The 107,009-nt window shown below is 44.4% G+C and overlaps 2 protein-coding genes across 2 annotated transcripts; both read left to right on the top strand.

The window, feature by feature from the left end:
* Positions 1-37,478: 37,478 nt before the first annotated feature.
* Positions 37,479-63,170, top strand: emilin1a (elastin microfibril interfacer 1a; the record flags this gene model as incomplete). Its single annotated transcript, XM_079215146.1, has 12 exons — positions 37,479-37,576; positions 52,030-52,146; positions 54,205-54,410; positions 54,709-54,808; positions 55,806-55,914; positions 55,999-56,235; positions 56,949-58,226; positions 59,633-60,047; positions 60,386-60,511; positions 60,620-60,637; positions 60,729-60,863; positions 62,758-63,170. 12 exons carry the CDS (start codon positions 37,479-37,481, stop codon positions 63,075-63,077), a joined length of 3,159 nt encoding a protein of 1,052 aa, XP_079071272.1. The 3' UTR covers positions 63,078-63,170.
* Positions 63,171-67,764: 4,594 nt separating this feature from the next.
* On the top strand, positions 67,765-77,356 carry ankef1a (ankyrin repeat and EF-hand domain containing 1a; the record flags this gene model as incomplete). Its single annotated transcript, XM_079215145.1, has 10 exons — positions 67,765-67,954; positions 68,038-68,199; positions 70,080-70,279; positions 70,418-70,567; positions 70,659-70,782; positions 71,008-71,848; positions 72,634-72,860; positions 73,030-73,184; positions 75,776-75,925; positions 77,216-77,356. The coding sequence occupies 10 exons, from the start codon at positions 67,765-67,767 to the stop codon at positions 77,354-77,356; spliced, it is 2,340 nt and encodes a 779-aa protein (XP_079071271.1).
* Between the last annotated feature and the right edge of the window lie 29,653 nt (positions 77,357-107,009).

The following is a 107,009-nucleotide window of genomic DNA, read 5'->3' as shown; positions in this document are numbered from 1 at the left end:
GTTAGAGAATGTTCACATATTGAGCTATGATTTGGGTTAGAGAATGTTCACATATTGTGTTATGATTTGGGTTAGAGAATGTTCACATATTGAGCTATGATTTGGGTTAGAGAATGTTCACATATTGAGCTATGATTTGGGTTAGAGAATGTTCACATATTGAGCTATGATCAGGGAGAGCTTTAGACCTTAGTGAAGCATCATTTCAAAGAGATAATCTTGCTGAAAGTGCTTTTTTTCATAGACGGACCTGAAACTTCTATTTTTGCTGTGTTTCAATCTTTACTTACTCTTAACCAGTAACATATATACTAATATTTACACATCTGAACAAAAGCTCATATGGGTAGCCTTTATTATAACACCAACATTCGTCAAATAGCCCTAGTGGTTGCAGAGATAAACCCTTTTAAGTTTGGGTATGACATTTCGAGCAGGATCCTAAAAAATACTTTGTTTTTTAAAAGGTTAAACCTCTTTAAACCTGGGGTGCAAAGGTCAGGTGTTCCAGGTATTTCTTCTTGCTATTCCCTTTATGCAGTGCACATGCTAGAGACAGGGCCAATGTGTGTGTGTGTGTGTGTGTGTGTGTGTGTGTGTGTGTGTGCAGCAGGGTCAGAGGTGTAAAGCGGCCGCTCTGCAGTGACAGTTATGAGTCTCCCGTGTGACGGACAGTCGAGGCCTCAAAGCGGCGTGAAGAAACTTCTCTGTGAACAACCGTCACTGATGAAGCTGCTGTCAGCAGCGTCTGTTAATGATGACGTACAGACCGCCAGGGAGGCATTGATCGCTGAGCATTGATCGCTAAACCTGCAGCCTCACTGGACCTGACTTATGTGTGGTAAGGAATGATCCATTAGTATTGTGTGTAACATCAAGCTGCTTCTAAAGACAGTCATAGAATAAACTTGTATACTGTCTTTCACTATCACATCGCAGTAACTGGACTGCACTGGTAGAACGCCTTTCTGGACTCTCGACCACTCAGAGCGCTTTAACACTACATGTCATCATTGACTCATGGACTAGAGGAGCCGGGGATCGAACCGCCGATTAGGGGACGATCTTCTGAGCCAGAAAAACAACAACAACATACATTTATATTTATTTATTCTGAGAAAGAGAGAACGAGTTTGTTCTCACCGCCGCCACAAGCTGAGCTGCAGTGAACATCGATGCTGCAGCGCTCCGGCGCCCTCTGCTGCCGGGAAGGGACGGCTCCATCTTCCTGCAGCCAGCTGCCTTCAGTCCATGCAGATGTGAAGTCAGCTGCCTTCAGTCCATGCAGATGTGAAGTCAGCTGCATGGACTGAAGCTGACCCATGATCATGTTTTACCTGGAGGGGAACGGGAACGATGGAGACGTCTGGTTCTCCAGAACCACTCAGAAGGTCTTTTGTTCCATCAGCAGTTAGATGTTTTAATGAACACCTTTATTGTGGTTTTTAGATTCAGCATTATGTGTTTCATGGCATCTTCTGGTGTTTGTTCTTTGTAATGTGTTTCTTGTCTGCTGTGCACTGTGAACCTTGTCTGTTGTTGTCTGTTTGACTTTGGTGACACATGAGTTTCCCCACTGGGGATTAATAATAGTTTTCTAATCTAATTCTGAGTCCAGTCCTTGGACTCCTTCTTCCAGCGTCCTTGACCCCGTCCGCTGTGCACTGGTTCCCAGAGCAACCAGTAGGACACAAGGACTCGACCCCTCACTGGTGGAGCATCTAACCGAGTTATAAGCATCACAGCATAGACGTCTGCTGCTCTGGGAAGGTGGTGTGCAACGGCTGTACCAGCACTTTTAAACTGGAACAATGCTGACCCAAAACGGTGAAGTCATGGCGGTAAAATGAAAACAAGGAGCTGAAAGACACTAAAACTGTGGAGGAAGCACAGCCAGCCGATCCTTCTGTGGGCTTTATATCATATGAGGGAGTAAACATCGTGACCAGCAGATCTTTATTCCCTTCACCACCTGTCTGACTGAGCCTCACGAGATGTTTTTAAACGGTAAATCCATCTGAGTTCTGCCTTGAGCCCACGCAGCGGTGAGGTTGTGTGGGCTCCCGTGTCCATCACTGCTCTTATCAATGGAGTCTGGAGGCATTAAAGAGAGCAATGTGACGGGGCAGTTCCTCGTCTAAAAGGGTTTTCTGATGGAAATAAAAAGATGGAGAGACAGCTTACGCTGATTAAAGGATGTTCATGTGGAGCAGCTTCATTATGTCTTCAACCAAAATGTGAATGTTGGGATTTGAACACATACGCAACACCCCTGGAAAGCTCCCGCCCAATAATAACGGGCCCTTTGAAACACTTCACTGCTGTCCGGCTCTGTGTTGGGTTTAGGATAACGACTGTGAGTCAATGAGTGAAGGAGAGAACAACTCTCGTCTCTCAGCGCCTGTGAGGAGGAACGCTGTTCAGAAAGGCTGACGGAGAGACAGCAACCACTATCTCTGTTCTCTCCACCAAGAAACAACCAGGACGAGTGACCTCCACCCAGCGGGGAGGAGGACAGAGACCAGAGGGAGGAGGGAGGAGGGAGGAGGGAGGAGGACAGAGACCAGAGGGAGGAGGGAGGAGGACAGAGACCAGAGGGAGGAGGGAGGAGGACAGAGACCAGAGGACAGAGGGAGGAGGCAGGAGGACAGAGACCAGAGGACAGAGACCAGAGGGAGGAGGACAGAGGGAGGAGGAAGGAGGCAGGAGGACAGAGACCAGAGGACAGAGGGAGGAGGACAGAGGGAGGAGGACAGAGACCAGAGGGAGGAGGGAGGAGGACAGAGGGAGGAGGACAGAGACCAGAGGGAGGAGGGAGGAGGGAGGAGGACAGAGACCAGAGGACAGAGGGAGGAGGGAGGAGGACAGAGGGAGGAGGAAGGAGGACAGAGGGAGGAGGAAGGAGGAAAGAGGGAGGAGGAAAGAGGGAGGAGGACAGAGGGAGGAGGAAAGAGTACAGAGGACAGAGGACAGAGGACAGAGGGAGGAGGGAGGAGGACAGAGGGAGGAGGACAGAGGGAGGAGGACAGAGGGAGGAGGAAAGAGGGAGGAGGGAGGAGGACAGAGGGAGGAGGAAAGAGTACAGAGGGAGGAGGAAAGAGTACAGAGGACAGAGGAAAGAGGGAGGAGGACAGAGGGAGGAGGACAGAGGGAGGAGGACAGAGGGAGGAGGAAAGAGGGAGGAGGGAGGAGGACAGAGGGAGGAGGAAAGAGTACAGAGGGAGGAGGAAAGAGTACAGAGGACAGAGGAAAGAGGGAGGAGGACAGAGGGAGGAGGACAGAGGGAGGAGGACAGAGGGAGGAGGAAAGAGGGAGGAGGGAGGAGGACAGAGGGAGGAGGAAAGAGTACAGAGGGAGGAGGAAAGAGTACAGAGGACAGAGGAAAGAGGGAGGAGGACAGAGGGAGGAGGACAGAGGGAGGAGGAAAGAGGGAGGAGGGAGGAGGACAGAGGGAGGAGGAAAGAGTACAGAGGGAGGAGGAAAGAGTACAGAGGACAGAGGAAAGAGGGAGGAGGACAGAGGAAAGAGGGAGGAGGACAGAGGAAAGAGGGAAGAGGGAGGAGGACAGAGGGAGGAGGAAAGAGGACAGAGGAAAGAGGGAGGAGGAAAGAGGAAAGAGGAAAGAGGGAGGAGGACAAACTGGTTAAAAGAAGAGCGACAGATAAAGAAAACAACGGGGAAGACTACACTTGCTGTTTACACACACACACACAACCCCCCCCCCCCCCACACACACACACACACACCTGTCAACCTGTTTAATAAACGACTTCCCCCCTACTGTAACGAAGGCATATTCTTGGCCGGCGTCCACGATTAGAAGCAGATCCAGGTGGCGACCCGCTGAACAAACAAGGAGGAAGGGTCACTCTGGGCCGACCTTTGACCCCTCTGGCAAATAGCTAGAACATTTTCTCCGGGGGATACACCCGGCCTCCTCTTCTGGAGACGGAGCATGTGTTTCTGGGCGCTGCTGTCGAGGCTCATTTAACAAGACGGCTACCGTTGACCTCTTGATCGTGCTGCGGTGGAATGGTGGTGTTGAGCCTCAGCTGTGAACTGAGACATGAGCAGGGAACTGAGGGCTGCAGGGTGACGTGTTTGTGTGGGCCCACCTGGATGTTAGCATCTCACTGGGTGCCCCGACAAGAAGCCAATGGGCTTTTTACTTTTTACACGCTTTGCTCAGCAGGAAGTAGAAACGTATCAGCTGTCAGCAGACTACCTCGGTCACAAAGAGGGCGAGATGCGTGATGACATATTCGTTATATCGTAGAACGAAAAACGTAAAAATCCAAGCTTGTGTTAACCACAGTTCTTATTTCAGGCCTCTACCCAAAAACACATTAAAAAAATTAAAAAAACATTGATTTTGAGACGAGGGAACAGGTTTAAGGACTCTTTTGGGGGATTTAGGACAAACTAACAAAGTCAGTAAGGACTCACTGCTTTATTACTGAATATATATAATCACTACTGATGAATATGTTGACATTAGCAATGGTTGAAACGACTACGTTACGTCAAAGGTCAGCCCATGAAGACTTATCACCTGAATCTGCAGTCACCCTCAACTCTAAAGAGCTTTTAAACAACCTTCATGCACATTTTTGCTTTTGTTTTACTGAGCACAACTTACCGTAAAAGCTGGGTTACAAGCCGCTACTACCTTCGGTGGTTGTCCCTGCTGTAGCAAGTTAGCGCTGCTGCTAGCTCACCGCTGCTGCTGCTACTGCCCGCGTCCCCTCTGTCCGAGTCGGGCGTCGAGCCGGGGCTGGTCCCACTACCTTGAGTGGCTGTCGGGGAGCTAGTGCGAGCTAGCGTAAGTTAGCGGAGAACTAGCGCGAGCTAGCGTAAGATAGCGGATAACTAGCGATAGCTAGCGGAAGTTAGCGGAGAACTAGCGGAGAGCTAGCGGAAGTTAGCGGAGAACTAGCGCGAGCTAGCATAAGTTAGCGGATAACTAGCGATAGCTAGCGGAAGTTAGCGGAGAACTAGCGGAGAGCTAGCGGAAGTTAGCGGAGAACTAGCGATAGCTAGCAGAAGTTAGCGGAGAACTAGTGATAGCTAGCAGAAGTTAGTGGAGAACTAGTGATAGCTAGCGGAAGTTAGCAGATAACTAGTGGAGAGCTAGCAGAGAGCTAGCGGAAGTTAGCGGGTAACTAGCAGCAGCGCTAGCTGGCTACAGCGGGGAACTAGCGGGGACACCCACCGAACGGAGTAGCGGCTTGTAACCAGACTTTTACGGTAACTGTTTTGAATCACTCTCACGGCTCTAATCAGCATGGTTTCCAGCTACAGCGGAAACAAAGCTGTAAAAGATCACTGTGTACAGCAACCACAGCAGACAACGATAGCAGCTAGCTAGTGAGCATTTAGCAGCTAGAGACTGAACACCCCTCCGATATCAGAGAACTACGGTGGCCTTCAGGTGATTTATAAACATTGCGGACTCTGTGAAGAAACAAAGGACTCATTCTACGCTAATGAAATCATGACAAATCATATAGTTTCAGGGAAAACATAGTTTTGAATATCATACTTCATTTCTTCCAATACATCCTAAATACTAAAAACTTTATAAATATAGACACTGTTCCTTTAAGCAGCACTTGGTCAGTACATCAGACACCTCTAGCATGCAGCACTAAACCAGATTTATTGCGTGAGCTGTTGTTTGTGGTGCATGGAAACGGACAGAGATGAAGACATTTTAAAAGCTCGGATGATTTAGGGTTAAGTTCAAAATATTGCAGAGAAATAGGAGCAGAGTGTACCAAGACATGAAAAGAAGAAAACAAACAAAACAATTCCCCTCTGTGTCTGTTTTTAGCCTCTCCTTATTCTTCAGTCTGTGCTAAAAATGTTGTGTTCTCCAGCAGGGAATGCTGGGAATTTGGATCTACAATTCAGCAAAAGCAGTTCCAGTGTCTGGGCTCCTTTTGACGTTGCACTTCAACCTCTGAAATTCCTCCGCTGAGTCAGTCCGGGGTCTGTCTTCTATTTTTAGATGTAGTCATATTTCCATCAATAACCAAATCTGTCTAAATCTATACCGCGTTCTGTCTGCCAGAATCCACAACACTGCTCGTCACGCATGGACTGAACTTCATTTCATTCCAGGTCGGCCATGTGCTTTGAGTCCATCACGCTTCTTTAGCTGCTGGCTAAACAGTCCGTGTCAACCTTTAACGGCAGGGAACAAAAACGTATTAAAGATATTGTTTCACGATGTTGAAGTTTGTCCGAGCCTCACCTGACTTTTTAAATGGGATAAATCTGTCTCTATGAGAAAACACACATGCGGTACAGATGCTTCCTAGCATCAAAGAAGACTGTGCTAATGCTTTATGAATTAAAATATGGATTCCTTTAGCCGAGACTGACCTTGCATGAGTACAACATTGTTTTCTGTCCCAGACACAAAGCAAAACACGTGGAAACATTTAGCCGTTAGCCGTCTATTGAAAAGACGCGTCCTTTGGGACGGTAACGGTGTCCTATGAAGACAGGAGGAAAACAATTAACCGTGCCACCGATAACAGAACGCCTTTTGAGGATCAAGTCTCCCTAATTCACAGGAATTCGGTGAAGTGGTCCGAGGAGACCATCCTGCATTAGTTCAGCCGTTATGGGGGCCGAGCACATGTCTGCTGGTGGAAAAGTGAATTCCCCTCCCTGTGATCCGGGGGCCCGTCACCTGACCAGCGCTCTCGTAAAGCGGGGCCAGACCTCTGCCACGCCTTTGATCACCTTGCACCTTGAAGAACGGCTTCATATATATCACCGCCTTAGAGGGGCGCTCAGAGATCCGATGATCTGACGCATTCCTCCCGGGTTCCATCAGTGTTTTCTTAGACGGAGATTTACTGGTGCTCCGTCAACGCAGAAGCACGGCATTACAAAACAAGCATCGGCTTTGGAAAAGAACTCTCAGTGAAGAAGAACCAGAAACAGGACAAGTGGAAAACACACAAAAAGATCACTATTTAAAGCCACACGAATCAATATTTCTATATTAACATGTGCGTGTGAAACGGGTCACTTGTAGTGACAATCCTGAGAGAACTATCCCCCATTTTGTATTGTTTTGCTTGTGGTTTGGTGTGTTTTATCCTTCCAGCACCGGACAAAAACAAAGTTTTTAGCGGTTAGCAGCTATATCCAGTGAACATAGTGGAGTATGGCTGCTAGAGAGCCGGGTGTTTCCTTCGGCAGTCGGTGAACCAAAACAGAGCTAAAAGAGAGTGAATGTGGAATTTCTATAGAGCCAGGTAGAGATTCACATGGCTCCAAATTAATGCTTATTCTATATCTGTTTGCTAACATGTCAGCTACATACATCAACGTAATACAGTCATGTTTGTTTCAATCCACCTGTTTTTACGTGCATTTTTCATTGGCACACAAACAAATAATAAAACAAGTATCTTGTTTTCATGCCTGAAATAATTTAACAATCTTGCGACACTATGTATTTATTTGAAGGTTTACTAACAGCCATAAAGACATGGCTGTATTCAACCTGAATAGTAAGTATACCTATAAAACCTACGACCCCCACGTTGGCCTTTCCAGTACAGCCCCCGCAGGGTGTCACATCTTAGATTTTACCTCCACAGCTCCCTGCTGGTGTTTCCCCCAGCGGTGCTGTTAAAAAGCAGGAAGCATTCCTCCATCCAGGGCCTCCTAAATCACAGCAGCAGGGCCTGCAGGGGGAAGAGGGGAACATGAATGACTGCAGCTCCGACACGCATGAAACACTGCAGCTCCGACACGCATGAAACACTGCAGCTCTGACACGCATGAAACACTGCAGCTCTGACACGCATGAAACACTGCAGCTCTGACACGCATGAAACACTGCAGCTCTGACACGCATGAAACACTGCAGCTCTGACACGCATGAAACACTGCAGCTCCGACACGCATGAAACATTGCAGCTCCGACACGCATGAAACACTGCAGCTCTGACACGCATGAAACATTGCAGCTCTGACACGCATGAAACACTGCAGCTCTGACACGCATGAAACACTGCAGCTCCGACACGCATGAAACATTGCAGCTCTGACACGCATGAAACACTGCAGCTCTGACACGCATGAAACACTGCAGCTCCGACACGCATGAAACATTGCAGCTCTGACACGCATGTAAGACTGCAGCTGGATGATGGATGATGGATGGATGATGGATGGATGATGGATGATGGATGGATGGATGATGGATGGATGATTGATGGATGGGTGTATGATGGATGGATGGATGATGATGTATGATGGATGATGGATGGATGGAAGATGCATGATGGATGATGGATGGATGGATGTATGGATGGATGATGGATGATGGATGGATGGATGGATGATGGATGGATGGATGATGGATGGATGATGGATGGATGATGGATGTATGGATGGATGATGGATGATGGATGGATGATGGATGGATGGATGATGGATGTATGGATGGATGATGGATGATGGATGGATGATGGATGGATGGATGATGATGGATGATGGATATATGGATGGATGATGGATGATGGATGGATGGAAGATGGATGATGGATGGATGATGGATGTATGGATGGATGATGGATGATGGATGTTGATGGATGGATGATGATGGATGATGGATGGATGGATGATGGATGTATGGATGGGTGATGGATGATGGATGGATGGATCATGGATGGATGGATGATGGATGGATGATGGATGATGGATGGATGATGGATGGATGATGGATGGATGATGGATGGATGATGGATGGATACCCTGAACTAATGCACGGTTAGTTCAAGGTTCCTTCACGTGTTCATCGGGGAGATGACTCGAACACGTGAAGAAACCTTTTTACTGAACCCCTCAAACACTCTTCTTCAGCTTCAGTAAAACTACACTCAGAACAATGAAGGTGCCATCTGGAACCGAAAATGGTTCTTCAGAGTGATTCCATAGAAGAACCATTTATGGTTCCACAAAGAACCTTTCAAACCAGTGTTCTTTAAATAACCATTTCCTTAAATAGTTCTTCAAAGAACCTATAAAAGTGCCTCAAAGAACCTTCAACAAATGGTTCTTTAAGGCACCATTTCTGGTTCTTTAAAGAGCCTAAAGAAAAAAGGTTCAATAAAGAAACAGTAGGAAAAATGAATTGTTAACTATTCATTTATTAATTTAAACTATTAATTGTTAATTAAATATTAATTAAACTTTTAAAAGACATTAATATTGTTTTTAATTTGTGGAGCGACATCTTTAGCTTAATTAGCAGCCAGATAAGAGCATTTCAAAATAAAGGCGATAAGTCACTTGACATATCGGAATGCGTGTGATAAGCTTCCCCATCTGGTTTCAGTGGAGCGCTAGAAGAAGAAAAGAAAAGCTTATTGGAAAGTTTCTGTCCGGCCCGGGCCTGGTTTCAATCACCTTCCAAAACAAAGCGCTCCTTCTTCCCCGGGACTTCACAGAGGCTCATCGTATCGGCTTTTGTTTTGAAAGGCTGATCATTTTCCATCCCCGCCTCCATTCAATGTGTCAGGACTGATAGGGAAATCAATTAGGAGAGGAGCAGCACTTTAGACAGGACAGTGTGTGTGTGTGTGTGTGTGTGTGTGTGTGTGTGTGTGTGTTTACAGTGTGAGTGTGTGAGTGCTAAGAATAGGGCTGTACAGTAAAGCTCAGACACCTGGTATGAGGTGAGAGAGAAGCGAGCAGACACGAGACAACGTTGACAGTTTTATATGAATTTTTGTCCAATTTAGCTCAACCACAGCAAAGGTGGTGTGAAGACCGATTGTAAAAGTAAGTAATCCGAACCAGCAGTAGAGATGATAACATGCAAGATTAAGATGCGATGTAGCTGTAATCTGGAATATCTATCACGCCTTGAGAATGGATTCGTTGCTTTTGATGGCGGCTGGTCCGGTCTGAATGGATGGATGGCCCACACCGTCCCCAGGGAAACAATCTACGTCTCTCATCGCCATTTGGGGTTTTGTGTGTAATATCTCAGCAACCGTTTGACGGATTGCCATGAAACTTGGCGCAGGTATAAAATGTCTCCTGGTGATGTAATGTACTGACGTTGGTAATCTCCCGACTTGTCATCGAGCGCCGCAAGCGGGTCACAAGTTTTCAATTATCCTCAAAAATACGACGTCTAGCAGCTACTTGATGCATTGGCGAAACATTGGGTAGAGATATCCGTAGTTTCCAGACAATGTAGCCGGCGCTGGAGGTCCTATTGAAATCTCTCTAGTGCACCAAAAGGTCTTGATACCTGCAAACCCAATGACATTCCCATTGGCTAACACACTAATCTAGCTGGATGTATATCCTAGGGGTTAACAGGAAGTACGCCGTAGAAACCTGTGTTGTATGTTTGGAATTATATGGACCAAGCACGTTTTACTTATATCCCCTGTGTGTCTACAGTGTTCTGTCACTTTGTAATATACAGTTACTGTGGGCGGCGGCATCTTCATCATCAACCATCTCCATCTCCATTGGGCACCTGGAGGAGAAAGCACACGCAGTATTAAATAAGTCCAGCTCAGATGTGAACGTGGTAAATGTCGCGTGGAAACGTCGACTCGTTTGCGCCTGCTAGCATTTAGTTCAAAGCATGTAGGATTACACAGAGCCGCTCCAGCGTGCCCGTGGACCATCAGGCCTGTTGTGCATTCAGTCGCATTGGAGTTACAGTTTTACGGTCAATCTGTGATCTCACCATGAGCAATGTTCTCTAAAGATTATCTCCATCCAAACCGCTTTTGAAGCCGGACGTCAACCGAGCCTCCCGTGCACTTTCAGAAAAGCATGACTTGTCAATCCACCTTGACCATTAGGCCCTTTTGATGATTCATGTAGTGGTTGGTTGTTGATGAAAAACATACAAACTCAATGTTTTACTGCCGTTATGATTTCTGCCTCTGAAAAGTGTGGTCTGGATTCTATTTCACTACTTACTAAACTGCGTGTCCATCGTCGGATTTATTAGTTTTCATCATTAATGATTGCTCATAGAAAACAAAGGAATATTCCCAAACACGAAATTCACCTCTACAAAGGTACACACCTCAGTTTTCTTATGGTACTCTGAAATATAAAAACATATGGCAATACAAGAGGTGAATGAAGGGAACTTTCATCTGTTTTTATTGTTCATGTAGATCTTTCAGATTAATGTGAGGAGTGCCTATGGTTTGCATGTTCCACATTTTATTGTCAGCGTGTCATGCAGTGTGGGACTCGGACTAGTCTGGACTAGTCTGGACTGGTCTGGTCTGGACTGGAGTGGTCTGGTCTGGAGTGGTCCGGACTGGAGTGGTCTGGTCTGGAGTGGTCTGGTCTGGTCTGGACTGGACTGGTCTTGGCCATGACTCTGCCTCGGTTTAGGTGGTCTTCACTATGGGTAGCGATACGTGGGCTTTGGGTATCGGCCGATACCGAGTTCTGAACCAGCAACATCGTGCCTCACTTAAACATTGCTACATTGCTACAACATTTGCAAACTTTGTCAAAGTAAATGCAACAAATAAATGCATGGATATAAATGTAATGATTGTTCTCATTAGAATAACAGTATCAGATAACTGATCCACCAGTATTGGATGTCCGGTATCAGCATCAGCAGCTCTGGTCTTGACTAGGACATCTTGATTGGCAAAAACAGAAACAACCTGATGTTGTTCTTCCAGTTAGGAAGACGTGTGAGAAAGTGACTTATTGGACATTCAAGGTTTTCACCTGACAGCAACCATAACTATCACATGACCGTTGACCGCTGGCTGTTTCTCAAACTGTCACCGTGGCGGCGCAGAGGAAGCGTGGAAGAATTAAACTGTCCGACAGGGAGTGTGCTCCAAGCTGTGGGGGTTTTATTGGGTAGAGGCCTGGGAGGAGGGCTGGGTGTTAAACAAGTCAGTGTGTGTGTGTGTGTGTGGTACATTAACTTCTGTCTCCTTCCATTTAGTCTCGGGGCTAAGCGTACATGACAGCCCCTCACTGTTGCAGCTGATGTCCAACAGCCTCTGATCCCAGACCAGCTCCTCGTCTCCTGTGATCTCATACTTTAATGTCCAGACTGAAGCGCTTCTGTTCTGGTTATCACTCCAAGTTTTAAGATCTCAGATGATTTTCAACATGGAAAATAATAAAATAATAAAAATGTCCTTGCCTTTCCTCCCAGATCAGAATTAGTGGAAGGAAGTAAAACTTCTGCATTCATGTCTTTTAATCCTGGAGTTACAGTCAGTTTGGAAATCATAAAGCCCGACTCTGACGACACGGTGTTGCATAAAATAGCGACCCGCGAAGACAGAAACAGCATGAGGCACACACACTGACCTCTGACCTCTGTTGCCACGCTGCAGGTATGTGGACATTCAGGAGCCGCCTGCTGCTCCTGAATGTTTAGGATGCTAAATGTCAAACTTCATAGATGTACCTGTTCATATACGACACTTTAAAAAGAGCTTCCCTCTGTGAAACGGAATATGTGAGCGGTTTCAGTCACAAGAGGGATCTTAAACAAATCCTAAGCATTTGATTGGACCGCTAAAACGTGGGCGGGCCTTTAGGGTGAGGCTCCACACACACCTGCCCTGTGGCTAGAAGTTACAGGTTGATTGATGCATGATGTCATGATATTATTGGTTGAAACAAAATCATCTTTTAATTTTTATTTGATTTGCTTATATTGTTAAATATTGGCAAAAAATGACAGAGGATGTGATATTAGAAAAATATTGCATTTTCTTCATTTCATCCGACTTTAAGGCGATACTTGATGTTTAACGTTGTGGGTACAGTGTGCTGCCATGCCCCAAAGTTGCTAAGCTCTCCAACTTATTTCAGTATTTAATACACATAAATTAAAAAAAAGCCAGAATGGGAGTGATACACCACTGACTGCGTTACTTCTTGTGATCCAGAATGAGTCTGAGACACAGTGCTTTGTGTGAGAAGTTAATAATGCTCTGGAGCCGCTTAGATTCCTCTGTAAACAGCCTCTGTGGGCCGTGAGCACCTGGTGGCCAAGGTCAAGTAAACAAGTTGGCTGGATTCCTTCGGCTCCCCAAACAGCCAGTCGTGGGCCACCTGCTGCTAATCTGCACGGCTACCGGGCCTCTGAACCACAACACCTTCTGTCACCGATACTCCGCCTGCAGATCCAATACTCAGATACCTGGCCTGCTTACACGAATGTGCGTTGTGCTTCACGCACACGGATGATTTGTTCATGCATCTGTTGACCGATTCATCTTTGGTGAGTCTCACAAACGATAATTCCCCAAATGTTTGGAAGCTAATGCATACGCCTTAAAGTAGCACTACCGTCTCTGCCACACTGTTACAAACCCATGTACATGCACACACACACACACACACACACACTGGACCCGGCGCTGCGGCCCGTGAAAAGGGAGATCCCTAAGAGACAGTGTGGAATTAGAAAGAAGAAATAAGGTAATGTCAAAGGAATGTTACAGCATAACATTGGGCCCATGGAGGAGGTGCTGACTCAGTGTGTGTATTGCCCACAATCCAGTGAAGCATGAAGATAATGGCGTGGCTTGACAACGTTGGACAAATTAAGGCATAGCAGTGAAAAGGGAAACATAATCACAGATCACAACGTCTTGAACCACTGAACCGTCTCTATTGCAGACGCATGCATTTGAAATCCATCCAGTGTTTGTTTCAGAGTGGGTGGTGTCATGCTTTGGCCCCCGATAAGCCTGAAGGGCTCCGCCTGCCAGTTCTCAGAGATAAAAGGAAATCTTGTTCACAGATCAGTGATCCCTGCCTATCTCTGGTTTGATGCGGAGGTCAAGGTGCTGGCCTTCCCACACAGCTGGCACGTACTGGACAAAGTTCCTGGCAACAGTCATTAAAGGAACATTGTCTTATTCCTCGGGCCTGGTCCCTCCAGCATGTTCAACACAGCACAAGTTCGTGGCAGGGTCATTTCCTCACTGGGTCGAGCGTGCACCTTTGAGGGTACGACATTACCGCATCAATGCCGGAACCCACCGGCCATCGCTCTGTCGGCCATAAGCTCCTAGCTTTTTTAAGTCTAGGGAATACATTTCAGGGGTTCCGGTCTAGCAAGCGGATATCTGGGCTACCACTTCCTTTTCCATGCGCTGCCCGTTGTTTACAGTCCGGTGAGCAACTTCAGATACGAGAATGGAGTTTGAGGTGAGAGACGACATGTTCAACTGGACTGTTTTAACAAAAAGTCTGTTTACAAGCTCCATCTAAACCAGAGGTGGGCAAACTACGGCATTTTAATCCGGCCCGCCGAGTATTATAATTATTATAACATAAAAAAAATAAATAAAAAAAAGTTATAGTAAAGACCGCTGTAGCGCTTCTCCGTTCCCAAGTTCAGTTTCCCGAAGCACGATGACCACAACAGACCAGCGTTGATGTTTCTTCATGATTATTTATTGCACAGCCTCTTTTAGGCTTCTGGTGTGTTCTGCTGCAGCAGAAAGACCGCTGTAAGGCCTTCTGCTGCGCACACGGCTCTGCTGCAGACACACAACACTTGCTGTGCTGCTGGTCCATTCCACCCCTCCCCCACTGATCCCACAGACAAGGGCGACACTTTTTTATTTTTTTATTACCGTAATATACCGCAAACCACTGAAAAGCTCCACTTCTTAGCAGTCAGAATCCTTTTTAATTATGTTGTAAAGCGTTAAGTTTAGAAGAATTACGGTAATATGAATCACTTTCTGTCGCCGGAGACAGGGTTTGTACTCCAACAGTTTTAGAGTTGTAAAATGAACTGACAGCTGCATGCAGAGTATTTTTCCTCAGTAAAACTAACATAACTAACCACACTCCACCCTGTGCGCTCATGTCATGTGACATATAGGGTTCTGTCTGCCATCCTCCTGCAGTGATGCCTTCTGTCACAATGAGTGGACCCAAGAAGAGACAAGTCCACAGTGAGGGCAGAGTCTTTAATGAGTGGACTGCTAAGTATTTTTTCACCGAAGTGCGATCAGAGGCAGTATGTCTTATTTGCCAAGAAACCATTGCAGTATTCAAAGAATACAATATTAGCCGCCACTTTTCCACCAAGCATGCTAACTATGCTAGCCAACAGTCAACAACAGAACGGGCGGCTACTGCTAAGAGGTTGGCAGCCAATTTAAAGAGTCAGCAAAATATTTTTCTCTGCCAAACTACAATACAAGAATCAAGCACCAAGGCACGTTTTTTTGCTAGCATTCAAATTAGCAAAAGTCAGCAAGCCTTTCTCTGAAGGAGAGTTTTTGAAAGAATGTATGGTAGAAACAGCAGGTCTCTTATGTCCAGAGAGCAAAAACAAATTTGAAAAATTGAGTTTATCACGCAGAACAGTGACTCGGCGTGTAGAACAAATGGATGAAGATTTAACCAGCGAGTTGAACAAAAAAGCTGAGTCATTTACGTTATATTCTCACACCGCCCCCTGCCGGCCTCGCCGTCGTCCAGTGTAGAGCCACGGGTCTCCCACCGCCCAGCACCCCCTGTGGTGAACCACAGGCTCCCCACCTTCCCTTTGGCTCCAGTAATCTGTTTTACCAGATACTCTCATGTGGTCTGCATTTGGGTCCTAAACATTGTCCTCCTGTGACAGGTTCACACAAACACTCTCCATCCATCTGATACTGGCCCGGCCCGTCTGTCAATTTGTTTTATTCAATGTGGCCCCTGAGCCAAAAAGTTTGCCCACCCCTGATCTAAACCAATGAAAAGCCAAATCACCGTCAGACGGTAGCCGGTGTGTTACCAGACTCCGCTTCAGCCAATGTGCTCCTCCTCTTTTTTGCTCTACACACAGACTGTTCACCTGCATTCAACCAAGGCCTGCTCCAACGTGATTGGTCGATACTACTCAGACTACAAACAGAAACTATTGGTCGCTATTGATACCAAAATGGTATTCCGTTACATACGGTTTTGATCATTTTTCCGGCAAAGCAGAAACACCCATGAAAGTTCATTGCAATGGAATTACCACGATTCATTGCAAGACACAAGTTCAAGTGACACATGCACATTTTCCCCACATAGAGTACGACTTTGGTTGAGGGACCAGAGAGCTGGAGAGTCCAAAATGGTGGAAGCTAGCATCGTCTGTAAGAACAAGCTTCGCTAACTGACTGTCAACATGGCCCACAATGTGAGAATAAGACTCCAGTTTAGAGAAGTCCCTCTAAAGCCGCTGTAAGCCGCTGGACCTGAGAACCAAAGCACTCAATTCAGAAGCTGAAGAGGTCATTGTTTGAAAGTGGGCATAGGAGACATTTGATGTATGTGAGCGTACAAGTGGCTCCCTACTCAATCCAAAGTCTTTTCACACCATTCTCTACAGTATATACACTGTTTCCCTCAATCTGATCTCCAGTACTGTAGTAGCAGTTACACCTTTGCTTTCCTTGATGATTAAAAGTGGTTGAGCCCGAAACACTGGCGTGTTGTCCTCACACACTACCCCTTCAGAACCCAGTGCTGCAGGACTGTCTAGGTGTGTTGAGGGGACTATTCATTCAGCGCTATTCATGTTTTTCCTTTCCATGAAATACCAGCTGTGCGTTTCCCTCCATCCTGTTGGCCGCTGCTCCCTGTATGCTGTCAGAGCGGTGGGCGTCGAGGACGGCGGACCAAGCCCAGCATGAAAGCCGGGCTTTGTGCGCTGGCATGTGTGGGCTGCGATCGCCTCTAGTCTTACCGTTTAGGTGAAGGCGTGAGAGGGGAAAAACACAGGGGTTCGCCTTACCGCCGCTGTGTGAGAACCTTACTTTTTATATGGGAATTCCTAACATTTACAGACTGGCGCTTATGATTTTTCAAAAACAAAAAAGGGGTTTTGTTGAGCTCATTCACAGCTAAACGCAAGGGGGAGCTGGGAGAAGTGCTGGCTTGAATTAGAACATACGTTATTGTAATTGGAGGTACAAGCAGGGGCAGCGATTGACGATTCACTGGTCAATGCCTCGGGCCTCTTGCTTCAGGGGAAATTCCCGGGAAAGAAGGTAGAGGAGGAGATGTGGGGAGCAGCGAAAGGCCTGCGAGGAGCCGGCAATCAACTGTGCAACCAATGGTCAGCGTGCATATTCAGGTGGCAGTATCTGTTTCTCTAAACGGCCCTCCTGGGCTAGTTTTAAGTGAGGGCGGACTCCCACGTGCCTTCGCCAGATCAATACACGTCAGCGGGGACAAAGGGCGCCTTTTACAAAACAAAACATTCCAAGAAGTGGGAATCCGAAGTGAAACAGAAGCACTGCGGTGTTTGCTTTGGATGGAGTTTCTCCGTTCACACTGCCGCCGCCTCTGCAGCTGAACCTGCTGCTGAGGGCGACGGCTGCATTGGTGGTGGTTTATAAGATGGTGTACTCCTGCAAACACAAACATGCACTCACTGAAAGGGCCAACACATTGAAAAGTGATTTCTCCCTCTTTTTTCTCTCTGTCTTTCTCTCACAAACATGCACACACACTACACACACAATGGAAGGCTTTCTTCACTTTTGCTCCTTTTTTTTTAACTCTTCCTCTCATTAAAGCCTGTGCTGGCTTGCTGGTACATGAGGGAGTCAGATGAGGGGTCAGGTTGAGCCATAAATGCACTCAAGCATGAGTTTGGCCCCAGAAGACCCTAAATTCTCAAGACTGGACATGACCTTCTAGGGAGTTGGGAAGCAAGGCTCGGGGTTAGGGATCTCTTTAGTATCACATTGTGATGTTTTAAAATGGGATTATGCAGATTTACTTCACTTTGGTGACATTTTTGTGAGATGATCATTGACACAGGGAATATTGCACATTGTATGCCATTGTCTTAAATAATGTCCTCCTTTCTTATTCTATTTTTTTATTCATCAATACTTTGCCAGATTCTCCTTAGTCCCCGGCCACTGTTGTTGCTGCTGGAAACATAAAACATAAGACTTCCTGTGGGGATTTATTTCCTGAGAAAGACCTACCTGACACTAGCTTTTGGAATAACAGTGAACATGTTTTCATGAACTGGACATCACAGCTGTGTTACATCAGTTAGCTATAGAGAGCAAGATTCAGGATTCTATGACATTGTCAAAGGTTATTGCTTATAATGATTATAACGACATAAGTGTTATTTTAACAGCGAACAGACCTGATCTCCTCAGACCTCCTCAGACCTCGGCAGCCCAGGGTCATGCAGGGGTCACTGTCATCATCGGGTTGAGGGCAAATAATACCATGTGATAGGGTACCGTACTGTGTGGTACCAATGATACGACACAAACGATGCAATATGCAATACCATAGCATTCCATATAAAATGATGTGATATGAACGGTAAGATAAGTATGAACTATTTGAAATAATGTGATGCAGTATGAACTATACGAAGCATATGACTCGATAATGAAGGATAAGAAACGATGTACTACAAACAATGCAGTACAATACGAACAATAAACTGTGATATAATATGAATGATTCGATACGATGTGATACAATACGATGTGATACGATGTGATACAATACGATGTGATACAATACGATGTGATACAATACGATGTGATACAATACGATGTGATACAATGTGATACAAAACAATGTGATACAATACGATGTGATACGATGTGATACAATACGATGTGATACAATGTGATACAAAACAATGTGATACAATACGATGTGATACGATGTGATACAATACGATGTGATACAATACGATGTGATACAATGTGATACAATACGATGGATACGATGTGATACAATACGATGGATACGATGTGATACAATACGATGTGATACAATGTGATACAATACGATGTGATACAATGTGATACAATACGATGTGATACAATACGATGTGATACAATACGATGTGATACGATACGATGTGATACAATACGATGTGATACAATACGATGTGATACAATACGATGTGATACAATACGATGTGATACGATGTGATACAATACGATGTGATACAATGTGATACAATACGATGTGATACAATACGATGTGATACAATGTGATACGATGTGATACAATACGATGTGATACAATGTGATACAATACGATGTGATACAATACGATGTGATACAATACGATGTGATACGATGTGATACAATACGATGTGATACAATGTGATACAATGTGATGTGATACAATGTGATGCAATGTGATACGATGTGATACAATGTGATACAATACGATGTGATACAATGTGATACAATACGATGTGATACAATGTGATACGATGTGATACAATGTGATACGATGTTATACAATGTGATGCAATACGATGTGATACAATGTGATACAATACGATGTCATACAATGTGATACGATGTGATACAATGTGATGTGATACAATGTGATGTGATACAATATGATTTGATACAATACAATGTGATACAATGTGATGTCATACAATACGATGTGATACGATGTGTTACAATACGATGTGATACAATACGATGTGATACGATGTGATACGATACGATGTGATACAATGTGATACAATACGATGTGATGCAATACGATGTGATACGATGTGATACGATGTGATACAATACGATGTGATACAATACGATGTGATACGATGTGATACAATACGATGTGATACAATACGATGTGATACAATACGATGTGATACGATGTGATACGATGTGATGCGATGTGATACAATACGATGTGATACAATGTGATACAATACGATGTGATACGATGTGATACAATACGATGTGATACAATACGATGTGATACAATGTGATACAATACGATGTGATACAATGTGATACAATACGATGTGATACAATGTGATACAATACGATGTGATACAATGTGATACAATGTGATACAATGTGATACAATGTGATACAATACAATGTGATACAATACGATGTGATGCAATACGATGTGATACAATGCGATGGATACGATGTGATGCAATACGATGTGATACAATACGATGTGATACAATGTGATACGATGTGATACAATGTGATACAATGTGATACGATGTGATACAATGTGATGTGATACAATACGATGTGATACAATACGATGTGATACAATGTGATGTCATACAATACGATGTGATACGATGTCATACAATACGATGTGATACGATGTGATACAATACGATGTGATACAATACGATGTGATACAATACGATGTGATACAATACGATGTGATACAATGTGATACAGTGTGATACAATACAATGTGATACAATACGATGTGATACAATACGATGTGATACGATGTGATACAAAACGATGTGATACAATGTGATGCAATACGATGTGATACAATGTGATACAATACGATGTGATACAATGTGATACAATGTGATACGATGTGATACAATGTGATACCATACAATGTGATACAATGTGATACGATGTGATACAATGTGATACCATACAATGTGATACAATACAATGTGATACAATACAATGTGATACAATACAATGTGATACAATACGATGTGGTACGATGTGAGGCTAGATATCGCATTAAGCCTTTTTATTTTGCCAAAATCAAAAGACAATGTGGCTTAGGACATTTTACAAGCTTTTCAAGATGGCATTTTGAAGCTAGCATTTAACTAGCAATTTAGTTAGCATTTTTGCGAGTATTTTTGTCAATGAAAATCTCACTCGAACATAATATTAGTAATCACAACATAATTTGACCGTTATAACAGTATGGCTGTTGTGCCGTGTCTAGAGGCAGCTTGTGCACTTTGTGAGGCAGCTTTGTGTTTTCTAAAATACCTGAAAAAAATGCCATTATTTTAGGAGGGTGACGATATGACATTTCTGTTGATGTACAAAACACATTTACAAGCACTTGGCTTTGTCTCTGCCTTTCTTATCCTGGGTTGGTAGTGCTTATTAAAGAGTAAATGCAAAACTGGTAAACAAGGAAAAACTCTCTTTTTTTCTCCACTCAAACATTTGACCTTCCATCTCATTTATCAGCACAACACATAAATAAACACATAAAGCACAAAGTGCACTCACTGTTTGGTAAGTAGAGCACAGTGCAGATGTCAGAGCAGTGACTGAGCCAAAAGCTTGCTGTTATTTTGAGTTCAGACCAATTGTTTTCCCAGGAGTACCAGCCTCAAAACGAAAGTTCAAACGAAGGGCCGTTGCACTGAAAATGCACCTAAATTACCAAACTAAGCTGAGCACAAATAATGACGGCTACTTAGTTTCAAATAAGGACAAGGCTTATGTTTAGTTCCCATGGGAGAGCAACACAACCACGGAGCTTTCATTCACTGCAAGATGCGTGCAATCGCTGCCAACACATGGTCCACATTATTCAGCAAGTGGAATGCTCATAAATGGAGAAATTGTGCAAATGTGTTGTTTTTATTCATGTATTTTCCCCATGTGTGTCACGTGTTGGACTTCTGGTTTGGGTTCAGGGTTAAAACTTTGCAGATGGGTACTGGACCGGTGGACTCCTCTTCCTCCTCTTCCTCCTCTTTACCTTCGCTCTCTGTCTGTCTGGTTCTCTCGTGCGAAACCTCTCCGTCTGGCCTCCGCCGTCTGATAGTGTGAGAAAAGGACTTTTATAGCTCAGTAACAGCGCACCAAAATTAAACAAATCTTGTTAAGGTCATTTTACTGAATATAAAAGCGGTGTTGCTGAAGTTAAGCAGCGGTTTCTACTTTTACTGGACTGTCTCTGCAGGATTTACACAACTCCAGATTGTCTAGTGGCGCATTGTGTGTACATCTCTCTCTCTCTCTCTCTCTAATATATATATATATATATATGTGTGTGAATGAGCGTTCATATACATACGCGTGTGTGTGTGTGTGTGTGTGTGGCAAAGGCCCCGGTGCTTAAACCCCTGCGGTTCCTAATTCATTCTACCTCACATCCCCATAAACATCCTGCTGCAACTCCCTGGTGGTTTGTTTATGAGCTCAGCCTCTTCAAACAAAGCCCGCACAGGAGGTCGCTTTTCATCTCGTGGGGAAACGGCATCATATCGCTCACGCCGCGCGCCATCGCTGGCAGCAATTAAGTAGCTCGCAAAGTGCCGTAAAATCAAGCGGATAAAAACACATCAGCAATTACCTAAAGTAAGAAATAAAAAATGAACCCGGAGTGTTTTCTTTGTTGGATTTGACAGAGTATTGCTCTGACAGAGGCATGTGGCACTCTGAGTAAATTGGTGGCTGAAACCCTGCATCTATTTTCCATTTGCCCAGCATGATTTCTCTAATAATCTTAATAGCCTTCTCTTATGACAATATGAGACGATGATGTGATTTGTGGAGCAGCGTGCTGCACGATGAAGAGCCAGCTCAAGACATCTTCCTCCTCACAGGATAGCATCGTCCTCATCCTCACCAGCACTGTGCTAATCCAGGGGCTCTTAGACAAACATCCGTGAGGATAAGGGCCGGGGGGGTAATGACTGCACTGATGGAGCAACGGTTTCCCTGGCGCCGCACCCGCCATCACCAGGACACCAGAGTCCCAGTATTTATTTCTACATGTGATAGTGACGAGACATTATCTCCAGAAAATAAACGCAAGCGTGCCTGTGTTAGTGTTGGAGGATCAGATTTTATAATATACAATAGTGAATGCTCTCTTGAATTAGGGGTTTGTAGGTTTACAAGAAATAACATTTAAAATGTTTAAGCTGCTCTGAACAAAAGGTTTATAACAGCATTCAGTCAGAGGACTATGTGACGTATAGCAAACCCGTAGAGCCGCCGCTGGACTTTCAGTGGCTTTCAGCTCTATGGAGGTGATGCAACAAACAGATGCTAAGCTAAGCTTCTTAAAGGGCCAGTGTGTAGGTGCATCTAGCAATGAGGTTGCACATTGCAACCAACTGAACTGCAACTTCCTGACCTGTGTAGGACAACTTCAGTGTGCAACTGAGAACACAGATGCTGTATAGAGCCAGTATTTGGTTTGTCCGCCCTGGGCTCCTGTAGAAACATGGCAGTGCAAGATGGAGGACTTCCTGAAGAGATATACATGAATCATTCTAAAGAAAACCATTGTTTGTATCAGTTGATTATACACTATAAAACACACTATAGTCACTTGTTAATATAATATTCAACTTATATATCCCTCAAAACACGACACAGGTGACTTGTGCGAGTGTCTAAAGATCCTTTTTGGTATTCATATTCTTGTACAAATATTTGTTGGTCCAGACCTGTCATATGAATCAAGAACAAGAAAAAAACACTCATTGGACTTAAGAATCCTAAGACTTTTTAACTGCAATGATTGTACCTGTGTCCTTGTATTGTATTGTATATGATATATTGTTGTTGTATTTATGTTTGTTGTTCTATGGACCCATGAATCTGAAATAAAAGGAATATATATATATATATATATATATATATATATATATATATATATATATATATATATATATATATATATATATATAAGGCTTTATATAGGCCTTATATATAAGGCTTTATCTGAATGAATTTGGAGTAAAAACAACTGAAAAGAAATATAATTAAATACATAAAAGTTTAAATAAACAATGCAAAAATAATACTCTGTTCTTCGTATGACCATCAGTATCTTGGCTCGCCGATCTTCGGAGAGCTTTTTTACATTCTGTTGAACCCTGCACGGCGTCTATAGTCATGAAACATGTAGAGTTCAGGAAGAAGACGCTGTCTGTCTCGCAGCTCTCAGCAGCTTCACTGTCTGCTGCAGCAGACGGTGCAACAACAACTCCTGAAGGCTTCATATTCTCTCATGCAACGTCTCTGTGACGTCTGGTATCAACTGTCTGCTGCATGTAGATGTGTGTGAGGGTCCAGCTGTTCCCCTGTGTGTCACCGCTCTGATGACACGCTGCTATCAGCTCTTCTGTTAAAGCTGTTTGGGTCCTCGAACACGATGGACACTGATAGAGTTTATTGTTTCCTGATTTATGACGGCAGGACTTGAAGCCCCGCCGTGTGAAATTCTTTTCTTTATAGTTTGGTCACATTTTTGTGAATAAAATATATGAGGCAGAACAGGCAGCAGCGTCACATGACACGTTTATGGGCATTGATTATGCTGATGATGCAATCTAAAAAAAAGGAGTGATTTGTTTTTGGTGAATATGAACTGAAAGACTTGAACTAAAAAGTCTAAGAGGATTTTAGGATAAGATTTTTTTATTTTTACGAGGCTTATTGTTGTGGTTTTACGGCTTGTCACTTTACTGTTTTTGTTCACGCTCATAACTCTTATTGCCGATGTTTCCAGCCACAGCAGCCAGCTGTTTTCGGTCAAAAAATATACAAAAAGCTGAGAATAAGCCACTGCAGTGACACCTGCTCAGCACCAAACAGCACAGCAGGTTAGTGGCTCGTGGGCGAACATGGTGGAACATGCATTCTGTGTTCATGTCGCTCAAACCGCAGCCGGGCGGGAAACACTGATGATGCCGGCCTCCGAGTTGTAGATCTGAGTCAGAGATATTGGGGACGGCTGACTCCCTTTTGGTGGAAAGAAGTCAGGAGGTGTCAACAAACCCGTAGCATGAATGTCTGCAAAGCCACACTCACTGGTAATCAGCTGCAACTCAACAAAATGAGAACCAAACACTGGCTATAGAACCAAACACTGGCTCTGGAACCAAACACTGGCTCTAGAACCAAACACTGGCTATAGAACCAAACACTGGCTCTATAATCAAACACTGGCTATAGAACCAAACACTGGCTATATAACCAAACACTGGCTATAGAATCAAACACTGGCTATAGAATCAAACACTGGCTATATAATCAAACACTGGCTCTAGAACCAAACACTGGCTATATAACCAAACACTGGCTATAGAATCAAACACTGGCTATAGAACCAAACACTGGCTATAGAACCAAACACTGGCTCTATAATCAAACACTGACTATAGAACCAAACACTGGCTCTATAATCAAACACTGGCTATAGAACCAAACACTGGCTATATAACCAAACACTGGCTATAGAATCAAACACTGGCTATAGAATCAAACACTGGCTATATAATCAAACACTGGCTCTAGAACCAAACACTGGCTATAGAACCAAACACTGGCTCTAGAATCAAACACTGGCTCTAGAACCAAACACTGGCTATAGAACCAAACACTGGCTATATAACCAAACACTGGCTATAGAATCAAACACTGGCTATAGAATCAAACACTGGCTATAGAACCAAACACTGGCTATAGAACCAAACACTGGCTATATAATCAAACACTGGCTATAGAACCAAACACTGGCTATAGAACCAAACACTGGCTCTAGAACCAAACACTGGCTATAGAACCAAACACTGGCTCTAGAACCAAACACTGGCTATAGAACCAAACACTGGCTATAGAACCAAACACTGGCTCTGGAACCAAACACTGGCTCTAGAACCAAACACTGGCTATAGAACCAAACACTGGCTATATAACCAAACACTGGCTATAGAATCAAACACTGGCTATAGAATCAAACACTGGCTATAGAACCAAACACTGGCTATAGAACCAAACACTGGCTCTGGAACCAAACACTGGCTATAGAACCAAACACTGGCTATAGAACCAAACACTGGCTCTGGAACCAAACACTGGCTCTAGAACCAAACACTGGCTCTGGAACCAAACACTGGCTATAGAACCAAACACTGGCTCTGGAACCAAACACTGGCTCTAGAATCAAACACTGGCTCTAGAACCAAACACTGGCTCTGGAACCAAACACTGGCTCTAGAACCAAACACTGGCTATAGAACCAAACACTGGCTCTAGAACCAAACACTGGCTATAGAACCAAACACTGGCTCTAGAACCAAACACTGGCTATAGAACCAAACACTGGCTCTGGAACCAAACACTGGCTCTAGAATCAAACACTGGCTCTAGAACCAAACACTGGCTCTGGAACCAAACACTGGCTCTAGAACCAAACACTGGCTATATAACCAAACACTGGCTATAGAACCAAACACTGGCTCTAGAACCAAACACTGGCTCTAGAATCAAACACTGGCTCTAGAACCAAACACTGGCTATAGAACCAAACACTGGCTATAGAACCAAACACTGGCTCTAGAACCAAACACTGGCTATAGAATCAAACACTGGCTATAGAACCAAACACTGGCTCTGGAACCAAACACTGGCTCTAGAATCAAACACTGGCTCTAGAACCAAACACTGGCTATAGAACCAAACACTGGCTCTAGAACCAAACACTGGCTATAGAACCAAACACTGGCTCTGGAACCAAACACTGGCTCTAGAAATATCACGTTTTTACATTTCTGCGTCGGCTCTATGGTTCCCCTCCACACGTAACATAACATCCTGTTAACACTGGATCTTTACCACAATGCTCCAAATACACCACACAGCAAAAGTAGATATCTCAGGTTATTTGAATGGTCTCACTACAAAGCCAGCAGAGTGGTTGGGAATAACGCAGCGTGGACATTCCTACTCCTCTCCCTCTGCCCACCCTGAGGGGATCAGCAGTTCCAGAGCCAAACGATTCCCTCGGAAGTGGAAACCAAAACAGAGCAACACTAACTTTCATAAAGTCACCTGGAAAACAATTCACAACGAATGCTAATGTCGCTAATGTCTGTTTGCTAATAGGTTCATCATGTCAACTTTATGAGGCGATAATCGGCCCCAAAGTGGGAAAACATCTTGTGTGGAGGCCTTTGAAAAGTCTGCCAGCCGAAGACGACACGCTGTAAGAACAGTTGTTGTTTTAGCAAATGGTGCTAATCGGATTTAGAAGGAAAGTCATCTGTTTCATTGTTACAAGAAAAGTGTTTAAGTGTTACCAGAACATGTCTGACTTCATCCAGGATTAAAGTAATGACACATTCATGGTCCTCATAGTGACACCTCCATCAGGGTCCAGGAACACAGAGCAGAGGAGGTTAAGTTAATAACGCCGGTTAATGAACGCGTGTCCCTGAGGAGGGTCACTGAGAGAGCCAGTGTTTTCAGGAGGGAACGCCAACGTGCCATTCCTAATTATTTCCTGTCAAACTGCAGCTTTTGATTAGTCAAAACACCACCGTATACTTTTACTCTCCGTTTGTTTCTGTCTGACGAGAAGCTTTAAAGTGAAGTCACTTTAGCTGCAGGAATATTAAAGAGTCCAGAAAGGATTCCGCAACAGAAGCTGCTGCTGTGGAACGTTACTGTGGAAAGTTAGTGTGAAACGTTAGGGAACGACTTGAAGGAGCCTTTGCTTAGGAGTACTTGCATGTGTGTGTGTGTGTGCAGTGAGCACACACACACGCAAGTACTCCTAAGCACACGCATGCACACACATGCATGCACACACACACACATGCACACACGCATGCACACACGCACACACACACACACATGCGCATGCACACACGCACACACACACACACACACATGCACGCACACAAATGCACACACACATGCACGCACACACACACACACACATGCACACGCGCATGCACACGCATGCACGCACACACATGCACACACACATGCACACGCACACACGCACGCACACATACACTAAAGTCTAAAGACTAAAGTCAACAGACTACAGACTACAGACTAAAGTCTACAGACTACAGACTACAGACTAAAGTCTACAGTCTACAGACTAAAGACTAGAGTCTGCAGACTCCTCCCCCAGGCTCCAGTCTTCTCCGTGCAGTGCAACGTACGCTCCAGCGGAGACATTTTAAAGGTTCCTTCAAAGTGCGAAATAACAACTGGGGGTCTCCCATAATAGTCAAAGCAAACAAAACACGCTGACCCGCGCAAATGTGAAATGCAGGCCAAGCCTGGAAGAATGTCAACACGGCAGCCGCAGAGCATCAGAACCACCAGACAGCACACACACACACACACACACACACACACACACACACACACGCACACACACACACACACACACACACACACACACACACACACACACACACGCACGCACACACACACACACACACACACACACACACACACACACACACACACACACACACACACACACAGGCAGAGGAAGCGGTGGGAGTACATAAGAAAGGATTGGGGCACAATGGGAACAATGGAAAAGGCACATAACTCAAGTTGTTCACACATTTCAGACGGACACACTAACTGTTTAGAGGAGTGGTGATGCGAACATGTTACCGCAACAGAAAGCCTGTTTGTTTCACAGGGTATGGTCTAATCCGGCCTATTTATAAAAACAGGGAATCAGTGCCCCGCCAGGAATGTTAATCTTCCCAAGGGCTTTGGTCAAGAGTCCAGCGGCCAACGAACGCCACACAGCCGACAGGGCCGACCCGAGTGCATCCCCATCCAAACCGGCTCCTTGAGGAGGATCCGATCCGTTCGAAGGAAAGAATAGCAGTCCGGTTGCATTTTTTAGAGGCAGCCTCATGGTGCAACCACAGGAACGGACAAAAAGCCAGAGATTCCAGTAATGAAGCGAACTGGGAGGAAGAAAAGCAGAAGAGACTCATCAGCGAGTTTCAGCCTGAACATCAGAGTTAACGACACATAAACTGTCAGGTGGTATGGAGCTCCCATTGGACTCCTTTAAATGGTATCCTGGCTTGAGACAGGGAGGGAAAGAGGATGAGGATTATTATAATGTTTCTTTAAGAGATTCTTTGTATTGGCTCTAGCAAAACAATATTCCTAAACCAATTGGATGGTCAAGAAATGTGGCACAAATATCCACGGTGCCCAGAGGATGAATCCTTATTGCATTGGTATGGTTTTCCTTAAGTGCCACCATGAGCTGGACTTGGTAAAAAAAAGTTTATACAGCTGTTATTCAATGTGACTCACACATTCGTGTTCACTTCAGGATGAATTATAAACACTAAGTGCTCTGAAGATGACGACGGACAGAAACCAAGTGATCGACGGACAAAATGCTGAGTCCACAAACCGTCCACTTCGTATGTTTATAGGTAATCCGTGATTAATAGCATGTTATCCAATCCGTTCTCATTCCCAGGAAGTCAAATACCAACACTGTGTCACACCACTCAGCGCACAAGGCACCCCTTAGGTTCTGGATGGGAAGCCCCGCGCTTTCAAGGTCGATGGGTCAAACAAACACAGGACTTTCAACCATAAAGACCGGTGTCCGTGTCCCAAAGTGTGGTTGGGCTACGTCTTACGTATTTATGGTATGTTGTTTACCTTTGACTTAGTTCTAATACCCATTTAAGCCCAACCATGAGGTTTTCCCAAGAAAAACAAACAAACATTGACGTTGATTGATTTTATGACTCATTCATGCACTCTAGTGCAGCCTAGCGGAGAAGCTAGCATAGCGGAGATGCTAGCCTAGCGGAGCGACACATGGAACGATGCCATTTAAATAATTCAGAAAGGTTTTTTCAACTTTTTCCCACCTCTATGACGGGTGAGCATGCAGACGGTCTTATTATGAGAGCTTTTACTTCTTTCATGGTAAAGGGAACTGAGATTCAGTCACTAAAACACAGAAATACGTTGCACAGCACACAGACGTTGAAGGAACTTCAGTGTGTCTGCAATGCACTGCAGATGAGCTGTCTCTATCTTGTACTAATTCCCTTATCTGAAGCTGGAAACGTTACAAATCTTTGGCTGCATGGGAAGGAAGTAGTTTAGGGAAGGAATTTGGCTGAGATGTACCAGGGTGTGACTGTGTCTGCGCTTATCTGTCCAAATTAATTGCCGTTTTAGGATTTATAGTAAACAAAGGGGAGTCATAATTTGTGAGTTGGTACAAGATGAACGCCACACTTCTTCTTCCCTTCTGACATTCAGCCTCCCTGTTACAGCTCCTCTCATATCTGGTTAGTGTCCCGCATCACGTGGTTCGCGAGGCCTCTTATTTATTCTCGGCCTTATCACTTCTACCGCTGCCTGGCCGGCGTCTCACAGCAGCCGCAGTTCATGTGATAAAGGTACAGTAGGCCAACACGCCGCTCCGGTTAATGAGCCTTTAGCCTTCTAAGAACACAAACAGAGGCCGCCGCCTCCCCATCTGCCTGATACGCTCCAGCTTTTTATATGGCGAGTGTTTTAATGCACTGTTTTGCAGGGACCCCCAAAATAAAGGTTAGAGGTCAGTGTGCTTGGAATCCACTTTACAGAACTTTATGTGTCCGCCAGATACTTTGACTCTTTTAACTGTCGACTAGATTTATAACGGTGCAGCTAAAGTGCATTAAAACCAGAGGCAGGCGCAGCAGCCGTGGACGAGACGCGTCAGAGTGTGAGCGGCAAACACCGACGCCGTGTCTTCATTCTACATGCACTTCATGCCATTAACGTCCCAGAGTAGTGCTGGGTTAGATACATCATGCGTGGACGGGGAGTGGCTGTATGTCTTCTGTCATCCTCCCATCCTCGGGACGCTCTGATGGGCTGTCGAAGAGGCTGCTGATCAGCTGGGAGAGCTGCTCTCATTAGCGGGCCGACGGGAGGACTGCTGAGCCGGGCGTTCCTCATGGCGGCAGCGGAGGAGACGCACCGCTTTCATTGAGTCAAACTAAAGGCAGGAATGAGAGGAAGCTCTCGGGAAACAAGAACATAAGCAGCAGCGTTCACGGCTCCTAGAACATGAATTACCAAATAGAAAACAAAGAGTAAGCCAACGCTATATCTGGATGCAGGTAACGACAGGAAAAGAGGTGGAAGTTGGGGAAAAGAAACGCAGTGCGAATCTCTCTGTCGGCCGCGGGGAAAAACAACATCAATCACACCTCAAGAATACAGCGTCCTTATCCAGAGGATTGCTACTACGTTGTGTGTGTGTGTGTGTGTGTGTGTGTATGTGTGTGTGTGTGTTCAGATTGACAGCTCTAGTGAAGGAGGACCCGTTAGCGTCACTGAGCTGCTGCTCACATTCACTGAAAGGGATTTCACTGGTGCTGAATTATTAATTATTAACCAAACGCCAAACCAACGGCAATGTAAAAGAATACAGAGATTCTACAACATTATCCCACAACCACTTTGCCGCGATTCTGGAGCTTTCCACTCATCACATGATCTTCGTCCGCAGCTGGAGTTGATTCGACTGTGGTGAAGTTAGTTTCCATTAGATCGAGTTGAGATTGACGGTGCAGTTCTTGATCATTATTCTTTTTACTTTTTCTTTCAATATTTTTTTTGTATAATCCAAAATTTGACTCAGAGGGCTTTACATTCTGTACACCAGTGGCGGGCCGTGTGTTTTCGAGCTCGGCCTTCAGTGCCGTATCGACACACCATCCACACATCAACACAACGCCACTGGAGAGGAAAAAACACAAAAAGCAGGAAACCTACCAGATGCTGTTCATTAAAGACAAAGTCCATCCGCTCTCCTTAAATAAAAGTTCAGCGACGCTGTTGTACAGTTTATCAGTGCGCTTCAGTTCCAGAGTGTGTACTGACACACTGACCAATCACAGCGCACGTTAATGGTCACGCGGCCCTGTGGCAAAACACATGCTAGCAGGCCTTCTCATATAGTTTAATAAGAGTCTCGAGTCCATAGAAAAACAGAAGTGAAATGTGATTGGATGAGTGCTGTTAACCAGCGGCCTCACAGCGCCATGCAGGAGGCTGAAGGCAACAGTGAACAGAGGAGCTGTGACATGAGACAATCAGCTAATAGGGAAAAAAATATTATAATACATGTAGTGCATGTATGAAAAACAATTAAACTATAAAATAGCTATAACTTTTAATTATACATTTAAACTTTGGGATTCTGTTTATGCCAGCCTGGCGGCCACCACTGATATGTATATTTATGTGTATATATATGTATATATATGTAAATATATATACATATATATACATATATATATATATATATATATATATATATATATATATATATATATATATATATATACATATATATATATGATAACTAAAGTAGCTCATGATGACTGAAGTAACTCATGATAACTAAAGTAACTCATGATGACAAAAGTAACTCATGATGACTAAAGTAACTCATGATGACTAAAGTAACTCATGATAATTATAGTAACTTATGATAACTAAAGTAAACTCATGATAACTAAAGTAACTCATGATGACTAAAGTAACTCATGATAATTAAAGTAACTCATGATAACTAAAGTAACTCATGATGACTAAATTAACTCATGATAACTAAAGTAACTCATGATGACTAAAGTAACTCATGATAATTAAAGTAACTCATGATAACTATAGTAACTCATGATGACTAAAGTAACTCATGATGACTAAAGTAACTCATGATAACTAAAGTAACTCATGATCATTAAAGTAACTCATGATAACTAAAGTAACTCATGATGACTAAAGTAACTCATGATGACTAAAGTAACTCATGATAATTAAAGTAACTCATGATAATTAAAGTAACTCATGATAACTAAAGTAACTCATGATGACTAAAGTAACTCATGATGACTAAAGTAACTCATGATGACTAAAGTAACTCATGATAATTATAGTAACTCATGATAATTATAGTAACTCATGATAACTAAAGTAACTCATGATGACTAAAGTAACTCATGATGACTAAAGTAACTCATGATAATTATAGTAACTCATGATAACTAAAGTAACTCATGATGACTAAAGTAACTCATGATAACTAAAGTAACTCATGATGACTAAAGTAACTCATGATGACTAAAGTAACTCATGATAATTATAGTAACTCATGATAACTAAAGTAACTCATGATGACTAAAGTAACTCATGATAATTAAAGTAACTCATGATAATTAAAGTAACTCATGATGACTAAAGTAACTCATGATAATTATAGAAACTCATGATAATTAAAGTAACTCATGATGACTAAAGTAACTCATGATAATTATAGAAACTCATGATAATTAAAGTAACTCATGATGACTAAAGTAACTCATGATGACTAAGGTAACTCATGATGACTAAAGTAACTCATGATAATTAAAGTAACTCATGATGACTAAGGTAACTCATGATGACTAAAGTAACTCATGATAATTAAAGTAACTCATGATGACTAAAGTAACTCATGATAATTATAGTAACTCATGATGACTAAAGTAACTCATGATAATTAAAGTAACTCATGCTGACTAAAGTAACTCATGATAATTATAGTAACTCATGATGACTAAAGAAACTCATGATAATTATAGTAACTCATGATAATTAAAGTAACTCATGATGACTAAAGTAACTCATGATGACTAAAGTAACTCATGATAATTAAAGTAACTCATGATGACTAAAGTAACTCATGATAATTATAGTAACTCATGATGACTAAAGAAACTCATGATAATTAAAGTAACTCATGCTGACTAAAGTAACTCATGATAATTAAAGTAACTCATGATGACTAAAGTAACTCATGATAATTATAGTAACTCATGATGACTAAAGTAACTCATGATGACTAAAGTAACTCATGATAACTAAAGTAACTCATGATGACTAAAGAAACTCATGATAATTATAGTAACTCATGATAATTAAAGTAACTCATGATGACTAAAGTAACTCATGATGACTAAAGTAACTCATGATAATTAAAGTAACTCATGATGACTAAAGTAACTCATGATAATTAAAGTAACTCATGCTGACTAAAGTAACTCATGATAATTAAAGTAACTCATGATAATTAAAGTAACTCATGATAATTATAGTAACTCATGATGACTAAAGTAACTCATGATGACTAAAGTAACTCATGATAATTAAAGTAACTCATGATGACTAAAGTAACTCATGATAATTATAGTAACTCATGATGACTAAAGTAACTCATGATAATTAAAGTAACTCATGATGACTAAAGAAACTCATGATAATTATAGTAACTCATGATGACTAAAGTAACTCATGATAATTATAGTAACTCATGATGACTAAAGTAACTCATGATAATTATAGTAACTCATGATGACTAAAGTAACTCATGATAATTATAGTAACTCATGATAATTAAAGTAACTCATGATAATTAAAGTAACTCATGATAATTAAAGTAACTCATGATTACTAAAGTAACTCATGATGACTAAAGTAACTCATGATAACTAAAGTAACTCATGATGACTAAAGTAACTCATGATAATTATAGAAACTCATGATGACTAAAGTAACTCATGATGACTAAAGTAACTCATGATGACTAAAGTAACTCATGATAATTATAGAAACTCATGATAACTAAAGTAACTCATGATGACTAAAGTAACTCATGATGACTAAAGTAACTCATGATAATTAAAGTAACTCATGATGACTAAAGTAACTCATGATAATTAAAGTAACTCATGATAATTAAAGTAACTCATGATGACTAAAGTAACTCATGATAATTATAGAAACTCATGATAATTAAAGTAACTCATGATGACTAAAGTAACTCATGATGACTAAAGTAACTCATGATAACTAAAGTAACTCATGATGACTAAAGAAACTCATGATAATTATAGTAACTCATGATAATTAAAGTAACTCATGATGACTAAAGTAACTCATGATGACTAAAGTAACTCATGATAATTAAAGTAACTCATGATGACTAAAGTAACTCATGATAATTATAGTAACTCATGATGACTAAAGTAACTCATGATAATTAAAGTAACTCATGATGACTAAAGAAACTCATGATAATTATAGTAACTCATGATGACTAAAGTAACTCATGATAATTATAGTAACTCATGATGACTAAAGTAACTCATGATAATTATAGTAACTCATGATGACTAAAGTAACTCATGATAATTATAGTAACTCATGATAATTAAAGTAACTCATGATGACTAAAGTAACTCTTGATAATTAAAGTAACTCATGATAATTAAAGTAACTCATGACAACTATAGTAACTCATGATAACTAAAGTAACTCATGATGACTAAAGTAACTCATGATGACTAAAGTAACTCATGATAACTAAAGTAACTCATGATAATTAAAGTAACTCATGATGACTAAAGTAACTCATGATAATTAAAGTAACTCATGATGACTAAAGTAACTCATGATGACTAAAGTAACTCATGATGACTAAAGTAACTCATGATGACTAAAGAAACTCATGATAATTATAGTAACTCATGATAATTAAAGTAACTCATGATGACTAAAGTAACTCATGATGACTAAAGTAACTCATGATAATTAAAGTAACTCATGATGACTAAAGTAACTCATGATAATTATAGTAACTCATGATGACTAAAGTAACTCATGATAATTATAGTAACTCATGATGACTAAAGTAACTCATGATAATTAAAGTAACTCATGATGACTAAAGAAACTCATGATAATTATAGTAACTCATGATGACTAAAGTAACTCATGATAATTATAGTAACTCATGATGACTAAAGTAACTCATGATAATTATAGTAACTCATGATGACTAAAGTAACTCATGATAATTATAGTAACTCATGATAATTAAAGTAACTCATGATGACTAAAGTAACTCTTGATAATTAAAGTAACTCATGATAATTAAAGTAACTCATGATGACTAAAGTAACTCATGATGACTAAAGTAGCTCATGATAACTAAAGTAACTCATGATAATTAAAGTAACTCATGATGACTAAAGTAACTCATGATGACTAAAGTAACTCATGATAATTAAAGTAACTCATGATAATTAAAGTAACTCATGATGACTAAAGTAACTCATGATAATTAAAGTAACTCATGATGACTAAAGTAACTCATGATGACTAAAGTAACTCATGATAACTAAAGTAACTCATGATGACTAAAGTAACTCATGATAACTAAAGTAACTCATGATGACTAAAGTAACTCATGATAACTAAAGTAACTCATGATAATTAAAGTAACTCATGATAACTAAAGTAACTCATGATGACTAAAGTAACTCATGATGACTAAAGTAACTAATGATGACTAAAGTAACTCATGATGACTAAAGTAACTCATGATGACTAAAGTAACTCATGATAATTAAAGTAACTCATGATAACTAAAGTAACTCATGATGACTAAAGTAAGTCATGATGACTAAAGTAACTCATGATGACTAAAGTAACTCATGATGACTAAAGTAACTCATGATAATTAAAGTAACTCATGATAACTAAAGTAACTCATGATGACTAAAGTAACTCATGATGACTAAAGTAACTCATGATAATTATAGTAACTCATGATGACTAAAGTAACTCATGATAACTAAAGTAACTCATGATGACTAAAGTAACTCATGATAACTAAAGTAACTCATGATGACTAAAGTAACTCATGATGACTAAAGTAACTCATGATAACTAAAGTAACTCATGATGACTAAAGTAACTCATGATAATTATAGTAACTCATGATGACTAAAGTAACTCATGATGACTAAAGTAACTCATGATAACTAAAGTAACTCATGATAACTAAAGTAACTCATGATGACTAAAGTAACTCATGATGACTAAAGTAACTCATGATAACTAAAGTAACTCATGATAACTAAAGTAACTCATGATGACTAAAGTAACTCATGATGACTAAAGTAACTCATGATCATAACTAAAGTAACTCATGATAACTAAATAAATAGCTCAGAGGCTTCATGGTCTCTTCTACCTGCTTGAGCTGCAACTTTAGAGGTTTTAAGTTTTGTTAAACTTTCTTCTTCTTGTTTTGTGGAAAAGTGCGCTGGCTTCTCCTCACAATGAAAGCAGCAGTAAAAGTAGAAGAAATGAAAAGAAAAGGGGGAAAAGAGAGAGAAGGTAGACTGTGGGGGAGGGAGGGAGGGAAGGGGGGGAGAGAGAGAGAGAGAGAGAGAGAGAGAGAGAGAAAGAGAGAGAGAGAGAGAGAGAGAGTTGCGTCAAGAAACACAACTGTTTCCTTGTCTTTTAACACATTTACTGTAATCTTGTTGTAATGCTTTGGCAATATTGTCGTTTTTTACATTCATGCCAATAAAGCTTTTTGAATTGAATTGAATTGAGAGGGAGAGAGATGAAAAAAGAGAGAGAGAATGAGAGAGAGGAAGAGAGAGGAAGAAAGAGAGAGAGAGGGGGAATGAGAGGGAGAGAGAGTGGAGAGAGAGAGGGGGGAGAGAGGGGGTGAGGGAAGGAGAGAGAGAGAGAGACTCTGAGCGGGCATGCTGGCTGTTGGAGCTCTGACAGGAAACTTTCTGCTCGTGGCCTCTCTCTCTCTCTCTCTCTCTCTCTCTCTCCCCCCTCCCCTCATCTCCCCCAGCAGCAGTCAGACTCCAGCTCCTCCTCTGAGACGCACTTGACTGGCCGCGTCATCCCGTGACGTCACGGCTCTGCTGAAGACCTCAGTCACCGCCAGACTCTTCCAGGACCAAGTGGAGCTAAACGACGTTCTTCTTCTTTTTCTTCTTTTTCTTCTTTTCTTCTTCTGCTGCTGCTGCGTGACGCGGGATGAACGCGCTGCTCCTGCTCGCCTGCTGCTGCTGGGCCCGGGTCAGCTGGGCTCTGTCCGGGGTCCAGCCGGGGCCCAGGGCGGCCAGCAGACACAGGTAGGACGCGCGTGCGTGTGTGGGTGCGTGTGTGTGTGCGCGCGTGTGTGTGTGTGTTTCATGTCACTCACTCCATGTGTGATGCTGGAAGTGCATGTGTTTGTGTGTTTGTGTGTTTGTGTGTTTGTGCCCAATGTTGCGGTGCAGTTGTGCAATGGAATTAAGTTCGTGTTGCGCGCGCGCGCGTGTGTGTGTGTGTGTGTGTGTGTGTGTGTGTGTGTGTGTGTGTGTGTGTGTGTGTGTGTGTGTGTGTGTCAGAGGAGAGCTGCAGCTTCATTGTGTCCTTTCACATTGAAGCTCCTGTGATCACAGTGAGCTTCACATATTTTTAAATAGTTAAATGAGATGAGTGTGTGTGTGTGTGTGTGTGTGTGTGTGTGTGTGTGTGTGTGTGTGTGTGTGTGTGTGTGTGTGTGTGTGTTTCTGCTGGTAGACTTGGTGGTTCTTGGTTCTGGTCGAAACAATTCAATGACTAGTCAAAACAAATACATGATTAAATGATTGATTATGAACATAATCCTACATTACAATACATCTCTAATATTCTCCTTCAAATAATAGATAATACGTCTATTAAATACATTAAAATAAGACTTTTTACAGATAATTCATGAATTGAAGAAACGTTTCCCTCATGAAAGTAATGAGAACACATCTCCTGCAGAACTTCACCAGATCTTATCTTCTTATTGGGGATCAGGTCTCTCACACTAGGGGCCTCATGGGGTGCAGGGGCCCGAGCTGCTTTACAGGGACTATACTGGTGCAGGGGCCCGAGCTGCTTTACAGGGACTATACTGGTGCAGGGGCCCGAGCTGCTTTACAGGGACTATACTGGTGCAGGGGCCCGAGCTGCTTTACAGGGACTATACTGGTGCAGTGAAGAGCGGTTCAGGGGCCCGGGGTCCTCGTTTGGAGGAGAAGTCACCATGTTGGTAAACAGCATGTTCCAGTCAGGTAACGGTGAATGGGCTCTACGGGGATCCTGGTCTGGACACCTCGGTTTCTACTGGTTTCTACAGGTTCCTACTGGTTCCTACTGGTTCCTACTGGCTTCTACTGGTTCCTACTGGCTTCTACTGGTTTCTACAGGTTCCTACTGGTTCCTACTGGTTCCTACTGGCTTCTACTGGTTCCTACTGGTTTCTACTGGTTTCTACAGGTTCCTACTGGTTCCTACTGGTTCCTACTGGCTTCTACTGGTTCCTACTGGTTCCTACTGGCTTCTACTGGTTTCTACTGGTTCCTACTGGTTCCTACTGGTTCCTACTGGCTTCTACTGGTTCCTACTGGTTCCTACTGGCTTCTACTGGTTTCTACTGGTTCCTACTGGTTCCTACTGGCTTCTACTGGTTTCTACTGGTTTCTACTGGTTCCTACTGGTTCCTACTGGCTTCTACTGGTTTCTACTGGTTCCTACTGGTTTCTACTGGTTCCTACTGGTTTCTACTGGTTTCTACTGGTTCCTACTGGTTTCTACTGGTTTCTACTGGTTCCTACTGGCTTCTACTGGTTCCTTCTGGTTTCTACTGGTTCCTACTGGTTCATACTGGTTTCTACTGGTTCCTACTGGTTCCTACTGGTTTCTACTGGTTCCTACTGGTTTCTACTGGTTTCTACTGGTTCCTACTGGCTTCTACTGGTTTCTACTGGTTTCTACTGCAAACCAAGTCTACCTACTGGTACAAATAAAGTAACCAAACCAGAGTGATCGGGGAACAAGTCTCTTGTGGATCAGTGATCCTTGTGAGGCCGTTATTCCGTCAGCGGGCCGACACATGTATGTTTTTATTGTGCTGCTGCTGCACACATAGTGCATTATTAGCATGTCGTGCTTGAGGGCCCCGTGTTATTAGCATGTCATGCTTGAGGGCCCCGTGTTATTAGCATGTCATGCCTGAGGGCCCCGTGTTATTAGCATGTCATGCTGTGTTTGGACGACCCTGCGGACAGATGTGTGACTTGTTTGTGTGTTTGTAAATGAATGATCGAACGGGGTTCACTGATCCTCTGAGAGCGGAGGTGTGTGTGTGTGTGTGTGTGTGTCTGTAAAAAGGCGAGGGAGTGAATGAAGGCCATCCCTCACATGTGGTGTGCGTCTGCCGGCATGTGTTTGCGTTTAACGCGTGTGCGTGTGCGTCGGGCTTCTGGGAGCTGAGCTGCTGCGATGGCGTCCATCAGGTTTCCCTCCACATCAGAGTGAGCTGCTGGGCGGCAAAGGCCAGGAGGATAGGTGGTTCTGAGGGTGGGAGGGATGAAGCATCGGAGGGTTGAGGCTGAGATGAGTGAGAAGCAAACAAGAGGAGGAGAAGAAAAGAAAAGAGAGGCGAGCAGGCGTGACGAGAGAGGACGAGAGAGCGAGAAGAGGAGGGGCGGAGCAACAGGAGAAAAGACAGACTGACAGCAGAAGAAGAGGAGACCGGGTCCTCAAAGGCCTGCTCTCCTTTCTGTGACACACACACACACACACACACACACACACACACACACACACACACACACACACACACACACACACACAGTGACATGTCGGGGGGAGTGCGGTTTTCCCCTCTGACACTGTTTGAACTCCATTGATCTGTTTTGACAGATGTGTGAAGGTCTCCGTATGGAGGCAGTGGATGACTGAAGGCACGAGGGTCTCAGGACGACCCGGGACGGTCCCACACATCTCATCCCGCCTGAGGAGGTGGACCGCGGATCTGTTTAGGCTCATACAGTCTGGAGGACATCGCCACTGATGCATGAATCATGCTTATACTCCACTTATTCCCATCCGCTAGCGAAACAGGACCATGAAGATAGACACATGCACACTTCAATAGGCGGTTCTTATGGCCTTAGGCTTGGTGGACTGGCAGGAAAGTCCGTAATGCCAAAGAGACAAGCACTTGGTTGTGAGACCATCAGCTCAGTGGTTCTCAAACTTTTTCTGTCACGCCCCACTTTGGAGGAAGAAAAATGTTCAAAATTCAGACCATTTTAACCATTTTGTTAAAATTCGAACAAAATGGTCAATGCTGAATTTAGATTGAAATAGCTTTTTGTGACTCCTCCATCTGTGCTTTTTCAACATTGTTTGTTAGAACAATGCAAATAAAGTTCTATCAGTGCGGAACTTTACTAATATTTGGCAAACAAATTGGCTGCAAATCACCTTAACCTGCATATGTGTGTGAGGATGGGTCAAATGCAGAGAATAATGTCCCACTCTGGGATTAATAAAGGATTCTAAAGAAATCGCGCCCCACCTGCAATTCCCCACAGTGTGAGAGCCGCTGCATTAGCCTGAGGATAACCAATAATGTCGTACGTGGACAAGCCAAGTCCAGGGCTTCAGTCCATGAAGGAAGCCTTTATGCTGCAGCATCATCTTACATACGAGCGTCCTTCCAAGTTTGCGGTGGCAGTTTGGGGAAAGCCTTGGGCTGCTTCTGGGTGACAACGTCCCCGAGCACGAAGGAGGCCCGACACATGGGTTCACCCATTTATGGAACAATCTGAGTCCTCTGCTCCGCCTCCTCCCACACCCCTGTGGTGGGTATCAGCCAGGCAGCGCCACAAGGAGCCGGCTGCTAGGTATAAACCAAGGCTTTAAGGTGGGGCTACCTGATGATTGACAGGTCGATACCTCGGCCGGTCTTATTTTGTCCTACAACGTTAACCCTGTCACAGTCTGTTTGCACTTCAGGAAAGTTCATTTGGTCACCAACACACGGTTCATACACATTCTGACCAAGGCTTCCATGACTCTTCCAGGTTTTCCATGACCGTATGAATCCTGATCAAAGTGTTTCATTCATACTTAGCTCTGCCTCTCCTGTCATTTCTGGTTGCAAATCAACAAGATGGCGGCGGCCAAAATGCCAAACTCAAGGCTTCAAACCAATAGGTGACTGCGTTCACTACGGTATTGACTCTAATCACAGACACATTACAGTACATATAATGATGTATTTTATTACAATGAGCAGAGCAAACATCCTGTCACTCGTCCATCAGGACATTCATGCCTCTTACTGCTCCAGATCAATGCCACTGCACGCAAGGAGAGATCAACAACAGATGATTGATTTTAAACATCAACTTTCAGAGTAAAAATAGCAATGGCTCCTTTTTAACGCCGCCTTTTGCCACCAATATTTGAGAATCACAACCAGTAATCAATCATAAAAATGCCACTGTAGCACTTTCTCCTCCGACAGCACACCGGGCTGCAATGAAGCCGAACTCATGGTCATGATATTTCTCTCTCTGCCTCCATACCTACGCATTATGCTAATGGCGTTTTCATTCATCAGCGTTAGTTCAGACCTCTTCTGAGAGCGTCGTATATCGTGGCCCCTGTGACTCAGCGGTCACAGGGTCGATCCCCGGCTCCGCTCGTCCGTGTGGATGCGTCCTTGGGAAAGACACCGGACCCCAGAGCGCTCCTGGAGCTGAGCCTGCTGTGAGTGAATGGTGGTCCTGATGGCAGGGGGCACCCTGCATGCTGGCCCCTGTGTGTGAATGGGTGAATGATGACGTGTCGTGTTAGAGTGAGTGGTTGGAAGACTAGAAAAGCGCAGATCAAGTACAGTCCGTATATTTCCCAGAATGCACTGTACATGGTGAAGAGGCCCCGCTCTAGTTGTGGTAGAATGGACTGCAGTGAGTCTCCTCGTCCTGACAGAAGAACGTCCAAACTCACTTCATCTGTGAGGATTTTCTGCTGATTAGTGCAGCGAACAAATCTCATTAAATATGGTAATGCAACGTGGGAAATGGGATGCTCTCCAGTCACAGCCGTTAGCATAGTTCCCAGCATGCTTTTCGTTTCAGAAAGCCCTGCTTAAGAAACGTACAGAATGCTACGGAGGTTTGGATCCATTCCCAACCTCTCGACCTGTAAGTACATGGAGGCAGACATCTAAATGCTGAGCTCTCTGTTTCGTCCCCAGAGCAGGCAAACTGAAGTTCTACCTGCATACATAGTCCGTGCTGTTTTTGGCGAGTGCAGCATTACGGCCTGCGAGGAGACTTATGCCTCAAAGTGCACACGCCTTCATGAATGGTGAAAATTCAAGCGAGCCACGAACCCTCTGAAGGGACAGACGACCTGAGCAGCGACGCTGAAGCCAACGCCACCGCGGACATTCTGTGTGTCTGTGTGACCGCCAGGCCAAACACTCAGAGACGTGAGCAAGTGTGTGTTTGTGTGTGTGTGTTTGATGGCGCAGCGAGGCTGGAGGAATGTGTGTGTGTGCCTTTGTGTTTGTCCACCGGCGTGCGATCGCTCAACCACGAAAGAGTCAGGGTTCATACACATTCTGACCAATGGATTCATGACTTCTACATGACTTTAAACCAAATGTCCATCACAAGCATTTAGTGAAATCTGGGTGTAAACAGTAAAAAGTGAGTAAATGTAGTATTTAAACTAACAATGAGAACACAAAGCATACAGTAAACCTTGAATGACACAAATGAATGAGACAATAGTTTGATTAAAAGAATAAACATTTATATAGATGCCTGTATGTATGCCTGCTTATATTCTTTTAAAAGCATATTCATGATTTCAAACTCAGCGTAAATGAAGTCATGAACACATGAATATAACACATTTACATGACTTTTACTAAACCTTTTTCCAGGCCTGGAAATAACCATGTTAAACTCCATGACTCCTCCAGGCTGTGTGCTCGTGGTCGTCTGCCGGCGGTAAAGGGGTGTACCTTTACAAGGACGTTGGAGGGTGAGGGCGGTGCTTGACCTTGCTTGACCTTTGGGGTCGCAGTTCAAACAGCGAGACCCGCCCCCACCTTTTCCATCCACTCATTCGGGCCTTCCCCTTGAAGCTAAATGAAAGATCCCTCAACAATAGGCGCCGCCAAGTGCTTTCTTTGTTTGCGTAGTAAAACCTCCGCTCCTCCCCCTCCCCCTTTTCTCTCTTTCATTCCTTCTTCCTCCCACCTACTCCCCGTGTCACTTTTGTCAATGATTGTTCCAGATTTTACCCACAGTGCTCCTCCGGAGAGCAGCGCCCCGCTGTGGGTAGAGCCGTCAGCTGTGAGGCGTCTGCTGCTGTATGAGGATGGAGAAGGAAGCGCTGCTCAGTCAGGTGCAGGAGTCCGGCTCAATGAACACAAACAAGACGTGTGCTATGGACGCCTCGCTGCCGTGATCAGAGTGTGTGTGTGTGTGTGTGTGTCTCGGGGGACAATGTGTGTTTTGTGGTAATTACCGGATGCAACTACCATGCATGTGAGTGTGTTGTTAGTTTGTGTAGCCGGCTGGGTGTTAAAGTGTGACGTTGAACAGCCTTTTGTCCTGATGGGACGGTTTGAGCTCACGCTCTTCAGTCTGTTTCCTGGAGTGTGTGTTTCATCATGTGTTCAGAATGCTGATTACACCCGTCGCTAGGAACGCGTGTACAAATATTATAATACACTCTCAGCTGTTCAGCACCAGTCGTCCGGCTCCTCTATGTCACAATTGACAGAGGCAGCCAATCAAATCAGGCAAATGTACCCCTGACTTCCTGTTTGTATGCCAGTAGCTGGGGTTGGAACCTCCTCATTCAACATCAGAGCTCAATGTCAGCATTAACAACACCTTCCCCCGTTACTTACATTTGACGCCTGGTTGCCCGACTCGCTTTGCCAGGAGGCGTTCTGAAGCTCGATGGGACCTGCACACTGTTTGGGTTTTACCACCCGCGTCTGTTTGGTTGACTCTCACCGCTCTCATTGTGTTGTTTCCAGACGCAGCGTCAGAAGAGCTGCTCTGTTCGCTGCCTGCAGCACCGAATATGAGACGGATCAAAGTTCACACAGTGGAGCTTTTAGCAGCTAACGAAGGTTGGATATTGGACAGGCTTCAGCCAGGCGGACACAAACATAACTGCAAAGCCCTGATAAGGGTTGCCAAGACAATTTGTGAGGTAGTAATATGTTTGTGTTGTTCACAGCTAGTTTCTCTTGCCTCTATGTGGCCCAAAAGGTTTAAAGCTCAAGTGGACAAGGTCACTGTGACATCACCGCTGGTTTGTGGGCTGATGCTTTGAAGTCTAGAGTTTGTCGTTTGGTCTTCGCTATCTTGACCTTTTGCAAACAGTGAATGGAAGCGACCACATATGGAGGAGGAGGAGTGGCATAGAGACCCTGTATACGGCTCTGTTAGCGACCTGTCAATCACAAAGTAGTCCCGCCCCTAAAGCGTCCCCTGCTTTATGGTCTGTTTGACTCTAAATGACCATAATGTACTAAATGAACATCATGCTGTATTGAAGAAGACTTGAAACTAGAGATTGAGACATAAACTCATGTTTACAATGTTTACTGAGGGAATAAATCAAGAGAAGTAGAGTCATTTATATATACTTCTATACAACCAGAGGAGTCACCCCCTGGTGGTCAGGAGAGAATGCAACTTTAACACATGAAGCATAGACTTCTATACAACCAGATGAGTCACCCCCTGGTGGTCAGGAGAGAGAATGCAGCTTTAACACATGAAGCATAGACTTCTATACAACCAGATGAGTCGCCCCTTGGTGGTCAGGAGAGAATGCAGCTTTAACACATGAAGCATAGACTTCTATACAACCAGATGAGTCGCCCCCTTGTCGCCACATGACAGACAGACAGAGAGACAGACACAGACAGTCCTTGCCTGATAGTTAGATAACTCTAAATAGGAATGTTTTCACGGTTTCATTAGCATGGAATATGCACACGTATGTGACAACGGCATACAGACTGCTGATGGCTTCACTGTACTTGAGTTCACCAGATGTGGAGTTGCTGAACCATCCGGTTCAATCTCAACTTTGAAGTATTCCCACATGTGAAAGTGGAACATGGTGTTGGACAACACACACGATAAAACAACGTTTGTTGTGTTTTTACGAGACAGAAGCTTCGTTATGAGGAGCGACGGGTTCACCGGGAGCAGCTCACAGTCTAACCTCCCGGGTTCTACATGAAGTGCTGAGGCTTCAGCAGTACGAGCCGTAGCGGTTCCTCCAGCGTTTAAAGGAACGCATTGTTCTCCGGTTTGACATCTCCGTCTTTATGATCTGGCCTCATGAACATTCAAATACATATTGCGGTTGTAAACATTTACTGATAACGTAAGCTTTTTCGTAATCGCGTCTGTGCATTGACTTTGCATGTAGTCAAATTCACAACGCGTTTGGTGTGAACGCAGCATCAGTGTCTGTGTGTGTGTGTGTGTGTGAGTGAGTGTGTGTGTGTGTGTGTGTGTGTGTGTGTGTGTGTGAGTGTGAGTGTGTGTGTGTGTGTGTGTGTGTGTGTGTGTGTGAGTGTGTGTGTGCGCTTCTAATTGCTTTTTACGCTCATGGAAAAGATGCCAAGTGGACTTTCATCTGAGCCATCTGGAATAATGGGACCTCATAGGATTACTGTTTGGAATGCCTGACTCTACGCTGGCTCTAGAGAGAAGAGAGGGAGGAAGAGAGGAGGAGAGAAGGAGAGAAGGAGAGGAGGAGAGGAAGAGAGAAGGAGAGCCAGCGGTTTGGAGCTGAAATGTTGTTTTCAAGGTGTCCATTGAAAATACCCCGTACTTATGTTAATAAAGACATAAAGTTTTAATGTGAAGGGCATACGCCTAGAAGCACACTCTCACACTTTAGTCATCCTCCCACACATATAAAGGCTCCTCTCATGTATCGGCGGGAGAAGCTGGATGATGGAGAGATGGAAAGAGAACCGTCATAGAGGGGGAGGTGTGTGTGTGTGTACAGTAAGTGTGAGTGTTTTTGGACGCTAACGGGGGGGTTCTTACACATCTGTGTCTGCTCAGTGGAGAAAAGAAAGAGAAAAAAGAGAAGGAGATGACTCGGTTTATTTACGTAGAACGCGGCGCCTGTTCTCCGTCAGCGAGGAATCGCAGCCATCTCTGTGCTTTCTCCGTGACCCCGGGATCCCCCGTCAGGGGGGGGGGTGCGATCGTGACCCCGGGAGCCCCCGTTGGGGGGACCGATTGTGACCCCGGGAGCCCCCGTTGGGGGGACCGATTGTGACCCCGGGAGCCCCCGTCGGGGTCACCTATCAGCAGGACGGGCCTCGCTGAACCGGATCCATCGCCGCCGCCTTCTTTCTGGGTTCTTTGCATGTCGTGCATCCTGACGGAGACGTCAGACTCCCGTTTCTCTGAGACTTCCCAGTCCAACAGACACACTGCAGTGTAACAAACCACAGATATGGCGGCAAACCCCAATGAGTCACCGGCGCTCCGAGCTCTGATAGAAGTATTAAATGTAACGTAAAGAAACCACAGAAATGGAGCTACACAAGCAAAGCGCGGCTCAACGCGTGGCGAGAGGAGGCCATGTGGAGCGCTGTGAGGAACCTCTCACGGGACACGCGTCGATTCCAGTAGAAGGACATGCCAGATTTCACTTTGAATCCACCCATGGCACCAGCGGCATCCTGTGAATATGCAGAATCAGCAAAAACGTACTGGGAGAGGTTTCTGCAGCGGCGGTCTGGCCTTCGCTCTTCATGAAGCGGGACCTGGAAGCCTGCGAGGCTCGACAGCTCCAGTGTGACCGCCATCAGCACGGAAACATGCAACGGGACAAAGATGTTATTTATGAGGAGGAATGGACTCTGAATCTGTTATTTTAATGTTAAAGGGTCCGTTGACCCAACGGCAGAAATCCCTGAGACGTAAGCAAATACTGTAAAAGAGGAATATGGGAACATGTGTTTTTTTTAAACAAAAACAACACCTCTAACAATGAGTGAGTTAATGAGTGCTTTGCCGCGTACGGCAGCAGGACCAGCAGGCCGAGAGGTGCAGGGAGGACACAGCGTGATGCACTCCGGCTGTCAGTCCACGGCTCTGGGATTCCTCGTCTCAGAGAAACAGAGGAGCGCTGTCACACAGAGAGGAAGAAGAACAACTAGTTGAAAAGGGGTGAGGAAGGAAATAGGAAACAGGAAGGAGACTGCAAGAGTGAGAAAAAGAGTGAGATGGGGAGAGAGAGGTGCATAGGACAAGAAATACAAATAAAAAGAGACATAGAGACCGGAGCCATGGAGACATGGAGCCATGGAGACATGGAGACTGGAGACATGGAGACTGGAGACATGGAGACATGGAGACATGAAGACTGGAGACATGGAGACTGGAGACATGTAGACTGGAGACATGGAGACATGGAGACTGGAGACATGGAGACATGGAGACATGAAGACTGGAGACATGGAGACTGGAGACATGTAGACTGGAGACATGGAGACATGGAGACATGAAGACTGGAGACATGGAGACATGGAGACATGAAAACCTGGAGGACTGGAGACTGGAGACATGAAGACTGGAGACATGGAGACTGGAGACATGAAGACTGGAGACTGGAGACTGGAGACATGGAGACATGGAGACATGAAGACTGGAGACATGGAGACTGGAGACATGAAGACTGGAGACATGGAGACATGGAGACATGGAGACCTGGAGACATGGAGACCTGGAGACATGGAGACATGGAGACTGGAGACATGAAGACTGGAGACATGAAGACTGGAGACATGGAGACATGGAGACTGGAGACATGGAGACATGGAGACCTGGAGACCTGGAGACATGGAGACATGGAGACTGGAGACATGAAGACTGGAGACATGAAGACTGGAGACATGGAGACATGGAGACATGTAGACTGGAGACATGGAGACATGGAGACATGAAGACTGGAGACATGGAGACATGGAGACATGAAAACCTGGAGGACTGGAGACTGGAGACATGAAGACTGGAGACATGGAGACTGGAGACATGAAGACTGGAGACTGGAGACATGGAGACATGGAGACTGGAGACATGGAGACCTGGAGACTGGAGACAGGAGACATGGAGACCTGGAGGACTGGAGACTGGAGACATGGAGACCTGGAGACTGGAGACAGGAGACATGAAGACTGGAGACATGGAGACTGGAGACATGGAGACATGAAGACTGGAGACATGGAGACATGGAGACATGGAGACTGGAGACATGGAGACTGGAGACATGGAGACTGGAGACATGGAGACTGGAGACATGGAGACATGGAGACTGGAGACATGGAGACATGGAGACTGGAGACATGAAGACTGGAGACATGGAGACTGGAGACATGGAGACATGGAGACCTGGAGACCTGGAGACATGGAGACATGGAGACTGGAGACATGAAGACTGGAGACATGAAGACTGGAGACATGGAGACATGGAGACATGTAGACTGGAGACATGGAGACATGGAGACATGAAGACTGGAGACATGGAGACATGGAGACATGAAAACCTGGAGGACTGGAGACTGGAGACATGAAGACTGGAGACATGGAGACTGGAGACATGAAGACTGGAGACTGGAGACATGGAGACATGGAGACTGGAGACATGGAGACCTGGAGACTGGAGACAGGAGACATGGAGACCTGGAGGACTGGAGACTGGAGACATGGAGACCTGGAGACTGGAGACAGGAGACATGAAGACTGGAGACATGGAGACTGGAGACATGGAGACATGAAGACTGGAGACATGGAGACATGGAGACATGGAGACTGGAGACATGGAGACATGAAGACTGGAGACATGGAGACTGGAGACTGGAGACATGGAGACTGGAGACATGGAGACATGAAGACTGGAGACATGAAGACTGGAGACATGGAGACTGGAGACATGAAGACTGGAGACATGGAGACTGGAGACATGGAGACATGGAGACATGAAGACTGGAGACATGGAGACTGGAGACATGAAGACTGGAGACATGGAGACCTGGAGGACTGGAGACAGGAGACATGAAGACTGGAGACATGGAGACTGGAGACATGGAGACATGAAGACTGGAGACATGGAGACATGGAGACATGGAGACTGGAGACATGGAGACATGAAGACTGGAGACATGGAGACTGGAGACTGGAGACATGGAGACTGGAGACATGGAGACATGAAGACTGGAGACATGGAGACTGGAGACATGGAGACATGGAGACATGAAGACTGGAGACATGGAGACTGGAGACATGAAGACTGGAGACATGGAGACCTGGAGGACTGGAGACATGGAGACCTGGAGACATGGAGACATGGAGACATGGAGACATGGAGACATGAAGACTGGAGACATGGAGACATGGAGACATGAAGACTGGAGACATGGAGACATGGAGACAGACGAAGTGAGGAAAGCTCTCCAGCATGAAGGAACTCCTTGTGCTCCCTCTTCTGTCCCTACAGCCTTCACAGCTCCGCTCCGATGGATCTGAAGGACACTAATTGGCCATAATAACCATCGGGATGGGGGATTCTGGGTAATATGAAAACGATGATGGAAGCAGCTGAAGGACGTCTGCGTCTTCAACCTATCCACGGCTGTTATCAAGAGAGACATCTGAGGGTCAAGAGAGAAGGACCCCATGAGTCACATGTAGACTCTTCTATCTGCCCTTTGGGCTGGAGGACATTAGGCGGAGCAGTCAGCTGCACTAGATATTTCCCTCAAGAGTTGGTGAAGAGGGGAAAGTACTTAACTGGGAGTGAATATTCCCCTAACAGTCGCCAAGTGGTCGGAAACACGACTCCAACTAAACGCTCACGTTGCTCCGTGTTTCTGTGAGTTCACTTTATCCACCCATGTGGACACAATGTGTGAATCCAGGCTTAATCTGAATCAGATTAAAGCCCTTTGCACATTGGACCATAAAATATATCAGAATATTGTTTTTCTTAAACTAGCAGTTTTCCTAAAAAGCGGCATAATTTTTTCAGGTTACGTGGTACACATGCAAGATATACACGATAGTGTTCAACAACACGGAGGCTCTGAAGCCATAGTCTGTATATCAGGAGTGGACGTAGTCATGGTGACGTCACCCATTGGCTTGTGAGCTGATGTTATTGAGTTCGGCCATCTTGGATTACAGCCTTGTTGTTGTTTTTTGCCACCAATAAACGTAAGTTGCCATATTTGGAATGTGGAGTGACATAGAGACGACATATACGGCTCTATAATATAGCGACCTGTCAATCAACTTGTAGCCCTGCCCTAAAGCGTCCCCTGCTTTATGGTCTGTTTGACTCTAAATGAGCATCATGTACTAAATGAACATCATGCTGTATTGAAGAAGACTTGAAACTAGAGATTGAGACATAAACTCATGTTTACAATGTTTACTGAGGGAATAAATGAAGAGAGAAGTAGAGTCATTTATATAGACTTCTATACAACCAGAGGAGTCACCCCCTGGTGGTCAGGAGAGAGAATGCAGCTTTAACACATGAAGCATAGACTTCTATACAACCAGAGGAGTCGCCCCCTGATGGTCAGGAGAGAGAATGCAGCTTTAACACGTGAAGCATAGACTTCTAAACAACCAGAGGAGTCGCCCCCTGGTGGTCAGGAGAGAGAATGCAGCTTTAACACATGAAGCATCGACTTCTATACAACCAGAGGAGTCACCCTCTGGTGGTCAGGAGAGAGAATGCAGCTTTAACACATGAAGCATATACTTCTATACAACCAGAGGAGTCACCCCTGGTAGTCAGGAGAGAGAATACAGGTTTAAGACATGAAGCATATACTTCTATACAACCAGATGAGTCACCCCTGGTGGTCAGGAGAGAGAATACAGGTTTAAGACATGAAGCATCGGCTTCACTCTTCAAAACCGGAGGTCTGTAGTCCGAACCATGACCTCAAACTTCATTGCTCCTTTCAACCTTGACAAAGGCAAAGCAGACCACACCACACCTTCTGTTCTTACCTTTTCACAATAAAAGCCCTGGACATATACATCAGACGTTGCTCTGGGTCAACAGGATCCAGGTGGTCGGCCCTCTGCCTGCATAAATCTATTCAAACTCTGTGCTGCAACTCTCTAAAGCTCTCATAAATATAGTTTTAATGCAAAAAATTGGCATGAGAGTATATTCCGCATTTTCATGTCGTATATACGTTACATTTATTACAAATGATTCATCGTAATGATCTACGCAGACACTTTTTCAGCTCCATGTCTTGATTTTCCAACGAGGAATATAACCAATGGTAGTTTTTTCTCGTGCATATGCTGTGTGTGTGTGTGTGTGTGTGTGTGTGTGTGTGTGTGTGTGTGTGTGTGTGTGTGTGTGTGTGTGTGTGTGTGTGTTTGTGGAGGCATACAATGGCAGCCATTGTTGAAATCGTGCACTTATCCTGAACCGATCTGACAATTTCTCTTGAATGTTGCACAGAAAATAATAATCAGTTCCCGGGGTTTGAGATATTGATCTAGAAACTCAAACAAGTGTCCAGATTTGTGTTTATCATATCTATGTATTTTGTGCCAATCTTTTATCCGTTCCAGCCTGGAAAACAAAGAGCGTATACACAGAGTGTGAGAGCGCCGCTAAGTTTGGGTCTACGCCTGACTCATTTCCTTGTGCTTGTGCTCCTCAGGAACTGGTGCGCCTACGTGGTGACGCGCACTGTGAGCTGCGTGATGGAGGACGGGGTGGAGACCTACATCAAGCCGGACTATCAGCGCTGCACCTGGGGCCAATGTCCCCGAGTCGCGTGAGTATCCCCCTCTCCTTTGAATCCTCCTCTCGGAGGATCTAATCTGTATTCTGTCGTCCCGACTTCCTGTCCTCCATCCAAACCCGTCTTCTCCCCCTGTTTCCTGTCTGTGGATACTGAATCCGCTGAGCTCTTTTCCAGACCGTCGGGGACATCCAAGACTACAAATATCGGCGCACATTCACTCTGGATGTGATGGATGGGAAGGATTTTCTTCTCCGAATGTTGGATGCTGGCAGGACAACATGAATCAAGCGCTCCCGATGTTTCCCCTCTTTTGAAGTCCTCACCCTGCCGTCTGACCCTCGGCCCGGCTACCTGATCCCCCGTGCCTCGGCCCTAAATCTAGGCTATGCTAAGAATGAAGCCGTCAGGGGTTCCAGGCACCGCAGTCTGGTCTCCCACCCTGTAAAAACAACCTCTTCTCCTCCGTCTTTCTCTTTACGACTCTCCTCCTTTCTTTCCCCGTCTCCAACTCCTCCTCCTGCTCCTGTTTTTCTTTTCTTTTTCCCCTCTGTCGGTATCCCTTTTTCTCACGCTCCCAGAGCGGCGAGCTGGAAGACGAAGTCTTTTCTGTGGCGCAGAAGAAAAAGGCCCCCGCGATTACCTCGAGTGATGTTTGTGGGTTGGCGTGAAGGAGAGCGAGTCGGAGCTTGTTAATGGGAGACGCTGCTGTAAATCTTTAGTGAGACTTCCGGCCAATTCAGCTCTATTCATTGCATTGTTACTGTAACACTGCAGAGCTGAAGGACACATTAAGGATGAAGCTATCCAAATAAAACATCACATTTTTAAGATCTCTCTGGGCGGCAGATTAAGATTTAGTACGGGCTAAATGCAGTTTTGGAGAATAGGAAGGAATAACATTCTGTAGTTTACAAAGAGCTCTTAATCCCATCGTCACTCATCAGCAGGCGATTTGGAGCTTTTCCCAGACTGCCGGAGGCTCAGTGCACGTTAACTGCAGCAGTGTACAGCGGTGGTATTCAATGCAGGGTTCAGGGACCGTTACGGGTCCCTGACTGGGTCGTCGGGATCATGCTACAAACTTTAGGTCTCAATGTCACGATCGCTCACAGCTCAAGTAGCCTGGACACAAGTCACCAGTCACATAATGCTAGCGGCTCTGTGAGGCTGCACATGGTGCGTTGAGCTAAATGCTAACCACTGATGACGCAAACCACTGATGACGCTAGCCACTAATGACGCTAACATGATGACGGTGCATGAGGTCTACCATGCTCACCGTCGTAGTTCAACAGCAAGAACAGGAGGGAATGTTCAGGTGTGTTTAGCAGGAATTGGGCTACAAAGGTATAAAAGATTTTTAACAATTCTTAGTCGGCTAACACTCGCACGACTCGCTGACTGATCGATTTGTTGATTTAATGGACAGATCTGTACAAATGAGTTCCTCCACAAAGAATCACACAAAAGCATCACTTTAAATATTATTGTGATGGCAGGGGTGTGGCTATGTTCAGCTGCAGCTGCCGCAGGTGCCTCATCACGGCACCTGTTCCCTGAGCCGCTCCTCCCCACCCCCTCTGCAGCTGAGCATAACCACACCCCTGCCACCACAATTATATTTACCAGAGATGTGCTCATAACGTTTAGTCGACTAGGACCAGAACAACCGACTAATGGACCCCTACATTCCCCCTGAATGTCAATCTGTTTAACTCTTTGAAAATGGGGACCCTTTTATATCAGGTCACAAGGTACAAATCAAGAAAAAAACATGGTATAAATCCTCAAAAAATAAAAAAATACATGTTAGGTATCAAATTAAACATAAAAATCAGGGCTACAATAATATATAATCCCCATGTACAACCTCTAAACACAACTCAAACAATAACTAGGATTGGGGTTAGGGTGAGTCTTCAAGAGCTACTCATGTGTGTATGAAGTTTCAGGGCGATCCATCCAATAGTTGAAGAGATATTTCCATCTGGACTAAACCCGTGGACCGTCCCACCAGCATTTCCAAACCAGAGCGGATGAAACGTCCCGACGACCTTTCCTCTCTGACATTTCCGTTTCCGTCCTCAGCTACCGGACTTACAGGAGGCCGAGGTACAAGGTGGCTTACAAGATGGTGACGGAAATGGAGTGGAAGTGTTGCCACGGTTACTCCGGGGAGGACTGCCACGACGGGCCCAAGGTCATCGGCGACGCCCAGACCAGCGCAGGGCGACCCCGTGTCACGCAGACGGGCCTCAACACAGGCGGCGGGCAGGCGGGGCGGGGCCGAGACGGTGAGGAAGTCACTTTGGGGAAAACAGGAACATGCTCAAGATGTTTTCTCACATGCATAGTGTCAGTCTGAAGCGTGAATGCATGTGTCTTACGTTTCAAGTCCATATGCAGAGCAGAATGACCACTTTAAGCAGATCTATACGAAACATACCATGTAACACGCTGACTTCCCTTAAAGCCCCTGAGAACGTGGGTTCAATCTTTACAATAAAAATACAACATTCAATATTCACGACTAAATAAGCGACGCCACATCTCCTCCATTTCATATTGGTATTGGTCCTTCTTGGTCTCCAGGCGACGGGGAGAAGATCCGGCAGCTGGAGGAAACCGTCCGCGGTCTGAGCAAAGACCTGCACAGCATGCAGGCCACCGTCCACGGCATGAGCCAGCGGCTGTACGTGAGCGCCGCTTCAGCTCCTTTCATTCATGAGGGTTTCACCTGCTGCATTAGAATGATGATTTTTAAATGTATTTTTATACATTTTAGCAGTTCAGTGAGGTTGCTCTTGTTTATTAACATACATGTAGAGATGAGAGTTTTCAAGTTTTAGAAATATTGAGATTGTGGATATTCAGAAGTATTGTGACAATTACTCTCACATCGTCCTTTATGATGTCATATTTAGTTTTATGACCAAAACCTGAATCTCAACTCAATTCTTCTTCTTCTTCTTCTCCTCCTCCTCCTTCTTCTTCTTCTCCTCCTCCTTCTTCTCCTTCTTCTTCTCCTCCTCCTTCTTCTTCTTCTCCTCCTCCTCCTTCTTCTTATCCTCCTTCTCTTCCTTCTCCTCCTCCTTCTTCTCCTCCTTCTTCTTCTCCTCCTTCTTCTTCTTCTTCTTCTTCTTCTTTTTCTTCTCCTCCTCCTCCTTCTTCTTATCCTCCTTCTCTTCCTTCTCCTCCTCCTTCTTCTCCTCCTTCTTCTTCTCCTCCTTCTTCTTCTTCTTCTTCTTCTTCTTCTTCTTTTTCTTCTCCTCCTCCTCCTTCTTCTTCTTTCCTCCTTGTCCTTCTTCTTCTTCTCCTCCTCCTTCTTCTTCTTCTCCTCCTTCTCCTCCGTCTCCTCCTTCTCCTTCTTCTTCTTCTTCTCCTCCTCCTTCTCCTCCTCCTTCTTCTCCTCCTTCTTCTTCTCCTCCTTCTTCTTCTCCTCCTTCTCCTCCTCCTCCTCCTTCTTCTCCTCCTCCTCCTTCTCCTCCTCCTCCTTCTTCTTCTTCTCCTCCTCGTTCTCCTCCTCCTTCTTCTCCTCCTTCTTCTTCTTCTCCTCCTTCTTCTTCTTCTTCTCCTCCTTCTCCTCCTCCTCCTCCTCCTCCTTCTTCTTCTTCTTCTTCTTCTTCTTCTTCTTCTTCTTCTTCTTCTTCTTCTTCTCCTCCTCCTCCTCCTCCTCTTCCTCTTCGTAGGCCTGGTCTGAATGGAGGTATTGTCCCTGCTGACTCAGCTCAGCCCCACATGAAGGAAACCATCAACAGCATCCAGACCAAGCTGGACCATCTCTACAACCGGACTCAGGTAAAAACACCACCTGTACGCTTACAATTCAAAAGCTAAGGGTCGACTTTGTATTAACTTCATGTGCACATTTGTCCTGCTCAGGTCCATGACCAGACTCTGCTCAACATCAACAACCACCTGGTGAACGGAGTGGGCAACGAGCTGGACGGAGAGGCCGGAGGAGGAGGAGGGGGAGGAAGAGGAGGAGAAGAAGGAGGAGGAGGAGGAGGAGGAGGAGGAAAAGAAGGAGGAGGAGAAGGAAACCAGCTCAGCACCCTGAAGGAGGAGATCCTGACGGAGCTGGAGAGAAGGGTGTCTCTGTCCTGCTCTTCATGCCAGGTGACTCTCACCATGTAATAATGAATCACCTCCACACTGTGTGACCTCTGGTCTGCGTGGCGGTGAAGTGTTTCTGCTTCCCTCCCTTGTGGGTCTCTGCTGCCTGGAGCAGGAAAGCAATGAGGATCTGCTTAGATCATGCATGTTCATAGTTGTGATCAAAATATGGTATAAAAGTAATTCTTTGGAAAATATACATTTTTTTTCACAAAAGTAATAGAACTCAATGGGGTTCATACGACTACTTGATCACGGGGAACAAAAGTACAGAAATAAAAACGACCCATATGGGGGCCAGTTGGAGTTAAAAAGGTTAAACCCAGATTGAAACATTTCAGGACTTTAAGCGAAAGACAGCAGGAAGATAAAAATAATAGAAACACTGTGCTAAAACTTATGAAAGGCTTTTTTGAAAAGATAAGTTTTGAGAAGAGATTTTAAAGATGTCTCTGATTTTTCAAGCCTCATAAGTAGATTGCTTTCTTGTTCACTGAAATTGAAGAAGCCAAATAAACTCACAGTTTAGTGTATCTGATTCCGATCTGCCAGTTGCTGGTTAAACTGTAGCCCTTTTACTCCACTTGATGCTCAGCATTCAAAGCTTTTTGCTTTCTAATCAGACAATTTGGGACGCAGACACCTCAAAACATCATCGATACAAACAATACATCCAGCAAATTAATTCCAGTCCTCGTAATCCCTGTTCCCACCAGGCCGGCGTGGAGGACCTGAGGCGCCAGCAGCAAGAGGACCGGGAGCGCATCCAGGGCCTGGAGAAGCTGATCAGCTCCATGGACAAGCACCTGAGGCAGAGCCTGGACGTCTCCCGCAGCGAGACGCAGCGCTCCCAGGCCTGCTGCAGCACCGTCAGCGAGCTGGAGAAGAAGCTGTCCGCTCTGGAGGTCCGAGTCGCCTCCACGGCCAACAAGTGCGACGTCGTGAAAGGCCGGCTGGACAAGGAGCTGGCCGGGACGGGCGGCGGGAAGGGCCGAGTGACGGAGGACAGGTTGACCGGCAGGCTGAGAGAACTGGAGAAGAAGCTGAACAGCACGGTGAGGAAGACGGAGCAGAGGTGCACCAACACGGGGAACAACGTGAAGGACGCCGTCCAGAGGGACGTCACACAGCTGCGCAACCTGGTCCTCGGCCGCCTCGACGACCACGGCTTCAAGATCGGCAAGCTGGAGCTGGACGTGTCCGTCCTCGGAGACACAGTCACCGACCACAGCCGGCGTTTGGGTCGGCTGGAGAACGTCACGGCCTTCCTGGACAGAAGGCTGGCGTCCACCGCGAACATGTGCAACGAGACCTGCGGGCCCAACGGGAAAGCGAGCAAGACCGACGACACGGTGAAGACCCTGGAGTGGAGAGTCGTGGCCAACCACGAGGACATCCAGAAGTTTAACACCAAGCTGAACGACCTGTCCGTGTCAGGGGACTCGCTGGTCGACAGAGTCATCGACCTGGAGGACGACCTCAAAAAGATAACCGCCGTGACGGGGGAGAGCGGCGAACATTTCAACCGGATCCTCACGGAGGTCGAAACGTTGGGCCGCGATCTGGAGGACTGTTCCATTTGCGGCAGCGTGGAGGCTGACCTGCGCTCGCTCGCCAACTCCACCGGGAGCGGCCTCGGCAAGTGCCAGGCAGAGCTGACGGATCTGCGGAGGAAGGTCGACTCGGGAGAGTCGGCCTGCTCTCAGGTGTGCTCCAACCTGCAGGAGGAGGTCGGGCGGCTCAGAGAGGATGTGGAGGAGTGCACGGGTCAGTGTAAGGTGGACGTGAACGATCTGAAGGAACGCCTGGACGGTCACGGCGTCCACAGCGGCAGATTAGGGGGGGATCTGAAGTCCATCCAAGGACAGCTGGCCGGGGTCATGGTCACATTCAGCTCCATCAATGACACCCTGAAGGGCCTGGGCAGGACTGTGCAGACACACGGGAACACGCTGACCGATCTGAGCAACACCAAGGACAACATCATCTCTGAGGTAAGATGGTGTGTCCATGATGGGGATGATGTGGCGGCCACTAAAAGGTCTGTACACACGCCAAAATACTCGCCTGCAACTTTTACATTTCGAGGCATTTTATTGTGAAAGGTAAGAAGGAGTGGATCTGGTCTGAACGGAGGAATACAGTTTTCCGTCTTCAGTGTTATTGTTTCATGATTAAAGGTATAGGTATGGTTACTGAACCTTTTCCGTTCTGCCAAGAAAAAAACATAATAAAATACAAATATTGAATAGAATCAGCCTTTTGACTGTAGAATATAAACTCTTCTCAAGTGCCTAAAACCCCCAAATCTTCCAGAAAGAATACTGAAGACGTGACATCAGTACGGTCAATGGTAGCGACTGCCCATCTGAAGAGGTCAAGGTGTTTGGTATTTTACAATAACCAGACGAAGGGACTACAGCCATGCTAGCAGCCACTCCTTCTCTGGCTCATTCATATGAATGGAGGAAGGTAAATAACTCTGGATTTGGCCATTAGTGCATTTTTACAACGTAAGGACCTAATGATTTAAATGAGGGCGATGCATGTGTTTGTACTGGGAAGCCAATTTACCTCAAAAATATATATTCGCTGAGCTACGGAAGTCTTGTTTCTCATGTAAGCTTATAGGGGAAACAAGTATTTGTGGGTCGAATGGCATCACGTGACTTATCCGGAAATTGAAATTCCAACGTTTGGCCACACTGTCAGATTTGCGTTCATGGGGACCTGGCAGAGCGGTGCTTTGAGCTAACATCAGCACCAGCGTGCTAACATGATCAATGCTAACATGCTCACAATGACAATGCTAACGTACGGATGCTAAGCGGGTGTAGAGGGCTGCAGGGATGACGCATTTCTGAAGGCCAACCCAGGAAGTTCCTGTATCGACTCTTTCCCTCAACTAAAAGCCGCTATGCCTTCAGCCTCGCTGCTAATGTGGCTAAAGTCAAAATAATTGGAATCTGTGGAACACAATATGATTTCCCACCTCATGACCCCTCAGAGTTGTCTTGCGACCCCCAGGTTGGGAAGCACTTACTGCATACCTAGAGTAGAACCAGCCCCTCAGAATGAAACAAGATCATACTACTACGATCATAATGAAGGTAATTGCGCTGATTTGTTTTATTGAAACATAACTTTTCTTCCTGGACTTTGAAAACAACTCAATGTCAATCATACCGGCCTCGTGGTTATCTTGGCAACAGTGTTTTCACATAATATTGTTATAGTGGGGAAACACTCTGGACGGACACGCTCGGATAACACACTTACATATTTGTGTGTGTGTGAGATACCGTAGGAAAATAAATGGAAGCAAAGACTGAGAGAAGTATATTTTTAGTAGAACTTTGTCAAAAGAAACTCATGCGGCGCTTCCCCCACTCTCTACCAGGTGGACGTCCTGCAGAAGGACCTGACCGATCACGTCGATGACTCCAAGATTCAGTTCGACAACGTGGGCAAAGAGATCCAAATACTGAGGAGCAACTACGTGACGGAGGTCGGGGAGTGCCGGCGGTCCGCCGACGGCCTGGAGAGAAGACTCTCCAAGCTGGAGGGAGTGTGCGGGCGCCTGGACTCCTTTTCCGACGGCCTGGAGAGGATCAGGAAGGGCCTAGAGCAACACGTGTCCGGGCTCTGGAGCTGCGTCAATGGACTCAATGTCACGGTGACGTCTCACGGAGAGCTCATCCACGACATCCAGAGCGTTCAGCTGGTGAACGTCCACTCCGACGTGCACAGACTGAACTCGTCTGTGGTGGACCTGGTGAAGGAGTTCCACAGTTTCATCGAGCAGGACTTCAAGGGTGAGATTTGACTTTTGGACAAGAGATAGCAGTCAGTCGAAAGGGAGGCAGGAGGCGAGGTCAGGGTGAGGGACAACTGGACCAGAGACAGAATCCAGACGTTCATTCTGAGAAGCGTTCACTTAAAGAGCCTTCAAAGTCTACAATCTGTCTGAAAGAGGAGTTTTAGTAAACACAAGGGTGAAAGGAACGCCGGGTTAAATGTCTTAGCCTTCTTGGCCTACTGTGCATGCTTTTAAAATCCTCCTCAGACAGAGTGTGTTTTTGTTGGAGAGCCTTTTCTTTCGAGACGTTGTTTTCCCAGCTGTGACGTTTCATCAGATATGCTTCTCCCCCAGGTCCACCTGGTCTGACGGGCCCCCGCGGAGAGAGAGGCGAGCGTGGAACCCAGGGTTCTCTCGGACCCCAAGGGAGGGTGGGACCCCAGGGCAGGGAGGGCAAGCAGGGACTAGCTGGACCTCCAGGTAAAGACAACAAGCTTTGTCTCCAAGTCAACATCTACTGGTTCACAAGCTGTCAAGCTGCACTGTTGATACATTTTGATCACAGTTTTCTTTCATCTTCCTCCTCAGGTCTCAGAGGCGAACAGGGTATGAGTTGTTCTTACTAAGCAGCAGATGAAAGCACTCGTTACTGTTACATCTCTCCTTTCGTACTCACTGCCCTCCGTCTCCCCTCCAGGTCCTGCAGGGTCGGATGCCCACGTGCCACGCCTTTCTTTCTCCGCCGCGCTGACCCGCCCGATGAGAAGCGCCGGGACCATAGTGTTCAACGAGATGTTCGTCAACGAGAATAAGGTCTACAATCCCAAAACAGGTGAGTGTCAGGTCTGGAATTTGAACAGCCGGATCAGATAACCCAAATTACTAAACATCATGGCCATTTAGAAGTTTATTTTCAACATCCCTCGCCGAAATCTACTGCCAGCACTTACATTCAGTGGTGAGGTGCATGGATGACGTACTTTTGTTGGCTAACCGCTAAGTTTAGCGTCACACTGGTTCTCTCAACAAAAAGCCAATAGGACTTTCGCATTAGATGTTGGGTTCTTGCAGAAAATAATCTCTGTGGCAAACAAACCTTTATGATGGTTTAAATTAACTCCACTTTTAGGATTTTTGGCAGAAGTAATAACGTTGGGCGACAAAGGAACACCCCGGTCACATGAACACATCGAGGCCGTGAAGGGCGTAGAACAAAACGTTAAAACCTCTGAGCCACAGACTTTATTTCAGGCATCTGACCAAAAAGCCATTGACTTTGAAACAAGGGAACACCGGAAATGCGAAAATGTTGACTCATTTCCTGGTTTTCGGACTCATTTCTGCCCCGCCAGGCTTCGTCAATGATGTCAGCGCCTCAAACACAATTCCCCTCCCCTCAATTGTATTGTAATGGTGGCAGAAATATGGCGATATCTCAAGGGCAAATCAAACCAAAACTATCTAAGTATAAAGCATAAATTGTGGTTATTTTCATGATGATGGCGGAAATGCCACAGAGATAAGCCCCGCCCCCTCTCCGGCACATCCAGCTTGAATGATGAGACTATGTAGACTGTAATGATGAAGTGACTATGTAGACTGTAATGATGAAGTGACTATGTAGACTGTAATAATGAAGTGACTATGTAGACTGTAATAATGAAGTGACTATGTAGACTGTAATGATGAAGTGACTATGTAGACTGTAATGATGAAGTGACTATGTAGACTGTAATAATGAAGTGACTATGTAGACTGTAATAATGAAGTGACTATGTAGACTGTAATGATGAAGTGACTATGTAGACTGTAGTAATGAAGTGACTATGTAGACTGTAATAATGAAGTGACTATGTAGACTGTAATGATGAAGTGACTATGTAGACTGTAATGATGAAGTGACTATGTAGACTGTAGTAATGAAGTGACTATGTAGACTGTAATGATGAAGTGACTATGTAGACCGTAATAATGAAGTGACTATGTAGACCGTAATAATGAAGTGACTATGTAGACTGTAGTAATGAAGTGACTATGCAGACTGTAATAATGAAGTGACTATGTAGACTGTAGTAATGAAGTGACTATGTAGACTGTAGTAATGAAGTGACTATGTAGACTGTAGTAATGAAGTGACTATGTAGACTGTAGTAATGAAGTGACTATGTAGACTGTAATACAGTTCAGTTTCTCAGGTGCAACATTTTGCTGCAATAAAAAAAGTGTTCCTTTGGGGACAATTTGCGATTGAAAAAAAGGTAATAGATCGCAATATATCGCAATACTCAATATATCGCAATATCGTATCGAGACTTAAGCATCGTGATAATATCGTATAGAGACTTAAGTATCGTGATAATATCGTATCGGGACTTAAGTATCGTGATAATATCGTATAGAGACTTAAGCATCGTAATAATATCGTATAGAGACTTACGCATCGTGATAATATCGTATCGGGACTTAAGCACCGTGATAATATCGTATCGGGACTTAAGTATCGTGATAATATCGTATCGGGACTTAAGCACCGTGATAATATCGTATCGTGGGACCTCTGGTGATTCCCACCCCTAATTTGTTGTCCTTCTAACAACAAATTCTAATTTGTTGTCCTTCGACCCGCCATGTTCCTTAGCTAACAGGAATGCAAGAGTGACCTGTGATGAAATGAGGGAGTCTGAGCTCTTACACAACATTAAGTCCACCATGCTTCCGTCCCTCAGGGTATTTCACAGCTCCAGTGAGTGGGAAGTACTTCTTCAGCGCCATCTTGACGGGCCATAAGAACATGAAGATCGAGGCGGTGTTGTCCAAGTCCAACAGGGGCGTGGCCCGGGTGGACTCGGCCGGCTACCAGCCAGAGGGCCTGGAGAAGCCCATGGCGGAGGCCAAGCACATCCCCGGAGCCGTGGCCGTCTTCAACGTCATCCTGCCCATGGAGGCCGGGGACACGGTCTGCATCGACCTCGTCACCGGCAAACTGGCGTTCTCCTCGGAGCCGCTGACCATCTTCAGCGGGACGCTGCTGTACGAGAGCGTCTGATCGGAGTGACCGGTTACAGTGACCGGTCTCAACCTGTAGAGAGACAGAGCCGCTGGCTGGGACAGTCACGGGGACTGAAGACTGGATTCATTCAGCGAGGAGAAGAATACTTCACATTTGACTTCATGTGCTTAAAAAGGAAGGACAACGACATCAACAAAGTCCTTTTCAAACACAGCTGTTTCACAGCTTTAAGGAAAAGAATTTGCGCAAATGTTTTTTTTTTTTTGTTGTCTTCATGAAAAGAAGAAGCCACTGCAGGGTTATCTTATAATTTCATATTCCGTGCTGTTCCACAAACTTGAATTCTTTACAGATTACACGGAGATGGCCCTCAGGTCTTTCTCGTGTTAAGGAAAGGACGCTTGCTTTGATGATGGAAGATTAAGGATGTGGGGGTCTTTTGTGCAGAGGTTATTGCAGTGGAACACTGTGCAACTGTGAGCTTGAAGAAAAGAAACTAATGCAGTTTCTTTTCTTCAAGCTCACAGTTTCATTTTGACCACAAGCAAATTCCCAGAAACATGACGCTTGAATGCCTGTTGTCTCACAGTGATGTAAGGGACGCAGTCCAAACCACTGTACTTTAGCGGGAAGTGAAGTCACCGACAGTTCAAAAGAGAAACCGCAGCATTTTGTAAATCATACAACAGCAAAACAATAAGACCATTTTAGGACATTAGCGATGCCCAGAAACCACGAGGGCAGGAGGAGGATGGCCAGGGTGAAGAATGGGGATTTATTTCTTAAATGTTTTTTCTCCCTCTGTCCTAATAAGGGCCATCTAACGCTGGTGGAGGATCAAGAAGTTAAAGTTCTGAAGCTGTTCCTATCATTCTATCTTACAGTGGAATTTTTGTGTAAAGCTAACCATAACAAATAATGAAGCTGAACTTTTGTCTCTAGGCTACAAATCCCATCGCTTTCATGGACACACACACACACACACACACACACTTCCTGCCTTTAGAAGTCTAATTGAGATGACTCCAGAAGAAAACGTGTGCATAATATCAAGTGTGTAGATATTGTTGAAAGGATTTTAAAAGGAACATTTCTCATTTTTCTGCAGAGACGATACAGCAGATGCATCATATGGACATAATACAAGGAAGCAATACGTGGATTAATATCAACATATCAGTGTTTGATCCCAATGCATCCGTTTCCTTTCCAGTGTGGGAATGCCATTTTATATGTTGCTATGTATTGTATAACCTCGAAGGAATGTACATATTGTTGAGCGGTTTCGCCCATATAAGATATATAAGAGAGTTACCACTTCACCTTGCCAGGTATTGTAAATGTTTTGTTGTTGTTTGTTTTGCCACGTGTGCCTCAAATACAGATACCCACGTTTTACACAGCTGATGCCGGGTCGCCTTTATCTGGATGTGTTCTGCATATTAAATGAGCCAGTACGCGCCAGGTTTTACACACTGGTTTGCCCGCCTCAGACTTATTTCATATGGCACTTTCTTTTTTTGTTGGCTTTCACAAATACACACAGCTGGGTGGACTTTCTATAACTGTAAACCCCCTCCTCTTGACTGCAGTGTGTTCATTTGAGCTGCAGACCTCCAGGTTGAGAAGCCGTTCCTGTTGCTGCACGGCAGCGACACCCTGTGGTCAGCGCCGCCATGTTGCTGCCGGAGAGAGCTCTCTCTTTGTAAACCCTCTCTGCACTCAAGTCCTTCCACTGTCACTCACACGGACAGAGACGATGTCATTGATCTGTGCATTGGCGGTCAAGGCCAAGGAAGCGGTAATTCTACCTCAGCTTAAGGATGTGAGGATGATAAAATGGGGCAGATGTAGCCAGCTGTTTAAACACTGGATCTGTATTGCGGATGTCCTCAATTCAGTTATTTATAGTCCAAATGAACATTTCAGCTGGCCTCAAATGCATTGTTTTATAACATCAAAATAAGCTTATGGATATCTCTCATTTCAGATATCTACAATCACATCTGAACTAGTCGTACGCTTTAGTTCAGATATTCAAAGAAAAAAAACATCCATGATGTCCCTTTGAATATGAAAAACACTGTATAAACAGTGTATAAACAGAGTATAAACAGAGTATAACCACAGTATAGACACAATACAGTATAGACACAATACAGTATAGACACAGTATAAATACAGTATAAACAGTGTATAAACAGAGTATAACCACAGTATAGACACAGTATAGACACAGTATAAATACAGTATAAACACAGTATAAATACAGTATAAATACAGTATAAACACAGTATAAATACAGTATAAATACAGTATAAACACAGTATAAACACATTATAGACACAATACAGTATAGATACAGTATGAATAAACACAGTATAGACACAGTATAAACGCAGTATAAATACAGTATAAATACAGTATAAACACAGTATGAACGCAGTATAAATACAGTATGAACACAGTATAAACACAGTATAAACGCAGTATAAATACAGTATAAATACAGTATAAACACAGTATGAACGCAGTATAAACACAGTATGAACACAGTATAAATACAGTATAAACGCAGTATAAATACAGTATAAACGCAGTATAAATACAGTATAAATACAGTATAAACGCAGTATAAACACAGTATAAATACAGTATAAGCACGGTATAAACACAATATAAACACAGTATAAACACAGTATAAACGCAGTATAAATAGAGTACAAATACAGTATAAATACAGTACAAACACAGTACAAACGCAGTATAAATACAGTATAAATACAGTATAAATACAGTATGAACGCAGTATAAATACAGTATAAATACAGTATAAACACAGTATAAACACAGTATAAACACAGTATAAATACAGTATAAACACAGTATAAATACAGTATAAACACAGTATAAATACAGTATAAACGCAGTATAAATACAGTATAAATACAGTATGAACGCAGTATAAACACAGTATAAATACAGTATAAATACAGTATAAACACAGTATAAATACAGTATAAACGCAGTATAAATACAGTATAAACACAGTATAAGCACGGTATAAACACAGTATAAACACAGTATAAACACAGTATAAACGCAGTATAAATACAGTACAAATACAGTATAAATACAGTACAAACACAGTACAAACGCAGTATATATGTATATATATATATATATATATATATATATATATATATATATATATATATATATATATATATATATATATATAGTATAAACGCAGTATAAATACAGTATAAACACAGTTCTGCCAGAACAACAACACGTGTGTCCTCTCAGCTACCTGGAGGTTGCTGGAATGTGACGTTTAAGGAACAAAAGTAAGTTTTAAGTAACGTTGGCCTATAATCTTTCAATTGTATTGAGTTTACTTGTCGTAGTGTATTTTTGTTGTTTTGTTTATCTGGATTAAACATATAATTACATGACATGCTTTACAGTCGGCCAAAGTGTACACATTTCCTCTCTGCAGTCACACGCTCTGCTATTACCGAGCTCATCTCCAGCACCTGAACGCAGCATCAGGACACCACGTAAAACGTACTTCCCGGCATTTTTCACGCGCGCCGTTGCCATGGAGCTGAGTTTGTTTCTGTGCTCCGGTTTACACGAAGTGGATGTTGAGCTGGAGATACAGTCACGTCAGGAACTCGGCAGACGCGTGACGGCCCCTCGTGCGGGGAGACGCGTGACGGCCCCTCGTGCGTGGAGACGCGCGTGGGACGACTGAGAGCGAGGACCCTTTGAAGTTTTAACGAGGAAGGAGCGCGTGCCAGCAAGGGACCAGGCAAGGTGTAAGCTAACGTCCGTTACCTGTAACCTAGGTTAGCTTAAAGCAGTGGTTTAAGTGGGTTTTTTAAATATTTTCTTAATAATCCTTTATTAATCCCAGATTGGGGAAATTATTCTCTGCATTTTTTTTCTACTTTTTGTAATATATATTTTGAATTTTTTTTTAAAGAATCCTTTAATAATCCCAGAGTGGGAAACTGTTCTCTGCATTTTTCTTCTTCTTTTTAAAATATATATTTTTAAAAATGTTTTTTAATAACCCTTCATTAATCCCAGAGTGGGGAAATTATTCTCTGCATGTTTTTTCTTCTTTTTAAAATACATATTTTTTGAATAATCCTTTATTAATCCCAGAGTGGGGAGATTATTCTCATTTAGTTTGACACACGTTGAATGTTATTGTTATGATTTTAACAAAACAGGTGATTTGCAGCCACAATAGGCATTTTGTTTGCCAAATATTAGGATTATTTTGCACAGATAGAACTGTATTTGCATTGTTATAACAAAGTGATTGCACGTGTTATTAGTTAGTGTCTGATGGAGCAATCTGGTTTACTTGAAAGTGATTTAAATTTTCTTTATTCTATTATTTGAAAAAGCACGGATGGAGGAGTCAAAGTTATTTCAATAAAAATTCAGCATTGACCACATACAGCGTCCTGGAGACGTATCCGACTTAGTTTTTAGGTTTTAATAGCAATGTAATACCCAGTAAAGGAGTGAAAACGTGACGTTGTTAACTGGAAAACTCATGGCATTTTAAAATGATTATTTCCACGCCTGGAAAATTGGCTGCTGTGAAAAAGGCATATTGTGTGGCTTTTTTTTTTTTTGCACTGCAGGGTGAACACAGGTGTAATGACTAAAAAGAACAACTGGTTCCATTTTTTAAACCAGGATGAGTAGCAGGGTGGCGGAGGGCCGCCTGCAGGTCCTTCAGGTCTACCGGCTGCTGCAGAGCGTCCATCGAGGAGACAAGGAGCACATAGAGAAGATGGTGAACCTCGGGGTGGAGAACCTCATCGACCTCACGGAGCCGCGGGACGGCACCGGGGCGCTGCACGTGGCCGTGTCCGCCAACAGTCAGGGTGATGGCCTCTCCTCCCTCTGGTGTTGTTTCAGAGTGAGCTCGTGTCCTGACTGATTCTGTCCCCCTCCTGACTCCGCACAGACTTGGTCAGCTTCCTTCTCTCCCTGGGCGCTCACCCCAACACCCAGGACAAGAAGGGCCGCACCCCGGCCATGTTGGCTGCCGAGCTGGGCAATTACATCATTCTGTCCCTGCTGGCCGAGAGCCACGCCGACCTGGGACTCCAAGACGCGGAGGGCAAAGGTGAGCTGTGGCAGGCCGGGCGGCGTATAGCGTGTGCAGAAATTGGGGCGAGCATAGTACATATATGATTTATGATTTAAAGCAACAATGTGTAGCACTTAGGGGGATTTATCGGCAGACATATTATATCATATAAATAAGTAGGTTTCTTTAGTGTATAATCAAAACAATAATGTGCTATTCTCAACCACTGGGCCCTCAGAGCACGCAGGTTAGATTACATGACAATAAGAAAATAGGATATTTACAAAGCTAGTTATTTTTATATCTGAATATGCTCAAGAACAAAAAACACATAGTAACACAAACAAAGCATATTGTTTGTGACCAGTTCTGTTTGAACAGCAGGTAGAGACAACATGCTATGCTAGTTTACTGATGCAGTGACAACAAAGTGAATCGTTTGGTTGTATTTATGAAACATGGATGTGGTGTTGAAAGCTCCAAAGTGTGTGGAGAGGAAATATGACTCTGCATGAATAACATGTTGATTCATGATGGCAGAATGTTAATACTGGTCCTGACGGCTGACAGTAACACATGTTCACAGCAGTGGATTGTTTTTAACTATCAGAACCTTAAGTTACAAAAGATTGAGATCTCTTGCTCTAGCAAAAAAACAAAACATAGATAAATAAAACAAAAAAAATTGACTTATAATGTCAACAGGTTCGTTGTCTTTGATCCCGTGAGGTAGCGACACAGCATCTCTTCCACTTGTGTATTCTCATCTGAGCCTGAAGTGTGGATGTCTTTAATCGAGGCGTTTTCCATCCCCATGCCTTACCTCGTCTCAACTCGTGCCTCTGCTTAGCTATTGATGAGGCGGCTGCATCCCGGACAGCAGCACGGTTCTTCTCCAGGACCTTGTTAGTTGTGATAAGGATCCCAATTACAGTGTCCGCGGCATCCATTACTGCCAACGGCCTTCTGCGGAGAGAGCGAACAGGAGCAGGAGAGAGCGAGGGCTTGAGTTACAGTGAGAAGAAAGGTGTGAGCGCGTGAGCAACCTGCGCATGAATCCAGGCTGTTGTATAGCGTATGTGTTACCCGTACGTGTGTGGGTACGTCTAATTACAGATCAACCTCTAATGGTGACCCGCACTGTGAAACACGCTCAGTAACCCGATGCCGCTGGCTGGGCCCGGGCTCACCGCTCTCAGCCAAGCCGGCTGAGTCCCATCCTCCTCTTATCGAGCTGCTTCCTCAGCACAGCGCCTCACCTGCCAGTCAGGCAGCGCACCTGCATGGAGTTATGGACGTGTTGGCCTATCAACACACAAAGACTTATTGACAACATTAAAACCAGGATGTGTTTAGTAGCCAACGCTTATAAGCTAACACGCTATTTCTCCATTGGACACTGTTTACATTTCTTACATCTTTACATGCACTGCTCGGATCTAACCAAAAATATCAATATTATCATTATTCATTGCCATTTCTTTGTATTTTATGTGGCATTTTGGTCTTTATTGGACAGTTTATAGTCATATTAGTGACAGACAGGAAACAATGGAAGAGACAGAGAGACATGACCTCCGCTTCAGACGAGTGAAGCAAATGCAGAAGCGTCTTCAAGCATTTATTCTAATATCCAGCAGTTTATGTCTCAATCTCTAGTTTCAAGTCTTCAATACAGCATGATGTTCATTTAGAGTCAAATAAACTTCAAAGTAGAGTATATTTTAGGGCGGGCTCACTGTGATTGACAGGTAACTCTGCAAAAAAACAACCTGGTAATGACACTTCTTATATACAGTCTATGCAACAACAAAGTTATGTGTTATATAGTTATTCTATGAGGACACCCCTGCCCAAATCACTTAATAGTGTTGACATTGACATGTCTTCTTTGGTGCTTTCCCTCTTCTCTTCAGGCGTGCTATTCTACTGCATCTACCCGACCAGGCGCCACACCCGCTGCCTGCAGGTGGCGCTGAAGGGCCAGGCGGACGTCAACAACGTGTCGGCGGCGGGGACTCATGTGTTCCAGCTGATGTGTGAAAAAGCCGAGGAGTGCGGCCCCATGTGTCTCATCGCCCTGTGTGCCGGGGCCGACCCCAACGCAACCAATCAGGTGACAGGAATGTGACGGGGACTTAAACCGAGGCATTATGGGAGTGTGTGGGATCCGAGCACACGACGTATATTCTCAGCTGAGGTGCTTCTTCGTGCCGTTTCTGTAACCCAAGTCCTCTCCCCTCTTTCTCGCCAGAAAACCGGCGTCACGTCGTTGATGGAGGCCAGCAAGGCGGGCTCCCTGCAGCTCGTCAAAGCCATCCTGAAGAAAGGGGGAAACCCCAACGCCCTGGATCGAAAACGCCTCACAGCAGTGCACTATGCGGCCATGGGGGGCTTTTTTGAGGTGCAGTATGCGCCCATCGCATGTGACTTGTGTTTTTATATTTAGGACTCTGTTGCTGAGGTGTTGCTGGGTGGGGTCGTGTTTCTTCCAGTTGATTCCGGTGCTGTCCGCGTACTCGGCAGACATGAGTGCGATCAACCTCGAGGAATGCACGGCCCTTCACTACGCCGCCGCCTCGGGCAACGCCAACTGCTGCAAGTTCCTGGCACAGAGAGGTGATGTGAGAAATCCTATTCAGATAAGGCCAGGTTAGCCCTGTGGTTACTACCCCAGGGTCACAGGGTCAAGGCAGGATCTTTATTTTTGTAGTCGTACGCTCTGTAACCTTAACAATGCCCTTCCTCATCAAGTATTCAACAAAAAAAAATAGAAAGTCGTAGAATATGCAGCTGCAAACACACATTTAATGGGGTAATTCTACCATTTGGTTGTATGTTCAGGTTGTAACCCCAAACTGAAGAACCAGGCAGGTCTGCTGCCACGTCTGATTGCCAAAGAGGCCGATCACAAAGCGGCAGCCAAGGAGCTGAGGAAAGCCGAGCGCAAACAGGGGAAAGGCAACAAAGGCAACAAAGGGAACAAAGCCACCAACGCGGGCCCCACATCAGACCTGTGGGGCCTCACCCTCCACGACTGGTCTCACGAGTACGAGGCCGAACTACGGGAAGCCTTCGGGAGCGACTCGGACACAGTTAGCGCCGAGATGTTCATCTCGGTGTTGGAAGACCTGAAAGCTCCATTCGAGGTAGACCAGCTCACTGCGGTCATCTCAGCCCACGACAAGGACGGACAGGGCTGCCTCAACATTAATGACTTCATCAAAGGTGCCAAGTACATCAAGAAACCGTTCCTCCTCTCCGCGTACATGCCAAAAAAGAAAAAGGGAGAAAAGAAAGCGAAAGGAGGCAAGAAGAAGGGTAAATTCGTGCTCCCCGTTCCCATTTGCACCGTCCCGCCGGAGCTCATGCCGCGCCGACCGGACGGAGGCCCGCCCCGCTTCATGATTCAGACTTACTACAACCGCTCAGACGTCCATCGATTCGACCGCGATCACCCGCCGGAACATCCCATAGTGAATGACTCCGGGTGGTACGTAGAAAAGCCAGAGGACGTCTACGTCAACATCAACTACTCTGTGAAAAGCGGCGACCTGGAGTCTCTGGACCTCGCTCTCAATCAGGAGGTTCCTGTGGACGTCCAAGACCAGTTCTACAAGACCCCGCTCATGGTGGCCTGCTCCAGCGGCAACTACGAGGTGGCTCAGTACCTCCTCAGTCGGGGGTGAGAAAGATCACGCTTAGCTTTTAGGTTTTTTTAGACTTCCTGGACGCAAAGATGTCCCCACTGAACAATGCAGATATGCTTCTTTGTTGCTTTTGTAAGGATTATTACAGTTAAGTGAAGCAGACCCATCACCAATGTGAATTTAAAGCAGTGATAATCAGTATTTTAATTGCGACAATGTGGAAACAAGGGGACGATTTGAAGGGGGTCACAAGGAGAGATGAACCTCCGGTGCCTAGCTTGTGAATCTACAGCGTTAACAACGTGTTCCTGTGCCCACAGGTGACCTCTAACATTTAATATGGCAGGTTTAAAGTTAGTATCCTGAAGATATATGAGCTATTGGCAAGGTTCCATCCAAACAAAGTAATGCAGACGATGTCCTCTTTTCAGTGAAAACACACTGGGACTGCTTCACCATAGGCCTTGTTTTTACTGCAGCCATTTCGACAGGTGTAATTAAAAACATGAAGTATGGCCCTGTTCCATTTCGTTGGGTGCCTGGTGATGTACCCACTGGCTGTAACACACTGAGTAGAATGGGACCATAATGGATTTGATCAATTGCACCTGTGTTTAACCTCCTCGTTGTCAAACGGCTGCTGTGAAAACGCTAACGAGCAGAGATGATCACACCTCCTTTATTTGCAAAATATTTGAAATAAAATCACAAGCTAAGTTATATTAAAAGATATCTAACCTAAGGACACACAATCGCCACCCTAGTTTATGACTGGAAGAAGCTCTCTGACCTCACCGGGACGCCCCTCTGTTCCCGGCAGGGCGGATGTGAAGGTGTGCGACCAGTTCTTCTGGACGCCGCTGCACCACGCGGCTCACGCGGGCCAGGTGGAGCTCGTTGAACTCCTGGTGGAGGCCGGGGCCTCCGTGGACGCCCGGGCCCTCGGCGGAGGCACGCCGCTCATGAGGGCCATCGAGAGCTCTCGACCCTCCTGTGTGGACTTCCTCATCAAGGCCGGCGCCAGCGTCGTTGCAGAGAACAAGAAAGGTTTGACTGTACTTCTGAAATACTATTTTTAAATGCATTTCATCAGAGGAACTAGGAGCCGTCAGATTGTGCTTACAGTGCACACTAGGAACTGGCAGGCCAGCTGGTCCCTTGCTGGGTAAAACTGTGACTCGTCCTCTTTTGTGATCTTTTTTTAATTTCCCTTCAGAACAAAACTGCCTCGACATCGCCAGAGCCTTCGCAGACTCCAGGATAATCGACTTGGTCCAAGACAAGATGGACTCTCTGCCCAAAGCGAAGGAGAAGGCAAAGGGGAAGGGGAAGGGGAGCAAATCTCCAAAGCCTAAAGCTGCTAAGGCAAAGGTACCCAAGTAGCTCATTAAAATCTTTCTGCCAGTCCGCTACGAACACATTCAAATCTTGTGGATTCAAACTGTTCCGGTTTCCCGTATGTAGGACATTTTCATTTCACCGTGTTCTTAATGCCCTGTCCACTGTGCACAAAACCCATTCAGGCTCATTCAGACAAAGAACCATGTCAATCATATGGAAATAAAGCTTTCCTGTTCTCTGAAATCATAAACTAGAGAGCCCTGTTAGATCTTCCTCTAGAATTTGACCTCTTGGTTCTTTCAGTTAGCTAGCCGCTAACCGGCTAACCTAACGTTGATGCTGATGCTGCTCCGATACCATTTGTCCTCATTGGGCTTTCTGCTCTTTGTTGGTGAAGAGGCGTATCATTCACAGAACTCAGATAGTAAGTAAGTTTATTTATAAAGCGCTGTTCACAGACAAAGGTCACAAAGTGCTGTACAGGCAGGAAAAAACGTGTTAAAACCAGACTGACAATAACAGGGCCAAAACAGTACAACAGTTAAGAGACACAGTCAAATACACATTAAAAGATGGAGCAGTAAAAAAACAAGTAGTGAAAATAAATAGATAAAAACATAAAAAGCAGGCCATAGAGCATGTATTCAACGCCAGTGTAACGGGTATGTTTTTAGTAGGTTTTTACAAGACATCACAGAATCAAAACTGCTCTGTGTGTGAGGGTGAGAATTTTAAAGTGGATCTATGCTCTACGGTGAGAAAGTGAAGAGACCTGAGAATGGGGGTGACGGATAGACCACTAGAGGAATCCCTCGCTGTCGCCACAACAAAGCCAGACGAAAGGTAATCCCCCGCCCTCGTTTCCTTCCGTGCACTCCAGCGTCTTCCTTCAGCGTGAGAAACCCAAGCCTGTAACCACATCTGAGGACTGAGGCAGCCACTTGTAAGCAAACCAGACCAGATGTGTCACGTTTCACCAAGAGCATGCAGGCACTTCAGTTCAGATTTCCTCATCAGGAATCAGGCCGAAATCTGAAAGGTATTGATTATGTCATCAGCAGGTGATGCCGTAACACAAACATAGCTGCAAGCAGCGATTCTGGGGCGCGAAGAAAATGATTGCACAATACAATAAACAATACACAATACAACACAATATGGAGCAGTCTACCCACGCAGCATAACCAAGGAAAGCACAGCGATACAGCCCACTTTCTGTGTCTGCTCCTGCAATAAAGGACAAAGACGAATCCAGAGATTCACTCACTACAACAAGAAACTGATGAGCCTATTCAACTTCCATCCAATGGAACTCATGAGCCACCCGAAGGCTGTAAATACTGCTTGCACCCTCAAGTCAATCTAGATGCAGCGTAACACGCACATTGGCTTTGAAAAGCTACTCAGTTGGAAATAAATAGGCTCCTGTATATATAAAATATGGCTATATTCCTGTTTTTAACGAGTTTTCATAAACAAGATCGACTGTAAACGTTCTGCAACGTCTAGGAATCTCAACCTCTAGTCTCTAGCATGCGGTGGTGAAGTTTCACCACCGCATACACACTACTGGTTTATTGGATCTTTCAGGTTATACCCAATGGATGCAATTCAGTATGAATAGACATTCAAACCCCATTTTAGAATATAACTAAACTAAAAATACTGCAGGGTTTCATTCACATATCTTGAGGTGAGAGTTCAAGGTAATGCCATCCTTACCTACAACTAAGCACCGTGACAGAACCGCTTGAATCCTGAGGTGTTATAGTCTCATAGGGTCAAATCACTAACAGGTTAAACCAATTAGTTTGACTAAACTGGTATCCTTTAACAATTTTAACAACCTTGATCATTTATTCTTCTTCATAAAGCCTTTACTGCCTAATTAATTTGTATATCAGCTGAATATTATAGGGTTTTAAAATGATCACAAACCATAGTAAAGGCACCACTGGGCGTCTACAGCTAAAAGTTGATCTCATCTTTTCTTCACTGTTTAAAATGTCCAGACAGCTAAATGACTCAGTAGATATTGACCAGCCCAATATTCACTGAGGTCTTCAAGGGTTTAAACCATCAACATGCGTGGGACATAGAAGGGAAGGACCAGAGGTATAGCTGTGTGAACTCCAACATGTGAAACCTGCACTTCTTGGACTGACTTAGCATCAGTTCAGTGCTCTGCCATCGCAGCAGAACAGCACCTCTGGGTGTCTTCCTGTGAGGAGAGCTCTGTGGCCCCGAGAGCTTCAGACTACAAACAAGGAAGCACCATCTCCCACCTGCAGAGGACAGGACCTTCAGCGCTAAGAGAGCGACGGCAGTGTCCACCCAAACATCTGGATGTGCGAGGAAAGCAGTAACTATTGCAGATCTGTGTAGCTTGCATTGGTGTGTGTTAAGGCTTTGTAGTTACTTGTTTTGGAGAATGTAAAAGAGCGGTCCCAACTAGTTTTAGTTTTATCCGTTGCTCTGGATGCAGTTTCTGACATTCCTTCTGTATTGATCTCGATGTCCAAACCCGTTCCAGCCCCGTTCAGTGACCTGACGCTGACGCTTGAAGACCTTTTCATTCGTAGCAGAGCACAGAGTCTGAAACATCTTGGCGCCCCCTGCAGGACGTCACTGCTGACCCGTCGGCAGACGCATCCATTGCAACGGCGGGGAAGACTCCTCCCCCGAGGGATTCCAAGAGCGTCATCCTGCAACACACCCGGATCACGACGGGGAAAACCAACACGGTGGATATCACCTTTGTGCCAAAAGCGGTAGGGAACACCATTCACTGCAGCTTCATGAATACAAGGTTAGACTCGCAGATGTTTTGCCAGTGAATAAGGCTAAAGAAAGTAGGCAAATGTTTAAAGGCACGTTTATTACACAATGTTTTGATTTCTGCTTCGTATTTTCACAACACATGCTGCTGTCAATGGAACATTTCTGAAGACGAACACGTTTCCAGTCCAGAACCCTTTGAACAGGCGCTTTCATAATCGTGATTTCACATCAGAAGCGTGTGATTCACATTCTATGCATAGACACTCACTACCTGTCACAGGGTGGTTTAGGGAGTGGACCCAAATGCAGATGCAACCGTTCAAAAGTACATTTATTTTAACAGAAAAAAACAAGAAAAGGCTTTAAAAAACACTATATTTATACAGAGAGGTGGACAGAGGAACACACAGGTAACACACAGTACGAACCAACACTGGGGCCGGGGACAAACAGGGTTTAAATACACAGTGGAGGAGACACACAGGGTTTAAATACAGAGGGGAGGAGACAAACATGGTTTAAATACACAGTGGAGGAGACAAACAGGGTTTAAATACACAGTGGAGGAGACAAACAGGGTTTAAATACACAGTGGAGGAGACAAACAGGGTTTAAATACAGAGGGGAGGAGACAAACAGGGTTTAAATACACAGGGGAGGAGACAAACAGGGTTTAAATACACAGGGGAGGAGACAAACAGGGTTTAAATACAGAGGGGAGGAGACAAACAGGGTTTAAATACACAGGGGAGGAGACAAACAGGGTTTAAATACAGAGGGGAGGAGACAAACAGGGTTTAAATACACAGGGGAGGAGACAAACAGGGTTTAAATACAGAGGGGAGGAGACAAACAGGGTTTAAATACACAGGGGAGGAGACAAACAGGGTTTAAATACAGAGGGGAGGAGACAAACAGGGTTTAAATACACAGGGGAGGAGACAAACAGGGTTTAAATACACAGGGGAGGAGACAAACAGGGTTTAAATACACAGGGGAGGAGACAAACAGGGTTTAAATACAATGGGGAGACAAACAGGGTTTAAATACACAGGGGATTGGACAGAACAGGGAACAATCAGGGACAAGGCAGACAATCACAGGGGCAGGAAGTGCAGAGGACACACGAGACAAGGGGTACAAAATAAAACAGGAAACAGACAAACCCACATCATGACACTACCAAGTTAACTCCTGTCCACAGTGATCAGTGTTACACACTGTGTTACCCTCGGTTGTCTCCGTCTTCATATTCATGCCTCCTCCCGTCTGGCCTGCAGGTTTGGGGGCAGCCGCCCAGCAGCAGCCAGCTGATGTCAAAGTTGGAGAGACGCAAGGAGCTCTTGTCCCTGGAGTTGGACTTTGACGACTTCATGATGCCGTTCAGCCAGAGCGTGCAGAGGGAGGCGCTGGAGGGCTAGACCCAACGGGGGTCTGGCAGCAAGAGACACGTGGTTCATCCATTCATCCTTGTATTTATCAGTCGGACATCATGTGTCATAGACTATGTGACAGTCAGACATTGTTAGGACAGTGCATGTCACATTTCAACACGCTAATTTGTGTTTATGAACAATCACACGATAAAATTCATGCAAATAATGTGAATGTGAATACTCACCTCAACTTAAGATATTTCAAAGGTACACACCTTTCAGTTCTGTACAGTTTACCCACAATGCTCAGCCAAACTGGAAATATTATTTGTTTGTTTTTTTAGTACGGAACAAAGACTGCAGATCTTGTCCTGCGTCACTTACATATGGAAGCAGAAGTGAGAGCGTAGTCACATGCAGGGTTCTTTCAGTCATGGAAAACCTGGAAGAGTCATGGAGTTTTAAAATGGTTATTTACAGGCCTGGAAAAGGTTTAGTAAAAGTCATGTATATGTGTTATATTCATGTGTTCATGTATATGTGTTATATTCATGTGTTCATGACGTTCATTTACGCTGAGTTTGAAATAATGAATTTGCTTTTAAAAGAAAGACTCAAAATATCAGCAGGCATACATACAGGCATCTATATAAATGTTTATTCTTTTAATCAAACTATTGTCTCATTCATTTGTGTCATTTAAGGTTTACTGTATGCTTTGTATTCTCATTGTTAGTTTAAATACTACATTTTCTCACTTTTTACTGTTTACACCCAGACTTCACTAAATGTTTGCTCATTAAATTTGGTTTAAAGTCATGGAAAAGTCATGGAATCCATTGGTCAAGATGTGTGTGAACCCTGTAACATAACACTTGCTCAACGGGACTTGGTCAAGCAGTTAGTGGGTCTTTATTTTCCTGACTGGAACATTCTTTAGATATCTTGTGCAGTCACACGCCCAGTTCACTTGCTCTGTTTTACTTTTGATTCCACTGCTGCAAAACAACACAGACGCAGTTCCACGATGAAACCACTGAGGGGCGGTGTTTGTCTGCATCGCAGCCGGTTTGGATGTTTAAGTGAACACTTGGGAGGGAGCTCTGGTGGTTTCTACACAGGAAGGCATCAAAATGGCCGCCGTGTGCAGCCGTCTGATGTTAGCCGCTCTGCGCTCTGAAAAGGGAGCCGGCCTTTCACGAGTTTGTGAAAAGATTATCATGAGACGGTCACGGATGTCCAAAGTGCTGCTGTGTGGCATCTTTGCCTCGGTGGGCGGGTCACATGCTTTTAGTTGTTGGATGTCCAGCAGCCATCATCTGGGAAACAGACTTTCCTGCTAAATGTCACATTGACTTTGCACTTTCCCATCAGCACCACCATCAGCACCACTATGAGCACCACTATGAGCACCACCATCAGCACCACTATGAGCACCACTATGAGCACCACTATGAGCACCACCATCAGCACCACTATGAGCACCACTATGAGCACCACTATGAGCACCACCATCAGCACCACCATCAGCACCACTATGAGCACCACCATCAGCACCACTATGAGCACCACTATGAGCACCACCATCAGCACCAATATGAGCACCACTATGAGCACCACTATGAGCACCACCATCAGCACCACTATGAGCACCACTATGAGCACCACCATCAGCACCACTATGAGCACCACTATGAGCACCACCATCAGCACCACTATGAGCACCACTATGAGCACCACCATCAGCACCACTATGAGCACCACTATGAGCACCACCATCAGCACCAATATGAGCACCACTATGAGCACCACCATCAGCACCACCATCAGCACCACTATGAGCACCACCATCAGCACCACTATGAGCACCACTATGAGCACCACTATGAGCACCACCATCAGCACCACCATCAGCACCACTGTGAGCACCACCATCAGCACCACTATGAGCACCACTATGAGCACCACCATCAGCACCACTATCAGCACCACCATCAGCACCACTATCAGCACCACTATGAGCACCACTATGAGCACCACCATCAGCACCACTATCAGCACCACCATCAGCACCACTATCAGCACCACTATGAGCACCACTATGAGCACCACCATCAGCACCACTATCAGCACCACCATCAGCACCACTATCAGCACCACTATCAGCACCACTATGAGCACCACTATGAGCACCACTATGAGCACCACCATCAGCACCACTATCAGCACCACTATGAGCACCACTATGAGCACCACCATCAGCACCACCATCAGCACCACTATGAGCACCACCATCAGCACCACCATCAGCACCACCATCAGCACCACCATGAGCACCACTATGAGCACCACTATCAGCACCACCATCAGCACCACTATCAGCACCACTATGAGCACCACCATCAGCACCACCATGAGCACCACTATGAGCACCACCATCAGCACCACTATCAGCACCACCATCAGCACCACTATCAGCACCACCATCAGCACCACTATGAGCACCACCATCAGCACCACTATCAGCACCACCATCAGCACCACTATGAGCACCACCATGAGCACCACTATGAGCACCACAATCAGCACCACTATCAGCACCACCATCAGCACCACTATCAGCACCACCATCAGCACCACTATCAGCACCACCATCAGCACCACTATGAGCACCACCATGAGCACCACTATCAGCACCACCATCAGCACCACTATGAGCACCACTATTAGCACCACCATCAGCACCACTATGAGCACCACTATGAGCACCACTATGAGCACCACCATCAGCACCACTATCAGCACCACCATCAGCACCACTATGAGCACCACTATGAGCACCACCATCAGCACCACTATGAGCACCACCATCAGCACCACTATGAGCACCACCATCAGCACCACTATGAGCACCACAATGAGCACCACCATCAGCACCACTATCAGCACCACCATCAGCACCACCATCAGCACCACTATGAGCACCACCATCAGCACCACTATGAGCACCACTATGAGCACCACCATCAGCACCACTATCAGCACCACCATCAGCACCACTATCAGCACCACTATCAGCACCACCATCAGCACCACCATCAGCACCACTATGAGCACCACCATCAGCACCACTATGAGCACCACTATGAGCACCACTATCAGCACCACTATGAGCACCACTATGAGCACCACCATCAGCACCACTATCAGCACCACCATCAGCACCACTATCAGCACCACTATGAGCACCACTATGAGCACCACCATCAGCACCACTATCAGCACCACCATCAGCACCACTATCAGCACCACTATGAGCACCACTATGAGCACCACCATCAGCACCACTATCAGCACCACCATCAGCACCACTATCAGCACCACTATCAGCACCACTATGAGCACCACTATGAGCACCACTATGAGCACCACCATCAGCACCACTATCAGCACCACTATGAGCACCACTATGAGCACCACTATGAGCACCACCATCAGCACCACCATCAGCACCACTATGAGCACCACCATCAGCACCACCATCAGCACCACCATCAGCACCACCATGAGCACCACTATGAGCACCACTATCAGCACCACCATCAGCACCACTATCAGCACCACTATGAGCACCACCATCAGCACCACCATGAGCACCACTATGAGCACCACCATCAGCACCACTATCAGCACCACCATCAGCACCACTATCAGCACCACCATCAGCACCACTATGAGCACCACCATCAGCACCACTATCAGCACCACCATCAGCACCACTATGAGCACCACCATGAGCACCACTATGAGCACCACAATCAGCACCACTATCAGCACCACCATCAGCACCACTATCAGCACCACCATCAGCACCACTATCAGCACCACCATCAGCACCACTATGAGCACCACCATGAGCACCACTATCAGCACCACCATCAGCACCACTATGAGCACCACTATGAGCACCACCATCAGCACCACTATGAGCACCACTATGAGCACCACTATGAGCACCACCATCAGCACCACTATCAGCACCACCATCAGCACCACTATGAGCACCACTATGAGCACCACCATCAGCACCACTATGAGCACCACCATCAGCACCACTATGAGCACCACCATCAGCACCACTATGAGCACCACAATGAGCACCACCATCAGCACCACTATCAGCACCACCATCAGCACCACCATCAGCACCACTATGAGCACCACCATCAGCACCACTATGAGCACCACTATGAGCACCACCATCAGCACCACTATCAGCACCACCATCAGCACCACTATCAGCACCACTATCAGCACCACCATCAGCACCACCATCAGCACCACTATGAGCACCACCATCAGCACCACTATGAGCACCACTATGAGCACCACCATCAGCACCACTATGAGCACCACCATCAGCACCACTATCAGCACCACTATGAGCACCACTATGTGCACCACTATGAGCACCACAGGATGAGAGAGAGAGAGAGAGAGAGAGAGAGAAGGAGGGAAAAGGTGAGCAGAGAGAGGGGAGGCAGAAGGAGAGAGGAAAGGAGAGCAGAGAGAGGAGGCAGAAGGAGAGAGGAAAGGAGAACAGAGAGATAGGAGGCAGAAGGAGAGAGGAGAGCAAAGAGAGAGGAGGCAGAAGGAGAGAGGAGAGCAGGAGAGAGGAACCAGAAGGAGGGAGGAGGCAGAAGGAGAGAGGAGGCAGAAGGAGAGAGGAAAGGAGAGAGAGGAGGCAGAAGGAGAGAGGAAAGGAGAGAGGAGGCACAAGGAGGAACATGTGTGACGACAGACTCAGAGAGAGAAAACATCCTGGTAGCTCAGCACAGTAATTCACAACGAGGCGGAAGAGACGAGGGGAGGAGAGGACCGACAGCACAGGGAAGGGAAGGAAAGGAAACAAGGAGAGGGGGCGGGGGATGGAGAGAGAGAGAGAGAGAGAGGAGGGTGACTCAGAAGACGGGGCGAGTGCGGAGGAGGAGGAGGAGGAGGAGGAGGAGGAGAAGGAGGGCTTTTCCAGCACAATATGTGGCACTCAGGTTAGAGGAGTAAACAAGGCTGCTGCTTGTGATCACTGCCATGACGCAGTATGTCTGTGTGTGTGTGTGTGTGTGTCTGTGTCTGTGTGTCTGTGTGTGTGTGTGTGTCTGTGTGTGTGTGTGTGTGTGTCTGTCTGTGCGTGCGTGCGTGCCCACGTCCATTTATAAAGAACATACGAGTATACTGTGCATGTGTTTTACTCATGATGTGTCATTTAAGGCTCCATAACAGAGCCCTCTGTGTGTGTGTGTGTGTGTGTGTGTGTGTGTGTGTGTGTGTGCGTGTGTGTCCTAGTTGTGTTTCTGTGTGTGTGTGTTGCTGCCAGCAGCAATGCGGTCTCCCAGCTCTGGTCCTGCAGCGCTTACTCAGCACTGCAAGCCTCCACTTCCCGAAACAACACACACACACACACACACACACACACACACACACACACACACACACACACACACTCCCTCAGTATATTTTCACTGTGTTTATCACATTATATGATGTTATTAATACGATCGAGTGTGCTCACACGTGCATAGTGCATCATCCAGTGATTGCAGACATGTGCAGACACACACACACACACACACACACACACACACACACACACACACACACACACACACACACACACACACACACACACACACACTGATGTCCTGCACTACTATCTGTTTCAGTGTTTCAGTCTAAGGGCAGTATAATATAATTAAGGTGTGGCGATACATCCTAACCCTCTATACAGATATACAGCTATGGATCATATCTCCAAAGCTTTCTGGTCATTCATGAATAAATAGCATGGATGCATGAATATTCAACAAATACGTGTTTTTTAAATGTTATTAACCTTTTGAAAACCAACCTATTTTTAGGCCTCTGCTCGACAATGTCAAACTAAAAAAGGTGTATCTCTGCAACCACTAAGGCTATTTTAATAATGTTAGTGTTATAATAACATAGTATAATGTGTTCAGATGTGTAAATATCAGTCTATATGTTACTGGTTATGAGTAAATGAATTCTACATAGTCACTTCATTACTACAGTTTAGTCACTTCATTATTACAGTCTACATAGTCACTTCATTACTACAGTCTAGTCACTTCATCATTACAGTCTACATAGTCACTTCATTACTACAGTCTACATAGTCACTTCATCATTACAGTCTACATAGTCACTTCATTACTACAGTCTACATAGTCACTTCATCATTACAGTCTACATAGTCACTTCATTACTACAGTCTACATAGTCACTTCATCATTACAGTCTACATAGTCACTTCATTACTACAGTCTACATAGTCACTTCATCATTACAGTCTACATAGTCACTTCATTACTACAGTCTACATAGTCACTTCATCATTACAGTCTACATAGTCACTTCATTACTACAGTCTACATAGTCACTTCATCATTACAGTCTACATAGTCACTTCATTACTACAGTCTACATAGTCACTTCATTATTACAGTCTACATAGTCACTTCATTATTACAGTCTACGTAGTCACTTCATTATTACAGTCTACATAGTCACTTCATTATTACAGTCTACGTAGTCACTTCATTATTACAGTCTACATAGTCACTTCATTATTACAGTCTACATAGTCACTTCATCATTACAGTCTACATAGTCACTTCATTACTACAGTCTACATAGTCACTTCATCATTACAGTCTACATAGTCACTTCATTACTACAGTCTACATAGTCACTTCATCATTACAGTCTACATAGTCACTTCATTACTACAGTCTACATAGTCACTTCATCATTACAGTCTACATAGTCACTTCATTACTACAGTCTACATAGTCACTTCATCATTACAGTCTACATAGTCACTTCATTACTACAGTCTACATAGTCACTTCATCATTACAGTCTACATAGTCACTTCATTACTACAGTCTACATAGTCACTTCATTATTACAGTCTACATAGTCACTTCATTATTACAGTCTACGTAGTCACTTCATTATTACAGTCTACATAGTCACTTCATTATTACAGTCTACGTAGTCCCTTCATTATTACAGTCTACATAGTCACTTCATTATTACAGTCTACATAGTCACTTCATCATTACAGTCTACATAGTCACTTCATTACTACAGTCTACATAGTCACTTCATCATTACAGTCTACATAGTCACTTCATTACTACAGTCTACATAGTCACTTCATTATTACAGTCTACATAGTCACTTCATTATTACAGTCTACATAGTCACTTCATTATTACAGTCTACATAGTCACTTCATTATTACAGTCTACGTAGTCACTTCATTATTACAGTCTACATAGTCACTTCATTATTACAGTCTACGTAGTCACTTCATTATTACAGTCTACATAGTCACTTCATCATTACAGTCTACATAGTCACTTCATTACTACAGTCTACATAGTCACTTCATCATTACAGTCTACATAGTCACTTCATTACTACAGTCTACATAGTCACTTCATCATTACAGTCTACATAGTCACTTCATTACTACAGTCTACATAGTCACTTCATTATTACAGTCTACATAGTCACTTCATTATTACAGTCTACATAGTCACTTCATTATTACAGTCTGCATAGTCACTTCATTACTACAGTCTACATAGTCACTTCATTACTACAGTCTACATAGTCACTTCATTATTACAGTCTACATAGTCACTTCATTATTACAGTCTACATAGTCACTTCATTACTACAGTCTACATAGTCACTTCATCATTACAGTCTACATAGTCACTTCATTACTACAGTCTACATAGTCACTTCATTACTACAGTCTACATAGTCACTTCATCATTACAGTCTACATAGTCACTTCATTATTACAGTCTACATAGTCACTTCATTATTACAGTCTACATAGTCACTTCATTATTACAGTCTACATAGTCACTTCATTACTACAGTCTACATAGTCACTTCATCATTACAGTCTACATAGTCACTTCATTATTACAGTCTACATAGTCACTTCATTATTACAGTCTACATAGTCACTTCATTACTACAGTCTACATAGTCACTTCATTATTACAGTCTACGTAGTCACTTCATTATTACAGTCTACATAGTCACTTCATTATTACAGTCTACGTAGTCACTTCATTATTACAGTCTACATAGTCACTTCATCATTACAGTCTACATAGTCACTTCATTACTACAGTCTACATAGTCACTTCATCATTACAGTCTACATAGTCACTTTATTATTACAGTCTACATAGTCACTTCATTATTACAGTCTAGTCACTTCATTATTACAGTCTACATAATCACTTCATTACTACAGTCTACATAGTCACTTCATTATTACAGTCTACGTCGAAACAACAAACGCCCTTGTGTCTGGATTTGTAACTTTATCCGTAGCCGCACACAGCTCGGTGGATTTCACGCGAGGAAGTGCGTCTGAATGGCGTCCGCTTCCAGCGCTGCTAGAGGACCCGTAGTCAGTTTGATTCATGCTTTTTTTACCGTCTTTGACCGGCGGCGTGTCGCGCATGTTGTCCCGTGTGTCGAGCAACAGCTGTGCAGCAGCAGCGCTACGAGTGACAGGAAGTCAAGACGTCTGCGTTAAACACGGACGGCGCGTTTCTAATTTCTTTCTCCGGTGTCTCCATGTTTGTTTTGACCAACTTCCTAACACCACGCTGATTCGGGACCTCCGCTGACCTCACCAGAAAACAACACAGCACCATCTAGTGGACTGAAAACGCAATTGATTTTATTTTTCGAGCACCAAAAAGTTTATAATTGATTAAAAAAAGATCAATACTTGGTAATATTGGCACGCAAAATATCGCGATACTATACTGAAACGATTTTTTTCCCCCACCCCTACATTTCACCCCAAAATCTAAAATACATATTTGTCCTGTAGTGTTATTCATCAATAGATAGTTCTGGTGTGTTGGAGAGATCTGGCTTCTCCACAATGTGATGTCACTATCAGACTCTGGGCTTGTGGTGCTGAATATATGTTTGAAAGCTTTAACAACTACGCGACCCAGATATCAAGACATCACAGACATGAGCAGCTTCATGGAAGGAAGGACGTTCCTGCATGAAACTGCTCACAGCGAGATCTGTCACCATGCAATTCCATTGAAACACGATACAGTGTCGCCCGGTTGATGTTGTGTTTATTATTCAATCATTTGTACCATTGGTCTCCCTTCACGAAAACATCTGTGAGCACAATGCAGTCCAGTTCAGACCCTGAATGAAGACCTCCTCTTCATAGATAGCATGTGTGGCTGAGCTCTCGTATCGGATAACATTCAATGTCACAGACGTACTTGATAAAGCTGCCACTGAGTGTACTTACTAATGAATCAATCACCATCTTCAACTCTGCTATAGACGGACACAACACCCTCCTTTACATGGGACGTAACACGGGGAACATCAATAATGTAAATTCCTATATTGGCCATATAAGTGGTACTGCAGGAGTTGGTAAGTACTTTACTTAAGTACTTACTTTCTACTTTGAATTAAATTAATTAAATGAATGATGCTACAGCACAGGTCCATTACTACAAGTTAACACTGACAAAATATATCCAGCGTCTTTTAAGCTTAACCTTATGGCATCAAGCCCTGTTTTAATATATTCATACTACATTCCGATTATCTCCTCAACCACGAGGCCTATTTGAATCATTTAAAAAGGTTTAATATACAGAAAGCCCGTGGGAACATACATGTGTTGCTGGTATATTGTTTATGAAAAATAAAATAATACAAAATAAAAAAACTATCGTAACTATATTTGCTATATTTGCTATATTTGAATTTAATATATAACATACCTCTATATGTTAAGAGTATCTGTGCATTTTGGCTTTGATGAAGTGAAGTTAAGTATTTTTATTTTTTATAATTATAGAAAATAAAACATTTCCTGTCATTTCCTGCTGGGATGAGTCTCTGTTCCTCAAAGCCAACAGCTGTAAACACTGAGAGCAACAGATCCTGCTTACATCCATTATTGATGAGGTAGTCATGTTTCACACCAGCCAATGACTGTGCAACCGACCAGGTGTGTGTGTGTGTGTGTGTGTGTGTGTGTGTGTGTGTGTACACTGGATGTTGTTGTGGGAGTTTGGTACCTGCGCAGGTTGACTGAGCGAGCCAACGTGTGTGTGTGTGTGTGTGTGTGTGTGTGTGTGTGTGTGTGTGTGTGTGTTGCAGTGATTCATCATTCATTAGTGCAGCCCTGGCACTGCCATAGATCTCCTCGGCTTTTCAAGCTATGGATTCCAATTTGCTGCTGCGGGCCTGGGCCTTTTATTATGAGGATATTGATTTGAATTTCATAGTGAGACCAATAACGCCGGGTGGTAAGCAGAAGAAAAAAAGACACAAAAAGACAGAATATATATCTGGCAGGAGCGATTGCAGCTGCCGCAGCGTTTCACTGACTGGACTTCCTTCGTTAAAGTGGAACGTGAAAATGCAAAAATATCAGAATTTTGTTTTTGTTTATCTCTACCAAAGAAATGTTCGGTAGATGGGAATCAAACCCACAACACGGTGAAGCTGAGAGGGAAACACGATTGTCAGCATAATGCCGTGTTCACACCGGACGCGGCGCGAATTTGCGGCGCGACCAGATTACATGTAAAGTCAATCCACAGACGCGAATTGACAATTTATTCGCGCCGCGGCGAGATAGACGCGTTGGAGGCGGCGCGAACGGAACGTTTGACCTGGGGCGAACAAAGCGAAGGACGCGGCGCGAATTCACATGAGTTGAATTCTCCCAACTCTGGCGGAGAAATCGCGTGACGCAAAGTTGCGGCAGCCAATCAGCGTTGAGAATCAGCGTTGAGAATCAGCGTTGAGAATCAGTGTTGAGAATCAGCGATGAGAAGCTCCGCCCGTCACCACCGCCGTCTCCCCGGTTCTGAATGAAACTGCTGCTGCTCCGCCTGAACCAGCGCTGGTAGCGGCTTCATTGAGACGCTGTTGTGGGACTACGGATAATATTATGAACCCAGACACCATGGAGTTTGATGTTCCGACATGTGGAGTTTACACAAAAAGTATAAAGCAGAACTAGTGGTTATTTCCATGGTGGATGGCATAATCGGTATCGTTTTACGGAGATACGTGAGACGCAGTTCCTGGAGGAGTCGGTGAAATTCACTGAGCTGTGTGCGGCTACGGATGATGTCATGAACCCAAATACGAGGGCGTTTCATGTTCCGACATGTTTGGGACTTCCACAACAAGTATAAAGCAGAACTAGTGGTTATTTATTCCATGGTCGATAGCGGAAATGAAAGCTTCGTCGCTTGTCTCTCACAGAGGCAAGCAACAGAGCTAAGCCACGCCCCCTTCGCGCCGCGATTTTTCGCGTTTGGTGTGAATGCCCTCGTTTCACTCACGTGAGTTAACTTCTGCGGTGGACGCGGCGCGAATTTTCACACCGCGTCCGGTGTGAACACGGCATAATAAATACACTTTATGAGTACCGTCTGTATTTGTCCATATCCGTTAGTCTCCATGACTAATGACTAGTTTGTTTCTTCAGTGGTTGTTGTACTGACACCATCCGCTTTTACAGTTGCTATGAATAAAGTTAATATGACTATTCTAATAATAATACTAAGGAACATTTTTTCCTTTGCCTGTCACTTGGTGTGTGTGATTGGATCTTGAAGACAGAGACGTGACAGGAGAGTCTGTGTAGAAGTCCAGAAAGCGTGTCAGCGTTAGCTAAACCATCTTCAGCTTCATGGCTGGTTATCCAAACGGTAAATGCAAGATTTCAGAAGAAGGCTTCTCAGAAAGACGGTATATTTGTTAAGTATTCATATCTCGGGATCGGCAAGTGTCTAAATGTAGAAGTAGTGTTAGGGGAAGAAGTGATATCTGTGCAACCGTAGTGTTTCTACATAAAACCCTGTGGAGCTAGCGCTTACATCATTAACTAGCGTTAGCACGTCTATGCTAAGCTAGCTACAGAAAGTATACTGAATGTGTACACATGCTACTTCAGCTTCTTAATGAGTAACAGTGCATGAAGACCAACGTCTTCACAGTAACAGTGTTCCTTCATGTCATGTGAACTCTCTGGATTTCCAGGGGCCAGTTTTTCAAAGAGATTTCCAAATCTGGATCAGTTTGATCCAGATTTGAAAATCTCTTTTTCTGCTATCCAGGATCACGTAATCCATTTTATTTCTATGCTTGTTTTTCAAAGCAATGTGGGACTGGATTACTCTGATCCGGATTCAAACTATTAAGGATTACCAAATCTGGATTACCTGTGGTCTAAATGGGACTATCACAATAGCTACGTAAAGAACAACAGGTAGAATAGTGTGGGGTCACTCCAATATGCTTTATTTGAACCGAAAATAGGACTGAACGGAACAGCAAACAAACAATATGAACATCCCCCTCCACTGTCCATTTCTTGGAAACAGGCAGTCCGCTCATCTGAGACCTACACCAAATAAATAAATACATACTTTACTCACAAATACATTATGGATGCTTTTCATTATCCTACACAACATGGCGCAAAGTCCTTCTCTGTGATGACATCCCTGATGCACCTGAGCCCATTGGAGACACTGACCAACCTCCGGCATTCTGTCAGAATGAGGGTCCGACTGGACGACCAATAAGAGATGCAATTGTTAGACACTATTTTTGATAAATCCATGACTGATGATTGTGTCAGTGTGATTAATGTTGAAGGAACAAAGACAGTTTGGGGGATTAATTTATAGGGCCGAAAAATATTTATAATTTATAATTTGCTGTACTGAAAGGTTGCTAGCCTACATAGCCTGCCTATTTATGTACTTCCTGTTGAACAATTCAAGTGAAATTGATGAATACATATAAATACTGTAAAATGCATGACATAAATGTTGTATTATTTAACTAACCAATTTTAGTGACCTAGTTTTATTAGTAATATCCACCATGAATCCAGCCTCCTGCTGGCATCAGTTTAATCCTGATTTTTGGGATCAAAATTATCCCAATCCTACCAAAACGTTTTGAAAAACCCAAACTCAAGGTTTGATCCGGATCAACAACAAGATTGGATTACGTGATCCAATCCAATTTCTGAATCCTTTTTTTCTTTTGAAAAACCCATTTTCAAGATTTGATCCAATCTGATAGCCGTAATCCGATCAGATTACTTTTGAAAAACCGGCCCCTGGTGATGATCTGCTTCACCTTTACTCTGATCTGTAGCTTTAGCTTCTGTCTTCATCTTTTTAATCTGTTTTCACTCCAGTCAGTTTGACTTCCTGATACATCCTTCAAACACAGAATAGAGTAGAACCGTCTGTCTGCTTAAGGAAAATACCTTTTTGAGCAACACATGATACACAGCTAGCGGCTAGCAACACATGACACACACCTAGCGGCTAGCAACACATGACACACAGCTAGCGGCTAGCAACACATGACACACACCTAGCGGCTAGCAACACATGACACACAGCTAGCGGCTAGCAACACATGACACACAGCTAGCAGCTAGCAACACATGACACACAGCTAGCGGCTAGCTTGTCAGTGCTCCAGAGCATAAAGCAGCTCAGAGGGAGATGTTTTCACAAGGGTGTGTAGAGACCAAACTAGAGCTAAAGGGAGCTAAAAGGAGCCAAAAGGAGCGTGAACATTAGACTCAAGTGAACATTAGACTTATAGACTCAGGTGAACATTAGACTCAGGTGAACATTAGACTTATAGACTCAGGTGAACATTTGACTCAGGTAAACATTAGACTCAGGTGGCCATAGACGCGACTCCAGATGAGGGCTAATGCTGCTCTGTGTCTGCTGGATGTGTAAATGCTAACATGTTCACCATATTATCGTTTTCATCAGCACCATGTCAGCGTTGTTGCGCTGACCCCGATCGGCCAAATCAATACGCATTCTTCCCTCTTCATTCACTGTCACTGGTTATTAACAGGCTTCCTATAGGGATTCATAAAGTCTTAAACTGGGCAGAAATAGAGGATCACATTATGTCTGGTTACATAGAATTTACAGTATTAGTATAATTAACTGAAAAGTGCATTTTTAGCTCCTCAATTCTGAATTATTGACAATGTGTTGAGAGAAAGTTTCACAGCTTTGCATTTGGCTCTGTTTTATACTGCAGTATCATCTGCTCCCACTAACTGTCTCCCTCAGTCCTTCTGCTCACTCTCTCTCTCTTCCTCTTCCACTCTCACTCTCTCTCTCTCTCACACACATACACACACACACACACACACACACACACACACACACACACACACACACACACACCCCCATGTTGATTAAGGCCTCCTCAGTGGCCCATCGCTCAGCAGTAGTTGGATTCCTGAGCAAGAAGGACAGTTTAATCAAACTTCAACCAGGAAACACAGTCATGAAATATGGATGTTATATATATATATATATATATATATATATATATATATATATATATATATATATATATATATATATATATATATATATATATATATATATACATATGTATACATATGTATGTATATATATATATATATATACATATGTATATATATATATATATATATATATATATATATATATATATATATATATAAGGCATTGTCAGCAGGGCTTTCTGATGAGCTTATAAATAATACATATGGATGTTCCGTAAAAAGACGGGCACAGGGGGCGAGGACGGCTTTCAGAAATCCTGCTGCCGCTCACGCAGCGACACACGGCTGCTGGAGACTTCTATCTTTCAGGAGAAGTAGTAGTTCCAATAATCATATTCAAATCTCCTGAGACTTTTCAGAACAGCATCCATTTTATTTTGATAGGAAGTCAAAAAAAACACTGTGATGCACTTTGTCACCTTCCTAAAAAAAGTAATTTTTTCATGTTTTTCAGAAAACACAAACAACTAATCTAGTGCACAAGCTGCCTCTAGACACTGACAGAAAACTGCAATACCGGCCAAATTATGTTGTGATTACTAATATTATGTTCCAGTGAAATTTTCATTGACAGAAATGCTAACTAAATTGCTAGCTTAAATGCTAGCTTCAAAATGCCATCTTGAAAAGCTTGTAAAATGTCCTAAGTCACTCTGTTGACATGTTATACTACAGGGTAGAGTCACATGTTCAACTGAGGATGGAGGAGGTTTTACCAGAGGTGTGTTGAGGAGAGGATTTAGGCAAGAAAATCGTTTTAGTCAAAAAATGACGTAGGCCATTATTTTAGGAAGGTGACGACTTGACTTTTTGTCACTTGTGATTATGTTTGTCATCCCCATTCTGCTCATCACATGAACTCTGTGTCCTCTGCCCCGCGTGGCACCGGCGTCCATCGCTGCTGTCGGCTCGAGGCGGAGAAGCAAGAGATGCAAAGAGAAAACAATCAACCCCAACACCGAACGCAGCCTGAATATTCATGCGCTGCCGTCGGCCCCGTGGACGCTGTGAAGATGGAAATGTGCTGCAGGGGGAGCGCAGTGGGTGAGGGGTTTGTTAGCAAAGAGCTAACGGGAGCAGTGTGTGTGTGTGTGTGTGTGTGTGTGTGTGTGTGTGTGTGTGTGTGTGTGTGTGTGTGTGATAGAGGGGTATACCAGTTGGTGAAGAGGTGTTTTCTGAACAAATCTGCCCGTCATCACTGCGGCGGGAAATATCAAGCGGTGGGGAAGTGGAGACGGGGAGACGGGGGCCCGATTCCCCAAATATAGGGTGGGCGGTGAAAAGTGGGCGGTGGCAGTGGGCTGTTGTCGGCATGAGAAGTGAGCGCGGCAGTGAGAGGAGGAGGAAAAAAAAGAAAGAGAGGGGTGTTTTCCCAAAGCAGAGCAGCCACTGCAGAGCCTGAAGTTGAGGTTTGTTATGCTGCAGCACTGAATCGATGAGGAGGGGAGGAAGAGGAGGAGGAGGAGGGTCAGCCCGGTCGGGGGTTTGCTTCACTGCAGTGGAAGCTCTTTGTCCTGCCTCACCTTGATAGACCCCATCTCTCTCTCTGGCGTTCTCACTGGAGTCTCGTCTATCCGCCTGTGTCTCTTTCTGTCCTCATCATTTTCCTGCTTCCTGATACCCGGCGCCCCGCTGTCTGAAACTAATCCTCTGGTGAAGTTGTGTCTGGCTCTGAGCTAGCCAACGCTACGCTCCTCCTGATTGGCCGCATCAGCGTCTGCCAGATAGCAAACTTGAGTGCAACTGCACAAAACTTCTACTTTGTGTGTCTGCGAGGTCATTTGAAGGCACGATACCGTTCAGCTAGCGCCCCCAAAACAACACTCGCTTACTCGCTCATGACAATGCTCTCTAGCGGCCGTATGCATTCTGAATAACGAGGACCAAAGGAGGAAGTCAGGTGACGCCACTTCCTGCAGGTGCTTCGTATTGCAGTGATAGAACCAAGAGGTTTTTAGAAAAGTGACCAGTTAGCTAACGTGGGCTAATGCTAGCTAAGAGTCGCTTTTCAGAAAACAAGACTTCAACATTTGTCGCGTTTAAAGGATTTAGTTTAAACATATTACATCGACAGAATCCTAGCTCACATTGATGTTTCGTCTCCTTCACCAAACTGTAATAACGACGAGTTTTCCGGGATTCACAGTCTCACTTTAATGGAACAATGAGAGAGATTTATAGATTTTAAATATGGGGAAAAAATAACTTAGTTTTGAATTCCAAAATATTCGATTAGGAAGATTCATATCGGTGCATCCCTACTTTCAAGAGCTCATGATCCTGGACCAGGACTGCAGCAGGTCCCATCCCATTAGGACCCTCATTCCCAGTCCCTTACTGGTGAGTCACCGCTGCTTCCCATCTCTGACTCATGGAGAGCCACACACCGGACCGCTAACCAACGCTTTGGTCAGAGAATCTCTTTAGACTTGTGCCTTCGGACAATGGTGCCTCATTATACAGAGAGCTGAGATTGTTCTGCAATGTCTGATGTAACACATGACGTAACACATGGTGTAACACATGGTGTAACACATGACGTAACACATGGTGTAACACATGACGTAACACATGACGTAACACATGACGTAACACATGGTGTAACACATGACGTAACACATGACGTAACACATGATGTAACACATGACGTAAAACATGATGTAACACATGGCGTAACACATGACGTAACACACGACGTAAAACATGACGTAGCACATGACGTAAAACATGACATAACACATGACGTAACACACGACGTAACACACGACGTAACACACGACGTAACACAAGACGTAAAACATGATGTAACACATGACGTAACACACGACGTAACACATAACGTAACACATGACGTAAAACATGACGTAAAACATGACGTAACACATGACGCAACACATGACGTAGCACATGACGTAAAACATGACATAACACATGACGTAAAACATGACGTAACACATGACGTAAAACATGACGTAACACATGACGTAACACACAACATAACACACGACGTAACACACGATGTAACACACGATGTAACACATGACGTAACACATGACGTAATACACGACGTAACACACGACGTAACACATGACATAAAACATGACGTAAAACATGACGTAAAATATGACGTAACACATGACGTAAAACATGACGTAACACATGACATAACACACAACGTAAAACATGATGTAACACATGACATAAAACATGACGTAACACATGACGTAACACATGACGTAACACATGACGTAAAACATGACGTAACACATGACGTAAAACATGACGTAGCACATGACGTAAAACATGACATAACACATGACGTAAAACATGACGTAACACATGACGTAAAACATGACGTAACACATGACGTAACACACAACATAACACACAACGTAACACACGATGTAACACACGATGTAACACATGACGTAACACATGACGTAATACACGACGTAACACACGACGTAACACACGATTTAACACATGACGTAACACATGATGTAACACATGACGTAACACACGATTTAACACATGACGTAACACACGATGTAACACATGACGTAACACATGACGTAATACACGACGTAGCACACGACGTAACACACGATTTAACACACGACGTAACACATGATGTAAAACATGACGTAAACCATGACGTAACACATGACGTAACACATGACGTAACACACGACGTAACACACGACGTAACACATGACGTAACACATGACGTAACACACGACGTAACACACGACGTAACACACGACGTAACACATTATGTAAAACATGACGTAACACATGACGTAACACATGACGCAACACACGACGTAACACATGATGTAACACATGACGTAAAACATGACGTAACACATGACGTAACACATGATGTAACACATGACGTAAAACATGATGTAACACATGACGTAAAACATGACGTAGCACATGACGTAGCACATGACGTAACACATGACGTAACACATGATGTAACACATGACGTAACACACAACGTAACACATGATGTAACACATGACGTAAAACATGACGTAACACATGACGTAAAACATAACGTAACACATGACGTAACACATGGGTATGTATCTCGTATAAAAAATTCATTTAAGAAATTATGTAAAATCGAGAAAATGACCTCAGACCCCAGAGGGTTAAAGACATGGTAATTACATTGTGTCTGTTTATGTGTGTGTGTGTGTGTGTGTGTGTGTGTGTGTGTGTGTGTGTGTGTGTGTGAGAGTGTGTGTGTGTGTGTCTGTTAATGTGTGTGTGTCTGTGAGTCTGTCTCTGTGTGTGTGTGTGTTTCAGCCTGCGTGGTTTAACCACAGAGAGAGAGAAAGAGAGAGAGAGAGAGAGAGGGAGGCTGATGAGAGGAGCAGGAAACCAGACCAAACATGGGCACAGGTGACGCACAGAGGATACCCAGTTTCCATAGCAACAGGCAGGTGCAAGACACTGGGAGCTCATCTCGCTCTCGATCTGCTGAGGTGAAACATTTGCATGCCCAATATACACACACACACACACACACACACACACACACACACACACACACACACACACACACACACACACACACACACGCGCACACACACACACACACACTGTTATATAGTACATGGTGAGAAGCATGCTGAGCACAAACCATTACAAAAGCAGAGCATGTGTCATGTCAGACACATATAAAGCATGTGAAGCAATAAGATTGGATTGGTCAATCAGGACCCCAGCCTTACTGCCACACACACACACACACACACAGGGGAACGCCTGACACATTGGGGATGGGCGGAGGATGAAAGGGAGCTGAGAAGAAGATGAGGATGAAGAGCTAGTGAGATTAAAGGAGTGTCGATCCCCACGCCGGGGGTGAAATACATGATGAAGAGGAGGAGAGCAGGAGGAGGAAGGTGGGGAGTGAGGGAAAGAAAGAGGTTGAAGGAAGTGAAGGCAGCTTTAGTGAAATGATGTCAGGTTCCTTTAAAGAAAAGCATCCATGCTAGCAGCTCCGTGAGCTAACGGCTAATATGCTCACCGCACTCTTCTGTTACAGCAGCTATGACGTGTACCATGTTGAGAGTTAGCATGCTAACAGTTCCTAATTAAAACCAAGAGAAAACCAAACTGATGGGAATGTAGTCAACAACTTTTTATTTGTTTGTCGCTTTAAGAAATAATAGTATTACCTTAGCTAACACTTTGTGTCAGCAAAGTTCACCTCAACTCTCCGCTAAGACGCATTCTGACCTGACGCCATCAAAACGCAGCCAAGAACCACTCAGACTGATATAATTAGTGTTTTGGAAATCGTATCTCTCACACCATCGTTACTGGTACATGATAACATATCACAACGATTCCTGATTAAAGGGTTCGGACAATATCTTAACAAAAGTCGTGTCAAGTTTTTCCCGTGCATTTTTTTCTAATAAAAACAGAAACTCGCTTCTATTCCCGCTCCTTACACGCGTACGGTGTTTTCAACATAGACTTCTGTCTTCACAGGAGACTGCTCAGTTCGGTTCAGGCAAATAAAAGGTACTCGGTTAGTTGTAGGAAAACATAATTTCATGGGATATCTAGGAAGTAGGCGTAGCTACAGAAGCTGAACGGGACCAGCTGAGCCACACAGCAGCTCACTGAAACTCGACCTCATCATGGTGCTCACCCTTTCACTTTCACTCACACATGTTCTACACCTCATGAATCAGTGTCCCAAATAGGTTTGGCAATCCATCCAGTAGCTGTTGAGACATTTCACCCAAAACCACCAATGGCAACTTCATGAGAATGTCATGAGAATTCACCATTTCAGGACCACGACATTCTGTTCAGTGTCAATCAAAACCCATCTCTTCAGAACTGCTTTTAATGTGTAATTGTGTGCTCCATGTTCTTATTGATTTTATTTTTATTTATCTGTTTTTTATTGTATAGCTTATATGATGATTTAAATGTTTCCTATACATGGACACAATGACCTGCTGGTGGCGCTAGAGTTCAAGTCTGGGGATGACCAGAGGTGGGAGTCATTCTATGAATGTCTGCCAATGTTTACGATACACCCACTAAAATCACATGATATTTTTGGCGGGACCACACTGACCCTAATGCTGCACCGCTAACGCGGCTAACATGGGAACATAATCATACAGAAGAGATGGTTTCATTGCTAGAAAGCATGCAGCCATTTATTCCCCCAGTGCAGTTTCCTCTAGTTACCATGACGAAGACAGACCCGTCTTCATGCCGTGATGCAGAGCCTCCGGTCATGCAGCAGGGCAACCTCAGCTGGTCAAGCATGCACACACACACATTTCTATGCAGCGTTACAGGCGCACAGATGGGAGACTGAGAGGACGCACGCCTTGAGTTCAGTCATGTTCCACTTCCTGTGAGCTCGCCAGCAGGGACGTCAGATTCTGGGCCAGTGCTCGCTCTTCTCCTCCTTCCTTTGCTTTTCCTCCCCTGTTCTCTCTCTGTATCACCTGGGCGTGTGTTCCTTTATGTGCCACATGGAGTGTGTGTGTGTGTGTGTGTGTGTGTGTGTGTGTGTGTGTGTGTGTGTGTGTGTGTGTGTGTGTGTGTGTGTGTGTGTGTGTGTGTGGTATCAGAGCCGGATACTTGATAACCTACACAATCTTATGTTGCATCACGTGCTGCTCTGTTTGTGTGGACTCTGCTCCTTTTTTGATGATTCACAAATACTACGAACATTTAGCAGAAGCAGACAAAGAGAAAGAGAAAAAGAAAGGGATGAGAGAGAGGGAGATGAAAACATAGTTTGGAACGTAAGTAAGGGGAAAAGTGAAAACAGAAGGACGAAAAGACAAGAAAAGATGAGGAGAAACAAGGCCACTGAGGTGAAGAGCGGTGGGTCGATTCTCCCTCTGAAACCGTCCTCACCTTCAGTCCCACGATCATCAATGTCGCCACTCTCTCCCTGTCTATCAATACCTCTCTGATCAGGTTCTCCACTCTCTCCCTGTCTATCAATACCTCTCTGATCAGGTTCTCCACTCTCTCCCTGTCTATCAATACCTCTCTGATCAGGTTCTCCACTCTCTCCCTGTCTATCAATACCTCTCGGATCAGGTTCTCCACTCTCTCCCTGTCTATCAATACCTCTGATCAGGTTCTCCACTCTCTCCCTGTCTATCAATACCTCTCTGATCAGGTTCTCCACTCTCTCCCTGTCTATCAATACCTCTCTGATCAGGTTCTCCACTCTCTCCCCATCTATCAATACCTCTCTGATCAGGTTCTCCACTCTCTCCCCATCTATCAATACCTCTGATCAGGTTCTCCAGCTCTCCCACTGTCTATCAATACCTCTCTGATCAGGTTCTCCACTCTCTCCCCGTCTATCAATACCTCTCTGATCAGGTTCTCCACTCTCTCCCCGTCTATCAATACCTCTGATCAGGTTCTCCACTCTCTCCCCATCTATCAATACCTCTCTGATCAGGTTCTCCAGCTCTCTCCCCGTCTATCAATACCTCTCTGATCAGGTTCTCCACTCTCTCCCTGTCTATCAATACCTCTCTGATCAGGTTCTCCACTCTCTCCCTGTCTATCAATACCTCTCGGATCAGGTTCTCCACTCTCTCCCTGTCTATCAATACCTCTCTGATCAGGTTCTCCACTCTCTCCCTGTCTATCAATACCTCTCTGATCAGGTTCTCCACTCTCTCCCTGTCTATCAATACCTCTGATCAGGTTCTCCACTCTCTCCCTGTCTATCAATACCTCTCTGATCAGGTTCTCCACTCTCTCCCTGTCTATCAATACCTCTCTGATCAGGTTCTCCACTCTCTCCCCATCTATCAATACCTCTCTGATCAGGTTCTCCACTCTCTCCCCATCTATCAATACCTCTGATCAGGTTCTCCAGCTCTCCCACTGTCTATCAATACCTCTCTGATCAGGTTCTCCACTCTCTCCCCGTCTATCAATACCTCTCTGATCAGGTTCTCCACTCTCTCCCCGTCTATCAATACCTCTGATCAGGTTCTCCACTCTCTCCCCATCTATCAATACCTCTCTGATCAGGTTCTCCAGCTCTCTCCCCGTCTATCAATACCTCTCTGATCAGGTTCTCCACTCTCTCCCCGTCTATCAATACCTCGTTGATCAGGTTCTCCAGCTCTCCCCGGGGAGTACATGGCAATAATCTGTGATGCAAATGTTAATCATGTATTGATTTAAATACACTTGTGTTTCTTTGTATTTCAATATTGTGCTTTCTTTAAGCTAGTACTTTAAGCTAGTACTTTAAGCTAGTATTTTAAGCTAGTACTTTAAACTAGTACTTTAAACTAGTACTCCACTTTATTTCAGAAGGAACTCTTTTATTTTATTCCTTTAAACTTTTAGATTAAGATCAAATAAAAAACGATCACAGGACAATTACATATGTTGCTGTCATGCTTAAGGCTGAAGGACCTTTCTCAAGAGCACAAGTTAAAACGCAGGAAATAATTGTTTATTATTGGATCATTGTAGCTGATGCATTAAGTCGAGCCAATCTTTAAATGACTGTGAGGAACTTTGAACTGTTTATGAGTCTCAGTCTAAACCTGATCTATATGGAATGGGCTGTTCTAGTCTCTTGGCCACACAACGGTCTTTAACACTACATGACATCATTCACACACTGATGGAGCCGGAGCCGGGGATTGAACCGCCGATCGAAAGACAACCCTGCTCACCACTAAGCCACAGTCGGCCCTATAAGTATATATAAGACATAGATCTGTAAACAAGACCATCTATAGAATTATTCCTAATGCTCCTAATCGGAGCCACCGGGTCAGACTCTGGTGAAACCAGATGACATCATGCAGGTTCACCAGAACCTCCTTCAGCCCAGACCCAGCAGAGACCAGTCCACTGTAGACTAGACCCAGACCCAGCAGAGACCAGTCCACCATGGACTAGACCCAGACCCAGCAGAGACCAGTCCATAGACAGACCCAGACCCAGCAGAGACCAGTCCACCATGGACTAGACCCAGACCCAGCAGAGACCAGTCCATAGACAGACCCAGACCCAGCAAAGACCAGTCCACCATGGACTAGACCCAGACCCAGCAGAGACCAGTCCATAGACAGACCCAGACCCAGCAGAGACCAGTCCATAGACAGACCCAGACCCAGCAGAGACCAGTCCACCATGGACTAGACCCAGACCCAGCAGAGACCAGTCCATAGACAGACCCAGACCCAGCAGAGACCAGTCCACCATGGACTAGACCCAGACCCAGCAGAGACCAGTCCTCCGTGGACAGACCCATCAGAGACCAGTCCATAGACAGACCCAGACCCAGTAGAGACCAGTCCACCATAGACAGACCCAGACCCAGCAGAGACCAGTCCATAGACAGACCCAGACCCAGTAGAGACCAGTCCACCATAGACAGACCCAGACCCAGCAGAGACCAGTCCATAGACAGACCCAGACCCAGTAGAGACCAGTCCACCATAGACAGACCCAGACCCAGCAGAGACCAGTCCATAGACAGACCCAGACCCAGCAGAGACCAGTCCATAGACAGACCCAGCAGAGACCAGTCCACCATGGACCATGGCTCAGCTCCCGGCAGCATCAGGGTTTCCTCCTCTCCTCTTTCTCCTCTTCCTCCTCCTCCTCCTCCTCCTCCTCCTCCTCCTCCTCCTCCTCCTCCTCCTCCTCCATATGTTCAATACATATTGTGCAGTAAAAGGTACAATTTGTCCTACTGAAATGCAGTAAAGTATAAAGAAACATGAAATTAAAGGTATTTAAATTCTATTTCATGCATTTATGATTCAGCTCTGATGAACGCATGTAAACTGAATCAGATGGAACATTACGACGAATCATAGGAGAGGAGCTGTGTGACGATGAGGAGGAAGGAGGCCGAATAAATAGTGTGTTCGGTACGATGACTAAGGACGGATATCTGAGGGAGAGAGAGAGAAAGAGAGAGAGAGAGAGAGAGAGAGAGAGAGAGAGAGAGAGAGAGAGAGAGAGAGAGAGAGAGAGAGAGCTGAGTCACAGCCCGGCTGCTGCAGCACCCTCCCCCACAACAACCGTCTCTACTCCTGCCCTCGCTCCCTTCACACACACACACACACACACACACACACACACACACTTTCCCGCTCTGTACAGCCCATGTGTGTTCCATCTCTCTCCTCATATGTCAGACGTCTGTCCTCTGGATCTTTCACAGCTCTTAATCTGTTTATAGATGTGTTTTGCCTCGTCACTCTTTCACAGTTTAATTAAGAATGCAGAGCAGAGGGTTGATGATCTTCTCCTCCACTTGCTGTGGTTCGCTCTTTAACCGTGAGACCAAGCGCCGCGAAAGCCAAGCTCTCTCTCTCTTCCCGAGTTCCCCAGACACTTCACACACACACACACACACACACACACACACACACACACCCTCCCTATATATACCACTCCCACTTCAAAGGCCTCTTCTGAAAAGTTAGCCATTCTCTTTCATCGCAGTTAAAAGCGAAAGAGCAGCTTTAATGGATGAAACGAAAACGAGAAGCGAAGAGGGGATGAGCATCATTCTCTTACTTTATCAGTCCTCTTTTGAATACAATAGAAATCTCCCAACTTAAGCCGTTATTATATTCACATGCTAAGTGACTAACTCCCTCCAAAATCCACCTAAACCCAGAAGCAGACGTTTTTAGGCCGAAGCCGCTCTGGAGGATGAAACGTGGCGATAAGCAGCAGCAGAGTCTCCTGATAACCTGTTAGACATTATATTAATTTAAAATCCTCACCGTATTAATAGAGTATAGCATTTCAAATGAGATTAATGGGGTAATATTCTCTTGCTGATCTGGTACTCTGGGAGAAAGATACTTTGATTTGGGGGCATCTGCTGAGTCACTGCAAGACATGTAGTATTTTATACAACGTACATTACACAACATCTGAAAACATCCTCCTGCTGCTTGGATATTCTATTAACACACTTTAAAAAGATATTTCACACTGCATGACCGCTGATCTTTTACAAATTGTAAACACATCCCTTCTCTCAGGTGTCTTCCCACAAGCCCTAAAAACTGCAGTTATTAAACCACTTCTAAAGAAGGCTAGTTTAGACCCCGAAATATTGAAAAACTATAGACCAATATCAAACCTCCCATTTCTAGGTAAAATAATGGAAAAAGTAGTTTTTCAACAGCTGAACAACTTCTTGGCCGAAAATAACTGTTTTCTGTGGTGCTTTCGTCAGCACCGCAGTACTGAAACTGCTCTTGTTGAGGTTTTCAACGACATCCACTTCAACACAGACAGTGGCAGAATCTCAGTCTTAGTATTACTGGATTTCAGTGCTGCAATCGACACGGTTGATCATGACATACTACTAGACAGACTGAAGTCTGGGTAGGACTCTCTGGAGCAGCACTTCACTGGTTTGAATCCTACTTGAAGGACCGACAATACTTTGTGTCGGTAGCTAATTACACATCAGAGCTGACATGTGGTGTTCCCCAAGGTTCAATACTGGGGCCTCTTCTGTTCAACATCTACATGCTTCACTGGCTCAGATTATGAAAAACAACAAAGTGTGTTATCATAAATATGCAGATGACACACAACTCTACATAACTATATCACCAGGGGACTATAGTCCCATACAAGGGCTGGCTAAATGCATTGAAGAAATCAATAACTGGATGTGCCAGAATTTTCTTCAACTAAATAAAGATAAAACAGAAGTAATTGTTTTTGGTCCCAAGGACGAACGATTGAAAGTCAGCGCTCAGCTTCAATCACTGATGTTAAAAACCTCAAACCAAGCTAGAAATCTAGGTGTAGTTATGGATTCAGACCTCAACCTGAACAGCTATATCAAGACAATTACAAAATCAGCCTACTATCACCTGAAGAATATATCAAGGGTTAGAGGACTTATGTCTCAACAGGATCTGGAGAAACTTGTCCATGCATTTATCTTCAGTAGACTTGACTACTGTAACGGTGTGTTCACAGGTCATTTATCTTCAGTAGACTTGACTACTGTAACGGTGTGTTCACAGGTCATTTATCTTCAGTAGTCTGGACTACTGTAACGGTGTGTTCACAGGTCATTTATCTTCAGTAGACTTGACTACTGTAACGGTGTGTTCACAGATCATTTATCTTCAGTAGACTGGACTACTGTAACGGTGTGTTCACAGGTCATTTATCTTCAGGAGACTTGACTACTGTAACAGTGTGTTCACAGGTCATTTATCTTCAGGAGACTTGACTACTGTAACGGTGTGTTCACAGGTCATTTATCTTCAGGAGACTTGACTACTGTAACGGTGTGTTCACAGGCCTCTGTAAAAAGTCAATCAGGAAGCTGCAGCTGATTCAGAACACTGCAGCCCGAGTCCTCACTAAGACCAGGAAAGTGGATCACATCAGTCCAGTTCTGAGGTCTTTGCTCTGGCTCCCTGTCAAACAAAGAACTTACTTTAGAATCCTGCTGCTGGTTTATAAAGCACTGAATGGTTTAGGGCCTAAGTATGTTTGTGATCTACTGCTACCTTATGAACCATCCTGACCCTCAGGTCGTCTGGGACGAGTCTACTTTCTGTTCCAAGAGTCAGAACTAAACATGGAGAAGCAGCGTTCAGCTTTTCGCCTTGTTGTTGAAATGTGCGATACAAATAAACTTGCCTTGCCTTTATAAGATATTAAGGATATATGAGAAGAACCTAGATGACATGATGTCTGGCATGACTGTAAAGAAACCGACCGTGGCTCTGAAATATCTCGCAGACAGATATCATCCATGCTGCTTATTGAGAAATCCACGGCGCTGTCCAGGGTGCTGATGTAGCGGACAGCTTTGTAATTTGGACTTTTTCTCTGAGTTCCCTTTAAGTTTCATCTTGGATCGATACTATTCTCGGTACACTTTACAGCTAGTGGAGTTGTAGAATAAATTAATGAATTAATAAATGAATAGTACAGAATGGAAAGAGTCGCTCATGGAGCCGGTCGGCAGTAGTGAGGGAACGAAACCAACCGCTTTCTTATAAATTAAATAATCGGCTACTTCAGGAGTCGCTGAAGTAGCCATTTTGTGGAGTAAAAATAGGCAAATACACACTGAACAAAACTATAAAAGAAAACAGGTGAACAATGAAATAGCTGATATGATGTGGTTGCTAGCAACATAGCTTTATGTGGTAATATCAGTCTGTCCAAAACTTTGTCAAAAAGTCCAAAAACTGCGGTCAAGTCGGACAGTTTTCAGCTGACTTCAAAGTAAACACAGTTAGTTCAGAACTTTTGTCTACTTGTAGTTTACAGATCACGTTTGGATTTATTCATATGAGTTTATAAATATATATTTATGTAGAAATGTGTGTGTAGCTGCATCCTTTGTTCTTTTTATGTCTGCCTGTGAAATACATTACTACTGGTGTTGATGTGTGTTATATAAATATGATTTTGTATTAACAACCACACAAGATATGTTTTAAGATTAAACATGAGACGAATAGTCAACAATCCAGCGTTAAGTATTGCAACTACACATAAAATAAGGATTTTCTACAACACATGGTGTTTGCTGTCAAATCTAAGAGCCAATCAGCTCTTTGATGTGGCGACAGCCAGGCGTTTCCCATCATGCACTGCGCCACACAGTCGGTGGAGAGCTACTGCGGCGCCTGGCTCTGAAATCGGGGGCTGTTGTTTCCCCGACTTCTTTTAATTACCACTGCATAATACACCAACAAGCATTGTGCGCTACAATGCTAAACATGAAAGAGATCATGGATGTGGCAACAAAGATCGCCTGTTCTATTCGAACGAGAGCACTTAAAAGACGGCTGTTCCGTGCGCATCTGGAAAAGGCCGACTGTATAATAATATCATAAAAATATTAAGTCCAAATACCGTTCCACCATGACTGATGACCATGTGGTCTGCCTGAGGCTGGCTACCAGCAGCTACTGTCCGGACTATGCAACCCTGCCGTTCCATTCAGTGAAGTCATCAGAGTAAAATGTATTGACCAAAAATGTAAAGAATTGCATTGTGTCATAAGGGTTCATGCAGCTACGGAAGGTACGCCAATATTGTAAATATAAGGTATACTCGGCAATAAAGTTGAATCTGCTCTGATCTGAGTAAGGTAATGTGTACCCAGCATGCAGTTCGGCGGTGTAATTTTATAAATGTACAATTATTAGTGTTACAAATTGTTTCTGTCACAAACTGCTGTGTCGTGGTGTTTTACCTGTTAAAGAGCGTTAGTTGTGAGTTATTAATTGTTGTTATAAAGTTGTAACCATGACTAAAGTTCTAACCCTGATACGTAAGTAGCTCAGACTGCTGCTCCCTCAGCTGTGATCTGTTAGCATTACATGTTGGTGCCTGTTGATGAGCGACAACAGTTGCTATGGCTAAACACCACCGGTTAAAGGTTAAATGCATAATTCAGACCGTATGTAAAGGGGTTGAACCGGTAAAGTATGTCACTTGAAATAATTTATTTGTTTGAAATAGTAATTTGAAGCTATATTAGTCAAAAGTACACCTTGAGTAAAGTTGTAAGTACTCCTTACTCATTATTTGTAGTTACTTAAACTCAAGTATAAGTATACTATACTAGATAAACATGTGCTCATACAACATACAGTCAACTTTACTTGCCTGTAACAAGTTCCTTTACTTGATTTTTTTAGGCAATCAGTTTGGATTCCATTATACTCAAAATGTCCAGAAAAAGAGAACTTTCATGTGAAACTCTCCAGCCTGGTCTTGTTCTTAGAGATGAAGACTATTCCATGCAGGAAATTAAGAAGAAACTGAAAATGTGTCTGGGTGACCCCAAACTTTTGAACGGTAGTGTATATATTTCCTTTTTCTGTGTACTATCATAAACTAATATACCACTAACACATATATGAACTTATTATCTTTGTTCACAAGGGTTGTCTGTATATTATAACTTTTAAAATGATTCAAATAGACCTTTGGGTTTAGGAGATATTCTGTATTTAGTTCAATGCAAACCATTCACCATTAAATTGGCCGTGGCTAAGAAGGTTTCATCAAAGCGTCCAACAGAAGAGTATTTTCTGAACAGTGGAGAGTGACACCCACCATTTGCGTTTCTCCTGTGATTGACATTTGTTAGACAATGACATT

This window comes from Taurulus bubalis (assembly GCF_910589615.1).
Source record: "Taurulus bubalis genome assembly, chromosome: 3".
NCBI lineage: Eukaryota > Metazoa > Chordata > Actinopteri > Perciformes > Cottidae > Taurulus > Taurulus bubalis.
This window is presented reverse-complemented; position numbering and strand designations above follow the sequence as displayed.